At 40.5% G+C, this 144,179-nt stretch overlaps 3 protein-coding genes across 4 annotated transcripts in view; 2 read left to right on the forward strand and 1 right to left on the reverse strand.

Moving 5' to 3' along the window:
• The first annotated feature begins 6,329 nt into the window (after positions 1 to 6,329).
• Positions 6,330 to 35,054, forward strand: LOC144526124 (ADAMTS-like protein 2). The gene is made up of 19 exons (XM_078263339.1): positions 6,330 to 6,347; positions 7,501 to 7,604; positions 13,886 to 13,961; positions 15,129 to 15,231; positions 16,401 to 16,546; positions 16,734 to 16,857; positions 19,584 to 19,664; positions 20,046 to 20,221; positions 20,885 to 21,296; positions 22,158 to 22,226; positions 24,828 to 25,167; positions 25,916 to 26,016; positions 26,398 to 26,524; positions 26,964 to 27,177; positions 28,585 to 28,740; positions 28,874 to 29,044; positions 29,799 to 29,975; positions 30,780 to 30,933; positions 31,122 to 35,054. Exons 1-19 carry the CDS (start codon positions 6,330 to 6,332, stop codon positions 31,265 to 31,267), a joined length of 2,895 nt encoding a protein of 964 aa, XP_078119465.1. The 3' UTR covers positions 31,268 to 35,054.
• A 3,745-nt stretch (positions 35,055 to 38,799) lies between these two features.
• agla (amylo-alpha-1, 6-glucosidase, 4-alpha-glucanotransferase a) lies at positions 38,800 to 85,329 on the reverse strand. Of its 2 annotated transcripts, none has more exons than XM_078265017.1 (35): positions 85,228 to 85,329; positions 78,481 to 78,606; positions 76,667 to 76,877; positions 74,458 to 74,627; positions 73,145 to 73,348; positions 66,839 to 67,020; positions 64,616 to 64,727; positions 63,699 to 63,825; positions 62,784 to 62,886; positions 60,917 to 61,014; positions 59,171 to 59,310; positions 57,680 to 57,867; positions 56,369 to 56,492; positions 55,348 to 55,511; positions 54,907 to 55,008; positions 53,821 to 53,976; positions 51,174 to 51,324; positions 49,812 to 49,936; positions 49,599 to 49,711; positions 49,270 to 49,404; positions 48,251 to 48,381; positions 47,604 to 47,740; positions 46,645 to 46,778; positions 46,347 to 46,522; positions 46,009 to 46,111; positions 44,576 to 44,699; positions 44,312 to 44,413; positions 44,059 to 44,170; positions 43,667 to 43,802; positions 43,254 to 43,366; positions 42,890 to 43,101; positions 42,212 to 42,309; positions 41,606 to 41,693; positions 40,302 to 40,435; positions 38,800 to 40,015 (listed from the first exon to the last, which is right to left on the reverse strand). In XM_078265017.1, the coding sequence occupies exons 2-35, from the start codon at positions 78,566 to 78,568 to the stop codon at positions 39,898 to 39,900; spliced, it is 4,611 nt and encodes a 1,536-aa protein (XP_078121143.1). In that variant the 5' UTR covers positions 78,569 to 78,606; positions 85,228 to 85,329; the 3' UTR covers positions 38,800 to 39,897. The 2 variants fall into 2 exon arrangements, with proteins under 2 accessions (XP_078121143.1, XP_078121144.1); XM_078265018.1 differs by lacking the exon at positions 85,228 to 85,329 and adding an exon at positions 82,046 to 82,097.
• Positions 85,330 to 94,685: 9,356 nt separating this feature from the next.
• Positions 94,686 to 144,179, forward strand: part of vipr2 (vasoactive intestinal peptide receptor 2) — a 66,949-nt gene continuing 17,455 nt past the window's right edge. Inside the window, exons 1-4 of the mRNA XM_078263756.1 lie at positions 94,686 to 94,932; positions 127,200 to 127,305; positions 138,000 to 138,113; positions 141,516 to 141,607. Of these exons, the coding sequence (XP_078119882.1) occupies positions 94,882 to 94,932; positions 127,200 to 127,305; positions 138,000 to 138,113; positions 141,516 to 141,607 (363 nt within the window). The 5' untranslated portion in view covers positions 94,686 to 94,881. The remainder of the gene's footprint in view (positions 94,933 to 127,199; positions 127,306 to 137,999; positions 138,114 to 141,515; positions 141,608 to 144,179) is intronic.

The raw sequence follows: 144,179 nt of genomic DNA on the forward strand, positions 1-144,179 counted from the left end.
AATATATATACGCCTGGTTTTAAAGGCTGCATTACAGTAAAGTGATGTCATATTCTGAACTTACCAGACTGTTATATCCACAATACTGCTGATGATTTATCACAAATCTAATTGTGTAAATATTTTGTGAAAGCGCCAATAGTCAACACTACAATATCGTTGCGGTATCGATATCGAGGTATTTGGTCAAAAATATCGCAATATTTGATTTTCTCCATATCGCCCATTTGGGTAATATAGTAACTAAGTTACATTGAACATTAACTTACTGAGATATTGCTTATTTCAATATATTTGGATGAACAGCCACGCCATTGAGAACAACATTATGAGCAGTTTTGTCAGCAATCATAACCAAGGATTATTTTCAGTGATAGTTTTGCTTCACATGCAGTACTTTGCTGTTCTGTTGATTTTATCCTCGCTAATCCTCCCTAAAGGCAATATTTTCAACTAAACCAATCTTTGTTGTGTGAATAATCAATTCGTCCTGCAGCATCCCCGACGTCACGCTGCGCTGGCCAATCATGTAACCTGCGATCAGACTTGTCCGTCAGTTTAGAGGCGGTGTAAGAGTCCCGTACAGGAAACAGGAAACATCACTGCCTCTATCGCTGCCACAAAAAAACTATGAGGGTAAAACATGGATCACAAGCACTGAACTGCCTGGGAGTTTGTGTGACAGCTGAATGTTTCCTGCAACAGCTAAGCACAGTCCCGCCTCTTTTCTTTCTCTCTTTTTCCGTGAAGTGAAGCTGACTTCAAGCGCGTTCGGAAATGTCGAGATCGATAAACGAGCTGACGGAAAACAGTCGTTGTGAAATATAAAGTCTACTTGTGCTAGGGCTGCACAATTAATCGCAATTTTATCGAAATCGCAATATGGACTAGTGCAATATCCAAATCGCAGGGGGGCGCAATATTTTGTTAAAGGCAGAATATGTGCCGAACCATTCTAAAAGAAGTATTGTGGTGCTGCAGAGACGTCCCGGCCTACAAATCCTATCCTACGGACTAAAGAAAACATCTTTGTTTGGTACAGATCCTCGCAAAAATCACACTATGATCATTTTAATTTTTTAAGATTTAATATTAGTCAGTGAAAATGAGAAAAATGTGTGATGATGTGAATCATATCGCAATCGTAATATCAGTTAAAATAATCGCAATTAGATATTTTCCTCATATCGTTCAGCCCTACTTTCTTTTTTTTTGGGGGGGGGGGGGGTAAAGAACAGAACATGACGTCACACAAATGGGCCATTTCAGTGACACTCCCACCGCCGCGCGACCCTGCGGTGAATCGCTAGATCGCTTTTTCTGGTCTGAACGTGCCCTAAGGCAGTCCTTCCAGAAAAATGCGGGATATTTATGAAATTTTATGCGATGAAATTGCGGGAACTTGCAAAAACTGCGGTTTCGTCATGGCTTCATCGCGGGGTTTGCAGCTTTTAAATGACGTTCACGTCACGTAATTACGTCACTTCATAACGTTCCCATGTGTTGTGTACACCCCTATGTTAAATTCCCATAGAGGCAGGCAGATATTTATGTTTAAAGGCCATGCGGGGATTATGAAATCATGCAAGCCCCGCATATTGTGCGCGCAAATCGGCAATTTATGCTGCGAAAGTGCGGCATATTTGAAAAAATGCGGCCCCCGCATAAATATGCAGACTTTGGCTGATTATGCATTGAATTACGCGATTGCATAATCGCGTTTTTCTGGAGGGACTGCTAAGGAAGCAAAATGCGACCCCAGTCTCATAGATTACAGGATAGGCAACATCTCTGCTCTGCCATTGGGAAATGACATCACTGACTGACCATTTGGCTAACACTCTTCACTGTGGGCTAAATGACCAGCAAGCTGACAAACAAACTAACTGATTGATCTTCTGCCTGACCAAAAGGCTTAAACAGCCTGTTCAACTGATTAAAGAAGACAACGTGGTGACAGGCAACAGCCAGTCAGCCTATCAGGGTGTCTTGGGGTCTCATGGCTGAAACTCTAAACAGATGCATTACCAAAGGCTGTGCAAAAAAAAATAAAAAATTGTTTGCAGATACTTTTTTCTTAGCAGCAGCACTCACAGTTCTTCTTCTAAACCATAAACACTGCTTGGGTTCTATGCACATGAATGGAGTGAACAAAAATGCCCCAGAGATGGCAGATGAAATGCCACCATATTTGTCTGGTTAACACTGCGTTTATCATTCAGTCTATTTAGTCTTGCCAATTGAATAAAAAACACATACTGTGAGTTTAAAAGAGGTCTGGGCTTTCTGGATGTGAAGTTGACTACACATACAATGGATGGCAACAGTAAAAAAGGAAAGTTGTGCAGTGCACACAACTGGCATGACATCTTAAAATCATTTTTGTTGGCAAAGGCTTTTGAAAGATATTATCTTCCAACAGCGCTAAAGCAGTCTTTGCACATTATTACACACAAATGTAATGCACCATAGCAACAGTGAGGTAATGCTTTTTATTTAAAGGTTTGAATTTCTTGCGCTAACATCTCTTAGTTTGAAATCGCGGTCATTCGTTTCCTATCAAGACGTGGAGAGATGACTTAATTTAGGCTACATTTATGCTACTTAGGTTTTGGTTTAAAAACTCTGGGGTTGCTTTGTAGTCTGGACGGGCCCAAACGGAGACCTTTGGAAGCGACGACGCACGTCAGTCAGTCTAATCGGTTAGGTAGGCTTCCATACCTTTCAGTGACCGTTCCACCTCGTCGTCAGTCCAAGGATATAAATCCCTGGTATTACTTTTCATCATTGTTGTTCTTTCTCCAAAGTATATTCTGTAGACAATCTGCTTCCAGTTTACACCGCCACGTGCATGCCCAGTGTATGTGCACATCAGGGGTTGGGATGAAAATCCTTTGATCTTCACGAAATGTGGTGCAAGCATTGTTCTCATCTCTAGGAACAAATTTCTTTCTTTTTTTTTTTTTATTATTATGTTTGCCTGATGGGAAGTCAGCATTTTCATTTTACGAACACATGTTTAAGGACTTTAGACTTTTGTCCATTATCTGTTTTAGTCTTTGTAATCAAACTGAATCTTCAAATATTGCTTTATAATAAGATGTGAACATGTATCTAGTAGGTGAAAATGGTTAACAGGAAGGCTAAATGTATGTCTGTGTACATTTACAGGTATATGTGTATGTGTGTATGTATGTGTGTATATATATATATATATATATTTATATATATATATATATATATATATATATATATATATATATATATATATATATATATATATATATATATACACAGTATCTTACAAAAGTGAGTACACCCCTTACATTTTAGTAAATATTTCATTATATCTTTTAATGGGACAACACTGAAGATGTTACACTTTGCTACAATGTAAAGTATTAAGTGTACAGCTTGTATAACAGTGTAAATGTGCTGTCCCCTCAAAATAACTCAACACACAGCCATTAATGTCTAAACCGCTGGCAACAAAAGTGAGTACACCCCTATGTTAAATTCCCATAGAGGCAGGCAGCTTTTGATTTTTAAAGGCCAGTTATTTCATGGATCCAGGATACTATGATCCTCATAAAGTTCCCTTGGCCTTTGGAATTAAAATAGCCCCCCCACATCATCACATACCCTTCACCATACCTAGAGATTGGCATGGGGTACTTTCCATAAAATCATCTCTCAATGAAAATCAAACCAGCTATTAGGCTAACCGACATAAAACCATACACAGTATATATGTATAGTATATATGGTGCTTTTTGACGCAAGTATTTTACTTCATTGTTGTTGGCTGTGTTCTTGGTTTTATCTGCTGTTTTTCTGGAAAGCACTTTGTAACCTTGTTAAGAAAAGTGCTATAGAAATAAAGTTTATTTATATTATTATAAATCAAATGGAAGCCGCTGAGGCAAATAAGCATTAAATTACCCGGCTGATGGGATGGGTGGTAGTGAGGAGGGGGGCTGCTTAAAGGAAACTGGGCTGAAAATAACATTGCTTTTTCTTACATAATTCACAGAGAGATCTTTACACACAGTAAGACATTTTGTGACCAACAACCAATATCTTCTTAAAATAATTTATAGCCAAATGTGTTTACTCACTGTCACTATTTTTGTACATGATATGTAGTTACATACAGATCAAGTTGTATGCTTATGCATTAGTTGTTCGTTTATCACATAGGAAAAAGTGAGACTTTCTGCTTCGTAGCATGCTTAAAGTCTATAAACGTCGCTATTGTCAAACCCCAAACACAGACTGTCTTTCCTTTTCGGCAAAGTTGTACTTGGCTGAGATAAAATAATTCTATTTGACCTGATGTGCAGGTTCACTATTACAGCTGAGCTCACATGTGCTAACTAATCACAGCAGCGTCGTGGTCGGCAGTTAAAACATTTAGGTGGTTAGGAAAGGTTACTTTAGCTACTGGATTACAGGGTCAGTTGAACGTATATACCTTTGTAGTGACATCATAGGTTTTTAGATACATTTTTCTAGGCTAGAGGGAAGTTTTTAAAATATAAAAAGTCCATGAATTAAAAACTCAGAATAGAAAGGCCCAATCCCAAAGTCCGGACTCACAGACTCACTGACTTTGGTGCGCGCTCTCGCGAAATTCGTAAGGGCTTAGGGTTGTCCCAATGTCGAATTTCAAAGGGCGTGAGGGTTTGAGTACACACTTACCGAGCCCTTTCCGTGAGTCTGCATCGATGCAGACTTCACCAAAGGGAATTACCCACAGTTCAAAGCGCTGTGACGTTTACCGCGGAGACCATAGGGAAATCTGGAAATTACAAAGGTAAACAACAGCATGACACACGACCACGGAACACAGACCAACCTGTTGTCCATCTTGTAAAACATAACCAACCTTGTTTGCAGTTCGAGTTTAGGGTCGGGTATCGTTTGGATTTTTACAATTCCGATGCCGAACCGGTACTTTTAAAACGATTCCTAAACCGATTCTTGAAAAATATGGCATTTGAAAAGTAGCCTATATTTACGGTAGCTAGCTAACGGTAGACTACAGAGAAAGTGTGATATTTTTACGTCCATTTTGGAGCGACAGAGGGAAAATATTTTAAGTGGAACCTAAATGAGGAACCAGAATTTTGCGTTCTAATCAGGTCCGATTCCTACCGGTACCATAGTGGAACCGGGTTTCGGTACCCAACCCTATTCAAGGTGCCCTGGCAACAGTTTTACAGGCGTCTCTTTTACAATGGTGACCTAAGGCGAAAATCCTTTGTGGGCCGTAGGGGGGATTTTTCAGTGCAATAACACGAGTGGCCACTCAAAATAACGGGCAGAAAGGCTGAGTTCTGTTCCTGGGTGGCTGGATCACGCAGTAAATATGTTCCATTTTCATGTGTCTGTGTCTGTGTATGTGGCGTGTGTCTGCCAGGACAGAAGTGAAGGGAGGGTGGAGCAGCGTAACATCCATCTACAGTCACACAGCTTTGGAAGTCAGAATGTCAAACAGACAAGCAACAAGGTACTTCAATCACACTCACGCACGTTTCTATCTGCATGTGAAATGTAAATTTAACTTGTGTCTGACTGTATTATGTGAGCCATTTCAACCACACACAACAGCTCTGCTATTCTCTTAAACAGATACGCTAGAACGACGCAGACACAGCAGCACACATGTAAAAATCCTCACAATGGCGTAGGCCACCCGGTAGGCTCTGCGTAGAGCCTACGTACTACTATAGATCCACCTTAACTCTGCATTGTAGTAGCGCAGTGTTCTAGTGGGTAAATACGTTATTATGAGCTCTTTTTAAGATATGATGGTGCCCGACCTTTAAGTGCTTTTTTAAAAAATAAAATCCTTGATTTTACAGGGAGCCAGTGCCAGTGCAGAGAAGGTAAGCCTAATACATGAGAAATATGATATCTTCCTAGTTTTTGTCAGTACACTTGCCGCAGCATTCTGGATCAACTGGAGAGGTTTTTAAACCCAGCGGTTTAAAAAAAATGATTTTTCCGATTCAAATCGATCTTCATTTGAATGATCCAATATCGATTCATACAAACCTGATATCAATCTCTCCAGAGGCTCTGTTTTAAAGCTAGAGTTAAAATATTGGTATCCTATGAGCCTATGATCTAAGAAATCCATGTCATGCTAAATAACGCTCCAAAGTTAAGCTTGATTTATGGTTCCGCGGAGGCTCCACGCAGAGCTTTTGCTGTAGCCTACGTAAGTGGCCTGATGTTTACACTTGTGCGTTGGTGTGTGCGTCAAGCCGGCGTGTGTGTGTGTGGGGAGTGGGTGGTAGAGCGAGGGAGAAAGTGAGAGAGTGATGGCGATTATCTTCAAAGTGAGTACCGACTCTAGAGTCCTAGTGAGAGAAACAAAGTGTCTCCCCTGTGCTTTCTGACCACGGTGGGAAATCTGTAGCAGGAAAAGTTAACCCTCTCCTTGATTTCATGTTGTTTATGGAGAAGGAGAACCAGGAAATGACTCGGGGCACGTCAGGCTACGGGCGGCGTGCACATTTTTTTTTTTGCAGGGTGGTAGGGGAAGACTCATCCCTGATTGGCTTGCCCTGACATTCTTACCCTAACCATAACCAATCCCACTCCTCTTGCCTAAACCTAACCAACCCAACCAGAGCAGGCAATGAGTACTAGCCATTTAGAGATGAGTTCCTTAATGAATATTCATGAGTCTTCCTCTATCACCCTGCAAAAAAAAAATGTTGCATGCGGCGTAGGGTCCGGCGTGCGATATTGTTTTTCCCACTATGGCCACGCCAAGACCCGCCCTTTAATAGCTACTATTGGCCAGGCGTCCATGCTTACGCAAGGTAACGTAACCCGATTTGTACAGGTCCTATCACCTGACCAATCGGCTATCCTAACCTCAACCACTCGAGGTCAATGCCTAACCCCAACCAATCGGGCTGCTATTAAAGGGCGGGTCTTGGCGTGTCCATAGTGGGAAGCATTTGTTTTGCGTCCGGCGTAGGTTCGAGTCTCCACGTACCTACGTACGTAGCAACGGCGTAGATTCTACGATGAAGTATAAATCAAGCTTTAGGCTCAGTTTTGGCAAGGGGAAAACGGCCATGGCCATTTTCACAGATGTATGGCTTTAGGTTTACCGTCTCTGCATCACACCCTCTGCAATAAAGAAAGGACTTGTTCTGTCTCTTTGTAACTGGTTAGGGGTCATTTTTCAACAACATTAATACATTTTTAAATGCACCAGGTTAAATGTTTTTTTGGGTACAATTTCCAGCATTAGTTCTCTGAAAATCTCTTTCATGTCCAAGCTGAATTGGTATAGTATCTGTAATGTCCCTGATCGAAACGATAATTAACCAAAACTGAAAATCAGATTGAATCGGTACCTTGTGAATTGAAATCAAATTGATTCAGGAAATCAGTGGCGATACCCAGCCCTTCTTATTGGAGCAACACCTCTCTCTAGTGAAAATTTTTTGACTGTTCTATTATGTTTTCTCCCAGGAGGAGCTGTTTCAGTGGTGGGGAGAGTGGTCCAGTTGGTCCTCTTGTTCCAGGAGCTGTGGAGGAGGAGTGAGGAGTCAGGAGAGACACTGTCTCATACAGAGGTAGTGTGTTCAAAAAACTATATGGTTGCATACACACATATGTATAATGGGACAAGTATTTCTATGTTACTCTTCTTTCTTAAAGTGCTCATATTATGCTTTTTGGCTTTTTCCCTTTCCTTTATCATGTTATATATCTTTTTTGTGCACGTAATCGGTTTACAAAGTGAAAAAGCCCAAAGTCCCCCCCCCAAAGGGACTTACCATCTCCAACAGAAAACACTGTTCACAAACTGCTCCAAACAGCTCTATTGTAGTCCAGCCTTTACTTCAGAGACAAACGTGCGTCACTTTGTAATACACGTTATAATGCTCGCCTAGCTGCTAGGATGGCACGCCCTCATACTCTGCTTCTGACTGGCTAGTAGTCCTTACCTAGGTACTGTCAGGGCACGCCCTCATACTCTGCTTCCGACTGGCTAGTAGTCCTTACCTAGGTACTGTCAGGGCACGCCTCATACTCTGCTTCTGACTGGCTAGTAGTCCTTACCTAGGTACTGTCAGGGCACACCCTCATACTCTGCTTCTGACTGGCTAGTAGTCCTTACCTAATTACTGAGCATGTGCGACTCCCAACAAAGATGGAACAGAAGTGAGATGTCTCACTCTGTAGCTAAAACAGAGAGCTCAACACACAGGGTGAAAAGAGGAGCTGCAGCAATGTGCAGTACGACAAAAATATGGTGTTTTTTGAAAATCAAACCATGTAAACTTATTCTGGTACAACCTCTAAATACAATTATGACCCTGAAAATGAGCATAATATGAGCACTTTAATATTTTGGTTTGTACTAGGGGTGGGAATGACAGGGTATCTTACGATACAATAATATCACTAAACAGCAATTCAAATATATAGCTAGACAATCCTATAATGATATATCACAATATCAGTCTAACTATGAATAGAAAATGCCCGTGAAAAGGTTAAGTGCAGGTTTTCTGTCTTTATTCACTGCGAGTCCAAACTGTTAGAACAGTTTTTCAGTCTGTAAATTAAAACAACTTAAACGTGGCTGGGGCATCTGACTGCTGTCTACCATCTCGTTGAAAACCTCTTCCTCTTCGGCTCGTTAACTTATGTTCAAGTTTAGCTTTAGCCACCTTTTATCTAGTATTTTTTTTTTTTTTGCAAGAAAAAACATGAACGTTATGTTTATTTTGTGTTTATTACCAGTGTATTAAATGTTGTAAGTTACATATGACCAAAATAAACTAAACTAAACCTCGAGGAGCCATGAAGCAGCAACACTGTGAGCAGGGGAATCTATTTATTTTATTAATTAAAATATCTTTATCATCTTGGGCTTTTTAGAAAACACGGATCGTCATTTCTCACCATTTTCTGACAGTTTATAGACCAAACAACTAATCGATTAATCGAGAAAATAATCGACAGATTAATCGACCAATGAAAATAATCGTTAGTTGCAGCCCTAGCACAGTTAGAACTGCTGTGCGCACTTATGCACACAGCAAAAACACACTGGAAGAATGAGTAGAGACATGGCCGTATAGTAGGAGGGAAGTTAGGTAGAGCGTTGATAGAATGTGTGTTTGTAGCCATCTTGTTACCTTTGACCTCCCGTCAGACTTGCGGAATGTCTGTCAACCAAGATTAACGCCACTGTGCCCCCACTGTTGGCCCTCATCCCCCACCTCCCCCTTTCTTTCTTCCGTCTTTCTTCTTCTCCTTCCCATTTTCTTCTCTCATGTCTGTCCCTTTCCATTTTTTTGTATACCCTTTTTCTCTCAACTCCAATTCTTTTATTTTCACATTCTTCTCCTCTTCTTACTCCATGCCCTGTGCACCTCCTCCCCATTTCCCCTGCTTTTTTCCTCCCTCCTCTTCCTCTTCCTCTCCTGCTTTACCCTCATCACCTTCTACCAATTAGATGTGACACTCTCACATAGTGACCTCCCGCTCACCTCTTCCTGCGGTCTCTCCTGCTTTACCGTCTAAACAGTGTAGGAGGATGGGCTGAAGAAAGAGAGACACAGATAGACAGACAGAGGAGGTGTATGCGGGGGTGCAGTTAACACGGTAATGAAAGACAGATGCATGAACTCCATGCTGGACTCCTGTAGGTCCTTCCCAACACACACAGAATTAGGATCATGTTAACCATAAACTACAGCACTCTAAGACAGATTTTCCTTGGTACATCTGTTGCAAACACATGTTAGTTGTTGCGAAATCTTGCAAACTTGTGAAGTTCTGAGACCCTTGAGATGTGCTTCCATCAGCTTGTTAAAAAGTGAATAAAGCGGTCCTTACTGCTTCTACAGTCAAAAAACACATTCAAGGGCACCTGGGTAGCTCACCCGGTGGGGCGTGCGCACGTGTAGCGGTTCACTCCTCCACGCAGCGGCCGCGGGTTCGACTCTGACCTGCGGCCCTTTGCTGCATGTCATTCCCTCTCTCTCTCCCCTTTCATGTCTTCAGCTGTCCTATAAATAATAAGGGCCTATAAATGCCCCAAAGAGTATCTAAAAAAAGAAACACATTCAAGTTGTAAGTGTTTTTCAGAGTCAGCTAATGTTGATCACATGTCTTGTTTCCTCTGCAGACATACTGTAAATGTAGGAACTTAGTAGTCACACAACCACAATATGACGTTCGTACCTCACAATGTCCACTTTTGAATAGGGCTGGGTATCGCCAATGATTTATCAATCCGATTCCGATTCACAGGGTCCCAATTTGATTATATTTCCGATTTGATTCAATATCAGTTAGGTTAGGGAAATTTCAGTTACAATACCAATTTTGCTTGGATATAAAAGAAATTCTCAGAGAACTTATGCTGTAAATTGAAGAAGCAACGCTCAAATACTTTTTTATAATGTACCAGGTTAATGTTTACCTGGTTACCAGGTTAATTTTTACTTTATGAATCGATATCAGATCACTCAAACAAAGAAGGTTCTGAGTGTGAAGTGGGGTGACATGAAGAGGGGCGGCAGTAGCTCAGTCCGTGGGGACTTGGTTTGGGTAACCCAGTAGAAGTCCCCGTGTGGACCAGGTATGGAGTGCGCACTGGCAGTTGGCGAAAGCACCAGTCTGCCTCCTGGGCACTGCCGATGTTCCCCTGTGCAAGTCATCAAACCTCCCAAAGTAGTTTTTTTTTAAGTGGTAGAGCAGTTCTAGCCTGGCTCTGCCATCCTACGTACTTCCGCTCAATTTTCATTTCCCTTCAGTACTCCGTCTGGGTTTGCGGTATATTCTTGGGTTTTCTCCGGTCAAATATTTGTAGGTCCAATCAGCGAACAGAGGGAGTGGCTGAGAACGATGACGTTGAGGACGTGCACTAGAAAGATGCGAGCGAAGCCATTCGGTCCGTTGTGGCAGCAATGCTGCCGAATATCCAGAAGTTAAAGCCCGAGCAAGAACAATCTTTGCTGAGTTTTGTTGGTGGCCATGATGTTGTGGCCCTCCTCTCCACGGGGTTCGGGAAAAGTTTGATTTTCCAGCTCGCTCCATTAGTGGTGAAGGAGATGGCTAAGGCTAACGCTAGCGATACTAATGCTAAATATAAGCCGATAGTTGTTGTCAGTCTCCCCTCTTGTTGCACAAGCGCATGACATACGTCACAACCAAACGTTAACGATTGGTTATGGCAGATCCAAAGTGGCTCTGGGCAAATCCAATAGTTTTAAACTTCAACAGAGTACCCGCCTTCAAGGAAGTTAACACTTGTTAATGGAGAGTGGCCAGACTCTCTGTACAAATGAAATGTACGAGAGTCTGGTAGGACCAGGCTAGAGCAGTTCCTGGTTAATGTCAGTTTGAGTCTGTTACCAGCTTTTTGAGCAAGGGGGATTAGGGAGAGAGCGAAATAAGGTATATTATGATTGTGCCAGTGTTGTAGTCAAGACCACCTAAGATTTAGGTCCTAAACCGAGACCAAGTCATCACCAAGTGCAAGACTTTGAGGGGTTGAGACCAAGTCAAGACCAAGACTTTGAGGGATTGAGACCGAGTCAAGACCAAGACCAGACCACTTTCTTTGGCGTGTGTGTTAAAGCGTAACTCTCGCCAAAATGCAACCTAGGGTCTTTTTGTGAATGTACCCGAGTCAAACTTTCGTTTAAAAGCATATTTAGGACGGAATCGCCACTTTTAAGATTTACTGTATTCTCGTTTTTCGGTCAAATGGCCTTTTGAATGGGAGTGCTAGGGACACTTTGATGCTAGCCTCAAAATAGCTATTTTTAAAACACTAAGAAGGCTCGACACAACATGAGACTTTGCTCAAAGTATCACCAGGGGCTCTACACCTTAACGAAATGACAACATTGTTTGTGTACCCAGAGTTTACTAAAAAGAAGGTTTTGAACAACTCACCGTAGCTCTTGTTGTTTCCAGCTGCAGCCATTTTATCAGTCAAAAACAATCAATTTCCGAATGCAACATAACAGGGAGGAGAGTAAAGACGGAAAACTCGTAAAGCTTAGTTCCATATAAATGCACGGATTATTTCTTGTTTTGTCGTTATTGAAAAACAATATTGACCTCGTAGTTGAAAAAAGGAGCCTCACATGGAGTCCATTCATTCACATTCAGATATCAACTCGTTTTGACTGCCGAGGTGGTAGCGGCCGGAAACAACAACTGCTAACGTGAGTTGTTCAAAACCTTCTTTTTAGTAAACTCTGGGAACACAAACAATGTTGTCATTTCGTTAAGGTGTAGAGCCCCTGGTGATACTTTGAGCAAAGTCTCATGTTGTGTCGAGCCTTCTTAGTGTTTTAAAAATAGATATTTTGATGCTAGCATAAAAGTGCCCCTAGCACTGCCATTCAAAAGGCCATTTGACCAAAAAACGAGAATAGGGTAAATCTTAAAAGTGGCGATTCCGTCCTAAATATGCTTTTAAACGAAAGTTTGACTCGGGTACATTCACAAAAAGACCCTAGGTTGCGTTTTGGCGAGAGTTACGCTTTAAGGGGGAGAACAGTAACAAATTTCAAATTAGAAATTATTATTAAGTTATTGGTTGCATTTGAAGCAGGAAGTTTTACATCCAATCACAGTAATGCTGTTAACACATACAATTAGACAATGCACAGGCAACTTAGTGATATCCCTGCAGTTGTGGTCTTGACCGGTCTTGAAATAAAATCCTGAGTCCTCTGAGTAAAAATGGGGTCGATTCCGAGACGAGACCTTCAAAAAGTGGTCTTGAGACCAAGAGCGATCTTGAGTACTACAACACTGGATTGTGCAGTGATTGATTTAGACAATGTTCGCAGCCTACCTCTTCCTCTAGATATGAGTGGTATTATCTTTTTTATTAAATCTAAGCTAACTCAAGGAACTGCTGAGAAGTGGTTGGAAAGCAGCCTTTATAGAATGAAGTGCTTCTCACTTGGAAAAATGGAGTGCTGCAACAAAAGGAAGGTAGAATTTACGGCTAAAAAAACAAAATATTTAACAAGTGATGGTTATGAATGTGGTGGTAGTTAGTAGTTTGAGACAGTAATGGGGATAACATTAGAATTAGTCAGAATGAAGCACTTTGAATGTGTCTGAGAAGTGTATATAAGTACTGTTTGCTCATGGTGACAGCTGCTATAACAATTCATTACGGATACATACTCCCTTTTTATTATGAGCACTAAATGTCAGTGAATCACAAAGTAGTGTTTATTCCACAAAGAAATAGTAATGGGGGAGATGTCAAGTAAAGCAGTGTGTGGGCATAATTGTCTGTATACCAGAAGAATGGTTTTGGATAAAGATGGTTGTGGATGGTTCTCCCTGTTCTTTTCTTCACCCTGGTTTCATACATTTCTTTCTTCTTTTTGACTAAATAGTGCAGTTATTTTAGAAGTGTAGCCTTGAAATTAAGCAACATTTTATCACCCAACCTGTAAGAGTCTTTTTTTTTTTTAAAACAAAAACAGTGGCATAATAGAGTTCCAACAACTACACACGCACATACATAAACGTGTGTAGACAGATCATCGTAACATTAATTGCTTTTCACATACGTATAGTGTAAATCAAGTATACACAAAGTATACAATACCAGTGATCTTTGTTAGTTAATGTTCATGGTATATTTGCCAAGGGTAAGTTCATAATAGATAAAGTACTAACGCATCATGAGTTACCGGTTTCATACATTTCTAGGCCATCACCCTCTCTCTGTGATACTGGAATGAAAGTGTTGGATGCAAAGCTGAAGACATTGGCAATATATTATTTTATGCATCTTGTGTGTTGTCCATGTAATACAGTGTATTAACCATGTTGTATTCTGTGTCTGTCTCAGGCTGTCCACCACCCAGAATGTAAACAGCTCATATTGTGTTGGCTCTCCTAAACAGTACCAGCTCTGTCCAGACCAGGTATGAGGCTACAATTATATTGATACTATACGGATTCATTCTCTGTTAAGTCCTTAAGAACACAGAGGGTAATGCAGTGGTTCCCAAACTGGTGGGGGGGGGGTGTTGGCACAGATACTAAATATAAATAGATGATGCATGGTTCTGCTGCACTGCTAGCAAAGCATGGACAAGTTTGTGAAAGGACTGCTGGGTAAACGTGAAGCAGACGATGAAGCTACACCAAACACCTGCTATGCCGCGCCCTGCTATGCCCTGTTACACCCTGCTACGCTCTGCAGTGCCCTGCTACGTCCTGCTATGCTTTTGTTCCATTATCTTTATTATAACTATTATTGCCATTGTTCATCACACCCCAACCGGCACCATCAGACACCGCCTACCAAGAGCCTGGGTCTGTCTGTCTGAGGTTTCTCCCTAAAAGGGAGTTCTTCCCACCACCCGAGGTTTCTTCCTAAAAGGAGGTTTTCCTCGCCACTGTCGCACTAAATGCTTGCTCTTGGGGGAATTACTGGAATTGTTGGGTCTTTGGAAATTATAGAGTGTGGTCTAGACCTACTCTCTCTGTAAAGTGTCCTGAGATAACTCTTGTTATGATTTGATACTATGAATAAAATGGAATTGAATTGAAACAGCTCCACAACTACCAAAACAACGGCAAGAAAATATGTATCGGTGCCCACAATTTCCCAGTCAAATCCCATTGTGTCTCATTGACTATCCCTTCGCGGAGAGAAACAGCTGATTGGTGCGCACTCCTCTCTCTTTCTCTATCTGTCTCTCTCTCCCCTTCGCGGAGAAACAGCTGATCTCAATTCAGAGGGGTTTTATTGGCATGGAAAACAGACGTTTACATCGCCAAAGCACGTGTGAAATAAAACAAATATGTGCATTAAAAAAAAAGTAACTATCTACTAGCCTAAACATTGCAACATTGTAATCAAATATGTATCAATGTAAATAGGTTAAGTTTAACTATTATAAACATATAGGCCTATATATTCAGATTTTATCCACAAAAGTGGGGCCTGCTGAAAAAGTTTGGGAACCACAGGGCTAATGGAAGAACCTAGTAAAAAACCAACAAACTCAACCCTGTGAGCTGCAGGTATCCTTTTCCAGATGTGTTTGTGTATATTGTGTTGTGTGTGTTTTGTGTTTTTGAAGCCCTGTCCCAGCCCAAGTGTGAGCTTCAAACAGCACCAGTGTTCCCAATTCAATTCTAAAGCATTTGGAAGAAGATACTATCAGTGGATACCTCTTTACCCAGGTATAATATCAAATCTATTAGTCTTTGTACCCGTTTTTTTTTGTCTGTCTGTCTGTTTTCTGTCTGTCTGTCTGTCAGGTATCAATCTTTAACACAGTCTATGGAAACCACAATGCCTTGGTGTGGCCTCTCTCCATGCTCTTTCAGCTGTCTATACTGGCCATTAACATTCACAACCTGGCTGTTGTCCTTTCTTGAATAAATTAAATTGTTGTGTGAAAGATCGAGTTTACTCATCTACCACTTTAGATTATTTGAGTTTATCTGTTTATCTATCATACTTTCTGAAAATATGCCAGACTTAGCCAGAAAGGATCATTTTCATCTGTAGTCAGGCAATAGTTAAAAGCACAGACGTTATAATAAAGCATTGAAAATACAATCAATGATAAAAAGCCGGGGGGAAAAAAGCAGAAACAAACAGCCTGCACTACAGAGAGACAAGAGAGACATCTCTTAGGACACACATAATCAATTACAGACACCATTACAACACAATGTAAAGTAGGAGCAGCTCTTACTCTATGCATAATAATGACAAAAAAGACAACGAACAACACAAGTTTCTCTTAATGTTGTAGAGAAGGACTGATAGTTGGCACAGTTTCTTAGGTAAGTCGTTCCAATCCTGGGAGGCTCTGACAGAAAAAGCAGATTGGCCAAAACTACTTTGTCTCCTCGGAGTAAGACGATCTCCTCTGGTTCCAAAAAGTGAAGAAACGGTAGCACATCTCCTCATCTCAAGTTCCCTAAGTTAAGGAAGACAAAATACTGTCGAAGAAGGCTTTGTGTCGAAACGTGTCAGCGTTGATTTATTGTGATGTGAGCCTAATTAAACAAGTGAAATGATTTGAAATGAAAGGATTTTGTCCTCCTTAACTTGAGACGTGCCACCTTTTCTTTACTTTTTGGAACATGCCTATTAGATTTTGGGGTCAGCACTCCACTGAGAATCTCCATTGTTGAAGCGCAAACTCCTTTTTCATCTCAATCTCCTTTAGTTGTTGCTCTTGTAGTAGTTAAAGCCGTACTAGGCAACTTTGCACTTGGGCAATCCCAAATGATAACCACATGTAACTAATTGAATTTTGTAGACGTCATTGCAAAGAATCCTATATTATGATGTCATTAAAGTAAATGTCATTTTAAATATGTAATTTCCTGTGTAGCTGATTACATCAGCATCTCCAATAAGCCCTGTGACCTGCAGTGTACAACCATCAGCGGTGAGCGACAGTTGCTAGTTCCTGCCCACGATGGTACATTCTGCCGCGATGCCAAATACCATGGAGTCTGTATAGAGGGAATATGTCAGGTAACCCAACAAGAAAAATATGTGATTTTATTTTTCTGGAAGAATTACTTATACAAAATGATTTTTTTTTTTTTTTTTTTACTTTTAACAAATGTTTCTGTGTCTTCAGATGAGAGAAATCCACTGCGTGGATGAGTGAAGCCTCTAAATAACTAACTCTTCATTTTCAATTTCTCTTCTCCTCCAGCCTGTAGGTTGTGATGGAGAACTGTACAGCAGTAAGACAGTAGACAGATGCGGAGTATGTGGAGGCAACGGGACATCTTGCCAGCGCATCTCTGGATCATACAGGAAGGCACTCGCACAGTTAGGTAACACACACACAAACACACATGTAGACAGATGTGCATACGAGTATAAATTTCATTATTCTCGAGTTAAGTTACCCAGTGTTGAATTTGGTTACAATGGCACAACAACACTACATATGCTGGATCAACATTTCTATTCCACTTATCAGTCAGCCGTTGCCTTTTGAAGGTAGCCTGGTTGACACCAGACCCTTCTCAGTTGTAACTGAGAGTGGGTCTGGGGAAGGTTCATTCATTTCCAAAGAGGCGTCACCAACGGATACCTCTGGGTGCAATTGGATAGTCCTTCAACCAATCAGACCAACGATCCGGGTGACGTAGCAGCTACAGCGGCATCAACGGGTTGCTGCGCTTCGGTGGCCGTCATGTTGAATGTAAACAAAAAGCTGCTTGCTGTCGCTGTGCTATCGTCATCGTGTAAAGCCCGCCTCAACGGTTGTGATTGGTGCCTCGATTTGGAAAAATTGGAAATGAGCTTGAATGTGCTCTTGGCCAGACTGACTGGCAGAGCAAATCTCAAATTTGCCGGAAGTTCGTCAGGGTTTTCCCAGGTTATTTTGAAGGTTTTCTGGGCCTTCAGCAACACTTCTCATCAAAATCAAACTGTAATTAATTATTGTAGAATGTCTTGACATAGAAGCCTGGAACATAGACTGTAAAAATAATGGACAAAGCTTCCGGGCCTGAAAAGTGAAGCCAATGCGGAAGTGCCTTAAACCTGCATTCTATCTAATTTCCAGCAGGGGGCGACGCCACTGGCTCCAAAAGAAGTCTGTCTCTATAGAAGTCAATTGGAAAATGACCCCACTTCTCACTTGATTTATTACCTCAGTAAACATTTCATATTGAGTTTATGGTCTCAATCGCTAGTTTCAAGTCTTCGTCAATACAGCATGATGTTCATTTAGTTAATTATGGTCACATTTATTTTAAAATAGACAATAAAGCAGGGGATGCTTTAGGGGTGTGGTTACACACCGACCTGTCAATCATGACAGAGGCTTAGCAATGCTAACCATCACACTACATTAAAACAGTACATTAAAATAGACCTGAACTTGTTTTTGGGTGTTGTCCGTGTTTTAGTCTTAAACTTTGGCCCTCTCGCCGTGTGTTATCACTTCAGCAAAGTTCACTGGAACATTTTGGTCACCTAAAAATGTCTTGTTCAGTGTTCTGCCAAACAAGCTAGTGTTAGCTGGTAATTTAAGGGATAGTTTGCCGGTTTTCTGTTCTGTCTTACGTGCAGATGAATGGCGGCAGTACCTGGAGGTCTGTGTTCTCCGCTGGATGACTCGCTTCAAAATCAGCAACTTGTCCTCATTTAGCGTTTAGCTTAGCGCAGAGCCTTTGCAACCATAAACAACACTGGTTAAGCAGCGTCATCCTCCCCAGCTCCACGCACTTGGCAAAAATCATCACATCCGGTTGCAAAAAACCAAGATGGCTTTTTTTTCAGGCACACACACACACACACACACACACACACACACACACACACACACACACACACACACACACACACACACATACAGAGTACACTAATGTTAACAGTACTAACAGTAAGCTACTTAGCTAGCAAGCATTATAGATTGCAGTTAGCTAATGTTAAATGCTAATTTACATAGCAAAACTTTACTTTTAACTTAAAAGAACAAAACGTCTAGTACAGCACATACAAAAAATATGATCAATGCTTACACTTAATAAATCTTGTAGTAATCCAGTAGTGTCGCTGTTAGGGTGTCTGTCCTCAAATCTGAAACTTACACGGCTAGCTGCACTAAACAAAGTCTGGTTGTCACCAAGGGGGTAAGTCTTTCTCCACAACCTCGTAGCTCCTATGGCGCCATTTTGATGCTAACAAGCACTCCCCCGCGTTAGCATTCCATTGACTGCCATTCATTTTGACGTCACTTTAACAGCGAATAACTTTACATCTGAAGCGTTTAAAGACTTTATTTGTCCATTGTTTATTTCTAAAGAAACACGACAATGTATAAAAGGCTCCATTACCTTGTACCTCATGTTATGGCTCCGTAGCAGACGTTTTTGTAAAAATAGGCTAACGATTGTGTCATAACCACGCGACTTACTGTCACATAGTAGAGGAATTACCGTATAGTACAGGAGAAGCTCGCAGGCAGTTTGTCTCACATTAGCTGTTTAAGTTTAATTACTAATGTTAACTAGCATTTTAGTTAGCAATAATTAGCCTGTGCCTATATTATCTCCTTACATATACCTACGCTCTCCGTCTCTGCAAGATTCGGAATGATTGAGATTTCTCTTGGCATAGCTACCAGAAGACTTCCAACTTTCAGACAGGTTGCTCACGTCACATATACATCTTTGAGCTCAGTTGGAGGCTGCTCAGTAACGCTCAGCTATCACCGGAAAAGTGCTTCTAGTATCCTTCACTGGTCTCCGTCCAGAGCAACGGGATCTGTTCTATCATTTCTTTAACTGTCTATGGTTGTCACTCAAAAACGTGCCTGAAAAGAGCAGGCTCTGCCAAGATGGCTCTTCAGAAACCTACGGATGACGTCATGGAGACCAAGTCCATGTTTTATGCAGTCTATGTGTCTCAACAGACACACACATTTATGACTTTTTTGCCATGTCTTTTGTTTCGTTTAGTACACAGTTTTGTTACACTGTTTCCTGATGATTAGTTCACACCTGACAATCGTGCCTGTGTGTGAAGTAGGTGTTTTTGTCATCAGGCTATGTGTTCATCGCCAACATCCCAGCTGGAGCTTCAGACATTCAGATCATAGAGAGACATAAGACGGAGAACATCCTGGGTGAGAACCTACAACTTCTTTCAGGTCAATAAACTGAGTATGAAATCAAATGATTTAAAGCAACATTTAGAGCAAAAAAAGTGCCACTGTAACAGTGGTTGTAGGAAGTTTTTTTTTAATCATTTCTAATATGATCATATGAAATAAGTTAGGCTAAATATGATCTGGACTTCTATTTGTACCGACTGCATAGAGGTTGTTTGGATCTTCTGTCTAACTCTAATTGGTCTTTCCAAAACAAGAACCAATAGCTATATTGTTAGTACCACTATCTTGAAAATGAATGAATCTTTATGTGTTTTTTTTTTTGGGGTTCTTGGAGTCCGAGTTTTGACTGTCACTGTCTTAGTCCCTTACCCTGATGTTTCCCCTCTTATCTAGCCCTTTCAGATGAAGCTGGTCATTTCTTCTTCAACGGAAACACTCTGTTTGACAATCCTCAAAACTTCCATGTGGCAGGAACAGTGTTTAAATACCGACGTCCAAGCAATATATTCTCTGATGGGCTGGAGTATATCATTGCCCAGGGACCAACACTTCAGGGCCTGAATGTTATGGTAGTACACACACACACACACACACACACACACACACACACACAAATATACAGTATGTGTCTCATCTTACTTTGTCTGGATCAACGGAAATACATTTCCAGGATAATTGCCTGACATCTGGTGCATGGCTTGCTCGCTAGATGTCCCTCACCTTCCGCTCTCTGCGTGTTGCCGTTCTCAAAATCCCTTCGCTTCGAGAAACAAACTTCGAGTATGCAAGCAACATGCTGAAAATGGCAAGTGTTGACGAAAATCTGGATCGTGCAACAAGGCAGGCCTGCTCGGTTCTTTCTGGGAATGATTGTAAAGATTTACAAAGAATATGTTTACGGCGTCTACTATCTTACTGAGTCGTTTGTGGACGAAGTACACACGGCGATACACTGGTATGAGCAAATGACGTTTAGCCATGTATCCAGCTCATTTAAATAAATGTGTGAACAGTTAATATCATGTACATAATTGGCGCCGCCCAAGACAATTGTGATTGTTTAAAGAAATGCAAACAACCCAGAGCATCTCTTTCTCCCACCCCAGAATGTATCTGATGTGTAGCCAGACCTTACTCCACAGCAATGCGAGACTACATTTTACAATTATAACGAATTACTTAAATTCCAGTACGACGTCATTAACGTGTGATTTTTCTCATTGGACATGAAGTACTACAACCTGATTGGGAAGCTCCCCCACATAACCTACGAATACACCATCCCCTGCACATCTCATGACATCAATGCGGCCGAAGGCATCACCACAGGCCCCTCCCACTCGCATCTTAACCTCACCTATAACGAGGAAAATGAGGACGTCAGAGGAGATCAACTCACAGCAGCGAATCACAGCAGAGGGAGTGTGACATCTGTCCATCACTTCACCACCCAGCTGGGAGCTGGTGGCCAATCACATGTCCAGCTGCAGGAAGAAGAAGAGGAGAAGGAAGTAGTGGAGATCAGGACACCCAGCCCTCCACCGCCAGCTGCCATGTTGGTCTACAGACCGGCTGATGTCACCGGTCATGTGTTCAGCCACAATGATGTCGAGGAGCAAGGACTTCCAGTACCGTCTGGCTACCGTGAGTCAGAGATTGATCTGTCTTCTAATAACTGTGCTTTTGGTTGGTCTATTAGTCAGCTGACAAATAATCTGTTATGGAGTAAAAATGGGCATAGCTTTCAAAATCAATGATGACATTGTTTCTTTTATATATAATTGATTGATATAATTATTTTTGTTTATTATAAGGATCCACATTAGCTGACGCCTAGACGACCAGCTAGTCTTCCTGGGGTCCAAAACAATATTAAATCAGACAATATGAAAAGGGAAACTATTAAAACATTTCATGACACCTACAAGAAAAGAAAAGAAAGTATAAAACAAAAATATCAAGGGAAATAAACCAGGAAAACCCCAAACAAAGTATCTAAAAAAACTAAATTACATTACACTATATTACACAACATGACACACGGGTTTAGAGTTAACATCTAGCTAGCTCACAAAGACAGCGAAGGCAAACTGATATTTATTACAACAAGGTATAAAACCTCAGAATACAACATGTACATGTAAAAGAGGTATTTTTTCGTTTGTTGGCAGCAGGACCTAAGGATGACACCGTCAGTTTGTCCAACACTTCATGACGACTGGTTTTGAAAAATTAGTTTTTGCGGCATCTAATTTTACATTAATGTACTCTATAGCTGATTCTGGATTTTTGTATCGATTTTATTTGAGGGTTTGATTAATAGTAGGGCTGTCAATCAATTAAGCACTTCCAATTTGTAGCTGTTACATTATCAAAATTGTCAGTAACCTCTTAGTGTTGTGGGCTTTGTCTGTCCGTCTGTCTCTGTCTCTCTGACTGTCTGTCCGTCTGTCTCTCTGTCTGTCTGTCTGTCTGTCATTAATGTGCTGTTTTTCTGTTTATTAGGAAGTTCCTCCAACTCAATTGACGAGCCATCCACTGCTGATGACAACATTCTCGTGCTTCCTTTTCCTGGTAGGAAAGACAAATGAGGCTTTTTTTTCCCCCCCCGTAGTTGAGTGTTTAAATACCTTTTTTGAAAATAAAACATTAAAACATTAGTGTGTTTTTTAATACTTCAATAATCAGAATCAGAAAGGAGTTTATTGCCACAGTAGTTACGTGGAATTTGCCTTGGTGATAGGTGCATACGTACACAACCAAACATATTACAGTTTTTGCCTATTGCTTACACACTTTTTGCAGAATTTGGCTCATTACATCAAAACTCTACACACAAGCCAATCAGACATAGCACTTGGAGAGTAACAACTCACATCTATGCCAAAATGAAACACTGCAATCAAAACTTAACACTCCTTTCTAAAAATGAATTCTTGCAACAAAATCATACACACAAGCACCATTTGAATTCCTCTTTCATATCACCAGCAACACACTGATGGGCTTTATAGAAAACACTGCAGTCTTTGGGTTTCTATTTTTATTGTCTTCTGTAAAACTCAAAAGTAGAATTTCTGCAGTTATCAAACAAGAGCTTTTACAAAAAACAAACATTCTTACAGAAATAAAGAAAAATAGAATCACAAATCATCAAATTTAGCAACAAAACAAAAGTAAAAAAAAATATTACTGGATACTGTAAATTGCTATTGGGAAAAAAAAAACATATACTTGTTGTGTGTCTGTGTGTGTGTGTGTGTGTGTGTGTGCGTGTGTGTGTGTGTGTGTGTGCGTGTGTGTGGTGGGGATCTGGCCACAAGACCTCGTCAACATCACAGGCGATGTCTCTTCCACGTCCGACTCCTCTCTCTCTCTCTCTTTGTCCTCCTCTTACTCTGACTCTCATTGCCTCCATGCTTGCAACGTTCTCAAAATGGTTTACCTGAGGCCTATTTGTACAGGAGATTTAGTTTTTGAACAAAGTGTCGAATGTAAGAAAACGTGTGTAGTGTTTCGCAATAAGTGTGAAAGAATTGCAAACAAAGTGCAAATTTGACAATGTGTTAAAGCTGTGGTTACACTGTGTTTAAGGAATGCTACAAGAAGTTTAGGTATTAAGGCTTTGGTCTAAGCATTCGTTTTTAGTGTGTAAGCAATGGGCAAAAACTGTAAACATTAATAACAAATAAACAATAAATACAGAAACAAATATGTACAAAATAGCTGTTTAGTATAATAGTATTTTTATATATACACACACAGGGAAATGTCATGATAAGTTTTACCAATAATATTTGCAGAGATAATAATCATCATAATTATAATACTTTTTACACATTTTCATTGTAAAACAGAGAAATGCTGTGGGACTTTTGCTTCTGTTTTTGGGCTAGTGCAGTATTGTGAGTCAGCACCACTAGTAATTGGTGTAGGATAGGCCTCAGCATGACAAATCGTCCACACAAAGGGGTTGGATAACACAGAAACACTACGTCCTATTCAAACATACAGCAGACCTTACTAACTCCAGTGTGCTGTTCTGTACCTGTCCCTTGACTTAAGAAGAGATCATAAAAATGACATTTAAACAGAGAAAAAAAATAAGATATTAGTTTAGTTTAACAACTGGTTAAACAGTCTGTTTAAATAATAGCCTTTGTAGCTCCCCGCCAGTTTGAATCTCAAACACAAGGCGTTCTTTTGTAGTTGCTGGCACTTATTTTGCACATTCATGCCGTGAAACACGCTAACGTGAGAACTAGAAAAAATAAAGGATAAAAAATATGAATTTAGTCTAGTGCTGTGGGGGAATGTAACTAAGTACATTTACTCAAGTACTGTACTTAAGTACAAATGTTGAGGTACTTGTACTTTACTTAAAGGAACACGCCGACTTATTGGGACTTTAGCTTATTCACCGTAACCCCCAGAGTAAGACAAGTCGATACATACCCTTCTCGTGTCCGTGCGTGTTGTAACGCTGTCTGACGGTTCCACCGGTAGCTTAGCCTAGCACAGAACCTGCAGGTAACTGGTTCCAACTAGCCAACTACCGTAAACAAACCGGGAACTATATTCTCAGAAAGGCTTGCTGCAAAGCAAATCACTCCGCCCAAGTAGCAGAAGTAGCAGAGCTTCGCCTTTCTGAGAATATAGTTCCCAGTTTGTTTACGGTTAGAAGATGGCTGTGTCTCATGTGACCTTGTTATTTGTACACGCTGTGACTCTACAAATCACAACATGTAAATAGGAACATGTTGGCTTTATGTTGTCACTTATTCGGAGCAGTAGGCTAGATGGAACCAGTTACCTGCAGGTTCTGTGCTAAGCTAAGCTACCGGTGGAACCGTCACACAGCGTTACAACACGCACGGAGATGAGAAGGGTATGTATCGACTTGTCTTACTCTGGGGGTTACGGTGAATAAGCTAAAGTCCCAATAAGTCGGCGTGTTCCTTTAAGTCTTTTCTTTTCATGCCACTTTCTGCTTCTACTCCACTACATTTCCACTACGTTCATCTGACAGCTTTAGTTACTTTACAAATTAGGATTTTTGCACACAAAACACATGTAGGCAATACTCTCACTGGTATGTAATGTATCCGTTAATGTCAAACAAAATACCGTAATGTCTTAAAACCTCTTCATTCTTTTGTTTGTATCCATTCACAGGTAGCCAGAGTGTTCATTCTGCAGCCCAGACAGAAGAGGCCCCCTACCTGCTCCTGGAGGACTTGCATTACAACCAGACACACTCAAACACACACTCCCTCACACAGTCAAACACACACTCTGTTGAACACGCACTCGCTGATCCACACTCGCCAGCAGAAACACATGTGCACACGTTGTCCGCCGCGGACACAGAAATACGCACAGACATTCTCACAGTTACTGACACACACTTTGTCACACACACAGAAACAGAAACTGGCAAACACTCGCACACACACCCTGCCATCTTGGTAGAGCTGCAACAGGTGCCTGCGGTCCAGGCAGCCAACACAGAGAGGTATGAGCCAACAGCTGTGGAATAGATTCAGTGTTTTCTTCCAGGGCACTGTTATGCTATGAGATGTAATTCACAACACATGTATGCCATAAAATTGCTTATTGTATTACACTCTCATAATCGCATCGGCATTAATTTACTCTTTACTCATAGCTTATAAGGAGCAATACTTTATATAAATTGTAAAAATAGTTTTTTATTAATTTTTAAAGATCAGTCCTGTGATCTCGATTAGTTGTCAACTATTAAATTAATCGGCAACTATTTTGATAATCGATTAATCGGTTTGAGTCAGTCAAGATTTCTCTGATTCCAGCTTGTTAAATGTGAATATTTTCTAGTTCCTTCTCTCCTCTGTGATAGTAAACTGAAAATCTTTGAGTTGTGGACAGAACAAGACATTTAAGGACGTCATCTTGGGCTTTGGGAAACACTGATCCACATTTTTCACCATGTTTTGACATTTTATAGACCAAACAACTAATCGATTAATCGAGAAAATAATCGACGGATTAATCGACTATGAAAATAATCGTTGGTTGCATCCCTACTTGTATCCACACATTTCACTCTAACGACTGTGTAGAAGCTTGCCTGTACGCCTGCTCACTTTTAATAAAACTGAATTAAGTTTCCTTTTCTTCTGACAGCATAATAATTGTTTTTTTTTTTTTATAAAAATGAATTGGAAAATATCAGGTTTCAAAATTGTGCTTGTCTACCTGTTTCTGTTTCTGTCCCTCTCCAGTAATGACTTTGACGTGGGTCTGGACCCAGATGTTAGCCTGGCAGACATGTATCGCTGGAAGGTTTCTGCTTATGCTCCCTGCAGCTCCACCTGTACAACAGGTAAACATCAACATACAGTTAAAGGTGCTGTAGGTAGGATTGTGAAGATCCACGACTTAGCCAAAAAATTTGAACATCGATAACTTCTTAGTCCCTCCCCCCTTTCCACTAAAGCCCAAAACTGTCTCCTAAGCCCCTCCCCCCACAAGGGAGAATAAATGTGTGTGCATGAGCAGTGATTGACACACAGTTAGACAGACGTAATTTATACAGTCTATGGCCCTAACAGAGAAAATAATGCACCGGTCTACTTTGCCTGCACCTTGTCCATTATTGTCCTAACTCAGCTGCACATTCAGTGCACGCGTACAGTATATGTATGTTGTTGATCTATATCTGCACTCTGTGTACTCTCTGTTGTGTGTCTGTGTGTGTTGCCAGGTATCACCACTAGCTATGCCCTTTGTGTCCGATATGATGGTACTGAAGTGGATGACAGTTACTGCGATTCTCTGACCAGACCTGAGCCCACTCATGAGTTCTGCACTGGGAAGGAATGTCCTCCAAGGTACTTATTTTACTTACTTACTGACTGACTGACTGACTGGACTAAAACCCTGACGTGAAACTCTTCAGACTTGGCAAATAAGTGATAATTTGCTTGTGTGAGAGATCAGAAAAGCGAATACATTTCAGGTGAGATGGCATATGGACATGTGGAGTTAAGGTTATCTACTAAATTAAACATATAGATATCCACATGTCCATATTTTTGAATCTATTAAGATCTTAAACTAACCAAAACAAAGTAAGGGGGAAAAAATGAATCAAGGTACAAATCAAAGTTTGGGGATTTTTGTTGCAAATTAAATACATTAGGATTATGTATCTCAAATAAAAGGTGTTGAATTGTATCTGTTCAATGGTTTTATTCACCAAATATCTCTCAAACTGTATCAAAGACCTGACCAATCTGACCAATTGCCATCTTGCCACTTTCTCCTCAGATGGGAGACCAGTGGTTGGAGTGAGTGCTCTCGAACCTGTGGTGAGGGCGTTCAGTATCGTACCGTGCGCTGCTGGAAGATGCTGTCGCCCGGCCTCGACTCATCTGTCTACGATTCACTGTGTCTGTCACATGAGCTCCACAAACCAGCCAATAGGAAGGTCTGCCTTGGCCAGAGCTGCGGACCCCAGTGGGAGGTGTCTGAGTGGTCAGAGGTAAGATGTTTCTGGTGGAGGTTTGTGCAATGTGTCAACATTGATGGCTCGTCTTTATGTTTTGATACCATCCAAAGGTTTGATGTCTTGAAATCTCATATTGCTGTGGTCAAAGCAGCAAAAACATAAAGCAATGTCCAATGTTCATTAAAAGCTTCAAAGATTTAAAAGTATTGAAACAGTGTGCAGTCATCATTAGCATAGTCTCACATTGCCAGATCTATCTCCACAGCGATGTGGAGTAAGATCTTGCTAAACCACAGATACATTCTAGGATAGGAGAAAAAAAAAACGCTCTGGGTTGTTTGCATTTCTTTAAATCAGTCCCAACCGTCTTGGGTGGCGATAAGTTCCGTACATGGCAACGGTGGCTCTGTAAAATAGCCTCGGGAAAAGAACTTGTTTTGGTGGAACATTTGCACCCCGCAAAAGAAAATGCCACATGCAATATGAAATGAAGTTAACTGTTTAAATTGGCTGGCTGTATGGTTAAACCTCATTTGCTCTTACCAGTGTATTTACCCTTTGGCATACTGGGGATGTTTCATCTGTTACACACCACACCTTCTAACTCAGATAGACAACACTTTCAAACAGAGCAGCATGAAATGACAGTCACTACAAAGAAAACACAGTAGCAATAGTATTCTGCATGTTGATTAGTCATGGCAACTATATTAATAATCCAGTAATTGGTTTGTCATTTTTTTAATCTAAAAAAAGTTTTAAAAAATCTCTAAAGCTTTTGTGCGAAACTTTTTGATAATAATGAACGTCCGTTACATTCAAGCCATTGCCAAATGAGTTGCTACAAAGCTAATTAAGACTATCAGCTCCACACAACTCTCTCTGGATTTCTCAGTATGACTATGTTCAGAAGATTGTGGCGTCCGGCGACTTTCCCGCGCAGAAACTCAAGTGAAGATAATGACCTCTTCTGAAGAGTCCATCATGTTTTTTTAATCCTCCGTGTCCTCCTTGGCTACTAGCAACTGCGTGGGGGAGGGGTGGGGGCGCGTGCGCGATCACAGCAGACTTGTATCATGTGGACGCGTCGACAGTGTTGCTGTCATTACTTAGAATTCCTCATGGGGGTGACAGAAACTACGCGCTATAACTTTAAATGTGAATATTTTGTAGTTTCTTCACTCCTCTGTGACAGTAAAATAAATATCTTTGAGTTGTGGACTAAACAAGACATTTAAGGACATCATCCTGGGCTTTGGGAAATACTGATCGACAATTTTCACCATTTTCTGACATTTTATAGACCAAACAACTAATAGATTAATCAAGAAAATAATCGACAGATTGATCGACTATGAAAATAATTGTTAGCTGCAGCCCTAGTATTGATCTTTGTACATGTGTGTGTGCATAATGTATGTGTATCCCTGTGTGTTTTAGTGCTCGGCGCGATGTGGCTCTCGGGGTGTCCGTACTCGTGAGGTTCGTTGCTCCATGGAAATGAGACTATGTAACAAGTCTTCTCAGCCAATAGAAAGTCGAGAATGTGAAGGGCCGCCCTGTGACAGAAGATGGACAGTTTCTGACTGGGGACCTGTGAGTTTAACAACACACACACACACACACACACACACACACACACACACACTGAACACACACCAGACCAGGCATTTTAACACTACAGTTTCAGTTTTGCATGTCAATAAAAAAATGTCTGTATATGTGCCAGTGCTCCGGTGTGTGTGGAGAGGGAAGGATGGTGCGCGCTGTGATGTGTCGATCGTCGGGTGGGGTAGTGATGTCAGAGGAGCAGTGTGACCAATCACTGCGCCCGCTGGCCATCTATCCCTGTGGTGACAGAGATTGCGCCCCCCACTGGGTCGAACAGGAATGGCAACAGGTAAATGTATAAAGTTGGGGTTTTTTTCCGATACCGTTAAAACAATACTTTCGCAAAGAAACTCCCAGACTGTCTTTTGTTTTGCCTGATGAAGGTCTTGTACCGAAACGTTGCCAGCTATTAAATTTATCTTTGCAAATTAAACAGTGTGCAGGAGTTTCTTTCAACTTTTGACCTACTCGTCCCCCTCCAACACACCTGTCTCACATTATAGATGTGCAAAGTATTTTATCCTCTGAAAACGATACTTTTAAAATGGTGCCGGTGCCTTAACCGATACTTGCACCATGGGCTAACGGGGTGCAATTGAACGCACCATTTGTCCCATCTGTGTTGTTTCTCCGACAACTCAGACTCTGGCAGTGGCCATGGTGCAGCTAACCTTAGTCTCCTCTGTGTCTTTAGCTGCAGTCCATCCTGGTGTTGGAATCCTTTCCAGTGAAATACAGCCACACTTTAGAGTTTAGCTGTCCATTTTAACCGTGTTTAAGCCAGCTACTAGTTAACGGTAGGCTAACGTTACCTGCTGCCAAGTGCAATGTTAAGTAGCGTCACATGCAGTGATGCTTCTGTTGCCTGTAACATCTGTTTCAGGGCACCAGAGAGCAGCGCAGGCATTTATGTGGCACTGAAATCTGCCTTGTCGTTTAGGAACTGGGTTTTGGTACCCAAGCCTAATTGTGTGTATCTTTAAGATCAGATGTGTATATATACGTTTTCTTGTCTGTGTGTTTGTTGTGTATGTGTGTGCTAGTGTAATGCTACATGTGGGCGTGGTGCGCGGCAGCGTCAGTTGGTGTGTGCTGGGCTGGAAGCTGGTGTGTTCAAAGAGTTTCCAGACACCAGCTGTGACCAAAGCAACAAACCAGAGACCAGCTCGTCCTGCTTCCAGAGACCCTGCTCCAAATGGTTCACCACATCCTGGTCTCAGGTAACTGTCTGTCTGTCTGTCTGTCTGTCTGTCGATACTAAATGATCACAATACTTATGTCACGATATGTAGGGCTGCTCAATTCTGAAATCCTAATCACAATTATTTTGGTCAATGTTGAAATTGCACGTTGCATTTATTGAACTTAAAAAACAGTGAAATAGTTAAACAAATCAACAGTGAAAACCCCTTGAACTCTGAAGTTTACTGTAATACTTTTCCCGTTGAACAATTTTTCCAACAATTCCCCTTCAGAACACAGGATAAAAAGGAGTTAACTTGCTTGCTACTTACTTTAAAATGTAATTTTTGAGTAAAATTGAGTGTGTAATTTTCCTCGATTACATTGTTTTTGTGATCGTTAGAAGCCAAACTTCGATTTATTGCATAGCCCTAACGATATATTATCGCCATTTCAAACATATTGCGATATTCTGCAATACTGCAATTTGTTTCCAACTTCAAATTTTGTCCCCAAAGAAACTTTGTCACTTTTTTTTCTAAAAAGATACATTTCTCTGTTTTTTCTCTGGTTGCTCATCTCACAGCAAAATATGATTGTCAAAGAAATTCTCATGTGCAATTTATATTATAAAAGATGGATACATGGCATCTGTGTATCAATACAGTATTGCCACGGAAAACATATTGCGATGATGTATCGATTTTTTTCTTCCACCCTTGTCTAATTCAGTAAATTAGTGTGTGATGTCTGTACATTTTAGTATCTTGCATTGTAGGTCCGGCTGTGTTTCGAAATATGTTAAGACAAATAAAATGTCCTGTTCCCTCATGCTCCCCCAGTGCAGTAAGACCTGTGGGAGTGGCATCCAGGTTCGGGAAGTGAAGTGTTACCAGGGGGAGGAGCTGGTCACCAGGGGCCACAGCTGCGACTCTGCCCTCAGGCCAGAAGCGAGACAGAGCTGTGAAATCCAGAGCTGTCCGACAGAAGCACCAGGTACAAAAACAAACAAGTGCAGCACATTTCCTGTAGCTGATGCAACATTTCAGGATAAATGAATTCCCACATGCATTGCTGTAGCAAAGTGTTTTTCTGCAGTGCCCTTTTTATAAATGAAGTCTAGCATTTAGACTTTTTTCCAACATGTTTCAGTCTTTTGTGGTTTTTGTGTGTCTGTCCAGCAGCAGTCCCGGCAGCGTCAGTAGTAGTAGAAGACTCCTGCCAAGACAAACCAACAGCCAATTGTGCCCTGGTCCTAAAGGTGAAACTGTGTTCCCATTGGTACTACAGAAAGGCCTGCTGCCAGTCCTGTAAGGCACCAAGACCCTGAAGTCTTAACTGTAACCCCTCACCTCAAACCCCTTTACACAAACCACTGGTACCAAAGGTCACATTACATTCAAAATGGTGCTACATAAAAGCCTGCTGCTAACAATGTAAGGCTTTACGACTCATTTTAACTTTGTAAAGCCGAGTTCAGACCAAAGATTTGCGACCAGACGAGTTGAAACTTGCAATGCGCTGGTCTGCAACGTTCGGAGAGCTGCCAGTTTACACCAATGCAACTAAACGAGATGAGTGTATCATCTGCATAAAAACAACCATTGTACTTACGTTCTAAGTTCCGACTTTCAGGCTTTTTCTGTAGCTGGATATCATTTGTAGCATCTTAAAATATGAATGAGGATAGTGATAGTTGTATTTCTAGTAGCGATGAAATGGGGAAAACATTATATTTCTCTGATTCACTGCTTTTTTCTAACGCCACTCCCTCTCTTCAGTCACTCTCTAGCTCGCTCGACCACACACCGTGCTCGCGGGCGACCGTTGAGCCTCCGTCTAAAAGTCTGCCGTTTCGACCAGTTGTCAGTTTGTAACTGACTTGACCTGCTGACTTCTCTATTGGCTGTTGAAACTGGTGACGTCCCTTAAATTCTAAAACCAGCCTCTGGCGACTTGAACAGCTGAGTCGCAGCAACACCATCGGCTGGTTTGAGTCGAGCTGAGACGGGCCGGTTCGGAACACTGCGACCTTTTCCTGCGACGCTCTAAAACGGTTTTCTCTCATGGCAAATCTTTAAGTCTGAACTGGGCTCGGCTCTTCCTCAATTCACTGATGTCAAAGGTCAACCTGTGGTCACTGGCTTTACCTCCTACCTGTTACATGTTATACCTTTAAATCTTTTTTCCTGCCACCTAGAATTGATTCTCAAAGTAAATTAGTTGGTTGTTGTATGTAGTAGTATCATCATCACTACTAAAGATTTACGATCAACATTACTCCGAGTGCTTCCTCAGAGTCATCAGTAAAACAGTTTTGCAGAAAAATAACAGTTCCTACTCTGTAACTTAAAAGTTCATCGCAAATACTGAAAGCATAAAACAACGTGCGAGGCTTTAGCTTGCTCCGTGGGACCATTTACCCAGCGTGCTACTAAATCTATTCACTGACCAGCTCTTCCCCAGACAATGTGAAGATAGACTAGCTTTAGGACACACTGGGCTTTCTGTTTATCTATTTCTCTAACTCCAAAATAGAAACATAGGAAACATCCTTCATCCAGCTTTTGTTTCCGTCACACTCACTTTAAGGGTAAAAACCCTCAAGGACTCTTTATTCATCCATCCCTGTGTCCATCACTGCAAGTAACTCCCATAATATTTCAAAAGTGATGCTACCTAAAGGCCCTGACACACCAACCTGATAATCGGCCATCGGACAGTCTGGCGAGGTCGGTGACTCGAGTCTGTTCGGTGTGTTCCGTGCCGTCGTCAGTCGGAGGAGCCGTCGTCCTTCATTTGGGCCGATTTGACTTGTTGAATCGGAAGGCGGGCAGTCGGACTCAATGACCAATCTGATTGGCGGAGTGCTAACCCGGGAAATGACGAGCGGGATGAGCGTGACTAGAGTCTCTCAAAATCTGTCTTTGTCGATCTGAAATGAAGACAGATTCAGCAACTGCACGGCCTATTTCTCACTTAAAATGTTTTCAGAAACACATTTTGGAACTATTTTCGTAAAATATGAGATCGTCGTTTTTTTGGGTCTGACTGCCTTTTCTACCGAAGGTCGGCCGTCGGGTTGGTGTGTCAGAGCCTTTAAGTCTTTAATCTATTCATTCCCTCACTTCTTAAAGGGTAATTTAATATTTTTGGTGTCCAGGTGACTAATGTGAAAAAGAGTCTTTGAAATCGGTCCAGTATTGAGCGAGAACACTGTAACCGGCAGCCACAAACCAAGCTGTAATGTAATCATACAGGGCAAATGTGCATCGTCAATTTCCATCTACTAAAAGTTCTGTTTTTGCTCACATGGTTATTTTAAGTTTCTGACAACATTAAGGAAAGGATCCCTACAGAGATAGACCTTTTTGTTAAAGAGTGAGATCCTTTTTGTTTAAGCAGAAACGGCTTCAAAATCAACATGGCCAAACCCACCAGACTCCATGTAAATAAACAGTACTTTTAGCGTGTATAGAGCCAGCATATTTTCACATGTAAATGGGTGAATTAAGGGTTTATTTCAACCAAACCACAGTAGTGATCGTTTGAACAGTGGAAAGACGAACCAAGACGGCTTTTGATCGTTTTATTTAGTTTCTGACGACTTTAAATGATGAATGTGTTTTAAGATGATAAAATGACTGTTTATTTAAATGGAGTGTGGTGGGTTTGGTGATAGCGATGTTTCATGTCAAACAAAAAGGATCTTACTCTTTAACTAAAAGGTCGACCTCTGTAGGGATCCTTTCCATAATGTTGCCAGACAGCCTGTCAGTGGCAAAAACAGCACTTTTAGTGGACAGGAATTGAAGGTGCGCAATTGCCCAATAACTTACATTGTAGCTTGTTGCGTTGACTGCCGACTGCAGTGATCTCGCTTAATACTGGACTAATTTCAAAGATTGATGTTCCCATCAGTCACTTAGACACAAAAACATGGGGGAAATGGTTTTCAGGTTAAACAAACAAAATAAAGTTACCCTTTAAGGTGCTATGTTCTGCTGAAGAGAGTGCATACAAAGCACATGAAAGCCCTACGGCAGCTTTGTTGCAACTGTGGCAACAGACGAGGACAGACTGGACCAGGGATAAACATGTGTCTGAGCCCCCTCAGCCTTGGTCCCATCCTGCTATAAACAGTTACTCCCAACTTTACTGTTGCTCCTTTTTCAACACAGTACCAAAACAAGCTTGTTGCTTCTTCATAGTGACAAGCTGATCCATGTCACAGTTCCATTTTGCCTACAAAACAGCAAATCACAGCACCTTTTCACTTAGATTCCTTTTGGAGCTAGAGATGTTCCGATACTGCCTAAAACGCTGGTATCGGTATCGGGAAGTACTGGAGTTAATGCACCGATCGGATACCACGTAATAAAACCCTAAAGAAAATCTACCTTAAAGTAGTTTGTGTATGTTCTTTTTCCGTTTATAACTGACTGTCAAACTGGAGAATAAAAGAACGTTCTGGGGCGTTCATGTTTCACAAAGAGTTTAACCTGAGCCAGACCGACAACAAAGATAGAAATAATATCACATCCATACAGGGATAGTAGTATACAGCTGTTGAAACATAATAACATATATGACACACTGGTATCGGCTCAGTACTCGGTATCGAGCGATACGCATGTTCAGGTATCAGAATCGGTATCAGGAAGCAAAAAATGGTATCGGACCATCTCTATTTGGAGCCACACAAATCTTCATGCAACTTTTTGTTTTCACGAAGGCAGTAGTACTTCCTACTTGTAGTACTTGATACAAAAAAAAAGATATCATTCTTGATGCAAAAAAAGTTGATGCAAGTGCTGTGGAAAGTAGCATATGCAGGTGCAGTAACTTGTGAGAACCTGGTGGTTATATTTCTGTAGACATCTCAGATGTGAGTTCAAGAAGGAATGAAATGAAAGTACCGCTCCAGAAACTGGAGATGCTGGCCTGAGAACAGAAGAATAGTACAAACACTGCACAACGCAGAAACAGCTGAGGAGCATGAGCGTGGTACTGAAACCAACATGGCTGCCAGCGAAAACTCATCTATCTGATACACTGTGTACAGACTGTCCAGAGTATTGTTTGTTACAGTAGTCATAGAACTGCTGCTGTTGTTGTTGTTGTTGTTGTTTTTGCTTACTGTATCACACATAAAGAATAAAAGATCAGCTGTTTTTAACAAGCATCTGTGTCGGACTTGTGATTGCTGCTACCCTTGGTGACAAACACTGGACTGACCCTTGTACTGTACAGTATGTAGTGCAGTGGCTTAAACCTGCATTCTATCTAATCTCCAGCAGGGGGCGGCTCCACAAAAAAAAAAAGAAGTCTGTCTTTCAGTCCTTCCAGAATAATGCGGCGTTTGTTTGTGATTATGCAACACGTTTTCTCAAAAAACGCGATGGAATTGCGGGAACTTTTTTTCACAAACTGCGGTTTCATCGTGTCTTCATCGCGAGGTTTGCAGCTTTTCGATGATGTTCACGTCGCGTAATTACGTCACTTCATAACGTTCCCATGGCAACAGGGGAAAATGGCTGCTCTTGTGTGAAGTAAACGCAACATTTTTCAACTTTTTGCTAAGATATACGTGACTTTTTTGCAACGAAAATGCGGGGATTATGAAATCATGCAAGTCCCGCACATTTTGCGCGGAAATCGACAATTTATACAGCGAAAGTGTGCTGTATTTGAAAAAAATGCGGCCCCCACATAAAATATGCAGATTTTGGCTGATTATGCGATTGCATAATCACGTTTTTCTCAAGGGACTGGTCTTTATAGATGTCAATGGGAAAATGACCCCACTTCTCACTTGATTTATTACCTCAGTAAACATTTTCATATTGAGTTCATGGTCTCAATCGCTAGTTTCAAGTCTTCTTCAATTCAGCATGATGTTCATTTAGTTAATTATGGTCACATTTATTTTAAAATAAAAGACAATAAAGCAGGGGATGCTTTATGGGCGTGGCTACACACCGACCTGTCAATCAGGACAGAGGCTTACCAATGCTAACCATGACACTGTGGACATGAACTTGTTTTTGGGTGTTCATGTTTTTATCTTAAACTTTTACCCTCTCACTGTGTTTTCACTTCATCAAACCTAATTGGAACCCTTAGTCGCCTAGAAATGTCTCGTTTAGTGTTCTGCCAACCAAGCTAGCGCTTGCGTTAGCTGGTAGCATAAGGGAAAGTTTGCAGATTTTCAACCAGCTCTGTGTACTGCCGTACATGTTGACGAATGGCACCAGTACACGGAGGTCAGAGTTTACCCGCCAGTAGTCTATATCCACGATGTTCCACTTCCGGGATTGCTCTTGTTCTGCTGGAAATTCCGTTCGGATGTCACTCTTTAGAAGATTTAAATGGACCAGAAAACACAAAAAACAAGTTCAGGTCTATTTTAATGTACACAGTGCCATCCTTAGCATTGCTAAGCCTCCGTCCTGATTGACGGGTCCTAAAGCATGCCCTGCTTTGAACATCATGCTGTATTGAAGAAGACTTGGAACTAGCTATTGAGACAATAAACCCATTATGAAAATGTTAACTGAGGTAATAAATCAAATGAGTAATAGGCTCATTTTCTCATAGACTTCTATAGAAACTGACTTCTTTTTGGAGCCAGTGGAGACGCCCCCTGCTGGAGATTAGAGAGAATGCATGTTTAAGGCACTTCAGCATTGGCTCAGAAGCTTCGTCCATTCTTTTTAAAGTCCATGTTACAACAGGTGGCACTCTTCCGAGCACTGGCAGCAACCACACTGAGTAAAATGTTAGGAGTCCATTTAGACTAGAGACTAGATATGTTGTGGTCAAGAAGGATTTTAATACACAAGGGTTAAAGACAGAACTAACACCAGTCACACTGTGTTAAGACACACACAGTGACCCTCATTAGCTTATAACTACTTCCACAGATATAGTTGTTTCATATTGTTCATCTCCCGTCTTGTTTCTGCACAGCATTCCTTCTTTTCGAAAGAAATGCTGATGTGTGAGGTAACATCTACAGTGGGCGGTCAGAGATCTACAGCATGGTTACTCAGCTTTAGACACACAGCAACAATGTTCATGCACAAAACTGGTGTTTAAACATTAATACATAGTTGAATGATATTACATCATAAGGCTTGTAGGGAAAATGTGGTGAAATAGAGTCGCGAAGTTCCTCCTTCTTCCGGTGGACCTCATGGGACTTTATTTTGGAAAACAAATATGCTCAGTAATGAACGGGGAGAGAAATATTCTTTTTGATCCGGTTTAAATTGAGCCATGAATTACACATATGATGTTCGTCCCTTTAAAAAATAATTTTGGAACTGAAGAAAGTCTCAGTTTGCCGTAGGTTTGTCGTAGTGCCACTTAATTTTGTGTGAAACCGCTCAGTACTACATACAGTACTGCATTTCATCTCGCACAAATTACGTCACCTTGCTTGGTGCTCTGCTTGCTCTCTAGCTAGCTAGCTTAGCTATGTTCCACAACACATGTAAAGTTATCTCACCTGATGTGTTTTAACGGCTGAGAAGCGAAAGAACGTGCAAGATCCCTAAACTCGTGTGAGTAACGTTACATCCCGGTACGAAACACTCAGGCATCGCAGTTTCAGAGAGACGTAACTAATGCGACTTTGGGGTGAGTAGTCTTTTTAATTTATATTTTCACAGTTTTATACTTCAACAGTTTAACGACAAACTAGACTTTCTTGACTTGCTAAATTATCTGTTAAAATTGACAAAACATCATATGTGTAATTCATGGCTCAATTCAACGGAATCAAAAAAAAAAAGATTTGACTCCTCGTTCACTAACTGCACGTTCAACCTCAAAACGGTGTGCACCGTGTTGCTACGGTTTCCTGGTTGGACGACATGTTTCCTCGGAACGTTTTCGAGATACATTTTCTCTCGCTTGGTGGGTGTGTCTCTCGTTTTGGCGATAACCAATCAGCAGAGTTTGGTCTTTAAGCTCGTGGTAATAAAAAGGCAAAGCGCTTGCGCAAAGGGTGTTTAACGCACCCCCGTTTTAGTTTTAAATGAAACGTGTTGCTACGTTTTGTCGGGGCTGACGGTGGCTCCACCTGAAGGGGAGGGACTTCGCCTCTCTTTGGGGAACAGCTGGAAGACCTGGACCATGTGCAGAATACTGATTCTTTGTTATGCGTTTAGGTCATTTATTTCGACAGGTTACATGAGTACAGGTGAATATGCACAGTGACAGGTTGTTCAGTTCAATTCCGTTTTCATGCTACATTAAATAAAAGCTCCTTCTCAGGCAGCAAATGAAGTGTGTCAGCCCTTGTTGTTAAACTACTGGCTGCAGGGTCAAAGTGTGAGTTAGCTGAAACTGAGGATGAGGTTTCTTTTTTGTTTTATTGTCCTGTTTATGAGGACTTAAAAGGAGAAATCCGGCCGATTTTTACCTGAATCTTGATCGCTACATGTCTCCGAGTACCGACTATAGGAAAAAGAACGACCAAAATCGGTGCTAGCAAACTGGACAAACTGGACTTAACAATGTCTGAGTTGAAAAGGCATCTTCTTGTCACGTAAGGGCCCTGTTCATGTTGCACAGAAATTTTAATTGCATTTTGTGTCTGTTAAGAGGCACAAAGGCACTCTTTACAACATGCCCCCAAAACTGGCATTTTAGCTAACTGGGAGCTCTGGACGTAGCTGCAGCTTCTCCAGTTTGCTAGCACCAATTTTGGTTGTTTTTTTTCCCTATCGACAGTACTCGGAGACATCTAGCGATCATGATTCAGGTAAAAATTGGCTGGATTTCTCCTTTAAGGGATGTACTTTTTACTAAAATGAACTTGTACTGATGATTATGAAAAAATCAGAGCTTGGGAAAGAAGATTTTGTTTAATAATAAGCTGTACAATAACCTATGCTTTTGTGAAATTCAATGAAATGGTTGAACGCTGCAACTGACATTTTGGTGTCTTGTGAACCCCCTGAGGGGTCGGGCACTTTGTGTGCAAGACACGGAAATAAAGACAAATCATCAATCATCATTTACAGAGTAAGGGTACAAACACACAGGGAGTGGTGAGCTGGGCGGAGCTGTGAGCTCCTGTTTATGTTCAACGAGAGGCAGCAAATCTTGGATGAGGATAGTTCGAGGCAGAAGACGGGCAGGACACTTCCTGCCCATCTTCTGCCTCTAAAAAGGCTCTGACACACCAACCCGACGGCCGACCGTCGGCAGAAAAGGCAGTCGGACTGATCAGTCGGCTCCCGTCTCTCAAAAAAGTGCCTCGGAACACACAGAAGCGACGCCGACTTGAGCGTACGTTCTGCACGTGCGCGAGACGTAATACGCAGGCGGCGCTAATCTGTATTGTCGCCCAAAAAATGAAAACCAGAAATGACGGAACATCTCTCTAGACCTAGTAAACACGGAGCACGCCGTCGTCAGTCATTGTTTTCATCAGAGAGTGTTGATAGTAGTCAAGAAGGATCGTTGTTGTCATTACTCGCTGAACGGAAGAAAATACGATGGCTAGTAATAAGAAGATACTGGCGTTGTCAGCTCTCGGGCTTCTTCTTGTGGAAGAAGCACTGATTCTCTAGTCAAGGGCTAGCACTCCACCAATCAGATTGGTCATTGAGTCCGACTGCCCACTGGCTGATTCAACTGTGTCAAATCGGCCAAAATGAAGGCCGGCGGCTCCGCCGACTGACGACGGCACGGAACACACCAAACAGACTTGAGTCACCGACGTCGCCAGACTGTCCGACAGCCGATAATCGGGTTGGTGTGTCAGCGCCTGAACTATCCTCATAGTTAAAGTTCATATCAATGCACTGAAAACTGTGGCAGTAAGTCCAGGTGGGAAATCAAAACAAAATGAACCTTTGAAGCAAGGCGAGCTTTGCGTTTGAAAGTAAAGTAAGACTGCATCACATCGGGGGGGAACGGGGGGGGGAGGAGGAGGATGGGCATTTAGAGATCATAGAGGACCTCCAGCACAGTGGCCAGAGACCAGGCCTGGGTCTCACAGCTGAACGAACAGTACTGGCCATTCTCATTGGTCAGCTCTGGCAGACCCTTCCACGGAGACCTGACAATACACCAACAATGGCAAATTAAACATTAACACTTAGTGTACCTTACAGTCATTCCGTATATGTTCATACATTCTCTGCAAATCTCTAAAATATACCCCAACATTGATTTAAATATCGGCTTGTTTTTTAAAAAAAGAAGCAAACCCTGAAATGAATGTACACGGGGTGAAATAAATAAGACTTGTTATTCAAATGGCCAATAGTAACCGTGGAATTGTGAAATTTGGAATTGGATTTTATCGTGTTTAACAAAGTAAAGGAGATGGATGACAGTCTTACCTCTCCAGGTGGGTATAATGTCGTGACAGAACATTTTTCACCAGGGTGACTGTTTTAGCGTACGTATCTTCTCCCAGCTTCTTGGCAAAGTAGAGTTTAGCACGCAGGAAGTAGCCTACCGGCCACAGCCACTCCTACACACACACACACACACACACACACACACACACACACACACACACACACACACACACACACAGACAGAAACACACAAACAACACACGTTTGTTATGTGCATTGAGAAAGACATCAAATTAGGGTTGTCAATCGATTAAAATATTTAATAGCAATTAATCGCATGATTGTTTATAGTTAGCTCACGATTATTTGCGAATTAATCGCACATTTTTCATCTGTTCTAAATGTACGTTTAAAGGGCTATTTTAGGTGTCTGCCTGTTAGGTGAGGGCATCACGGATCACGTTCTCCAGGAACCCCTTCATCACACCACGGCTCTCCTCGTAGATCAGACCGGCGGATGGCGGGTTTGTTGATCCCCCTGGATGTTTCAACTAGCCAGACACAACGTTACTGCTGCATCACTCGCTTCCTGATTCCCCAAACTACCGCGAGGCCCCGGGGCCCAAAGCAATTTGCCCTAACTCGTTATTATCGGGTTCATTTTTTGACCACCCTAATTTGAAGCACGACATGTTTGAATAGCTGGCGCTATACTTTCCGTTTAACAAGGACAAATCCGGCGCAAAATGAACCTAGTCCGTACCGTTCAGTACACAGGGAGGCGCCATCTTGTGAAAACAGTCATGACCAGTCGAACGATGAACGCCGTATAACCAGTGACCAGTAACATAGCTCGAGCACGGCGTTCGTCGTTCGACTGGTTGTGACTGTTTTCCCAAGATGGCGCCTGCCTGTATACGTGAAGGCTACTGTCTTTATAAACTATCTTTTTTAATAAACTGTCTGTACACTTACAAAGTTCTCAATGCTTCTGTTTACATGTAGGGACCCTCATTATGCTACCGTGGAAGTGTGGTGCTATTTTGAGCCTCGTTAGTGGTGTAGAAATAGAGATTTCTTTTTACTCTACCCATGCCCCGACGGCTAGCTTTATTAAGCTAATTAGCGGTTTGCGCTAAAAGTGGTCACATTGGATTAGCATGAAAACATATCCCAGAGAACGGTCGACTCGGTAGACATGTGTTATTAACCCCTAGGTTCATTTTGTGCCGGATTTCTACTTTAAGTTGACAGTGTACGGCTGTTTGTCTAACATTTAAAAAAAAAAAAGAATGTGTTGTTTAGCCAGAAGCCGTGTGCCACTGCAGTACAGGGAGACTCACTGGGCCTTGGTGATAGTTGAAGCCTTTTGCCAGGTTGTAGTTGTCGTTGTCCAGAGCGTTGTCATAGACACCACAGTACACCATGTCACTAGAACAACACAAATACAATGTCAGTAAGAGACTGAATATATTAGCTATTCTACTGTATGTGTATGAGAAAAACTTCTGAAATGAAAGTGAAAGTGAAATGTTCATGCCATGGGACCTTTAAGGAGTAAGACAAGCGGGGATTAATAGAGTACGTCTACCCCATAAAAAGATCCTTTTGTGCATTGAGAGTGCACGAAGATATATATATATATATATATATATATATATATATATATATATATATATATATATATATATATATATATATATATATATATATATATATAGCGTACTCTAGCTCGCCCAGTAAGAGTGTGCGCCCCATGTAGGCTAAGTCCTTTGCAGCGGCGCGGGTTTGAGTCCGGCCTGGGAACCTTTGTGTTTTGTGTTGTCCCCCATCTCTCTCCCACCTGTCCTGTCTATCCACTGTCTCTCACTCTGAAATAAAGGGGGAAAAGCCCAAAAACAAAATCTTTAAAAAGAAGATATATATGTATATATATATATATATATTACTCAGGGTCAAGGGTCTTCATTCCCAGTGGTCCCAGTAGTTTCTTCTCAGCCACGTCAAGAGCCATCCACGCTCTCTCCACTGTGAACAGCTCTGGAGCCTTTAAACACAGAGATCATGTCAACCAGCCAATCACTACTCACTGATCGAGTCACTCAACGGGGGCGGAGCCAGACATTGTAAACATTCGGGGCTTAGGCCAGCTTTTTTAAATTAGTTATAAATATTGAATGAAATTGAAGTGAGATGAACAAATATATATATATATATATATATATATATATATATATATATATATATATATATATATATATATATATATAATTTTTAGATAAAACAGATGTTAAAGTTTTCCTTTGGGGACAGAATTTGAAGTTGAGGAAAAAGGTAATTGCAATTTATTACTGAATATCACAATATGTTTAAAATCTTGATAATATCGTATTGTTGGGCCTCTGGCGATTCCCATCCCTACCTCTTAGCCAAAAGTTGCTCGATGGTGTTTTAAGCCCCCCAACGTCGACTTCAAGGCAGCGCTGCGACCGCCGACTTCAAGGTACCTAACCCTAACCTTAACCATGACCATTGCCTAATCCTAGACGTTGAGGGCTTAAAACACCAAACACCATAAAAGTTACAGACTATTCAGACAAGTGGGTGCAGGTCTCAGTGTGTCTTACCACCACCATGGCAATAGTGAAGTTGGGTCTCAGCTGGTAGTCACACCAGGGGCTGGAGGCTCCATAGCTGTCCTTATAGATGCCTTTTTTGTGCACCAGATCAGGGTGCTTCTCGTTGGGGTCTTTTGGGTCGCCAGACACCCAGAAACCTGCTTCAAAGGACTGCTGGAGCTGCTGGTTCCATTGGGAGTACGAGATAAACACTTCTTTACCTGGAACACAATGGAAACTGTTTATTGCAGATGATGAATGAATTCAGTACAGGAGACATTTCTTTATCTGAAAACACAGATCAGTGTATTTCTCAGTGTGTGTGTGTGTGTGTGTGTGTGTGTGTGTGTGTGTGTGTGTGTGTGTGTAATACCATCTCTGTGTACTTCAACTCCATCATAAGGGAACAGTCCTTTGGCATGGAGCTCCACAACCCAGCGAACAGCTGACTTACTGAGACCAACTATCTCTACCGCTGCTCCGTCTCTGGACAATAAAAGTGATACAGAAAACAAATTCAATTATTTAGTTTGTAAAACATTAGAAAATAATAATAAAATAAACATAATAAACAATTACGACTGTAACAGCAAATCTTCTGAAGGACTGATCACAATCTGATACAAAGTGCAATGAGAAGTGCTAACTTACCTTTTCTAAACTGGCTTTCGTAAAAAAAACAAAAAAAACTGTGAGGGGTTTGTTTTGTGATGACTTTCTGACCGCTGTTACCTTTCAATGTGTGTGTGTGTGTGTGTGTGTGTGTGTGATCAGTTTGTGTGTTACCTTGGAGTAGCGGGCATGCCTTTGTTCCTTGCTCTCTCACTCTCTCCCATTTTGTCCATCCATGTGCCACAGTTAAAGCGGTTTCCTCCAGTCACAAAACCTGTGGCCGGATCCACGTTAGTAGCCACGTTAAACCCTGGAAAGGAGGGGAAGAGCTCAGAAACACTGTGGTTGGTATGGAGGGATAGTTTGGACAGCTGCAGGTGTAAATAGATGTAAAGTTTCCCTTGTGGCATCAGGCTTTATGTAGTACCAGAAAAGGATTTGCAAAGTTTGTTGCTGCTGTAAAGAATTACAATTACTGTTCATTATTGTCTTACATTAGGACCTTATCTGTACATAGTATAGTTTAACACTAACACACACACACACACACACACTCTCTGTCCTACCTTCATCTCTCATGTTCATGTCTATCTTGGATCCAGCATTTCTCTCTCTGAAGGAAATTCCCTCTAGGTGGCGCTGCAGAGCCTCATGGATCACATCATACAGAGGCTGCTCCTACACACACACACACACACACACACACACACGTTTAATCAATTGACAGCACTAATTTATTATTTTTCTCAATGCACATAACGTACGTGTCTGTGTGTGTGTGTGTGTGTGTGTGTGTGTGTGTGTCTCAGTTGTACATACCACCTCTCCAGGTGTCAGGGGTTCACAGTCATCAGTGGGGAACATGCGTGTGACAGGGCAGCGAAGGATTTCATGCCCTTGAGGAACGTGGGTAGCGTAGTCCTGAACAAAAGCACATAGTCATTTGAAGTAATAAACTACATCATTAAAAGACGATATTAGATCATACATCTATGTTAAAAAGCAATACTTTCCCCACCAGTGTATTAGTTTAATAAACCTTTTGATACAACCAGCTCAGTACAGCTCTATTATTTTCCTTACCTGGATGCACTGCAGCCACCACCACACAGCATCACGACAGTTGTATCGAGCACAGCGACCCTCGCCCAGCAGGTTGGGGATCAAACCGTGACGCAAAGTCCCCGCGAAGGCCAAGATGATGTTACTATGGAGACCAGGAGACAGAATGGCTCATTTTAGAGTTAAGTTACTGAACGGCAGGCCACTAAAGCAGCTTTTAAAGAAGACACAAACATGTATTAATGTAACCCATTAGGGCATTAACGAATAGTAGTCATCAACTACTCCCCAAAACTATTTTCGCGGGATATATGCAATCTCGCCAATAAGGGTTAGGGTTAAGGCCAAGTGTAAACAGAGAACAGGCTATAAACAGTGCAAACAGAAATTCTAAACTAAGCCTACTCACCCCAATGAAACACTACAATAAAAGTGTAAAAATAGAAAACATCCATAGGGGTAGGTGAGCATCCGGAAAGCGTACCTCCTATGGGGAGATTGTATGCTAACAAGAATTAGCATTCCATTGACTGCCATTCATTTTGGCGTCACTTTGACAGTGAATAACTTTACATCTGAAGCCTTTAAAGACTTTATTTGTCCATTGTTTATTTTTAAAGAAACACAACAATGTATGAAAGGCTCCATTACCTTCATTACCTAGTATCTCACGTTATGACTCCGTAGAAGACGTTTTTGTAAAAATAGGCTAACGATTGTGTCATAACCACGCGACTTACTGTCGCACAGTAGAGGAATGACCATATATTCTGGAGAAGCTCGCAGGCAGTTTTGACTTACATTAGCTGTTTAAGTGTAATTACTAATGTTAACTATCATTTTAGTGATCAATAATTAGCCTGTGTCCATGTTATCTCCTTACATATACCTACGCTCTACGTCTCTGCAAGATTCAGAATGATTGAGGTTTCTCTTGGCACAGCTACCAGAAGACTTCCAACTTTCAGACAGGTTGCTCACGTCACATCTACGTCGTCAAGCTCAGTTGGAGGCTGCGCAGTAACGCTCAACCATCACCGGAAAAGTGACTTCACTGGTCTCCGTCGAAGTCTATGGCGTCGCTGTGTCCATTCTTTTACTGACTATGAAAACATCCAACTTCTGTGTCTCTGATAATCTGACAGTTACTCGCTGTCGCTACAGTCCTCATTTATTATCCTCATTTTTGCAATAGTATCGGAAATTCCTCCAATACTGCCTAAAATGCTGGTATCGGTATTTGCGAATACACGTCTATGAACTTATCCAATATCATGTAATTTAGCCAACTGTCAAACTAGATAATAAAAGAAAGCTCTATGGCATTCATTCTCTGTATGTATTTGTTTAACCAGAGCTGGGCCAAACAGCAATGATAGCAGTCATATCACATGCATACAGGGAAAAGTTGGTATTGGGGCATCTCAAGTTCATACAAACACGTGCATACGTACCGAGCTTCAGTGTGTCTCCCAGTGAGCAGCATCAGTCCTCTGAGAGCGATGAAAGTGTCTCTGCCCCAACAACGGAAAATCCCAGAAGAGAAATGAGGAAGACCTAAAGAATATCAATTAGTACATCGGTTAAATCTGCCAGTGACCGTCAACCTACTGTATATATGTATATTATAAATATTTCATCTTCATCTCACACTCCCAGTGATTAAAAACCATGAAATAATGTATTCCTTAAAGTCAATACAACTACGTAAAATATATATATATATATTTTTTTTATCTTTATCTGTAATTTTATCCACAGAGACACCATTAAATGTCTGTTGCTAGGCTACCTGCAGCCAATGAGACACAGCACTGCTCCTTCTCGCCTGTGATTGGACTGATGCGGTAGGGAACGTCCTTGATTTTCGTTGAAAGAGGAGGGAGGGCGGGAAAGCGGCCGACACCACACATTTGAACTGAACCCAGCGCCAGGTAACGAACAAAGCTGGAGCCATTCTGGATGAAGCTGTTTGGACGCGGAAATGGAAAAGAAACGTCACTTAACTGCAACAAATCGGTCCTTAAAATTCATAATTTCAGATTTGAAATTTCACATCTCAACAATGCACTTTACACAATCTACCCTACCTCGACATGAGCTTGTGAGTGGCGTCCAGGGCTGTAGTGTAGGTTGACACCAGGATGGCATCAAAGTAACAGGGGATGAGGTAGCGTGGGATGTGTTTCAAGTAGTCAAACATAGCTCCCAACCATTGACCCACCTGCAGACACGCAATTGTGACAATGGATCATCTGTTCCATAATCAGGACTGTCAAAGGACTGTGGAACCTTATCATAACAAACAAGCCAACACCCACTGCCCCGCTAAATTAACTCATTCATTCGGTAACGTTTAGCCTGGATGCCAGCCGAACTTAGCCACAACATTTGAGGTCGGGAAGTTCGGTCTGGACTGTTGTGGAGCAACTATGCTCGAACCAGAGCTGTTTGGACCAATCAAATGATCAGGGCCGGGCTTTATACGATGATGGACAGATGATCAACAGTAACGTAATCAACCACGTCACCAAAGAGCGCTTGGGTTGAAATCGTTTAGAACAAAGATGGCTGCTATCGCGTCTGTTATAGAAGATCTCGACAGCGCATTCATTTTAAAAGAGGAACAGAGAACCGCGATCACGTGTGTATACACATCGCCACACCCGTCCGCACCACACGGAAACTTCCGCCTCTGCCTTTGCTCTGTCGAAGCCTGCCTTTGACTTGCAGCTTCTGTGACGTCTGTCTCCGTTGCTCTGATTGGTTGGAGGTCTATCCAATTGAGTGCAGAGGCATTTTCTTTCCTGGTTTGGTTGAAACACGCCCCATAATCACAGCCCAATGGAGCAGTATCTGACTCATACTCTGACTAGAATCTGAGTATGACCACGTCAGGCTAGTTAACATTGGTCACCCACACACACAGACACAGACACAGACACACACACACACACACACACACACACCTGCAAGGCTTGATACCAGTAAAGACAAATAAAAATCTCTTTTTGGATGAAGTGGCCCTTTAAGGCAGTAAAAGCATCACCTGTGCCAGTGGTCCCTCTCTTGTTATCAGTCTGTTGGCGACAAAGTCTATCAGCCAGTCCCCCTGTCTGAGGTTAGCACACACCGGATGGCCCAGGTCATTGTTGGGACGGATATCAGCCAGCACTGACATCAGACCTGCAGAGACACAACAACTACATTTACACTCCTGTCATATAAATACCAAGGTAAAATATCAGATAGATAGATAGATAGATAGATAGATAGATAGATAGATAGATAGATAGATAGATAGATAGATAGATAGATAGATAGACAGACAGACAGACAAACAGACAGACAAACAGACAGACACCAGCATTAAATATGGACAATATAAGAGAATAATGTAGTCATAGTAATATAATAACTATAGCAGTGCAAGGATACAGTTTAAAAAAAGACAGCATTAAACATGGGTATTAAAAAAGAATAAAGTAGACAGTAGGATAGACAGAAATCAACAGTCAATATTAGAGGTTTGAAGTAATAGGGTTACAGCCATTGTTCAAGTATTAAGTTAGAGTTCAGCTGCATGTTGGAGGCAGCTAGCTCATTTGAATGAAGAAGGAGAATATCTGAGTTTGTGTCAGTACACTGTATATACCTGATGAACTAGAAACTAATGTGTAACTGCTCTGCAACTACCTTGTAGTCCAGCGTATTTGAGGCTCTCCCATCCTGGGATGCTGTAACAGCCTCCGCCATCTTCTTGTTCTTCGGAGTCGCAGCGAAACAGCAGGACATTCAGGTCTGCTAACGTCAGCCTGGACATCAGCCTGTGAAACACACACACAGCTTTAAATATAAACAGTTCATACGTGCTAATGCTAAATAAATGGACTTGCATTCATAACAACCTGTAAAGCGCTTTACACTGGAGCTGTAACAATTGAAATTATTGCAATTGACAATATAATTCTCTCTTTCAGTCAAATACAAAAAAAAAAGTATTAATGTATTACTTTTTTAAACAAATTAAAGTTTTGAATGTATTCCAGGACTCATCTTTTGGTTATATTTCTGTTATGTGCACCAGATAATGTAGTAACACAGATACACAGCCTATAATGTAAACAACGCCTCTTGGTTATCATAAAACATTTTTTATACACAGTGTTTCCCGTTTCCTTTTTAAGCAATGGGGGCAGGTCTGTCCGAACAACAACAACCCCCCCCCCCCCCGAAGAATGAAAATATTACACTGACTCACTTATCGTTTTAATGTTTCCAGATGTTTGATATCAGGACGATGAGCTGACAGAAACTGACAACTTGAACGTTGTCCAATTAGAACGGACCCACCGCGGTGATGTTTTTGGTGGAGCTGTTCGTTTAGTAGTCGACTCGGAAGAAAGCCAACGTTTTGACAATAGACTCCATCAGCACAACAGTATGTGGAGTTAAACTGGACGGGCCCAATAACCTCTGAATAGTTCTACTTGTTGTTAAATTGCAATGTGAGCGGCAGCCAACGGGGGGGGTGCATTATGTCGGCAGGATAATTTAAAAGGCGACCGCGACTACATTGTGCGTCTGCCCAATTTCTGATACCGTGACGGCAGAAATTTTGCCGTGGCGGGCCGCCACTACAAAATCAACATAGAGGAAACACTGAGCTATAGATGTGTATAGGGTCAAGTGGGTGTGTGTACATGTGTACTCACTGTGCCAGGGGTTTCTGCAGTGCTTGTGGTGGGTTTTCATCTGCTACACTGCCTCGCCTGTACTTTGGGCTGAACTGCGACAGATAAAACCTCAGCAACCCCGCCATTTTCTGGGCCTTGGGGTCCAAACTAACCCTGTGAGGAAAAGAGAGAGAGAGAGAGAGAGAGAGAGAGAGAGAGAGTGTCATGGAAACCTTTGTGACTAACAACTGATCAAAATGTACAATGCTAACAAATTAGCTTTTGATATATCGTAGAAAGAATGAGAAATGTGTCTGGCGATGTTTTCTTCAACGCCGAGGCTTTGTGTGGGTCTGTGTGAGGCTTACCTGAAGGCGATGACGCTGCCAGGTGTCAACTTCTGAAAGGTGATTTCCTGCACAAACTCGGACGCACCTTTAGATATCACTCCAGCTTGCTTCACCACTGCACTCTCCTGTAACTATATAGGTATATAAATAATTCTGTTATTGACATGCTTTAATAAAAAAAAAAATACACTGAATTACCGTGATCCTGAAAATAATCGTAGCAATATTCACCGATATGTGCTCCTTTATTTCCACAGTGTATTCTGGCATGCCATTGATGTAGTTGTCATCCTTCTTATAACTCCCAGCAAGCCTTTCCACTGTCCTTGCCTCCAGTACCACTTCCTCTATCTTCCCTTGAGACAGAGACAGAGAGAGAGAGAGAGAGAGAGAGAGAGAGAGAGAGAGAGAGATCCTCAGCATTGGGAAGATTTGCTGGAAACCTGGATAACAAACTCTTTAAAAGGTCCAATGTGTAGGAATTTCTCCCATCTAGCGTTGAGATCATATATCGCAATCAACTCTCTCGCGCCACGCAGTTCAAAGTACGTATTACAGCTACGGTAGCCTTCACGCTTCAAAAAGCCGGTCTCTTGCTCTTTTTAATATCCTTTTTCTTTTTCTGGGCGAAGGAGAAGAAGACTCCTGTTCCTGAAATTTGGATTTTGAATACGTGTGGTCCTCCATGTTTCCTTCTTCAAACCTGCCGGGCCCGGGAAGCTACGATACCCATTAGCAGCATTAGCGGCACCTGTGAGTTCATCATGTGACAGCGAAAACGCAAAAGGCGGAGCAGTATGTCCTGTATGTCTCTTACCGGCTAAAGTATTTCAAGATGGAGCATGAATATGGAGCGTCTACCCCAGTTCATGCGAATGCAAATGTAACATTTCAAGCCAAAAGGAATACTTGGAATTGATGGTGGTGGTCAATATTCATGAAAAAGGACAAGTCTATGAACGGGCAACACAGATTTTGATAATGAACAACTAAACATGTTACACACTGGTTTCACCGCTGTGTGCGAGATAACTCTCTCATTACCTCACAAATTACAATATGCTACTTGCATTCCCTGGTTACTTAATATTTAATTTTATACACATTTCATTTTGTTATATATATACACTATGTATGTAGGTTGTACATTTTATTCTACACTTGTATATACATGCACATTATTTTCATTACTCTAAGTATATTTTTTCAGGAGTTGTTCTGGCATTTTTATATTTGTCATCTTTTTTTTTAATCTTATTTATTATTTCTAGTATACTTCTTGTTTTTTCTGTATGTGTGTGAGTGAGTATGTGTGTATGTCCTTACCTCCTGTAACTTGCTGCTGTAACAGTATAACAGATATATATATATATATATCTCTATGTTCATGTTGTAAAGTGTAAAATGTTTTGTACGTTGTTTCAAAAAACAAAAAAAATGAAAAAGTGTTCATCATAATAAGAAAAATCATGCGTGAGTTAAGGAAGTGACATAGTGTAAGAAAGTGCAAGACACACACACACACACACATAAGATAATCATTATATAATAAGCTGATTTCTAATATAAAAGGTGATAATGTTATGGTCATACCTGGTATGAACATGGGTGGGACGTCGGTGTCGTACTGGTGGGTTTTGGGGTTCCAGAAGGCTGTCCTGCACACCGCCACCACAGACTGGTGTGTGCTGGGACAGTGTCGAGTAACTGCAACAATATCTGCATTAACCTGGTCTACAAACACCTGGAGAGGAAGATGACTGGAGAATTTAGACAAGCTGTCCACTGATAAGTGATCTCTAAGAAAGGTACTGTGCAGAAACAAAGCAACAATTAGATCAGTGGAGCACAATATGATGAAAATATGCGACAAAGTTGTTGAATATCGCAATAACGATATCACTTGAGATGAAATAAACAGATATTAAAGTGTACTCAGTTCTGCTGCTTTCAGTATTCTGCTCAAATACAGCAAATTGCTTGATGAATTTAAAAAACCTAAAGAAAATAATGTCCAAGTTATTTTATTGAACAAATTGAATTGAACATAAAAGGCACCACTAAAAAGAAAGGACAGTTACATTTTAAAGTGTAGTTTTCTACCGATACTCTCAACTAACTAAAAAAATGTGTCTTTAGATATATCAGGACATATAAAAAAAAAGAAACGATATATTGTGCAGCCCTTAGATGGAGATATCAAAACCTTTTTTTTTTTTTTTTACCTTAAAGGTCCTATGAAATGCTGCTTTTTGGATGCTTTTATATAGGCCTTAGTGGTCCCCTAATACTGTATCTGAAGTCTCTTTTATATAGACCTTAGTGGTCCCCTAATACTGTATCTGAAGTCTCTTTTATATAGGCCTTAGTGGTCCCCTAATACTGTATCTGAAGTCTCTTTTATATAGGCCTTAGTGGTCCCCTAATACTGTATCTGAAGTCTCTTTTATATAGGCCTTAGTGGTCCCCTAATACTGTATCTGAAGTCTCTTTTATATAGACCTTAGTGGTCCCCCTAATACTGTATCTGAAGTCTCTTTTATATAGGCCTTAGTGGTCCCCTAATACTGTATCTGAAGTCTCTTTTATATAGACCTTAGTGGTCCCCCTAATACTGTATCTGAAGTCTCTTTTATATAGACCTTAGTGGTCCCCCTAATACTGTATCTGAAGTCTCTTTTATATAGACCTTAGTGGTCCCCTAATACTGTATCTGAAGTCTCTTTTATATAGGCCTTAGTGGTCCCCTAATACTGTATCTGAAGTCTCTTTTATATAGACCTTAGTGGTCCCCTAATACTGTATCTGAAGTCTCTTTTATATAGACCTTAGTGGTCCCCTAATACTGTATCTGAAGTCTCTTTTATATAGGCCTTAGTGGTCCCCTAATACTGTATCTGAAGTCTCTTTTATATAGGCCTTAGTGGTCCCCTAATACTGTATCTGAAGTATCTTTTATATAGACCTTAGTGGTCCCCTAATACTGTATCTGAAGTCTCTTTTCTATAGACCTTAGTGGTCCCCTAATACTGTATCTGAAGTCTCTTTCCCGAAATTCAGCCTTGGTGCAGAATTACGGCCACTAGAGCCAGTCCCACAATGTACGGTGGCCGACAGGGGCAAACGCCCTGCAACTTAAGAAAACATGCAAATAGACAAAACACAAGCAAATTAAGAAAACAACTTCATTAATTTGACAACACATGTGCAGCATTCAGCAAACGCACTGCAAATGCACACAACACTACCAAATACATAAAGGAACTGCAAATACACACAACTCATGTAATACTCTCATGTAATATGGCTTAAACAAACGTCAACATTAAACGCTGATGCAGTTTTAAATGTTTTATTACCACGAGTTTAGAGACGTCTCTGCTGATTGAGTATCACCAGTGACCTGAGCCGAGACACACCCACCAAACGAGAGAAAACATATCTCACAAATAGACTTAATATTTACAGTCTCTCTCTCTCTCTCTCTCTCTCTCAATCAAGCTGTTCCATCTGGAGAACTTCCGTTGTATAATCTGGATGCTGCGTTTTTTTGTTTGCATCGTTTCATATTTGTAGTGCCTTTATGTATTTGGTATTGTTGTGTGCATTTGCAGCGCATTTGCTGAACGCAGCACATGTGTTGTCAAATTAATGAAGTTGTTTTCTTAATTTGCTTGTGTTTTGTCTATTTGCGTGTGTTTTCTTAAGTTGCAGGGCGTTTGCCCCTGTCGGCCACCGTAACAACAAGCTTTCCTTAGGACGTGCCATTTCTGTGTCTGTAGCTTTAAATGCTATTGAGGAGGAGAGAGGGGGGGCAAGGTGGAGGGGAGGGGGGGGGGGTTGTGGCCCTGACCAACTGCCATGCTTCGCTTGTTTGCAAGCCATGATGTCTCTCTCTTTCTCATGGGCGGGCCAAATTCTCTGGGCAGGCAAAGCAGAGAAAGGGGAGGTAACCTTGCTCCTTATGACATCATAAAGGGAAGATTCCAGATTGGCCCATCTGAAGGCAGAGCAGGATACCCAGGGCTCGGTTTACACCTATCACCATTTCTAGCCACTGGGGGACCATAGGCAGGCTGGGGGAACTCATATTAATGTTAAAAAACCTCATAAAGTGACATTTTCATGCCATGGGACCTTTAAAACCTTAAACTGCAGATTGCAGAGTGAGCTGAAATTGCTTTTAGCGTGAGCTGATGTCTCCATATATTAACACACATACAAAGTTACGTTATGGTACCTGTATGAATCCCTGGGAAGCCAGTTCCTGGTGCAGCTTGTTGAGTGCCAGTTTCCCAGCTATGATGCCAGTCTGGAATCCAACCTCACCAGTGGAGCTGGGGGCCGCTGAGGGGTTCCACTTGGGGTAAAAACGCTCCTCCTTCACCACAGAGATCTACACACACACACACACACACACACACACACACACACACACACACACAGTCAAGATTGTCTGTTAATCTAATGGCGCGGTCACACATTGGTAAATATTATTTAGTTTTTTTTACATTTTGCACCTACTGTTATGTAATATAGTCTTCTGTATATTTGCACTCTTTTTATCTAAACTCTTCCAACTTTGTTTTGCAATTGCTGCAACTGCAGCAATTTCCCTCGGGATCAATACAGTTTTATCTTATCTTATTTGCCTCCCATTCTATTTACTGATGCACTGAATCCAGGATTTGGCTTTGGATTTCAATACACAACATCACCGCTGTTACAACATTTGCGTGTGAAACATCCGGAAGAACATGAGTTGGACATGAAGGAATCTACAGACAGCAAAGCCAATTTGTTCAACTTTGGTGAACTTTTACCGGCAAAGTCGCAACCAACAGCAAAGAAGTGTTCTTAACTCCAACAGACTACAAACCAGCAAACTGATTTCCGTGTGCGTCACATTCTGCATGAATATCGATGGCTGGAGAGTTTGACAGTTCGCGGACAACAACATCTGACTGGATAGAAGCCCATCGCTCGTCAAGGTGGGTTTTTTTTACACCATCACAAACAAGAATAAATAGAAATTGGATTTATCTGGAAAAATCCCATCCTTAAAAGATGGACATGTGACACTCTAGCTCTACATCTAGCTTTTCAAACTACGTACAGTAGGTCACAAACTAGAGAAAATAAACTAGCATTAACCATATGTTAATATTTGCAAAAGCCAATATTGGGGTATGTGATTCTAAAACACCCAAAACAAGCCAGAAATATGGTTAAACACTGAGCCAAAATGATATTCATCAGATGGAAGTAATAGCTTGTGTGTGTGTGTGTGTGTATGTGTGTGTGTGTGTGTGTGTGTGTAAATAACCTGATGTGGCACTAATTCATCATATCCTCTGGTGGAACCAGTAGCACAGCAGGCCATAGAGACCATAGCAGAGCTGGGGAGGGAGTCCAGTGCTGAACGCAGCTGTAGAACAAAGAGAGGCAAACAGACGCAGCAATTACTGCATACACCTGACATCTGGGCAGAACCGGTTACATTTGAACACAGTGACAACACAAATCCTTTTTCCATAAAGGTTTTGGCCATTATGTCATGTTTTACTTTATATTTCTTTGATCAGGTAAAAATAGAGAAAGCAGCAACAGAAGAAGGACTACTTTTAAACTAGAATTGTACACATTTCATCAGCGCACACGGGGCAAAAATGTTTATATAAAAAGAGATAATGCATACTAAAGCAACTGGTTATCAGCATCTTTAGCTATTTAACCCCATCCTAACCTGACGCTGACAGAGACACACCTGTATGGGACACTCGTTGTCATGGGTTACATCAAGAAACATGGCATGGGCGATGGAGGGCATCAGTGGGCGGAGGCTGGGCTGAACACAAGCTCCGACTGGCTCGCCTCCGTAACGATAGACCAGCCGGCCCTCTTCATGGCTGTCTCCAGCTGACATGGCCTCTGTGAACAGGAGGGGGGGGAAGTAAATGAGACATGGGCGGACAGTCCATACTGCTGCAGCACTGTACATGATTTCACACCATCAAGCCCACTGTCGTGCAGTTCTGGGCCACATTCCAATCTGGCAATGCAGGCGTTTTGCTTTGAAGAGGTGATGGATGTCACAAGGTTAAATGTACTGTAAGCCCAGTTCAGAACAAATATTTGCATTGAGACAAAACTAGGGCTACACCCACTACACCTCCATCGCTAGCCCGTTGGCTATAGCATGTTATGCTCTTTCTTAAGTCAGAAAAAATGTAACTTACATTGAGAGGATCAATGAAAAACTTTTACCTGAGATGGCAACCCATCATTACCTACTTTGAGGACTTTAAAGAACTGGAGTCCGAACCCATATGATCTACCTTACATTTCCACTTTGTTTTTTCTTTTTCTTTTTGAGAATGAGCGGTACTCATAAAACACCTACATTTATAATTTACTAAGGTTATTATTATCAGTATTATTATGGCATTATGGATACCTTGATGTGTCCCCCTCCCCCCTTTTTTATTTTTCTTCTTTTTTTTGTGTGTTTTTTGTTTTACATTTTATTTTATTTTAGATTTTACTATACTATTGGTAAAGTAAAATTTCCACAGAGTAGTGAAGAAACTAGAACATATTCCCATTCATAAAACTTTTCTTCCATAACAAATGACTAAAACGGATTAATCTATCAAAATAGTTGGTGATTCATTTAATAGTGGACAACTAATAGATTAATCGATTCATCTTTGCACCTTTATTAATGAATATACTGTGTATGCAGTATGTGTAGCGTGTGCACATTTTGAACATATAAATGACTGTACCTCGTATGAGTGACGTGATCCCTAGCTTGGTTACGAAGATATTATCCAGCTCCTCGCTGCCGGTGAACAGTTCAGCCACCACATACAGGTTAGGACACACTGTTCGGGCCACATCCAGCATGAACTGGTCAACCATAGCAAGGCAACACACCAAAACCAGTGCAGACAGTGCAAGAGAGGAGGTTAGAGGGAAGAGACAAGAAAGGACAGAGGAGTAGCAGAAGGAAAAAGGAGGAGGAGGAAGAGGAGGAGGATGAGGGATATGTGTGTGAAGGGAAGGCAGCCAAGTGACCACAACATGCAGTCATATAGTCCATGAACACAGAGATTTAGAGTCAAGAGATAAAAAAAAGAAAAGAGGAGATGTTTGGGTATGAAGAGGAAGAATGTAGAACAATGCAGTGAAAAGAGAAGAAAGAGACAAAAACATAAAGTTAGTTCATGCGTAAGAGTTGTACCTCGTATAAGGCTGCTAATTCCCAGCCGGTTCACAAACACATTGTCAACGAGCTCGCTGCCTGTAAACAGTTCAGCTATCACATACAGATTGGGTCTGACCGCTCTGGCTGCATCTAACATGGCCTAGACAAGACAATACAGCAGCAGTACAGACAGGGAGAAAAGAAAGGTTACACTTCTATAAAGCATGTATCTGCCTTTATACACACACCAAGGCTTGGCTTCAGTGACATTGAGTGACCAGTTTGCAATCAAATTAGTTCCTTTCCCACTTTTACCATTTCTTCAATAGGGGTGGGATGAAATATCGATAGAAATATATTGTTGTCCTTATACGTGCAGGGCTGGGTACCGAATTCAATACTTTTTAGTCATCGACCGAATTGCCTCTAAAGCATCGAGTATTGAAAAATGCCTCGTCATTCAATACCTAATTTCAATACCTAAGGAGTAAATCTCATCAGCGTCAGTGAGCCAATGAGCACGCAGCATGCTTCTACCGAGATCTAATGATGCTGGTGATTGCTGTGTAACGTTACACGTCGTAGAGGAACGCAGAAAAAACTCCACGTTACACAGAGACGAGACTCACGTAGTAGAAGATTTGTGCCGTGATTTTGTTTTTTATTTTTGTAAACGAGGAAGAAGTGCTTGCCTTGCCTTGTCTGTCACAGTAACTTGAATCTGAATTGTGAGAACTGAATGTGAAGATATATAGAATGTTGAATTTTCAGTGAGGATCAAAAGTTATTGGACTTCAGTTCCAAACAAAAATAGTTCAATTTCATAAACTAAACACATCATTTGATTGTATACATGCTCATGAGATAATGTAATAATATATGACAATACCTCAGCTACATGTAATGGTGTCGAGTGGCAGTTGTCCAGTCTCACTCCATGGAAATATTTGGCTGTGATTTCAGTGTATTTCTGCATGTGGGCCCACAGGTACGGGCAGTCCTCGGGCCCGTTGCCATAGCGGAGTTTGACACTGTCACCCCAGCATACCAGCTCTCGACGCAGGTACACGTTGGAGCCTATAAAGGAGCACGGGCACAGACCAATAGTGATACAAGGAATCACAGCCACATGTCATCAGTGCAGACTGTTCAAAATCAAACCAGAAAATGGCTCATTACATTCAGATTCTTGAGTCCCTATTAATGGACACAGAAGTTCAAGCGTGTTTTATCCCGTATAAAAAGTGATGTCTGATAGGCCTGATAATGACGGACAAAGGGAGGAATAGTTACAGTATGTTTATATGTATGCGTTTATGCGATAACAACACAAATTCCTTTCAACGCCACAAATTGTTTTGACGTGCGATTTACGCTAGGGCTGGGCGATATGGAGAAAATCAAATATCACGATATTGATATATATATATATATATATATATATATATATATATATATATATATATATATAGTAGGGTTGAAATTTGGTGCTTTCACAACATATTTCAATTACATTTTTGATATATAATCATCAGTAACGTGGATTTAATGACTACGTGGGTAAAGGCAAATAATAGAACAGCTAGAACAGTCTGGTAAGGTCACAAAATGACATCATTTTACTGTAATGCAGCCTTTAAAACCAGGAAAGACAACACTTATCGTCATATCACGATATTACACTATCCAAAATCTAAGACGATATCTAGTCTCATATCACGATATCGATATAATATCGATATATTATTGCCCAGCCCTAATTAACGCACAAAGAAAGAAACCTCCTTGAGCAGAAATGGATACAGAAAAGGGGCTTTTGAATGGCAAGTTGAGTTTCAAAGCCCTTCCGGATGGTTCTCTCCACAAGACTAGACAAGGTTTTTGTACTGTCGATGTGAATTGCGTTACTGCCGGAGTACGTCCAGTCTCAAAGACCACTTGGGCAAAAACTTGAAAAATATCCCTTTTAAAGTACATCTAGAACAGATTAAAGAAATGTGCGAATAATTTCAGATTAATCGCAAGTCAACTTTGGACAATCATGCAATTAATCGCGATTAAATATTTTTAATCGATTCCAATCCAATCCCAATCCAAATGTATTTATAAAGCACATTTGAAAACAACAACAGTTGACCAAAGCGCTGTACAATCAGAAAATCAAAAACCTGAACACAATGAACGCAAAAAGAACAAAAAGACAACAGTTTAACAGCAAAATAATTAGAATCTAGAAAGGCAACTATTCTAGTGTGTTTAAAAACCTGAGAATAAAAATATGTTTTGAGACAGACTGACAGCCCTAGTGTATGTATTCCTCTGTTCTTATAGTTTCTGGACCCCACCTGTTTTCTAAGAAGTTTAATATATATTTATTTACCTGGCTCGGCAAAGTTACGCAGCGGATCATCACTCATCACCCAACCGTTGTGAGCCAGGAAGTGACATGTCTTCTCTGGCTGGTCCAGCAGCTGCAGCTCCTGCTCCAGAGTCATGTCCGGATATGGGAAGGTGAAATACCTGAGACAGAGAGATTAAAAACACTGAGCTCCAGCTAGGGCTGGGCGATAATTCAATATGATAACATATCGAGATATCGTGATATACAATTACCTTGTCAAAATGTAAAATAGCAAGCTCACACTAACTCAATTCTCTCAGAAAATCTGTTGTGAAACATTTTGAGGGAATATCATTTGAAGAATTGCAGATTTGTTTTAACACCACACTATTTTTGTGCATGCATATAAACATAGTATATACTGTAGCTGGAAAATAAGTATTTTTTTTCCTCTATAATTTCACTTGAAACTGTTTACCACATTATTAATGATTATTTAACTAAAATCTCATTGTAAAAAGTATTTTGTGAAAGCACCAATAGTCAACCCTACAATATCGATAGCAATGTATTTGGTCAAGAATATCGTCATATCTGATTTTCTCCATTTCGCCCAGCCCTAGATCCAGCGACGCTCAGCATCCCATCACACCAGGCATAATCATGAAACTCATATCCCTGTTATCTGTATTGGATGTAGCTATCGCATTTGTATCCGGCATTACTATGCGTCTTTATTACAATTCACAAAGATGAGGAATTTGTCTTGAGTGACTGGCATGCTGCATACATTAGAGAGACAGCTGATTTGTGCAAATTCTTTCAATAGGACTGAAGATTGGGCTAGTTAAGTGTCTTTTTGGTGTATGAGGATTAACACCAAAGTAAAATTGCATGTTGATGTTGAGTCAGGTCAGAATTCATCCCCGAGTATCTCAGCGAAGGATTTGAGCAGACAGATTAGCAGGTAACATTTTACTTGAAGGTATCTACATAAGAGTGTCATGACAGTGTCATGACTAGGGTTGGGCATCGAGAACCGATTCCTACTAGGAATCGTTTCAAAAATTACGATTCCATCGGAATCGTTTCTTTATTGGATTTATTTGGAATCGTTTAGAGGATTTGGTTTCAAATCCGATCATCTCTTCCCAATTTAAGACGCGCAAGTTTTGGTTTCCGTAGCGGCCAGGCGCTTGTTGTTTACGTTGAAAAAGCTGTAAAACTGCAAACCACCATTGAATCAAAATAAAACGTTCCTCTTATTTGTGAAAATGGGCACGTGAACTGTTTCAACTCCACCCCTCAAAGAACTGGAATCGAAAGGAAGAATCGGAATTGGAATCAGAAAACGATGCCCAACCCTAGTCATGACACTCTTATTTTCTTAGAGTCTGAACTGAATTTAGACTCATGCTTCTACACACATACTTCTTTTGTGATTATAAGCCAATGACACAGGATACATGGTAATACCAAAAATAAGTTTAATTGGACTCATTGACAGAAGGCAGAATTAAAAATAAAATAAATCTGTTCTATATCTTAATACCTCCCACACACACAAGTTTCAGTAGTGTAAAGTGGTTCTCTGTACAATCCCACATTGTTCAGTGTAACGCAACCCTACAGACTAATGAATGACATTGGTTCTTCCCAGCTAGCATCTCAAACTTCTCTCAAGCGTCCATCTTTCCATCCCCCTCACCTCTCTTCTTCCTCCATGTATTATATCTATCCCATTCTTTCCCTCTCTCCCTACACCAATGTTTTTAAATTCGTTACCTGGTAACCAGAGGGTTTTTCCTGCAAACAGGACCGAGTTTGGGGCCGTTGTCTGCCAGATGCTCGTACACTACGTTTCCCACAATACAGTTGGCAGCCTTGAGGAAAGAAGAGGAGGAACGTAATAAACACTGACTGATGCACATGGGTACATTATGTATTTTGGGAACCCTCAACGTGTCTCCAATTCCACACGTTGTGCAAATACTATGCAGAATACACATGTTCTAAGGCTTACAGTATAAGACAGTAATGGTACACATTTTTTTGGGAGTTACAAGTAATAAATATAACTGACATGAGATATTTCCAGTATCTGTAACAGCATCTCGCCCCTGACACCACTGAGAACCTGAGGCGACAGGTTTGGCTCCAGCTGGCTCCCATGTGCACTCACATGGTTGCTCAGACATCTCTGACCTTACTCTAGTGCTTGGTCACATCATTCTGTACGTCTGCATTCTAATTATTATTATTTATATAGGTGCAGGGGTTGAAGTGGGATCTGGCAGGTGGGGGAAACCTAAGATTGGCCGCGGGCAAACAAGGCCATATGACTGGTTGCTTAGTATTTAAAGGCTACTTTTAAATGGAGTCCGACGCAGTCACTCCACATAAAACACACCGGTGCTCCATTCACACCCAGCAAACTTCACGGAGAACAATGAGGGCAAAACAGCATCACCGATCTGTTTTAACAGAATACTCTCTGTCTGTCTTGCTCACTAAAGGTTTTTAGCCAATATTTTAAAATCTGTCTGGAGCAGCAAATACACATCTGAGCCTTATAATGAAGGTGACAGCCTCTTGAGTCTAAATGAGCCTATCAACAGTCCTAGTATGTCTAAATAAGCACTTATTAAAATGGTTACGTTTGTTGCCATTTTTATTGTCTTTTGACCGATTGATTCAATTCTCAAAAGTGGATTTGCTCTGCTCTGCTTTTTGCAGCAGGTCCGAAATCGCATTTTCTCTTTTTTTTAGCAAATGCAGTGTGCTTGTTCTGGAAATGTCTTTCAATGTGACTTTTTTTGGGATTTGGGTTTGTAATCCATAGCTAGCCTACAGAAACTCAAGACCGCTATTGAGGTTCAGCAGAATTTAGATGATAAGGGTAGACATACGTAGGCTATGACACACATTTTAGTTGATTGAAATGTTACGTGAATGGAGAATGTAAGAATGACTCCATATAGTTTCTTGTCAAAGCCACACGGAGCCACTGGCTAAAGAGCTGCATGCGGCCCTGGAGCAGCAGGTTGCGGACCCCTGGTCTAGCTCAACTAAAAACTCCAGATCTGCAGCACGTTACGTGATCTTCACCTGTTCAACTAACGTTACCAGATAGTACGCGACTCTCCTGATGTTCTTACATACATGTGAACTCACCACAGACAATTGCCTTGATCATGGACTCGTGCCGGTGCACCGCTGAGACTGAACAGGGAAACGCTGGAATGGATATTTGGCGTCATTTAAAAAAAAAGAGAAAATATTCGGTAACACTTTACTTGAAGATAGCTACATAAGAGTGACATGACACTGTCATGACACAGTCATGAACCCTAACCCTAACTCTAACCCTAACCATAACTTGTCATGACAAAACCAAATGACACTTACTAAAAGCGTTATGTCATAAACGTTTATATGTTTATAATGTTTATGACACATTCATGACAGTGTCATGTCACTCTTATGTAGATACCTTCAAGTAAAGTGTAACCAATTATTCTTATTACCATTAGATATATTTACTTATTAATCAAAAAGGTGCCGGAACAGCGTTTCGGATCGTTCTGGCCCACTTTAACCCCTGTATAGGCGCCATCGGCAGTAACCGTGCCTACAGTACACACTCCCCTACCTGCTCCTGATGCTGGTGCACAATGTGGTGCTGTTCTTCATTCAGCTGGTTCACTTTCTGTCTCAGCCAACCACAGCACTCCTCAATGTGCTCTGGGGAGGAGCTAATGGAGAGAGAAGTATCATAAAACATAAAAATACCACTACTCTACATTCTGCAAAGTGCTACATACATAAACATACTGTACATCATTGTACACAGAAAGAGCCTGTTCACACTTGTTTCAATGGTAGGAAATTGCACTGGTACACAGAATTTGTGTACTGCATGCATTCTTGATTTTCTAGTTTATGATTTATGGCTAACAATGGAATACCAACCACAGACATAATCCTGCAGTCAACTTTAAAGTTGTCATGTTCAATGTGATCCGAAACAGAGTCATATGCTGAACATTGTAACACTGTGAACACTATTGTGCCGATTGCTGATTGCTGATGTTCACAATTATGTTTCTTTTGTTTCAGTGCATGGCAATGGTTCTATACTTCAAGTGGTTTGCTGATATTTTAGAGCAGGACATGCCAGATTGCAAGTAGAAGAGAATAATATTAATTGAGTTAAAAGCATTGAACCTAACTAAATGGATTTATTAAGCAGGAATATACAATATCTCCAAATTCATGGGAACGGAAGCTCATTGAGAAACGGTTAACAAAAGCAAGGGCCTTTGGCAGTGTTATTTTCAATTTTCATGAACTGAAGTAACAAACAAAACAGAAAACATCTAGAAAACATCTGAAATAATGCTAATGTTATATAATCTTCATCGGTTACCAAAGTTAAGAAAACGTGACTGGTTGTCAGACATGAATTAATGAAAGAACCACTAAAACTGTCACTTCTTACAAAAAAAAACAAAAAAAATGATAGTTTGAAAAGTAACAGTCATAGCTTGAAGTTTTGAAAACGGACCTGTGAGGTACAAAGGTCTCCAGAGCAGAGTCCATGTCCACTGTGCTGCCATAACGACGGTAATGTGGGTCCTGAATGATCCTCAGACCCTTCTTCCCCTCGGTCTTACTATGGTCTGGCTTGGTGCCTGAAAACACATACACGCAACGGATAATTTAAGTTTGTTAAATAGCATCTAAATCAAATGTCTCTATATTAGCACACTAGCTGCTTTCTAACTGATCAGTAGAGCAGCCACAATGAGCTGTCACTGAACAGCAAGTGTTGCTGTCCATTTTGTCTAAAACAAAAAAGGTCCTAACTGTGGTAAAGGCTCATCTACACAAGAGTCTTAGTCACGTTTTTAGTTGTCCGTCTCATGCACGTCAGGCAGGTACAATACTACGAGGGCTGCAACTTAATTAATCTGTCAATTATTTTCTCGATTAATCGATTAGTTGTTTGGTCTATAAAATGTCAGAAAATGGCGATCAGTGATGACGTCCTCAAATGTCTTGTTTTGTCCCCAACGCAAAAGATGTTCAGTTTACTGTCACAGAGGAGAGAAGAAACTAGAAAACATTCACATTTAAGAAGCTGGAATCAGAGGATTTTTTAAACTGTTTAATCGATTATCAAAATAGTTGGCGACTAATTGAATAGTTGACAACTAATTGATTAATCTTTGCAGCTCTATCAGATACAGTTCGATTGGAATTATTCATTTTAATGCTTCAGGTTTATTTTTCCCCTGTTTTACGCATGTCATTCCAACAATTGTGTATTGGGGTCTAAGCGCTGCCAAACAACAGCTCTGTGCCTGAACACATCCTGTTTATGCACTGAGGCTGCTGCTCTGCTGATGTGCTGACATGCTTTTGAAATGTTGCAACCATTACAAAGTGTATATTATTTTGCAGTTATACTTCAGTACAGACCATTTAGTAGTAGGGTCCTGAACTGCTCCACAGCAACGTCCACTTTGATCTGGTAGAACTCCCACAGTTTGATCTGAGGATACACGTCCTGCCACAACACACTACGGATGGCCTGAAACACACACACACACACACACACACACACACACACACACACACACACACACACACACACACACACACACACACACACACACACACACACACACACACACACACACACACACACACACACACACACACATCAACACAGAGAGAGAGAGAAGCAAACACACACATTTTTATAAAAACAAAAATACTTTTTTGGGCATTTCCGCCTTTAATCAATTGTCAATTAATAGGACAGCTTAGATATGAACGGGGCGAGAGAGGGGGAAGACATGCAGGAAGCTGCCGCAGGTCGGATTCGAATCCTGGGCCTCCATGTTACATTTTGTCAAAAGTTTGTACTGCAAAATTAAGTGTTGTGGTCTTTGTCACATCTTAATAGCAATGTATGACGTTAAGACTAAGGGCATGTTCAGACCAGGAAACAGAGATCCGGCGACCCCCGAAATGTAGCACAAGTACACTTTTTATTTCCTTCAGATCGTTCATAGATCTCAACATTTCAGACCGCACTTGAAGGCAGCTTCATTTCACGGAGAAAGAGAGAAAGAAAAGAAACGAGCGAGTGCTTTGTTGTTGCAGGAAACAGTCAGCTGTTCCACAAACACCCGGGCAGTTAAGTGCTTGTGTTGGGTGTTTGAAAACTTTCTTGTGGCAGCGATAGAGGCAGTGATGTTTCCCGTTTCCTGTACGGGACTGTCACACCGTCTCAAAACAGACTGAGAAGTCTGATCGCTGGTTACATGATTGGCCACCGCAGCGTGACGTCGGGTTGCATTTCTCGAAAAGTTGAGTAGGTCTCGGCTTTTCGCCGCAGGCCGCTGCAGGTGACACACACTACTACCATTTGACATTTCAAATGGCAGGTATGCCCATTCATTAATGGGCATACCTGCATTTTCGCCGCACCGTTTGGTGGCCGACGCAGGCAGTGTGAATGCGCGCTAACTAATGCTGTCAAATGATCCATAAAGCCCACTGGTTGTCACTAGAGTGCGGATCGGGCCGCATTTTTCTGTCCGAGCCCGGCGCGCGTCCGACAGGCATTACGATATTTACGTCTGAGCCCGACACAGTTTAAATCTCATTTTATTTTCTCATACTAATGACACTAATGTACGTTTGTTTGTGTGGAAAGCCCGCTTTTATTAAGCAACTATAGAAAGGCATTCGGAAATGTCACCAGATGAGCGCATCAGCGCACACGGGGCGCGTGTGTGTCTGTATGTCTGTGTGTCACAAAAACAAACTTTTGCATCAAGTGAAACAGGCCCATTGGCTACCAGCATAATAAGCTGCTTTAAATTTAAAATGTTCAATGCCTTATCGTGCCGAACCGTATCCATCCTCTAGTCGTCACATGTGTATCCTCTACAACAGGGATTCTCAAACTTTTTTCAATAATGTACCCTCTTTGAATTGTGTTTTTAAACCAAGTACCCCCTGACCAGCGCAAAACATTTTTACATCTATATAAAGAGGAACAATACAGTGTCGGCAGTAATAGATTTACTAAACAACAACCTTGTATTTAAATGAAAAAACATTTAAATGCTACATTTCAAATGTTCAGAATCCATCACCTAATTCATTCATTATTATAGTATAACTATTTTAGGAATTATGCATGACATATTTTTAAATGAGCATTTTGCAAAAAGATCACGTACCCCCTGCAGTACTCCAAAGTACCCCCAGGGGTACGCGTACCCCCATTTGAGAAACACTGCTCTACAACACAGCCATGATGTGTGTCATGTCTACTCTTTCTATAGTCTGTACACAGGGTTCAAAATTAGCACCATCTAGCTAGCTAAATGCTGGTCAAATATGCATGTGGCTGGTAGATTTTCTTCATCCACCAGTCAAAAAAAGCAATGGTAATGCTATTGAGTGGTAAGTGGTGGTGATGGCGCAGTGGATATGAAACATGCAGAGGCGTGCTACCTCTGACATATATGGCAATTGTAAGTCGCTTTGGATAAAAGCATCAACTAAATGCCATGGTAACATTTGAACATTCACTACCCATTTGGCTGGTGAATGAAATGTTTTATTTTGAACCCCGTCTGTACAGCTGTGCAGTGTGTGTCCAGCTGAACTGTGTTTACTCACATTCAGATGGCTCTCGTTGGTAATATCAGCAGGAAGTCCTTTAGCTTCATAGCGTCCCTCTGCTACTCTGGTGGTTAAGTGCCACAGAGCTCTATCTAAGACCCAGGCTGGCCGCAGGTGGGGAGAGTTCACCAGGTTGTACCCACACTCTGGATGTTCTTCGATCCACCCACTGTTAGCAGCTGCAAAAAAAAAAAAAAAAAGAGGAACACTGAATCAGGATCTAACCCTAACCCACCATTTAGTGATTTAATTGTCTTAGGTGCGATAGATGCTGGAACACATACTTGAAAATAGTTGGCAACAATGGTGATCATGAGCCAGAAAGGAACATTGTTGCCTAGATTGAATAGCATTTATAACCGAAACATCAATGAAAAAGACATTGATAGTCTTTGTTGAAAACCAAATTTGAATTAGTTAGAAATTTTCGTGTTGCATCTGCAATAGTCCCACATTGCTAGACCTTCCTCCACAGCGCTGTGGAGGAGGGTCTGGCGAGTCCACACGGCATTCCGTGATCGGAGAAAAACGTGCTCTGGTTTATTGGCATTTCTTTAAACCAATCACAATCGTCTTGGGCGGGGTTAGGCGCCGGAAGGAGCAACATAGCAAAATCCTCGGGAAGGAACTTGTTTTGGTGGAACATGTGTACGTTCAAAGGTTGTTTTAGTCGTGCAACAGAAAACTCAGATTGGACAGATATTCTAGCTAGCTGTCTGGATTTACCCTGCAGAGATCTGAGGAGCAGTTAACCATAGTCCTCACAAATCCACCGGAGGTTAGAATAACAACACAAAGAAAGAAGAAGGTGTGGGACACCCGGCCGAAAATTAGGGACAATCGGCAGAATTTCCAGCGGCATCTGAACAATCCCGGAAAGAAAACGTCATCGATATAGACTACATCTGCAATAAACATTTATCATTGAGATTACCCTTTTTCTTGTGACATTTGCCACTCAGGCAAATTTACAGTAAGAAATGCTGGGAAATAGACTTTCATTGTTACGGTAAAGGCAGGGTTGGTAAGATTTCAAAATAGCATCTCCTCGGGGCTCCGACCCACACACAGACGTGCACGACCACCGCTGCGTTGTGTGGAGACAGAACCTCAATTTTACTTCATGGCTCATTTACCGGTAAGCAAACACCTAATATCATCGTACTGAATGTTTAAAACAAACATGACCACTGTTAGCAAAGAGGCGACGACGCGCATTGAGCTCAGGCTCGTACACGGGAGGGGTGGAGTACGCGCAGCGGGGCAAGGAGGCATTTCATTGGTTCTTTCCAAGCGGACTGCGAGGCAGTGATTGGTGGGCGTTTTTAACGGGATCACAGCAGCTACAGATGTCGGATCTTTTTCGCTTCTTTTTCAGAGCCCATAAGTTATTTATTGCTGTCGGGGTGTAAAGAACATTTTAAACAATCTATAAAAAATTAAAAAAAGTGTACAGTCTATTGGAAATTGTTGGAGCCAAAATAAGTTGATGAATATTAATTCATTAATTTGAATTAAAAACTAGATGATTTGTATTTATTTTTTTTATTTCATTTTGAGATTATGAAATGTAGACTTTGGACTTTAAATTTGGAAACTTTTGAAACACCTGTTAAACTAATCTCTGGGTAATGGTAACTTCCCCTCCTCTCCTAATTAGGTCAATCTCAGGTATAATGAGGTGCTGGGTGACCGCTTGGTGAGTTAAGAAGATAGACTGTATTGTCCCGAAGGAAATTTGTCTTGGACAAACGCTATTTACAGAATTCAACACAACAAACACACACACACACAAAGTACACACACACATAAAGTGCACACACACACATAAAGTGCACACACACACATAAAGTGCACACACACACACACACACACACACACACACACACATAAAGTAAACACACAAAGTATACACACACACACACAAAGTACACACACATAAAGTGCACACACACACACACACACACACACATAAAGTGCACACACACACACACACACACACACACAGTAAACACACAAAGTATACACACACACACACATACAGTATACACACACAAAGTACACACACACACACACATAAAGTAAACACACACACATAAAGTAAACACACACACATAAAGTACACACACACATAAAGTACACACACATAAAGTACATACACACACACACACAAAGTACACACACACATAAAGTATACACACACACACACAAAGTAAACACACAAAGTACACACACACACACATAAAGTACACACACACACACACACACACACACACACACACACACACACACACACACACACAAAGTAGACAGACTGCTGCATCACTCTGCATGAACATGCTCATGTTGCATGCAGAGACTGCCACTAGCCAACCAAATTGCACACTGCCCGTTGTGAAACACATCATAAACCTCCATTCCACCTAAAAAGAGGAATTAAAAAAAAACCATCTTTTGGAAGTTGATCTTAATGCCTTAATTAAAAAAATGAGGAAAAATCCAACCTTTAAGGACACCAATTTTTGTAATGTATCGTAAATAAATAAATGTTCTTCCTTAAAATACAGGGGGCATAAGTAAGTACACCCCTATGTTAAATTCCCATAGAGTCAGGCAGCTTTTTATTTTTAAAGGCCAGTTATTTCATGGATCCAGGATACTATGCATCCTGATAAAGTTCCCTTGACCTTTGGAATTAAATAGCCTCACATCATCACATAGCCTTCACCATACCTAGAGATTGGCATGGGGTACTTTCCATAAATCATCTCTCTATCATCTCTTTATCAGGATGCAGAGTATCCAGGATACTATGCATCCTGATAAAGTTCCCTTGTACATCATCATATACCCTTCACCATACCTAGAGATTGGCATGGTTTTATTTAAGTATGCCAATCTCTGAATTGGTGTCCTTGGATTTTTCCTCTTTTTTTTTTTAATTAAAGCATTCAGATCAATTTCCAAAAGATGATTTTTTTTTATTCCTCTTTTTAGTCAACTTTAGCATGAACTTATGAGTGTCACTGTATGTTGAAAGCCAACCACGGAGGATTTATTTTTTGACATGATAAATCTTGTGTATTTGAATGAAACGTGAGGATCTAGGCGCGTGCTTTTTCTTACAAACGAGTCCCAATCCTCCTCCAAACGGCGACAAAGGATTATGAAAATGAGAGAAGGAGTCGCCATAACAGAAATAGTTGCCAACCCTGCCTTTGATCATAATGTCTAATCATACAATACTACACGTTCAGAAGCAGATCATGAACCAGCCGTTTGTAAAGACGTTTGTAGAGATGTCCAGATAGACTGACAGTACATTAACCACTCGGTCAGTCTCTAACCTTTTAGTCAGGCTCATTTTACTGCTTGACCTTTTCTGGGAAAGGAGGTGATAAGAGTAGATGAGTAAACACGGAGGACACGGTAACATAACTGTAGGAGAGCGCTCACTCTCCTGGGTTAGAGCTGCAGTGTCCTTTCAGTTACTTTCATGTTAGTGTGTTCCCTTTTGATCCATAAGCTTGTCTCATTTAATGCACTAGCATACTGAACCCTAGGAAATTGTAGCTTCTGCAGTTAAACATAAATGAAGTCTAGTCACTCTGCTTTCTGGCTTAAAGCCAGTGGCCTCTTTAGTAATGTGAGGTTTGTTCCTGATTTAGCATGCTGCTCACGCACACACACACACCACATACTTCACAATGTGTGTGAGAAAGAGAACAATCCTTAAGACCTTTAAAACCTCAAGAGAGAAAGAAATGCTCTCTCTCAGGCTGCTTCACTGATGGATTTTAAAGCTTATTTTGCTGTTGAAGACTTAGGGGCGCTTTCACACCTGTAGTTCGGTAGACCCCGGTACGATTTCGGGGGGTGAACATTGTTGTTCATTTTTGTTCGGTTTGCGCTCACACTGCATTTTGTAACAACTTTGTAAACAAATGTCACACGGTTGAAACAGTCGCTTGTTTATTGGCCAGAATATCCGAGTGAAACTTGCCAATACTTCCTGATCTTTGAAATAATAGAGCAACACAAAATGTATATGTCTTCGGTTTTCTGGTTTTGCTTTAATGTTTGTAATATTTTAGAAGTAGGCGAACAATGTGAGCAGCTGACAGACAGCGAGTAGAGGAGGATGATGTGTGGATGATGATGTCACACAGACGACCAGCGAGGTGTGCTCAGAACAGCTTATGGATCTGAAAGTTATCATCCCTTAAATCGTATATAAGTCCGTAAATTGTGTGCAAGGTTGAAATTGCAGGTTAGTAAATGCTCCGTTTTTTGGTTGACTTCCTGTATTTGGGTCGGATCGGGTTCTCACCTGAAGTGAACCCAACTCTAGTTCACTTGGAAGCGAACCGAGATTTTATCAAAATCGCAAAATGGACTAGTGCAAAATCCAAATCGCAGGGGGGGGCAATATTTGCTGAAGGCAAAATATGTGTCAAACCATTCTGATTTAAGTATTGTGGTGCTGCAGAGACGTCCCGGCCTACAAATCCCATCCTACAGACTACAGAAAACATCTTTGTTTGGTACAGATCCTCGCAAAAATCACACTATGGTCATTTTAATTTCTTTTAATGTTCAATGAAAATGAGAATAATGATGCAAAAACTATCATTCCCTCCAATATCGTGAATCATATCGCAATATCAGTCAAAATAATCGCAATTAGATATTTTCCTCATATTGTGCAGCCCTAAACGAGACCCCCGTTTTGATCCGCACCAGAGTTTCGGACGAGCTTTCACACCAGCCCAAACGAACCGGACTATCCCACGAAATGCTCCTTGGTTTAAGTTAAACTGACCAAACTGCTCGGGTATGAAAGCAACCTAAATAATATTGGTATCCTTCTCTTTCTTGATGTATCCTTACTGCAGTTACATAGTTTCAGGACTCAACTTCAGGGAAAAAAAAAAAAAAAAAAGGTTTGCCCTCTGCAAGATAAACTAATGTAAACACACTCTCTGTCAATATAAAATAAGGTTAATGAACTCTGTTAACCTGCACTATTATCATCATCACCTCAAGTGACCTAAAAGCCTGTTCAGCCCTGTACAAGTAAACGTATCATAATCGACAAGCACTGGAATATATTCAATTTAAAAGGCGCTCTTATCAAATAGAAGTGGATACTTGAATATAGTACCAGTGAGATCATGGACAGGTGTTGCAACTACTGTTAAGAGGACCACTTACATTGCATACACTTAGCAGTATAATTATATCATGTCTGTATCCATATTAAAAGCAATGGTTTATACAGTTGTGCTCATAAGTGAATACACCCATGCTAAAGTTGACTAAAAAGAGGAATAAAAAAAATCATCTTTTGGAAGTTGATCTTAATGCCTTTATTAAAATAATTGGAAAAATCCAACCTTTAAGGACACCAATTTTCTTTGTGAATGAATAATGTATCGTAAATACATAAATATTATTCCTTAAAATACAGGGGGCATAAGCGACTACACCCCTATGTTAAATTCCCATAGAGGCAGGCAGATGTTTATTTTGAAAGGCCAGTTATTTCATGGATCCAGGATACTATGATCCTGATAAAGTTCCCTTGGCCTTTGGAATTAAAATACCCCCCCCACATCATCACATCCCCTTCACCAAACCTAGAGATTGGCATGGGGTACTTTCCATAAAATCATCTCTCAATGCAAATCAAACCAGCTATTAGGCTAACTGAAATAAAACCATGCCAATTTTAGCAAGGGTTCATAAATGTATGAGCACAACTGTAGATTGGCCTTGATGGAAATCCAAGAACATTTTCATAATTAAGCAGAAACACTTTAATCTCCACTAAATGTTCTTCTAAGTGTGTTGTATTTCAGTATGGTCTCCACTATGGCTGGGCTGTAAACCAATTGGAAATGCAAATATATAATAAATAACGATTATTTTCATAGTCGATTAATCTGTCGATTATTTTTCTTGATTAATCAATTAGTTGTTTGATCTATAAAATGTCAAAAAAAATTGTGAAAAATGTCGATCAGCATGTCCCAAAAAGCCCAAGACGACGTCCTCAAATGTCTTGTTTTGTCCACATTTCAAAGATATTCAGTTTGCTGTCACAGAGGAGAGAAGGAACTAAAAACATTTCTAATTTCAGAAGCTGGAATTAGTGAATTTTTAACTTTTGTTTTATAAAAAAACGCATTAAACCAATTAATCCGTTATGAAAATAGTTGCTGATTAATTCACTAGCTGACAATGAAATCGATTCATCTCTGCAGCTCTAATTGGAAATACAGGGTGCATAAAGTCACTCACCGGTATGATTATACACCACATCTGTAATACACAGCATGTTCCATTCCTTCTTTAACATCTCCACCAGCGCCCCCACATCTTCCCAGCTGTAGCTCTGACCGGCGGGGCTAAACTCGGGGTTAAAGTTGAGCTGGTCTGCCAAGGAGTAACAGGACCTGGACTCTCCTAGGGTCTGCAGAGGTGTAAAGTGGATCATGTTGTACCCTGTAAGAAAAAAACAACAACACACACACAATTATTAAGCAGATGCAGCATACTGTTTAATTAAAAATATTACTCATTGTAATGATAATGTGAATCCCTTGTACCCAGAACAGGATACAGTGGAATAATGCCTTTACACACTGTCTCTAAAACAGTAGCTGTACAGTACATACACACACACACATTAATATGAGTTGAGCCATTTGAGTTAAGGTGAGGAGTAAGGGCCTTTTCACACCTGAAAGTCTCAACCAGGGTACACACACACACACACACACACACACACACACACACACACACACACTGCATCAGACACTGTCTCTAGAACAGTACCTGTATACATACACACACGCACGCACGCAACACCTTTACGTATATCACACCTACATCCCGTCGCCATCACCTACGTGGGCTGCGTCTCCTGATACTTGTAATTGATTTCATTGTAGACAGGCTTCCCCGTCCTCTCGTATCCTCTTGCTAGTGTCAGAGTTTTTTCCAACGGACTCCTGCTCTCCCAGTGCTACTGCGGCTCATTTGTTTTGTCGCGTTGTTGAGAAGCAAGACACCGGAACTTTACTTGGGTTTTTCTAATTAGAGACAAAGTGTTTGCTGACACCTGTCTGCTCTGATTGCATCCACCGTCACTCTCCTGTTGTGGTCAACCACACGCTCGCTGCAGACACTACGCTAAGCACTGAGATATTCCTTAAAGGAGCCACGACGATAGCATGGCAGAACTTCTTTGTACTCTTAAAGTCCGAACACTCCAAAAATAGCTTTCACACTTGAATCACACTTTGACCCGGACCAATTCCACCTCTTTTCGTCGGACCAAATTTCTGGCTGTTCGGTCCGGACCGTTTCACACTTGTAATTTTGGTTCAGATCGAACTGAGAAGTCAGAAAATCCGGACCACACAAGTTAGGTGTGAAAGGTCCTTAGATATTGTAAACAAAGACTGGCTGTCAATATGATCCAGTGACCTTTCAGGTTCAGGCTGAGGGTTACCGACATTCTTACGAATCCTTTCTTTTCCTGAAGTCATTAACCACTCCAGGGCACCCATTTCCACAAAAAAATAAAATAAAATAAAATACACACACACCTGACTCCTTTGCTACTCTCAGTCTATCTGGCCAGTCATCTAAGTGTCCCAGACATTTGGACAGGTAGGTCTGGATGGTGATGCAGTCTAATGGGAGGATGACATTATCTGCTCCAACGTGAAGAACTGGGTCGACTACGATGTATCCTCCGCCTGACCGCTCTGTGTCTCTGTGGGAAAAGAAATGTAAATAAAAAATGATACAGTAAAATACTGGACAAAATGGATGTAAGGAAGCGATTGTCACAAGTACTAGTATCTAGGGTTGGGCACCTTTCACATTTTTATCGGTACCAGTACCGATACCTCAAAAACGGTACCTTTTTTCGGTACTTTCTCTCTGTATTAACAAAAAAAATATTTCAGTTGTAAAAATAATTCCAAACCTATTGATACTATTAACATTTTGTTATATATTTAGAACATTTTACACTCAAAACAAAATAAACAAAAATAAAACCCCTTCCTCTCTCCTCCCAAAACCATCCCTACAACCTGTTAAATCACATAAATATTAATTTCTTACACTGCAGTCTAACTTTTATTCTCTATTTGTACATTATTCTATTTTAGCCTGTTTTATATTCATCATGATCGTTCTTAATTGCTCTTTCATGTTTCATGTAAAGCACTTTGAATTGCCTTGTTGCTGAAAGATGCTGTAGAAATAAAGTCAGTCAGTCACCATGGCATAGAAACCACTGTTGTGCCTGCTTGTCTCACAGGAAGTGTAACGTCAACGGCACCGCGACCGCTTTCGGCTCGCCATTAATATCATATCGCAGTGAACGCTGTCTGCGTGAAGTTTTGAAAAACTGTAACCACACTTGCAACCGCTTTACCGGCATTGCCGTGACTCACTGTGACTTCAACAAAACTGCAGAGCCGACGTAGTTTGCTCGAGTTTGCTCCGTCCGCAGACCTCTGTGTCTGTGTGTGTGTGTGTGTGTGTGTGTGTGTCGGAGCTCCGCTCTCTGTCAATATGCAGAGAGGACAGATAAGCTTACCCTTACTCGCTGTCAGGTGCCGAAATTTGGCACCGTTTGATTTAGCGTGAATCGGTCCACGGTAGTACCGACGTAATTCGGTCGGTACTCAAACAAGTACCGAATTTGGTACCCAACCCTAGCCTCGTGAGACCGTCCTGATCTCGTGAGCTCCAGTTTTCCACTCGCAGATCAGTCTGGCATCTTGAGACAGAGAAAATTTGGAGTCGTTCGCCAAACAACCGACCAATCAGCGTTGGTTTTGAGGCGGGTTTAGGTGTGACGCAACGAGAAGCGACTGTTCAATCTAAACAACATGGCGGCTTCCACGGATGAGATGAGCGTAGCTATCGCGCAAGTTTTATCTGAATTAGAAAGTATTCCTTAATTGGAAGTATTCCTTGTTTTTGCTCTTCTCCCGACTGGTTTCGGCAAGAGTTTGATATTATCGTTGATTTGGCCCGTCTATCACCAACATAAGTGGTGATAGACAGATGGTTTATCCAATCAGCTGACCAGTATTTTAGCCCCTTCCCAAAAGTTCTCCAACGGAAAGTTCCCAGATGGATATGCCGAGCAAATGTGAAGCAATCCATCTGGCGGAGTCAGGTTAACCCAACTCTACTAGTATCATACAGTGACTGAGCAGAAAATAAAGATACCAACATAAACAAAAACCTAAAATATGCAAACCATAAGACATCACAGAGGACTATTAAGTACTATAGACCGAATCACCGGGACGTTGCGCTAACACAAAAATGACTTCCGGGTAGACGGATGTCAGTTGATTTGAATAGCGGAAAAGTGTGAAGTCGTCAAACTTAAGTTGTTTATTTCTGTTGTCATTTTTAGCCATAACTGCAACATTTAAAAGACATAGTTAAACACGGAGGCCCGGCCTATCTGACGTTTCTGCTGTGCCTATTTTCTGTACTGTGTTGCTTTCCTAGTGTCTTTGCTAAACTAAATCTAACAACCAGATTTTTTGTTTTGGTGGTAATTTGCCTTCTGATGAGAACTAACTGGAGCTAGCTCCCACTTCCTCTCTTAGCGGTGATCCTGTAAATAAAATCTGCAGAATTTTGTAGACTGTTTTTTGCTTGGTGTGAAGATGTGTTAACATTCAAAGTTTTCTTTTCATTTCTTTTCATTTGTTTAAAATCTGCGGAAACTTCTGCATCCGCAGATTCCGTGTGGCCATTGTTATCAGGGGGTCTTACCCATATCCAAAGTAGTACTGATAGGACCCGGCCATCTTGAGGTCCAGAGAGCAGAACTTGTCAGAGTCATCCTCCCTTCCTGTTGGGTAGCTCCACCCCAAAACACGGAAGTTGTTTCGCTCAAACTCCTTTCCTTCAAGTGGATAGTTGGTGTGCACCATAACCCTCTTCCCCTGAAGGCTCGGACCGAGGCGGAACTGGAGCTCAAACCCTGAAGGGAAAGACACTTTTTTGATTCATTGCTTTATATCAACACGTGGCATCCATGAAAGACAAACTGGTATGTTTAAATGCTTTTGGCTGTGCCATTAATGTTGATAATTTTTGTGAATGAAAGTATCAATTTCATTGGGGAAAAAAAAAACTCTTATCATTGGGGGAAAAAAAAAAAAACTCTTATTTGCTTCCTCACCCATTCATACTGGCACACACACAAGGTCTCTAGAACAGTACCTGTATATACACACACACACACACACACACACACACACACACACACACACACCTCTGAAATAAACAAAAGGAACACTTTTCATATACAGTTACTCATATTGATATTAGCCAAAGAAACTGGTCCTCCAGAGTCTGGTCCCTGAAAGGTTTGTCTATATATAGTCCAGTCCACACAATCCCTATCAGGTTCAGAGTCCTGTAAATGTCAGCTGGTCGTTGACATTTGGTCTCCCTGTCCAAGTGTCAGAAAGCCAAGTTTGAGGCCTCTAGTTTGATGGGGGTGTCCTTTGTTGTATGACCTGGTGTCCCTCTCTGCACTCTCTCCGGTTCTGGTGGTTGACTAACGCATATTTTTGCGGATTGGCTCTCAAAACGGGTTGATGGGTGGCGCATGGCTCACCCCAGTGAGTCCATGTGATATACAGTATATCTTATATATAATCGCCATTCAGCCGAAAAAAAGAAAAAAAAGGAGATATGATTTTTGGTCCAAATCGCCCAGCCCTAATAGTCTCTTGAAATCACCTTAAAAATCAGTCTGTTGGTTTTATCCACCACCAATACGTGTATGTATACAGTGCTCAGCATAAGTGAATACACCCATGCTAAAGTTGAATAAAAAAAATCATCTTTTGGAAGTTGATCTTAATGCCTTAATTAAAAAAAAATGAGGAAAAATCCAATCTTTAAGGACACCAATTTTCTTTGTGAATGAATAATGTATCGTAAATAAATAAATGTTCTTCCTTAAAATACAGGGGGCATAAGTAAGTACACTCCTATGTTAAATTCCCATAGAGGCAGGCAGATATTTATTTTTAAAGGCCAGTTATTTCATGGATCCAGGATACTATGATCCTGATAAAGTTCCCTTGCATTATATGGAAAGTACCCCATGCCAATCTCTAGGTTTGGTGAAAGGGATGTGATGATGTGGGGCTATTTTAATTCCAAAGGTCAAGGGAACTTTATCAGGATCATAGTATCCTGGATCCATGAAATAACTGGCCTTTAAAAATAAACATCTGCCTGCCTCTATGGGAATTTAACATAGGGGTGTACTTACTTATGCCCCCTGTATTTTAACATTTATTTATTTACGATACATTATTCATTCACAAAGAAAATTGGTGTCCTTAAAGATTGGATTTTTCCTATTTTGTTAATTAAGGCATTACGATCAATTTCCAAAAGATGATTTTTTTATTCCTCTTTTTAGTCAACTTTAGCATGGGTGTATTCACGTATGCCGAGCACTGTAAATGTAGAAGGCAATAAACATAGATCTGTATCCCTGATACAATCAGGCATTAGGTAAAGTGCAACACCGAAAGCACAGCAAAAATAATAATAATCGTTACCTTGTTCAAGTCTGAACAGAGTCCTCTCCAAACTCTCCTTGTCGTTAAGCATTAGGACTCGGATCTGCTTCAGGTGTTGAGGCAACATCTTGATAAGATCTTCAAAGTGAACTGATCCCTGGCCTCCTGTAATCAGGGGAATGCAGGTTGCGAAATAGTTAAAACCATTTACATACAAAACACTTTGTCAAATTAGTAAATTGGTTTCTAATCTGTATGAAATAGTTCCTAAAACTGTACCATGTTCCTTAACCATAAGGAAATGCTTCTTGTCAAATCAGTGGTATTCCACAATGCTATGTGGAGCAATGTGTTGGCCGTATATTGGCACTAGTCTATATCCTCGGCTTTCCACTTCCGGGATCGCTCTGGTGCCGCAGGAAATTCTGCCGCATGCGTTTTCCGTTTCCTTCCGCTTTCTTTGTGTTTGAATTTTAAAATTGGTGGATTTGTGAGGACTATGGTTAACTGCTCCTCAGATCTCTGCAGGGTAAATCCAGACAGCTAGCTAGACTATCTGTCCAATCTGAGTTTTCTCTCGCACATCTATTTTGCAGCGGCTCTGTGCGGAGCTTAGCACCGCCCATGATGATTCCGATTGGTTTAAAGAAATGCCATTAAACCAGAGCACGTTTTCCTCCCATCCCCGAATGCTATGTGGAGTAGAGCCCGACCGATATATCGGCAGGCCGATATTAGGCATTTTCCAAACTATCGGTATCGGCATTTATAATGGCTGATAAATGAATATTTAAAAAATAAAATAAAAACGGACAAAACACACCTCAACCATGTTCTGAGTGTTGGCGTTGTATAGTCTGTCCACCAGAGGGCGCTCTACAACGTCCCTGTTGGCAACACTCGTGTTTAACCCTTTAAGTTTCAGATCTTAAATTTGTATTTTTATACATTTTATTTATCAGAACTTTAATATATTTTGATGTTCCTCTGTTCTGGTGTGACAATAAAACAAACAAGTTTATCTTTAAACTTCATTATCATATTATGTTAGTGAGGACTCATAAATTACTACAAATAACTAATGTTAGAGAAATCTGTTTATGTTTTGTTACGCGTTTCTGGATTTTTTTTTTTTAAATATATATCGTCCCATATATGGGATTTTTAAATATTTGTATACACCAAATACTTGTATCAATATCGGCCTTAAAAATCCTTTATCCGTCGGGCTCTAATGTGGAGTAGCCAGACCCTCCTTTAGGGCGCTTTGGAGGAGGGTCTGGCAAAGCGAGACTAATTGGCACATACATGTATTACAATGTATTTGTGCCACACTGGCATTGCACTCAGGAGCTGTGTTCGAAACCGTTCCCTATCACAGAAATAGTGCACTATACAGTATAGTGTGTTTTTTGTGTCGCATTTTGTAGCAGCGTTCGAATCCTCCGCGGTTCATTGCATTCATTATATACGATGTACCCTACATTTTACTCCCGTATACCACAATGCAACGCGGCCATGTTTTCCAGGAGGAGAAGAAGAAGCGGAAGCACCAGCGTTTTCTAAACAGTGGAAATGTAACAGGCAACCTTTTACTATTCTCATTTTGTTTCAGAGACGTCTTACAAGTAATATAGTTTGGGCTTGTTTACGTGACGCTGGGCGCGCCCGCCTCCATCACACAAATAACCGGCTCATCTCCTGATGCAAGTCACGCAACGATGCGTTTTCAGTGAGGGTCTGAAATCCCGTTTGGTCGTTCCCAATATAGTTCACTATTTAATAAACACTATATAGGGAATGGTGAGTGAGTGAACGGTTTTCAACACAGCTAAGGTTTCTTGCACACTACAATGTCTTAGTGACAGGTGGGGAGGATTAAAACCTTATTTAACCCTTGTGTTGTCTTCCGGGTCAACTATGCAGCTTTTTCTGGGTCGAAATTTGAAAATATAATTTTTTAGGCCGTCTTTTTCGACACTTTTCCCGAAGTTTGAGAAGCTTTTCCCGACGTTTTTGACACTTTTTCAGACGTTTTCTTTTTACGTTTCTTGTTTTTTTCCCCCCACATTTTTCAACGTTCTTTTTAAATTGCGATCAATGCTACAACATTGAATCAAACAGCCAAATTCTATGAAAGTAGTGAACTGATCATTTATTGTACTTTTTTAAAATTTTGTTCAAAAGTGGAGATCTCAAACCCCCCAATGTTGAAACCAAAGTTACCCCCTTGATTGTAATTTTTCCCCCATAACTGAGCATCCGTTATCTCAATCCATCTTATTGTGGTTAAATAAAAAAACTTTTCTTTTCTTTTTGTGACGTTTTTGTCATTTTTTTCCAATTTCTCAATTTTTTCAAAGTTCTTTTATCAATTTTTACTCTCCAAATGCTAGAAAATTGAATTAAAACACCAAAATTCAATGAAAGTAGTGAACTGATCATTTATTTTACTCGTGAAGAACGTTGTATGGAACCATCCACGTTATTTTGTTTTGACAATTTGGTTGAAAGAAACCCACGTTTCTGATCTAGAAACTTTTTGAAAATGGGTCAAATTTGACCCGAGGACAACAATCGACAATACAATCCGCAACTACAGAGAGACAAATGGGTTAGACCACACAATAACTGTAAATGGCTCAAAGAAAAGCACTAAATCACTGAAGTAACAAGCACAGTTACAAAACCGGCAACAGACGTGTGTCATACTACAGTCGGTTGAATGCCAACTATCGACTTTTTGCAGCTATCAGGAGGTCTGGCAATCAGACATCTTATCAATATGTACGTTTTTAAAACACCATGAACTTCAACAGGGCCAAATAAATCTGCGACCATACGACAGATGCACTTGTCCAAAAACTTGCTGATTTAACAAGTTAAGGGGGACGGTTTGTCAAATCATGACAACATATTTTAAACACAAAATGCACAGACCAAATTGAATACCAGCATTCAGAATTTGAAATGGATCAACAAGTACATGACTGACATCAATAGCACATAGACGTTTGTCAAATACTGCTAACTGGCATGAAGATAGGAAGGGTCAAATGTTAAACAAGGATTTTTAGGCAATAAGCTGGTTGGGAAATGCATTGTGCAAACTGTTGTAACACAGCACAGGGAAGTTAGTCCTAACACTAAAAGTAGTTCGTTCAAAACAGACCATAGCTGCTGCTAAAAAACAACTGGACACAAACTTTTCTCAGTCAGTCAGCTGGTACTGTAGCCTCAGAGGCTGGAGCATATTTACTTTTTTAATGTCATCGTTAGTTGCAGCCCTAATATATAAAATATAACATTCTGATAGGAGCCATTATGAGCATCTACTTTTGATACTACTAGTGCAGTGCCCGTTGAAAATGGGCCTGTTTGGAACGGGACGATTGGTTTGAGGTATTGCTGTTTATAGAATTCATCAAAACCAAATTGTACCCCAAAATGACTTACAGAAGGACCCCAAACCACTTAATATGCAACTCCACTGTATAGCCTGCTACTGACTTACCTGACAGAGAACGTTGCAGATTCAGAATGTAATCACAAAATATCCCAATGAAAAAGTGGAGTAATCAGACATTAGCAATGCGCTACCCACCTGGCCCAGTAATGAGAGCTAATCAGCACATATCTGCGTTCATTAACCACCAGAACCGGACTGTTTGTGTGTGTGTGTGGAGAGAGAGAGAGAGAGAGAGAGAGAGAGAGAGAGAGAGAGAGAGAGAGAGAGAGAGAGAGCGAGAGAGAGAGAGAGTTGTGTCGTATGATCTTTAACCAGCAGAGGTATTAATTTCTATAAAGGTTTAGTGGCTTGCCAGTTCTAGCCTGGTCCTACCAGACTCTCGTACATTTCATTTGTACAGAGAGTCTGGCCACTCTCCATTGACAAGTGTTAACTTCCTTGAAGGCGGGTACTCTGTTTAAAACTATTGAATCTGCCCAGAGCCACTCTGGATCTGCTTTAACCAATCGCTAACGTTTGGTCGTGACGTCGGCTTAGCATCGCTAGCGTTAGCCTTAGCCAACTTCTTCACCGCTAACGGAGCGAGCTGGAAAATCAAACTGTTCCAGAACCCCGTGGAGAGGAGGGCCACAACATCACGGCCACCAACACAACTCAGCAAAGATTGTTCTAGCTCGGGCTTTAACTTCTGGATATTCGGCAGCGTTGCCACAACGGACCGAATGGCTTCGCTCGCATCTTTCTCCGCTGCCATTACGGAACTATAACTCAAACTAGCACACATCACGACCTCAACATCATCGTTCTCAGCCACTCCCTCTGTTCGCTGATTGGACCGGTAAAGATTTGGCCGGAGAAAACCCGCGAATATACCGCAAACCCAGACGTGTACGAGTACTGAAGGAAAATGAAAATTGAGCAGAAGTACGTAGAAGGGCGGAGCCAGGCTATGACGGTTAACGGTGAAGTAGGGGATTTGATTCGCGGGGGTATTTTGGCAAGGTAATGTTAATAGTTATTTGGCAAGTTATCAGTAGACCTAATCAACCCGACCCAGGGTGAGTCTGATGAAAAGTGCTGTGTCTGCCCGGTTCAGCTCTGAGATGTTCTCGCATTGCACAGCGCTGTGAAGGAATAATCTCCGGAATTACATTATGTTCTGCCTCTGTTTAGAAGTGGTGAATGTAGTCTATTGCTCACAGCAACTTACTATAATATTATATAGTGTTGGCAAACGGCTTTTTATTGAGTTTCCTCTTAGCGAAATAATAGACACTGAAAAGCGTAGGGCCTTTTTTTCGCCAACCTTATTCCACACAACAGTCGCGATGTTCCTTTCAGCTCGTGCTCCAGGAAAGTGTTGCAAAGCGTTCTGCACGTGGCGTCTGCGTGCGACGTGCAGGTTACCATCCCACAAACCACGCCCCCAAACACGGACACACACACACACACATACATACATATACATACATACATACAGTGGGGAGAACAAGTATTTGATACACTGCCGATTTTGCAGGTTTTCCCACTTACAAAGCATGTAGAAGTCTGTAAATTTTTGTTATGCAATTATGTCATGCAATAAAATGCAAATTAATTATTTAAAAATGTGATTTTCTGGATTTTTGTTTTAGATTCCGTCTCTCACAGTTGAAGAGTACCTATGATAAAAATTACAGACATGCTTCTACATACTTTGTAAGTAGGAAAACCTGCAAAATCGGCAGTGTATCAAATACTTGTTCTCCCCACTGTACATACATGCATGCATACATACATACATACATACATACAGATACATCTCGCTTTATTAGATCGATTAGGGAAATGTTACCGATATTTCTATATGTTGACTTCAGTAAAACTTCTAATGCAGGACTTTTACTTGTTATGGAGCATTTTATCGTGTGCTATTTTGTTTCAGTAAATGATCTAAAGACATACACCCCTGACTATTTTAGCCTCAAGGATTCTAGGATTACATCCACAAATTACAACTGACAGTCTGGTTGTGTTCTTACAGTGTGCCATCAGAAAAAAGAATTCAGAAACTTAAATTTTCGAGTAACTCAACGTGCATTTAAAAAAATGGCACATTACTTAACACAAATACCTGAATCATAAACATAGACTGGCATGTCTTCATTTAACAGGCCCTCAAAATGACTAGAATCAGACTCCACAGACAGTTTTATAGGCTAGGATTTAGTTCAAGCTAAATCAAATATGTAAAATAAGTCAAAACTGGACTTCCTCATTCGTGGAGTATAGGCCATGGATATTAGTCATTGAACAATAACACAGTTAGTGGCCATATGCTAGCCGATATTTGCACACAGGTGCAGATAATGCTGCTCGCTGTCAGAGTTTTGGGTTCAGTTGTGTAATAATTTGAGCAGGTTAATGCATCCAGTTACTGAAGCCTCCCTCTGAGTCTGCGCAGTGCTTCGGTCCGATGATCAGAACAAGGTCATGAATCCAGCCGTTAATGTCACACTATCTATTTTTAAAACACTGTTCGTCTTGCTTGGCACCTCGGGTTCACACAGACACAGAGTAACAAGAGACACAGAGGTACAGTATCAAGATGACGATAGATAATTATTCGCTACGGTGATGCAGGAACCTGCAAAGCTAATGTCGCGTTTATGGCTGGACTCCAAATTCCATTCAAAAAAGTGGCAATTTAGTTTCGCCTCGCTTTTTAGCACACCCTTATGCCTCATAAAACACAATTAAAAAGCCCTGATTGAATTGAAATTAACAACTTAATAATTCGGTATACGTAAAATGTATCAAAGAAACTTTATTTCAATAAAGCAACCTAATTAAGTTGTGTACTTCATACAGTCGGCATCAACCAGATTGTACTGTAGTGGGCGGTGCCGTCAAGTGGAATTGTAAGATCAAAGTAACGCAGGCTGGGTTAAATTGATTGAGAATTTGAGAATGGGTATAAATATATATGTTTCAAAGTTACCTTCGTCATTACGCAAGGTAACCTTAACGTTTTACCTTTAGAAATATACGGAATTCTGAATGGTTATCTCAAAATAACTGAGAATGTATTTTGTTGCCTTATTAGGATGTAAAGTTGAACTACGAAGAGCAACGTGAAAAGCGTTAACGCTCAGTTAATATTAGAGTTAATGTTAACGTTAACAGTTAGCTAAACTTATGTCAGCTAACGTTAGCTAACGTAGCTAGTGAGCTATCTTTCTGCCAGCTACTAGCTGGGGTTCTAACTCGTAGAAGCTTTATAATGACAATATTACACGACAATGCAAAAACATGTTTGATTGTCTCTTCCCACTCACCTGTCAGATGTGTCTTCGGTCAGTCACAGCAACAGGAGGACGGACAGCTTTGTTTTTCCTGGATGGATAGTGGCTGAACTGAGGGGGCGTGGACCGCAGACCGGGAGCCTTTACCGTAATAACCCGAGTAAAACGGTCCTACGGTATTACATGTTTTTACCATAGAAATAGAATAGGCCTAAAGTACATTTTATTCTGTGATTTTTACATTTAATAATACATGTGTTCTTTTCAAATCTGTATTCATTTAAGCGAGAGATTTAAGCTCATTTAGTGTAAATATTAATGCCATAACTTACAGTTGTAAATGACACAATCGTTTGTTTTCTTTCACAACCTTTTAAAAGGCAATTTGTCTAGTATTTTACTTAGACAAACTGTTCTGGATTGCAACAGTATTTGAGTAATGCCAGAAAAAGTCCATGCAATCTCGTATATTTACAGCAATATTGACTGTAATGGGATATTGCTGTCAAAATGCTCATTTTATATGGCATAATTTATGTTGCGCAATTTCTGAGTATGACCACACACATGTACACATCACGTACACACATAAACAGGCAAGGGGAGTTACGTAAGGTGTCACTGCAGTGCAGTTGTTTGGCAGACGGAGAGCAGCACGTCTGCACTGCAAGAGCACTGGCTAATAACATAAAGCCAACATTATGTAATCCATTGACATAGATCAAGTACATTCAAATGTAATCTGAATCGTGAAGGAATTCCTTTGAGTTTCTATAACCACATTATTTGCAAGCCTGTTTTTTTTTTTTAGACATTAGTCACAGATCTGTCGTTTCATTGTCTATATTTCATACACTAACGGACAAATGCATGGTATTCTTTCTGTGTAGTCAAGGATTCCTCTACAAGGTTATATTATTGTCAGTGTGGGAAAGCTTCAGAAAAAGCATTGTGAGCATTATGGGAACTATAACTATTATTTAAGAAGAAGAGTAAAAGGTCTCACAAATGTGAAATTAGGTTTTAAACTGCACTTTTTTTTTTTTTTGCTTTTGCTATTATTCAGTTCATTGTTAAATTCCATTTGCTGTGCATTTGATTTCTCAAGGCTACTGGGTGGTCCAAACGCTTCCTTCACACTCCCAAGAGTGAAATTGTGGCGGAGACACACTAAATCATTGTATTTATTTTCATTGTATTGTCCTGAAAGTAGTCACATTTAAATATATCAAGTCAGGAATCGGCCTGTGAGATACCAACCATGTGCAGTAGAACCTAAACTTACAATTTGTCCCTATTCTTTTCCATTCTATCATCCCCCAAGCTGAAATACAACTTGAATATGGCAGATAATATACCAAAATTGCATCATGTTGTATCTGGTCTGGTGAAAATATACGACAGGTGATCGGTCGACTCCATTCTTCCAGCACTTGGCCAATCCTTTGCAAATAAATGCCATCAGGGACAAACCTTTGACCATCCTATTTGTTGCCTGTTATGTTGGATCTTAATCTGTTGAATTTATTGTAATTTAGAGTGCATAAGTAAGCCGGCTGGGTGTTTTAAAGAAACATAATATAGTATGGGAATTTTTTTGGGGCATTTTAGGCCTTTATTATATAGGACAGCTGAAGATGTGAAAGAGGAGAGAGAGGATGAATGACATGCAGCAAAGGGCTGCAGGTCGGAGTCAAAGCTGCGGCCGCTGCGACAAGGACTGAGCCTTTGAACATGGCGCGCACGTTCTACCAGGTGAGCTATCCAGGCACCCCTGTATGTGAAATTTAAAGAAAACGACATGAAGTTGAATATAAATTAATTTAGAGTAGATTTAGAGACTTGGATGGCACAGAGTTTGCACAGATGGCGTTCCCCCACTAGATGTCATGGTAGTGTTTTTAAACTGAGGATCACATCGTATCATCATATGAACCACCCAGACCTCTCAGGTCGTCTGGGACACGTCTGCTTTCTGTCCCCAGAGTCAGAACTAAACAGGAGGAAGCAGCGTTCTGTTTCTATGCTCCACATATCTGGAACAAACTCCCAGAAAACTGCAGGTCCGCCGCAACTCTCAGTTCTTTTAAATCAAGGCTGGAGACCTTTCTTTTTGATGCTGCCTTTCTTTAAATAATTGTCCACTTCTTATACTGCACTAGGGCTGGGTGATATGGGGAAAATCAAATATCCCAATATTTTTGCCCAAATACCTCGATAACGATATTGCGACGATATGTAGGGTTGACAAGTGCTTTCACAAAATATTTACACAATGAGATTTGTGATAAATAATCATCAGTGATGTGGATATAATGACTGAGTGGGTAAAGGCAAATAATAGAACAGCTAGAACAGTCTGGAAAAGACAACACTTACGTCATATTACAATATCCAACATCTAAGACGATATCTAGTCTCATATCACGATATTGATTTATATTATTATTTTACTGTAACTTTTATTCTCGTATTTTCTCTGTTTTTACATTTTTGAATTGTTACTGAAGTTACATTGTTGAAAAACGGCAAGGATTGCGGGTGGATTACGTGTATAGAGCTACGGCTTATTCATTGTCCCACACCAGCGTCCTATAATATTGTATTTTATTTATTTTCAATTGCCCTGTTGCTGACCTCACACTTGAAATTTACAGGGGCTGGGCTATGTGTCCCTTTTCTTTGGAAACCATGTTTTTATTAACGGCATGCTTAATCAGTCAGAAATAAGACACAAGGGAAAAGAAAAGGAAAAAAAGATGCCAACAACAAAGATAAATATGTTACAACAAGCTTCTGGACAATATAACCAAGCTCAATGTATATGGTATTACATGCCATTGTTTCTTTACTCACCCACTGTTGAAGGTTAAGTAGATTATCTTGGTGTCATCTCACTGTCTGACTCCCACAAGTACTGCCACAAGATGTACAAGATGATTGGGATGCTTAATAGCAAGCCCATTTCAGTTTTGGGTTAAGAGCATCACAAGAAAGCAATTTACCGAGACGTGAAGATGAGCCCATTTCTTACCAAACTTAAAATATGACAAAGAATTATCTTGTAGGACAAATGACGCCCATTTTGTTTTCTCTCCTCTCTGAAACTGTGCAGGGTAATGACAGAGAGAGGGATGGCGATGATGATGAGGAAGAACAATGTGTTTCATAATATGAGGGTGGGAGAAGAGCAATTTGCAAAAGCCACAGCTCCGGGGCAATAAACAGCCGGTGTCTCCAGACTATAAGAGAAAAGAGAGAGACACAGGAAGAACTGAGGTGAAAAAGGATGGGTTTTAATTCAAGCTCAAGGCCAAAAGACACTTAAAGGTCCCTCACAGACATATTTTACTGTACGATCATGAAAAATACTCTATAAGAAGTTTAAACTCATTGGGACGGGAGCAGTTTGCTTCTCAAGGCCTCGTATTGTGATCCCACACGTAAAACCCCACACACTAGGAGCGTCTTTTTACTGCTTCTTCTGTCTTTATGACGCGTCCAACAAGTCGTCCACATTAAGACAGAAGATACGCTGGCCCCTATGCCACTGATATGACGTCCCTGTCGGCAAGACAACATCATTTGCCAGTGCTTTTCAAAACCGTTACAAAGGTGGTAAAGGGAAGATTATGAGACAAGGGTTCCACTGGGCACAGACACGCAAAAGCCTCCCCATCTTTCCTACATAGGACAAGACACAGACTTTGTGATGGCTATGCCTCTTCATTTTTTTGGTGTCTCTCTGTAGTTGTTTTGTGTCCCTTTGAGGTAATTTTGTGTCTCTTTTTGGTAATGTTGTCTCTTTGTGGTTGTTTTGTGTCTCATTGTGGTAATTTTGTGTCTCTTTTGTAGTTGTTTTGAGTCTCTTTGTGGTTGTTTTGTCTCTTTGTGGTTGTTTTGAGTCTCTTTGTGGTCATTTTGTGTCTCTTTTGTAGTTGTTTTGAGTCTCTTTGTGATTGTCTCTTTTGTAGTTGTTTTGAGTCTCTTTGTGGTTGTTTTGTGTCTCTTTGTGGTCATTGTGTGTCTCTTTTGTAGTTGTTTTGTGTCTCTTTGTGGTCATTTTGTGTCTCTTTGTGGTTGTTTTGAGTCTCTTTGTGGTCATTTTGTGTCTCTTTTGTAGTTGTTTTGAGTCTCTTTGTGGTTGTTTTGTGTCTCTTTGTGGTCATTTTGTGTCTCTTTTGTAGTTGTTTTGAGTCTCTTTGTGGTTGTTTTGTCTCTTTGTGGTTGTTTTGTGTCTCTTTGTGGTCATTTTGTGTCTCTTTTGTAGTTGTTTTGAGTCTCTTTGTGGTCATTTTGTGTCTCTTTGTGGTCATTGTGTCTCTTTTGTAGTTGTTTTGAGTCTCTTTGTGGTCATTTTGTGTCTCTTTTGTAGTTGTTTTGAGTCTCTTTGTGGTTGTTTTGTGTCTCTTTGTGGTCAATTTGCCTCTCTTCGTGGTCTTCCGGAGCTTAGCGCTGTCCAAGACGATTGTGATTGGTTTAAGGAAATGCAAACGACCCAGAGCGTTTTTTCCCCTCCTATCCCAGAATGCATCTGTGGTGTAACCAGACCTTACTCCACAGCGCTGTGGAGATAGGTCTGGCAGTCTCCAGACTATTTTCTTCATAACATGTGCCAACAAAACAAAACAGAATGTTGCTGTTCTGCAACAAGATAATAATTTCATTCATGAATCAATTTAAAATGTTTAGCAGGAGCTGTATATCGTTAATTTAATACAACTGAAGAGGAGACTTTAATCAGGTTTAATAAGATAATGAAAAAGAATGACAAATATGGGCAGATTTTCCCTCAATTATACAAGAGAATCAGAAATCAGAAAATGGTTTATTGCCACAGTAGTGGAACTACATGGAATTTGCCATGGGGATTGGGTGCATACATACACAAACAAACATTAATAAGAATAAACAATAAATACCGAAACAGAGACAAATTAACAAAGTTGCTATTTGCAGTGTGTGCCATGGGCAGATATATAGTCCAGGATGGAGTATGTTAGATTAGTGCAGAAAATTAGTACTTTCCATTTTTCCTGTTCGTGTACTGAAAGCAGACAGTGAGTATTTCACAGGTGTCATATACAGTATATGTATTTACATACAGTATATGTATTTACATAACCCTTTTAACCTTTACTTGAAAAAAAAGGTGCTTGGCGAACATCTGCAATCTACAACATCTGCAAACATGAAACTACTGTGTGAACTTTGATTCGTTGCGTAATTGTGTAAATGACAGCTGTGCGTACATTTCAGCAGCAGCAGCGCTGCTGTTTTCAGCCTCCTCTTCACACCCACGTGTCACTGCGTTGAGATGTAACACCGCTGTCTGTTTACAGATAACAACCTTCTGTGCTGCTGTTAATAATGAGAAAATGATGCGCTTTCAAAACCAGATTACGCATTCAAATCCCGGTCAACCCACACACTAAGATAATATATACTGTGCTGTGCTTGATTATTCTGCTGGGGTTAGAAATAACTCTGTGTGTAAATCAGTGCGCAACAGTGCCTCAGATAGTTCCTGGCTATTTATTTATTTATTTAACCATCCTGTTGTCCTTGGGTCAAATTTGACCCATTTAAAAAAAAAAAAAGTTTCTAGATCAGAAACGTGGGTTTCTTTTAACCAAATTGTCAAAACAAAATAACGTGGATGGTTCCATACAACGTTCTTCACGAGTAAAATAAATGATCAGTTCACTACTTTCATTGAATTTTGGTGTTTTAATTCAATTTTATAGCATTTGGAGAGTAAAAATTGATAAAAGAACGTTGAAAAAATTGAGAAATTGGAAAAAAATGACAAAAACGTCACAAAAAGAAAAGAAAAGTTTTTTTATTTAACCACAATAAGATGGATTGAGATAACGGATGCTCAATTATGGGGGAAAAATTACAATCAAGGGGGTAACTTTGGTTTCAACATTGGGGGGTTTGAGATCTCCGCTTTTGAACAAAATTTATTTTTTGGGCTTTTATGGCCTTTAATTGACGGGACAGCTTGAAGAGAAGAAAGGGGAGAGAGAGGGGGGGACAACATGCAGCAAAGGGACGTGGGTCGGATTCGAACCTGTGCCGCTGCCAAGGACTCAGCCCACATGGGGTGCATAACCTGCTGGGTGAGCTAGAGGTTACCCAAGAGGGATATTTATTTGGGATAATCACAAACGATTGGCTCTTGGTCAAGAGTGTTTGGTGAGATCAACGTTCGTCTGCTCAGAGAATCTGTGTTTTCTCACAGTGAAGTACATGGGCTGATGAATTTACAGTAGGATGATGACTGCGCTGAGAATGATGTTGTATATATTTCATCTAAACAGTAAATATCTTCCTCTCCCAGCTGAGGTCCGGTATTTTACCAGTTACTGTTGAAACCTGTCGTGTTGGTCTGGGAGAAGAAAAGCAGATTTGTTAAGTGGGCTGTCTGAATGATATAAAACGCCCATTCCAACAGTTCCATTCTGTGTAATGTGTATGTGTGTACACATTACACAATGTTGTAATCCTTCAACCTTCATCAATCCTTCATGTTGTAATGTTCAACCTTTTAAGATTGAACATCAGTCTGGGGAGTCTGCTCTGTATTTCCTACTGCACAAGAGGCGTGATCAACGGGCATAGTTCAAATGACTCTGTACGCAATTGGATAGTCCTTCAACCAATCAGATCAACGATCCGGGTGACGTACTGCGCAACAACGGGGTTTGAGCTGAGCTCCATTCTTTTGGCCACCAGCGGGACCAGCTGGTAAATTAGGCTTTTACCAAAGCCATTTGGTAGTAAGGCAAACACATCCTTCTTTTGTAGGAATTGTTCCAGGGCAAGTTTCTGCTCCGTTTTCAGAGAAAACCTGCCTTTAAAATCTTTTAAAACAGCAGCGGTTGCTGCGCTTCGGTGGCCGCCATGTTGAACGTAAACAAAAAGCTGCTTGCCGTCGCTTCTCTGTTGTCATCGTGTTAAACCCGCCAGTAGTGCGCCAGGTGGATAAGCCAATTTGTGATTGGTCCCCGTAGATTTGTAACGGAAGCAGGATAGAAAGATGTACAGGTTTCTAGCCTGAGCTGCAGGGAGAAATCAAATCACCGGCAGATTGGGCTGGGTTTCTAGTTATTCCTTTTCATTTTATAGACTTGGTAACCAAAAAAAAGTATTGTTTAGGAGCCGGTATAGAAGTCACGGTACTGGTATCGGAACCGGTATCGGAGATTTTTTAACGATACCCAGCCCTACTGTTATGTGTCTATATCCAATAGTCTGTTTTAATCAAACCATTCATGTTATTTCGAGTCATTATCTACTGTTATCATGTCATTTCTCTCACCACAGCTTTGTCCCAGGCGTTCTTCCTGCAAAGAAGATAGGATTAAAAAATAACTTAATGCTTTCCTGAAATGAAAAAGAAATCCTATAACAAAAAAAAGAAAGAATTAAAAGACTAGATTATGCTTTCCCTCATCTGGATCAGGATGGGTGCACTCTGTGTAAGGGTGTTTCTAAAACTATCACATTGTTTAAATCCTGGTTTATACACAGGCCATAAAGCATGTGAAGTAGTTAGACAGAGAGCGACTGCTTTACGTTTTCTGTCTGCATATTTTAATGTGGTGTTGATACTTTCGCCCACTGCAGGGCAGCTGGTGGTCTCCGGCTTTGTGTAAATATGTGCCACTTAAATCCTCGCTCTGCTTTCATGTTTTTACCGTAACCAAGACAGAAACCATGCCCACATGTGAGAGTGTGTGCATTTCTAATGAAGAGAGCTGTGTTTTTTTATATGTCAGTTTTGCTATTCATCTCTAAATAAAGACCTTTCATCTCGGGGTCTGAAGTGACTTTTCTGCTGATAACCTCACATACATTGCATCTTGCACACTACTATGTGTACTTGTCTTAATAATATGTCTTAATTGTATATTTTTATTTTTGTATATTATGTTGAATTGTGCCTATATGTATATTGTTGTCTCTATTGTACATCATGTGTCTATATTACCATATTACTATATTTGTCTACTGAATGTTTACTACTACGTGTCTATTTGTTGAATGTATAGAGAGTTAACACTGAATAAAATGAACCCAATAAAACTGATTGTCAAACTGAAGTAGAAAATCTTGTTGTTTTCAGCTCTGTTCTGCTCTGCTTGTTTAGTCTGACTTCACTGCAGTTGCATTTTGCTATAGATAGATAGATAGGTAGATAGGTAGATAGATAGATAGATAGATAGATAGATAGATAGATAGATAGATAGGTAGGTAGGTAGGTAGATAGATAGATAGATAGATAGGTAGGTAGGTAGGTAGATAGATGAAAGAGTTTGAATTTGAAGTTTGAAAAAAACAAAGCAGAGCGAATATAAGGTAAAATAACAACAACTATTAAGTACATATGTACACGACTTGTATATATACGAGTCGGCATATTCAGAAATCTAGGCCTATTGTATAAAAAGCAACAACGACCAACAACATACAAGTCAAGTGTTTCTGCACATTTTAAACAAAAAAGAATAGTGCAAAGGAATAACTATTGAATGCATAATGTGTTAGATTAGGCTACTTCATATACAGCTATCTTTTCTTTTTGATGCTGCCTTCAAAGTAATTGTTCATTGCACTGTAACTTTCTTGTATGTCATAGCTGTCTTATTCCATTTTAAGCTCTTTAATATTCTCTTCAACGAATATTTTTTATTGTTTTTATCTGATTTAATCCATCCATCCATCCATCTTCATCCGCTTATCCGGGGTCGGGTCGCGGGGGTAGCAGCTCCAGCAGGGGACCCCAAACTTCCCTTTCCCGGGCTTCCCTTTCCCGGGCCACATTAACCAGCTCTGGGGGATCCTGAGGCGTTCCCAGGCCAGGTTGGAGATATAATCCCTCCACCTAGTCCTGGGTCTCCCCCGAGGCCTCCTCCCAGCTGGACGTGCCTGGAACACCTCCCTGGGGAGGCGCCCAGGGGGCATCCTTACCAGATGCCCGAACCACCTCAACTGGCTCCTTTCGACGCTAAGGAGCAGCGGCTCTACTCCGAGCTCCTCACGGATAACTGAGCTTCTCACCCTATCTCTAAGGGAGACGCCAGCTACCCTCCTGAGGAAACCCATTTCGGCCGCTTGTACCCTGGATCTTGTTCTTTCGGTCATGACCCAGCCTTCATGACCATAGGTGAGGGTAGGAACAAAAACTGACCGGTAGATTGAGAGCTTTGCCTTCTGGCTCAGCTCTCTTTTCGTCACAACGGTGCGATAAATCTGATTTAATGTTTTGTGAAAATCACTTTGAATTGCCTTGTTGCAGAAATGTGCTACATGAATAAAGCTGCCTTACCTATATTACAGTAATCCTCAATACATGTTTTATTTTGAAATCCAGTACCGGAAGTCTCCGTGCCTATCATTGTTATTTGACGGTTGAAAGCAACCGCGGGTCACTGATCTCTCTGCACAGTCATTGAGCTCATTGGGGGATACAGAACATCACCGGCTTCTTCTCGGGTTTTTTATTTTAAAACGTTTTTTCCCTCCACATTCATGGATTTAAAACAATATTCAGACTCCCTTAGTGGGATGAAAGAGTCTAAAGTGGAGTTTAAATGAAGTCCGGACTCGTGTTTTTATTAATTAGCTGCGTTTCTCCTGTTAGGACCTGTGACCGGGGCTTCTACCTGAGGAGTGAAGATGAAAAGTTTGCTCTTCGTCACCTTGTGTTTCTCGACGTGTCCGCTCATGGTGAGTCCCTTGTACTACACTTTTTAAACAGCGATGTTGTGAGTCTAAAGAACAACGTGATGGTGGATATAGCCTATTAATGGTGTTTTCCCAAGTATTAACGCTGATATAGAAAGCACAGAATCTAAATTAGCTAGGCTACACCACACACCTGATATGCCAACATTTTAATTAGCCCACTGATTAGTGAAGACACACATTTTTAAAGGGGGCACAACCGGGTTATACAAAGTCTTAATGGCGAAATATCACATTTTTATATTGCTTATATTCAAATTAACTATAGGCTATATATTTTACTAAAATTAATTATATGGACTTGTGTGTCCAACGCTGAAGTTAGCTTCGTAATTAATGTTGTGAAAGCGTGACATTTAAGGTAAAGTAGCCTATTAATGATGTCGGAAACACACTTTCAGCTTTGTGAAAGCTTTATTATATTTTACAATAAATGGAGTTTTCATTGATTTTTTTTATATATATTAATAATAATTAAAAAAAATATATATTTTTAATTTTATATATATATATATAATTTTTTCCCTTCACATGTAGACCACATTAGACCAGGTCCAGATACTATACCTAGACTTGTCAAATCTGGACTAAATGATAGCCTACCAGAGTGGCTAGATGATTCTTAAAAACACAGTTTTAGATTTGTGAAAATGCCATAAAAGGAGATTTGATTTTTTTATTTTTTTTTGGAGTTGTCCTACTTTATGGTTTTCTGTTTGTCTGCAGTGTAAATATTCTTACAGTGTAATGAGAATCTGGATAGTATTGAGATTTAGCCCCCTGGTTTTGATGATTAATTATAGTGCTGCTAATTATTTTCATAATCTTTTAATCTGCTCATTATCTTCTTGATTCACGGCTCAATTGGTCTATAAAAAGTCAGGAAATGGTGGCAAAAATGTCGATCACAGTTTCTCCAATAACGTAAGTGGAAAAGTAGTGTAAGACTGCTCAAAATTCTGGTTTCTTTTTGAATATTTCCTGTTTTTCCTTTAGTCTTATGTTGAATTATTTTCCAATACATCTTAAAGTTTGGGATTGTTTCGACAAAACCAGAAATTTGAATTTGTCAGCTTTGGTTTAGCGAAATTGTGTTCTGCTGTCTGACATTTTATGGATTAAACGATAACTCAATAATGAAAATAATCAATAGCTGCAACTTCTAAAGATGTTCAATTTACTGTCCTATAAATCCAACCAAATGCTCACATTTGAGAAGCTGCAACCAGGTAATATTTCAACATGTTTGCTTGAAAAATGGCTTAAATGATTAAGCGATTAGAAATGTAATCAGCTACTTTTTAGGTGGTCGATTAATTGTTTTTGAGAAATGTTTTTTTCCAACTGAAAAGCTAAACATTTCCCCGATTCCAGGTTTTACGTTCTGTCTAGATATGCGATATATTGTATATCAAACATAATCTTTTCACCTAAATTTACTTACTTTTACTTAACTCTTTATTGCACTTTAGCTATGTTACATTATACAATTCAATTTTATTTATAGTATCAAATCATAACAAGAGTTATCTCAAGACATTTTACAGAGAGAGTAGGTCTAGACTAGAGGCCGACCAATAAAGGATTTTTAAGGCCGATATCGATACAATTATTTGGTGATTTAAAAATCATATATATATATATATATATATATATAAATTTTTTTTTTTTTAAAAAGAATCGAGAAACGCGTAACAAAACAAACATATTTCCCCTAACGTTAGTTATTTATGAGTCCTCACTAACATAATATGATAATGCAGTTTAAAAATAAACTTGTTTTATTGTCACACCAGAACAGAGGCACATCAAAATATATTAAAGTTCTGATAACTAAAATGTATAAAAATACAAACTTAAGATATGAAACTTAAAGTCCTTTGAACAAAAACACAACAACAAAAATCAAAGTGTTGCCAACAGGGACGTTGTAGAGCGCCCTCTGGTGGACAAACTATACAACGCCAACACTCAGAACATGGTTGAGGGGTGTTTCGTCCATTTTTATTTTATTTTTGAAATGTTCATTAATCAGAATAATTTTGTCATTTATAAATGATTCTGATAAATTAATATTCATTTATCGGCCATTATAAATGCCGATATTGATAGTTTGGAAAATGCCTAATATCGGCCAATAATATCGGCCCGCCGATATATCGGTCGGGCTCTAGTCTAGACCACATTCTAAAATTTACAGAGACCCAACAATTCTCCCCAAGAACAAGCATTTGGTGCAACAGTGGCGAGGAAAATCTTCCTTTTTAGGCAGAAACCTCGGACACGTTATTATGGATCCCATGTAACTTCTAGGTAAGTCCCGCCCTACGAAGCAGCTTGATTGGTTGGGCATTGACCTCGAGTGGTTAAGGTTAGGATAGCCGACTGGTCAGGGGATAGGACCTGAACAAATCGGGTTACCTTGCGTAAGCATGGACACCTGGCCAATAGTAGTGTGTGAATGCTATTGAAGGGCAGGTCTTAACTAGAAGTTGCGTGGGTTCCTTAATAACGCACCTCGGACGGACCCCAGCTCTTGGAGCTGGGTCCTGCCTGTGCCGGTTGGGACACTTACGGTAGGTTTCCACACAGCGAAACACCAAGCAAATTTCGTCCAGCGAACTATTGCCTCGGGGGCGTGGTCGCGAAAACAACACGCCAGACCGCAACAGAACACCGGCTGCTAGGCAGCTAGCAGCAAGGGTTGAAGCTAGGTAGCATAGGTAGCTAGCTGGTCAATGTTCACCAACAAAACATGTAATAAAACAAATGCACAAGTAGCCTAGCTGCCTGGCTAGGCTTACAATGACATTCAATGTCTGAACATGCTAGTGATTAGCCTGTCGGCTAGCTGAAAAGTTAGGGTGTTTAAACTAACATACAGTGGTCTATTTAGTGGTGTATGTGCCCTGACTAAGTTCGTGTGCCATATAAATCACAATTCCTGTTGATACAAGTACCAATGTTCGTGTAGAAACATTTTAATCACATACACATTTTCATGATACAGCTCTGATGACCTCCTCCATCTTGGTCAATGCTTCCTGCTTCTTACAGTGCAGATGCTTTGCTGCTTGCTCCTGCCTCTGCTTGCATATTTCTGCTGATAATCTTGCTTTTCCTCTGAGAGAAACTATGAGCAGCTCTTGGATACTTATAAATCACTGGACTATACATTTTTTTGTAGACATAGTAGGCTATTGCCATATTTCAAAATTGTTCTGCGTGAGCGTGGCCTACCAATAGCTCAAGCCTGTCCTAAAGTGACTGTAGCTAAAGCTAATTAGCAGCAAGATGCCTCCCTTCTCCATGGAGGACTACTACAAACTCCTTCAGAAGATTGCAGTTCTGGAAACCAAAATTTACCGGTTAGAAGTAAACGTGGAAGTGAACGGATCATGTGGAAATGACACCACTTTACCATTGACCCAAAACAATGGACAAAAGCATGCCAACACACGGCTAACTAGCACCAGCAAGACTACAAACAAACAGCAGGGCTGTGGAATGGGTAATAAATCAACAAGTGGTAGTCCTCCCTGGAACTCTTTTGGTGCAAAGCCTAAGAGTAAATAATTTTCCTGGGAAATGGGAGGACGACTAACGGGCAGGGCACAGTGCCCTGAGATTTGTGATACGACCGGCTGGCCTGCATTACCATCCAGGCAGAGCGCCTCTTCAACCCCTGTACTCAGTAGGACACAGCCATGGACAGCTGCAAAAGGGAGAATTGGCAACAAAATGCCTCCCCAACAACTGAGTGTGCAGGTGGAGAACAGATTTGCTCCTCTGCTGCAGGACCCTGGACATGACCTGGATTGCGTCTCATCGTCACACAGCAGGGTAATGACTAAGAGCAATTCAAAAAGTAAAAAGCTACAGGGAAAGCTAACGACTGGGTACCAAACTCTGATTGTGGGTGACTCTGCTGTGAAAGACATAAAAAGCAGTAAAAACACCAAAATACTCTGTTTTCCCAAAGACATGGTGTCTGACTTGGCCCAAAGAATCCCGGATATCGTGGCAGCACACCCAACTGTGAAGAACATTATACTGCATATAGGGTCACATGATGTTGTAAAGCAAGAGTCTGAAGTGCAGAAACGTGACTTTATGAATCTGCTGTTGGCTCTCTCAACGCGAAGGACCTGTGGCCCTATACCGCCAGTCAGAAGAGGAGCTGAGAGATTCAGCAGACTGTTGGCACTGAACAGATGGCTTTCAACTGCATGTACCGTCCACTCTCTGCGGTTCATTGACAATTTTAACATTTTCTGGGACCGCAGACATCTTTTTGAAGCAGATGGACTTTTTCTTAACAAGCCAGGAGTAAAGCTGTTCACCTCTAGCCTACTTTACTTTCTGCACCACACTTCTACTCCCTCGGCCAAGGAGACGAGATAAATCAACACAAAGAAAACAAGAGGAAAACGCAACAAAGTGCGGCAGTGATCCACCACAGCCCCCACCTGAGCAAAGATTTGACCATGGAGGACCACAGAACGGAGACGAGAAATCTCAACCCCCCTTTTCACCCATCCAACACTCCTCAAACCCCCTTACCAACACCGACGCCTTTGAGGATCCATCGCTCTCCCCATCCGCCTTTTCCCCTTGTTTCCCCCTGCCACATGTTGGGGTTCACTGACCGGATGGAGCAGCTGGTAGATGCTGAAATCAAGTTTGCCCCACTACCTTCTCCCATCGTTTGCCCCCAGCATCAAACTGACCCTGTTTTGACTGAACCGCTGAAAGTAAAATGCCAGGCACCTCTGCCCCCTCAAGGATGGCAGCGAACTCCTTCGCACCAGACTGATAAGTATGCTTGTGTACAAAACGTAACAAGCTTTAACTGATATGTGCTGGGCCCAGGCTGCATGCCTAGTGGCACTCATGACTCTTTCCAGGACAAGCCTGGGCCCTGTGTATTCAGTTCTTCGTCAATCAATGTTGTGATAGGTAATAGAAAAAGAAGCACTTAACTGCCAACTTGGCAAATTTAGCATCCATTTCTCATCAGCCACAGCCTGTCCCAAAAAACGAGACAATTATTTTAACACACCAACATTAGCCTTACTAAACGTCAGGTCTTTGGTTTAACTGAAACCTGGTTAGACTATAATAACAGTGATGCTGTTCTTATTGAGTCAGCTCCCCCTAACTTCAATTTTATGAGAATAGAGCGAATAAGAAAGGAGGTGGAGTCGCCATTTTGTTTAATGACTCGTTCCAATGTATTCAAATATATTATGGAAACTTTGCTTCTTTTGAATATGTGGCTCTTCAGCTAAGGTCCCCGTCTCAACCTATATTTCTAATTATCTACAGGCCACCTAAATACTGTGCATCCTCCGTTGACGACTTTAGCGAACTTGCCAAAAACGATAACTCGCGTGCTTTGTTTGCTACTGTCGATAGGTTAACAAACCCTCCAGTAGCATCTGAACTTTTATCCACCAAGGCCTGCGATGATTTTGCCACCTTCTTCAAAGACAAAATTCAGGAAATTAGACAATCAGTGCTTCCATATCGAGTACAGGGTATGTGTTGTCACAGTGTCCAGGCACAACAAATTCCAATATGACCCAATTTCATATGATTAACCGTAAAAACCTGGAGGACATTATACAACATCTGAAAACCTCCTCCTGCTGCCTTGATATTCTACCAATGGGCCTTTTCAAAAATGTTTCGAATTGTTTGTTTGGCTACAGATCTTCTACAGATTGTAAACACGTCTCTTCTCTCAGGTATCTTCCCACAGGCCCTGAAAACTGCAGTCATTAAGCCACTCTTAAAAAAGAACAATCTAGACACGTCACTAATGAGCAACTATAGGCCGATATCAAACCTTCCATTTTTAAGTAAAATCATTGAAAGAACGGTTTCTCAACAACTCAACCTTGTCACCAAACAACAGTTTTGGTGCCTTCCAGTCGGGTTTTCGACCACACCACAGCACTGAGACAGCTCTTGTTAAAGTCTTTAATGACATCCACTTAAACACAGTGTAATTTCAGTCTTGGTATTACTTGATCTCAGTGCTGCATTTGATACGGTCGACCATGACATACTACTAGACCGATTGGAAAACTGGGTTGGCATTTCTGGTTCAGTACTAAAGTAGTTTGAGTCTTACTTAAAGAATAGGGACTACTTTGTGTCTATAGGGAATTATACATCTGAGCATACAAATATGATGTGCAGAGTTACCAAAGGCTCCGTTCTGGGGCCTCTCCTATTTAACATCTACATGCTTCCACTGGCTTAAATTATGGAAAACAATAAAATAAGTTACCATAGTTATGTGGATGACACACAAATTTATATAACCTTATCACCAGGGGACTATAGTCCAATACAAAAACTAACGACTGGATGTGCCAGAAATTTCTTAAATTAAATGATGAAAAAACTGAGGTGGTTGTTTTTGGAGCAAAGGAGGAACGATTAAAAGTCAGCACTCGGCTTCAAACGACAATGTTAAAAACAACAGACAAAGCCAGAAATCTTGGTGTAGACATGGACTCAGACCTGAATTTTAACAGCCACATTAAGACAATTACAAAGTCAGCCTATTACCACCTTAAAAATATATCAAGGGTTAAAGGACTTAGGGTTAGGTCTTAGTGACCACTCTCTTGGTCACTAAGACCAAGAGAGTGGATCACATCACTCCAGTTCTGAAGTCTCTACGCTGGCTTCCAGTGCCTCCAAAGAATTAATTTCAAAATACTTTTGCTGGTTTATAAATCACTAAACGGTTTAGGGCCAAAATACATTTCTGATCTGCTACTATACAATGAACCAAGCAGACCTCTCAGGTCGTCTGGGACAGTCTGCTTGTTGTCCCCAGAGTCAGAACTAAACAGGGGGAAGCAGCGTTTAGTTTTTATGCTCCACATATCTGGAACAAACTCCCAGAAAACTGCAGGTCTGCTGCAACTCTGTTCTTTTAAATCAAGGCTGAAGACCTATCTTTTTGATGTTGCCTTTCTTTAAATAACTTCATTTCTTACACTGAAGCTGCATCGTTGACACTGTATAACAATCTATATAAGCATATAAAGAGAAATTCCTATTTTATCTGCTTTTATATATTTAACTTTTAACTGCTCTTCAATGTTTAATTTCTTATACTGCACTGTCACGTTATTCTCGTATTTTATGTTTAATTTTTTTAATCTGTTTTCATGTAAAGCACTTTGAATTGCCCTGTTGCCGAAATGTGCTCTACAAATAAAGCTGCCTTGCCTTTGTAACTCCCGCCTCCAAACACAAACACGTGGACCTGATTGGTTCTCAAGTGGTCCTCATTTGAATAAAGTTAAACTTTCGTCAACTTTCGCTTGCCTCGGCGATTCGCTCTCATTTCGCCCAATCAGGGCGATTTTCGTCTCCGTTCAACCTCAATGAGAGCGAAATTTTGCTGTGTGGAAACCTACTGTAACACTGTCTTTATTTTAATTACTCTTATTGATGCCTTTTTTTTTTTTTATTTTGTCTGAGTTCTGTAACTGAACATTTTCCCTGATGGGATAAAGTATTCTGATTCAGAAAAGCATGTATAACCCTCAGAATCAGGGTTATACATGCTCTTATTTTGACCAGGCTTGACTACTATAATGCCCTTTTATGTTGGCGTAAACCAGGCCTCTGACACACTTGCAGTTGGTCCAGAACGCTGCAGCTCCTCTTACCAGGAACTCGTAGGTGAGATCACATCACCCCCCCGTACTGGCCTTCCTTCACTGGCTCCCTGTACGTTTTTTAGAATTGATTTTAAGATACTCTTGTTTACGTACAAAGCACTTACTGGGCTAGCGCCAACCTATCTCTCCGACCTATTGAAACCATATGTCCCGTCAAACCTATTTTTATTCTCAGGCTTTTAATACTTCATACAATCATTTAAACTGTTGTCCTTTTTGGTTTGTGTTCTTTCTATATTTTTTTTCTTTTTCTGATTTTACAGCACTGTTTTTAAATGTGCTCTATAAATAAATTTTGGATTGTATTGATAAACTCAGTGTTGGCAAACATCGCTTTGGCCTTTAAAAACCATTATTTCGTGACATCTTATAGACACCCGATTCATTTGTTAACAGAGGAAATAATTGGCAGATAAATGGATAAGGAAAATATTTGTAGAGAATAAAAATGAGGACAGTCAAGTTGTCTTCACCTATTTCTCCTTTTAATCAAGATAACTCATTAGATAAGACCTAATCTCTCAGGCTGGTTGTTCTTGCTGAGCGGTCCTCCAGCTATCATCGCACTGTCCTTTTCCAGTGTTGATTCACCTCTCAGGATAAACAGTGCTCTCTTCCCACAAAGCCTCGTCTGACTAAAAGCAGACAGGGCTGTCAAAATGTTCTCATCACCCAGAGCAAATGTGAGGGTTTAATCTGAACATTGCCAAGTACACACAACCCCTTTCACGTCAGCACAGATTCTTTACCAATCCTTCTTCTCTCTTTCCCAGTTATATTCTGGAAGGGATTATGTGTGTCTCTTGCTCAAAGGCACTGCAGAAGGATGGATGGATACTGATGTCAAACTGGATCATTGCTTCAGTTTGGCTACAACTTGAAAAAGACTGTCCTTCCAGTGACAAATGCTCACATAAGTCATTTGTTGAAGCAGCAATTACAGGCTATATTTAGGTTTATAGTGGCGGCGCCCTCTAGTGGCTGTATTCTTATGATGGGAGCGAAGCAGGAAGTAAGGTGAAACGACAAACACAGGACTTTCACCCAGGAGTCTGGGTTTCAAAGTCATTTTAAAAGTAAAAAAAAAAAAAAAAACGGGTTTAAGAACTAACAAACTTGGGCACCCGGATAGCTCAGTTGGTCGAGCGGGCGCCCATATATAGAGGTCTACTCCTTGACGCAGTGGGTCCGACTCCGACAACATGCGTAACCTAAAGTTAAGTAGCGTCTGATTTGAACCCAAACCACCATCTTTTTCTTAACTCATTATTTTTGTTGCCTAAACATAACCAACCTGCGACCGTTTCATGATAACGATGTGTTTAAAACCGCGACGTAACGTTCTCTGATTTAGATGTGAGGTTTTTTTTTTTTTTTTTTTTATTGTCCGTTTTACGTGATTGTTTTAAACTTTTTTTTTTTTTCCTTTTCTTTCATCTGTTGTAATTTAAATCTCACTGTAATTATTATTGTAATGTAGTTTGCTGAAATGCATGCTGTGCACTTGGCCCTCCATTGAAAATCCCTCAATGGGCCCTGAGTTTTAAATACAGGTTTGAAATGAAATGTCCTGCCCCCGCTAGGGGCGCTAATTTACGAAACGCTCCCGTGGGTCGTATTAGAGCGAAAGGAATAAACAACTGATATCGTCATTTGGTTTGGAGGACTTGTTTTTATTTCTTTATTCTCACAATAAATTCCCAATAGAGACAAGGGAGTTTGGTGTACGGTAAATGTTTGATACGTGAGCAAAGCTCCTCCATCCAAAGTCTCTTTTGTAGGAACACATTTTGAACATTCTGTAGACGTCTGTTTGCAAGCTGCAACAGCCAGTGTGTGTGTTTTGTTTTTTTTTCCCCCTGGGAGATTGTGGTCATGTCGGAGTGAGAATGTGCGGTGCTGTTGTGTAACGTTACGTCTCCGGCAGCGGAGTGAACGCCCTTGTGAAGGTGGTGCAGTGGGCCGTGGCACCTTTGCTAGTGCTCGCGTTTGATGCTCTACTTTATTCTGTGTGTGGTTTTTGTATTTGTATTCAGAAGGTTAACCTTTGTTTTGCAAAGAAAACTTAAGTTAAATAGATTTTTTTTTTTTTTTTCCTACCCCTGTAGCTTGCTATAACATTATATAAACCATGCAAGGTTTTATCCGACCCCTTATACTGAAACATTCCTTTTTTTTTTTTAAAGGGGAGAGCAGAAACTGTTATAAAATCTATAGAAATAAAATCTATTGACAATGTTTATATTGAAGCTACAATTGAATTTAAATAAGCAATATATTAACCACTCATGAAATATTATTAGTTGTAGCCCTTAAATAAATCATATGATTAAAGTGACTGGACTCAAGATCAGGAAAGCTTTGCTCTTTCCGAGTTTAAAAGACTGTTCCTTTTTAAAAACGTGTGTATAAAAATCTGAGCAAAACCAAGAAGCAGAAGTCTGATTTGCAATCAACTGTCATTGACCTACATATAATAACGCATGTCATAATTAAGGTTTGAAAAGGTTAAGTCATTATTTGCTTCTGTACTGGCCGTGTTCCTTAATTTGTCCCAGTTTATGTTCCAGTCTGTTCGTGTCTTCTGCAGCCAGAGGACAGCAGGGACTCAGGTGTGAACAGGCTCTTGACCACTATGGTATATTAAGCTCATTTATCTGAACATGGGCTGCGGGAGAGATCTAACTCAGCACAGTGGGTTTTAAACACAAACTGGGTTACTCAAAATGAGTTCATAGTAGAAGCAGACGAGGGTTCATGTTGGAAAGTTTACACTGTGCATTTTTAATCAAATAACTTGGCAGAACAAATGGTACTGGATGCCTGATTTCAGCTGTAGATAAGTGTTATTACACATCTGCTAAAAATGTGTTTCGTTCAGGAGAGAAGAAGAGAAATTATTTTGAAGTATTGAATCACTGCAGAGATCCACTAAGAGCAATGAAATATATAAAACAAATGCTTGTGTGAAATGTTTTGTGATGATGCAACATGGAAAAATCTTGAGAGACGCAAATAATAAAACACGATATAGCTCAGCAACGTCATCATACATAACACTGGTAAACGTATGACCCATTTACAACCTATAATGTGTGAAGTGTGGACACAAACTGACCCTCAACTAAAAGACAACAATATATGAACCAAACTACAGGTGTAAAGTCATCCTTAGTTGACTCAATATTAAACGATTAAACGCATTATCATCAACGGGTTTGCATGATGTCGTACGAAAAACGTATGCCCAGCAATTCATATATATATTTCAAAATTACAGCGACCGTCGACCAGTCACTTGACAGTTAAGTTTACCGTCACAACGAGTAAAAGATTAGAACAAAGTTTTTGAGGTTTGGGTTGAAACACCGGTTCTCTCTTTTACGTGACGGGAATACCCGTCTCCTGGGCGAAAGACTTGGTTTTTTTCCATAACTTCTTCTGGGACACAAACTCCCCTCCCCGCTTGAAAGTCCTGTGTTTTGGGACCCATCCACCCCGACCGCTTCCCTACACGGATCTGCTTGGTCTCATACAGTGGCAGTCAGTGTGCGGATACAGTAATAAATATGTGGAATAAGTACGAATTAGGGTTGCACAATATATCGTTTAGTTTATCGTCATCGTAATATCAACTGGTGCAATATACATATCACGAACGGTTGCAACATATCGTGATAGACCCTCAGATTTTTTTTGTGTTAGTTAAAAGAAAATTCAGAAAAATCTGTAGAAAACTACACTTTAAAATGTAACGTCACCCTTTTTTTTTTTTTTTTTTAAGTGGTGGTGCCTTTTAAGTTTAATTCAATGTTCAATTTGTTCAATAAAAGTGTTGGAAATGTTTTCATTTGAATTCAACAAGCAGTTGTATTTTTGAAGAATACTGAAAGCAGCAGAACTCTGAACAGTTTGTTTATGTATCGCAAGTAATATTGTTATCGCGATATTCAGCGTGAATATTTTTCTCATATCGTGCAGCCGTAGTACAAATTACAATGCATTACTTTTTGTAGCTATATGTACGATTGGTGAGAACAGCCTGAAATGTTAAACATTTTTCACAGACTAGATTCTGTGGATTGATTGCACAACACTATATAAAACTTACATATTTTTAAGTATGCTATTTCAGTAAATTTGAGAGCTTTAGAGGCTTCTCTCTCTCATTTTTATATTGTTGCTTTGGTCCGACTACCAGCAAAAAGACCTATCTTTAACTGGATGTGTACATAATGACTGTTCTCTGTGGGAAGCAAAGGTAATGTTTGGCAAAGCATCCCACTTCTTATCCTGGACCAAGACAACCCACAGAGACAGACGGAACAGGTTGTCATCAGCCTTCTGCTGATCTAACATGACGCCTTTGCCCTCCCTCATCACTGTTCAACCTCTGTTCAACACCGACTGGAGATGTGAACAATCTGACCGATCGGCCTCATTACAGCGCTGCCGGTGTGTGCCATTTAGTCTCGCCTTCTCAGATAGAAAATAGACTATATCCCACATGCTTGTTAAAGGTTTTCATCCAGGAAACATCCACAACAGCTGGAAGTCCAGGCCGATCCGCAAACTAAAAGCTGAGAAAAGCAGGCTGTAGCAGATGTTAACTGTCCAGATCATGTCCTCCACCAGTCTAAAGGGTTTCTTTTCTACTGAATTTTGTTTTAGCTATGTGAAATCAACATATGTCTCCATTGAAATACAATCCTATGTTGGATTTTTTTCTCAGTTACTTTGGTGCATTTGTCAAATCATAATTGCATTTGCACAACAGTGAGTGAATTTCTTAATAAAACTGCACCGCATAGTGAGTATCTTGCTGGAAATCTTTTGTTTGTGTCCAAAGCAAGTATTTATGAATCAAACTGACAAGTCCTTACGCCATTGTTTATACCAAGATAGTGAAACTGCTTTGTGGTGTTGTCCATATTTAACAGTTAACTCGAAGTATAGTCTGATGAACAATGCACATGAAAGGGAGCACTATTCCCTATGTGACAAAGTTACACATTATTGTCATCTCTGATCTGAGAAATGCGCCACTGAGAAGAACTGTAGCCTACTGTTGTGAGCTGCGAAAACCAAATACCAAGTTGATTATACAGCTCCATACAGGTATTTGTAGGCTATATTTGTATTTTTTTTAATAAAAAAATTATAATTAATACTCTTTATTGATCCCCAATGGGTAATTACAATTTACACTCGGTTGTTATTACACAATAATAATATTGTATGTTTATATGATGTAAAATATGTTTGGACTGATTGACACAAGTCATTTTCATTGAAGTTCACATATAGGTATATGGCCTTTACACAGAATAACTACCCATTTCCAAATGTGTAAGCTCCAGTTTTGGAGGAATTAATTGCACACATGCATTAAACAGTGTTTTCCAGAGAATGAATGAATGATGCATGTATGAATGTAGGCTCATATCTTAGCTTTATTATACCCAATTGCAATGACTGCAGACCTCTTAAGTATATAAACATGCAATGACAGTGTTGAAATGCAACATTTTATTTAGAAATTAAAATAATCCACACGTCTTCATCTATTTAGAGGAGGAGTGGAAGAAAAGGTGGAAGAACCTAAGGGACAGGTACATAAAGAAGAGGAGACAAAAAAGTGGTGCAGGGGCAGACTCGGAAGTACTTTTCCATACTGTCTTGTCTGGAGCCACACGTCAGGGAGAGACAAATAGCCAGACGCTCCGTTGTAGAAATGGGCTTTCGGAATGTTGTTCGCATCCGGGAAATCGTAGGCCCGACTCTCGTCAGCAGACTGTCAAACTGCTCCCTGTTGAGCCAAAAGTCCCCCTGGAACCGGTCACAGTGAATGCGGAGCTCCTTCACCAGCCGGAATTCCCCCAACTGCTCTCTGGACCTGAGGGTCTCGTGCACCCACACCCTTCTTCCTGCTGCCTTCCTCCATCTTCTCCTCACAGCCAGGGCAAGTGCCAAGGCTTTCTTTTGTTTCAAAGACAGAAACATCGTCTCCACCAAATCACTACTGTGTATCCACAATGTTGCATGTACTACACGTCTGATGTAAACACCGGACGCAGACGTGACGTGCATTCAAATATTGGCGCATGTATGACGTGAATTTGCGCTGAGCCCGGCGGCGAGCACAACAAATATAGTTGGGAATAGGAGCGCAGCGCATGCCGCGTACAATGTGAAACGGCCTTCTCAGGTCACAGAAGTCATCCTGTGGTTACTGAATCTTTTCTGATGCTGCTATGTTGTCTTCAGACCATCACTTGGCAGAAGTATGACACCTGTCCCACAATACCTTCATACTGTGAGGAGCGTCTTGTGGGTCCAGGTAAACCTCGTCAAACAGGTGTTCAGGACAGCATCTGATCAGTCGGATCTGTTAAACATGGCAGATTTAGTGATTAAACTAAATGATTAAAAAATATTTTTTTAACGGTGTACAACTGCACAAACATTTTGTCTTGAAGGAGAAGCATGTATTTAACCCGGTGCGTGGCAACTACTGTAGTAATAAACATGGTTATAATATGTCGAGCAAATGTTACATTTGTATTCTTTATAGTTTAACATCTGAAATCTGTAGTTATGGCAACAGCTACAGTGTAAAACATGATAAATCCATTTTTTAGTCAGATTTCTTGAGGTGAGAGAGACTCCTTTTGAAAATAGCCTAACTTTGGAACCTTATTTTATCTATCCCTGTTATGGACCAGCACGACATAGTTGATATCAATGGATTTCTTAGATCATCTTGTTTCATATGATACCAAATATATTCCCTAGCTTTACAACTGGGCCCACTAAAACACAGTAATATCGGGCAAAATAAGTGTTTCATTACCGCCATCTACTGGAGAGCACTGGGATCGTCACTTGAGACACAAGTTGTTTGTGACAACGATGGTGCGGAAAAACCGTCTCAAAACTATCCACACAAATAGGAGATTGAAAAATACTAAATTAATTTACAAATGATGAAATGCGGGTTTCAAATTAGACGCCCGGACACAAATACGCATTTGCGGATACAAATTGCTCTGCAGTCATTTCTGCATTCACAAATTAGAGGCACAGATACAACACAGATTTACGGATAATACAAATCACTGTTTTTAGCACCATACCTGAGTGAGCCACCAAATCCCTCAAGTTTTTTTCTGGATGCTTGTCATTGGGTTGAATGTATCCTTTTGTCCAAACAACAGGATCTGTTGTATGCATCTCCTGTTGTATTACAGTTTTTTTTCAATTGCTAAAACACAATTTTGCAAACTAATGTGGTTTTATCAGAATACTCTATAATTCACACAACCACACACCCAAACTGCAAAATATCTCATATATCCTGCAAAATGAAGCACTGCAACCAAAACTACATCTAGCATTATCAAAATCAAACTTTTGCACCACATGGCGCACACATGATTCATATTACCAGATTTTTGTCCCACTGTTGGGCATAATGAAAAGCACTCTCATCTTTAGTATGCTTTGCCATAATACTAAAATAGTTCAAATTGTAGAAAATTCGTCAGATTGTTCACATGCGCAGACCTTATCATGGTCATTGCATTTCTGTGCGTGATTTTTTTATTCTTATGTATGTGTGATATGTGTTTGTTGTGTTAAGGTTGTCTAAGCTACTGGATCCTAAAATTTCCTTCGGGATGAATAAAGTGTCTGTCTGAGATAATAATATATATATATATATATATATATATATATATATATATATATAAATAATATATAAAAAAAGAGAGGTGCTCACATGCGGTCTTTTTATAGTGCTTACTTCCTGATTTGAAGTGGTAACAATTAAGCATTGAGGTGTTGGGCCAGGTGGCGCATATGTTGGCCAATTAGCTCATGTAGTGTCATTTTGAATGGCAGTGTTTTGAAATGGCAAACGTGACTTGCTGTCAGATTGTTGTGTCTTATGCAGAGAACCGTGTTCAGTGCATTTAAAAAGTGCCATTTCGAATTGCAAAATGTGTGTAAAGCAGAAAATGTGTTTAGACTTTTGGAGACTTGAGAAGAGGTTTTGCTCTCTGTGTGTCAGTTTAAATAATTGTGCTATGCATGTCATTTTAGTGTGTAAGCAATTGGAAAACACTAACTCATAAAGAGAGCCGCAGAGAGCAGGCTTTTTTCACCTGCAGAGGGATCAACCGGAAGCCACGGCATCTTCAAAACCTACACCACACTCACACCCAGGGCTGGACTGGGATTGGTCAGACACATTCCCTGCAGACCGTCCTCTTGAAATAAGTGTGCATGCTGTGATATGAGCTGCCTAGTATTCTGCATTCATGTGATAGTTTTGGATCCTTCAAGAGGGGTCTCAAGACTTATCTGTTGATCTTACACTTAAATAATTAATTACTTCTTAGAGTTATGATTTGTATACTTATGGGATTTTTTTTTATTTTTTTTTATATTGTATTGTTATTACTATTTTTGCTTAATATTGGCTTAGCAACTTTAAAAACTGTTTACTGTTAATTTTAACTATTGTAAGATTCATATTTTGTCACTTTGGACACAAATGTCTGCTAAATACCATAACCATAACCCTTCTCAATGTAAGCTTTAACAGTTAGGTTACCTGACAGCCACTAACTTTAATGTTACTGCCAAACTGCTTGTTGTCATTATGACGTCACACACACACACACACACACACACACACACACACACACACACACACACGTCCCTTGCACTTTGGTGGTCGTTTGTCCATTTTAACATGAATGCTAAACTTCCAGCACAACTATTACAGCTCGTGTGTCAGGGCCGGAAGTAGGGAAGGGGGTTCCTGGATTTGATTGGGTCAGGCCAGTGCCAATAAAGAAAATTAACCAATGGGCCGCTGTCAGTTCTTTATGGCCCGGCCAAAAAAAAGGCCTATTTATATCGGCGATTCGGCCCAAAAGTGCGTTGGCCCACCAGGAAAATGCCCGGGTTGTCAGATGGCCAGTCCAGCCCTGCTCACACCATTATGCCTGCAGGCAATAATTCAACCAATTTGTTTTGCTTGTTAACCTAATACTACCCTTAAATCTTAATGACGCCTTTCAACAACAAGGCATTAGTGCAAAATGGATTGAACATACACACACCTTCTCTAACAAACGACAAAAAGCGAAAGAGACTACTGCTCAAACCTGGATTTCTCAAATAGACATAAGATTTAAGCAACACCTTTTTTTTCTTATAGTTCCCACGTTGTATGAGCGTATCTTCTCTCTCAAAGCTTCATTGGCTTTCAGATTATGCAAATCAATTGCCTGCTCAAACACAACTGATGTTGAAATGATTGTCATTCATCTTGTCTTGCTACAACATATCACACTTTCCAGAGTAGACTGGACAGTAATTGATATGAATTGAAAACGGCGGTATAAAGCGGCATCAACGAGGCTGTAAAACGCACCGGATACATTGACATTTTGTGCAAAGCGACGTACAAATGAGGTACAGTTCATAGACAGCCTGAAGCTGTGAGCGATAATTGTGGTGCTTGTTGATCTTTTATTTTAATTGGATGAGACATGCGAGACTCACGGTGGGGCCACATAGCAGGGGGACAAAGAACACAGCTGCCTTCTCTCTCATATGGAAAGGTATTGATTTATCACTTACAGGCAGTGAAAGTGTTTGTGCAACTTGGTTGTGTTAATGACTAGCAACTTAAATGAGGCTAACACAAGTCCTCCGAACAGAACGAGAAATAGCTGGTTTATTCCTACCCTCTAATACGACCAACAGGAGCTTCGTATCTAAACCAGAGAAGCAAACGGCAGCAGTTTGGTAATGTTTAGGCACAAAAACTACTTGGTTAAGTTTAGAAAAACGTCATGGTTCTGGGTTAAAATGAGACGCTTATTCACTCTGGGTTATGCATGTGAGGCAGAACATGACGTAGCTCCATTTCCGCTTCCATAAAATACAAACCGCTGTTTACTTTTATTTTCAAACGGGACACAAACCACAGTCTCCTAGATGTAAGTCCTGTGTTCGTTTGACCCATCCACCACCCTAACCTGCCTTCTTATGCAGAACTTGGTGCTCTTTTCTTGCTTTGCTCCGTCATAATTACTAAGGCCGCTAGAGAGTGCTAAAGAGTATAAACATAAATATAATTGGTATTTGCTGCTTAAACAAACAACCTATGGGAGCGTTTCTCAGTCAGTCTGGGTTAACATTAGAACAACTCTTAAAATGTATGAGAAACGACTTTATTTTAATGTTGGTCTAACAATAGAATTGTTCTGTATAGTACACCGGTTGCTGGAGTTTACATGTAGAGATGTTATAAAGCAATACTTTTACAATTTGCTGGGGGGGGTTTAAAAGGGAGCTACACTTTGTTTAGATGTGTGACATCATATAGTGTGTGTTTTGAAGTTCTTTATCTTTCTGTTTTGATCTCTTATTGGAGTCAGAAAATCTGCTGACATAGGAGGTGCAAATGCCACCCACCAGTGCTGAGTGCACTTAGTACACAGTCGCTTTCACATCAATAATTCAGCGTACGTCCATCCATCTAGTAGTTAAATCAAGCTGATATGTTATTGTCTTGGCTTCCCGCCATCTGGTAGACCCACACTTTTTTTTCGTGTCTACATTACATTACACACTGACAATAGTGGTTTTAGATTGATATAACTATTTATTTATGGAGTTATTTATGGGTGCGTTTTAACATCTGGCCTGGGCACATAGGTCAGTCTGAATAAATCAATAGAAGTGCTGCGCTCTTCTTGCTTTCACATTAGAAGATTTTTGAGAGAGAAATACAAATTTTCGTCACTGAGTACAAGAGTCACCATTTGATCAAGGGACATTTGAAGTTGCCCTTGCTACATATAGCTTTAATGTTTGTGAGTAGAGGTGATGTTTGTTCAAATGGAGGATATTTTGGAAAGCTGTTTTTTGTCTTTTGAATTTAGGCCACAGAAAGCTGCGAGGCGTAACTCATTATGATTAAGCACAGCGCTGTGATTCCTTGTGTAGTCTCTTACCAACAGTTGCTCTTGTGCTGTCAGCCTGAACATTAACACAATGAGACCAAGCCCTTGCCTTCATTGTATGCTGCTGGCACACCACAGAGCAGAAAAAAAATAGAGGCACTAAAAATATTAACATCTCTTTGGTGTCGGTGTCCTCTAGTTTGTTTTAATCTGGTCTAAATGTACAGTAGATTTATTCCACTGTAAATCACACTGGATAAAGGCATCAGTTAATAGATCTAGTGGGATTGACACTGCTTATTATCCCAAATACGTTTCTGGTGTTGTTTATTTTGTCGATCCCATGAAAAGACCAAAACCAACAATGTGTAAGTCTGTCACTAAGCCTCAAGCCCAATCATTCTCACTGCTAACGTAAAATCAGTGCACAAATGTATTGTTTCAGTTTTCTAAAAAATGGCTCAGTAATTTCCTAAACCAGCTATGTGACAAACATAGCAAATGTTACTCAAACAGAAGGAAATGTGCATTTGTTGGGGACTATATTTAGCGGCGGATTAATCCACATTTGGCGCTCTAGTATTTGTGGCAGCTCATTGATGTGTTTTTAACAACAATGGAGCTCTATTACATTTATGCTAAATCTTTACGTGTTTGAACAAAAATCTCAAAACCTCTTTAACCAATGCCTGATTCCAACAAGTCCTCCAAACCATACGATGATATACAGTAGGTTATTAATTCCTACCCTCTAATATGGCCCACAGGAGCGTTTTATAAAGTAGCGCCCGGTGGCAGCAAATACGACCCACAGCAGTGTTTTCCTTCCTCTTATCAAGGACAGAACGTAACAGTCCCCTGTTTTAAACAAGTTGTTTAATTTGTGAAACGGTCGCAGTTTGGTTACGTTTAGGCACAAAAACTAATATAGGAAAAGAACATGGTTTGGGTTAAAATAATCTGATACGTTACTTATCTTCGGGCTACGCACGTGATGCAGAACGTGATGTAGTTCCGTAAAAACATTTTTTAAACTCGCTGTTTAAAGGTGCTCTAACCGACAAGAAATCCTTCTTGTCGGTTATTGGCTGGAACTCTGTTTATGTTTGGTGGTGCAGGTCGGCGCAGTTTGTTTTTGTTGGCGTTTGTGGAGCCTGGGCTGTCTACAGAGACCGCGTTTTTTTTACAGTGTGTTCAGGGGACAGGCAGCTAGCAGATAGTGATGAGATGTTTGCTGTATGTGACAAAAAATGTAGCCTAAAAAACACGTGACATCGCTTAGAGCACCTTTTTAATTTTATTTATATATAGGGACACAAACGGTATCCTGTGTTCATTTGACCCATCTACCACCCCGACCTGTGGAATTTGTCGCTCCCATACTTTGTCTGAGCATTTTTCAGGGGAGGACAGTCTCTCAGGCTCGGATTAAGAAATATTCAAGAATATCAGGATTCGGCTATGAAAGACCACATTGGTTTCTATGCTGTGTTATTTCAGTGTTATCACGGTAAAGGGAAGTTGAGTGAGTGTGCTCTGCTCTGATGCACCGCGACGACTTTACTGAGTGACTGAAACCCTGAAACAGATGGTGAAGTGGGGGGGGGGTCAACAGTCATATCTGCGGATCCTTACGGAGTCTCTCTTTATTTCCATGACTTTTGGGCAGCTGTGGCATGAAGGTCAGAATAGCAGGCTTATTACCTAAAGGACCAGCTGAATGAGCTGCAGTCTGTCCTTCCCTCTTCTGCTTCCGTCCCTGCAGAGAGCCCTTGAGCAAGGCACTGAAGCTTGAACAGGCCCAGTCTAAATCGCTCAGTTAAAAAAAAAAAAAAAAAAAACTTTCGGATAGCAGATGCTGAAGTTCCAGATATGTTTTTGATGTAACAATGCATCGTGAATCGGTTAAAAATCACTAAAAATGTGTAAAGATTCCAACCGGTTGAGATAAAAAAATAAATAATAATAATTTATCGCAAACATTTTATAAATGGCCTAGGGCGTAATCTACTTTTGATTTCACTTGTTTGACTTTAGACGTCACTACGTCTTCTTCTCAGTTTATTTATTTGAAGAGTTTTTTTTCTATTTATTTAGTTATTTTTATGTGGGATTTGTTTTAAAAATCTAATTTGTATTAAGTTGTTATTTAAGATATATTACAGTAGCACGTTTGATAAGAGGACATATGTTGATTGCAGTTTATTTATCTATCTGTGTGATCTGATACGAGCTTTGTCTCCTAATAGGCTTTGCTGCACACACACAGGCAGCGGCTCTGACTGTGAACACTCTTTTATAGGAAGTCTTTGCTTAGGGGAGCTGTCACATGAATACAACTGCCTGCCTAATTGTTGATGTCTGATAACACATTTACACTGTAGGCGGTTTCCTACGGCAGCTAGAGTGAAGAATATGATTCATTTCCTCGAGAAACAACGGAATCTAAATTTATTTCATCATATTACGTATTATATGGCATAGTGATTAGTCATCCCTTATAACGCAAGTTCATAAACACAGAATCAATTTAAAGTGCTTTACATGAGGTTTAGAAACAATATTTATATGTAACGTCAAGATCATAATAGTTTAATTTCAGACTGCAGTTAAGACAGAAAAACAAAGGCATGTTGATCAGACTTTCTAGATCCTAACCAAGAGAGAGAAGTTTGTTTGACGCATACTAAAGGCACAGTTCACTCCCAACAATCTCACACCAATGTCTCTTTCCAGAATGATGACCTGGTTACTCCAGATAATCTAAATAATCTAATCTAAATCTAAATAATAATGTATTAATAATATGTCCAAAACAGCAGGCATTACGGCACTCAGGGACAGCTTTGATATACCAGACGTATATAATAAGATTTAACAGAACTATATATTATATCCAAACAAGCCTTAGTGATAAAGTTGAAGATTATATATATATATATATATATATATATATATATATATATATATATATATATATATATATATATATAAAAAATATTATTTATAAAAAAAAAAATTTTTAAACGTAGCGGTCTGCCATTTCCCTCTGGAAACAGCCAGTTGCCCCCAGAGTGGCGAGGACCTGTATTTGGACCGGGATGGCACGGTTCCGGCGGGTTGCCCTCTCTACTGGACCCAATTCAGTACATAGATCCAAGAGCTCAGCTTTAGGGAATTTAAATCGGCATATTAGCCAGTCATCGTCATGGTCCCTGAAGCCTCTTTTTCTCCTGATTCTTCCATTAGCGTAGTCCTCCTGCAGGGCCAGCAGTGCCATGCAGCATTACGCACAGGTTCACCGCAGTATTTCTATGTTTACTACAATTTGTGATTGTTAACACCTTGCCAAAATCACAGCATTAACTAGTGGTATCCCCCACCCCACCCCGAGATACAATTTGAAGACGAAAGAAAGTGTAATAGGCACACACACTTTTCTTCATGCAGGAATTGTCACGAACAGTATTAAAGTTGGACTGATAACGGGTAACGATTACGCGAGAGCTTAACGGCTGTATTTCCAGACTTTGACATTTGATGATATATGCACAGTATTAAAGACAGATATTTAGTTATTTAGGCTACGCTGTGTTCTGCCGTTATCTAATGCTAGGGTATTTCAATGTTATCCTGTATTCCATGCAGTCGGGCCATCTCCTCCTCCTGCGCTCCGTAGCGGACAATGTGACGGCGAGACAGCGCCGATTAAACATTAAGAACACATTTTTATTTAGGATTTGAGTTGGAGGTATTTATTGAACAATTATCACTCAGTACAAGCGCAAATAGCACTGCTGGATTTAATCTTCATGATAACATGGATGATATGGAGTGAAAAAATTTGCATGAGGCATCAATACTTGAAAATATTACGAGTAATCGTTATTCCCTTTTACTTTCTGCAGTCTGACTTTAGTTCACCACCTCACCAACTGTGTCGCCAATTCCTATTTTGTCTCCAAAATGTGCGTGCGCACGGGTCAGAGTTTGCGTGGAGGACCGCACATTCTCCCGTCAAGTTTGTTTTTTATAAATCACAACCTTTGCATGGGAGGTGGCGTACGCACATTTTCAGCCCCGTTTTGTGCGTACGCCACGTTTATAAATGAGACCCCTGGTTGTGAGCAGTCTCATGTTGGAGCTATTTTCTTTCTCCCAAACTACACCTACCAACCGTATCACCACGCATAAGGAAGCATACTGATGGACGAGAAAGAAAATAGTTCCTATATGAAACTGCTCACAACCAGGTCTGTGGATTATCTTGAGTAACCGGTCATGATTTCTGGAAAGAGACATTGTTGAGTTTTCAAATTATGGCATGGATACCCGACCCGAGCCCGACGGTACCCGGTTCGGACAGATATTTAGAAATTATGGTCGGGTTCGAGTCGGGCTCGGTCACATCAGCACGATAAGGCATTTGTTGTAAAATGGTGCTGCGGCTCCTTTAAGAGAGCTCAGTGCGTGTGTAAAGTGGGCAGAGGAGAGATAAAGAGGAAGCAGACGTGTAGATGCGACTGGCGCAGAGTTGGTGGAATAAGTTTTTAAGTTTTGTACACAGTGTGTGCGGTGTCCGAGATAAACCCCAGACTGAAAGCCAAGTTCATTCATCTGCTCACCAGAAACGGGATTTTAACCCCGACGTTATATAACGTCGGCCCTGGAGGTAACGAGTCTCCCCTGGTTTTCTGATCACAGTCGGAATCGAAGCAAGCAGGAAAGGTTAACACATTGAACATTTTAAATTAAACAGAAAATCACACTTAAACTATCTATAATAGCTTTTGTTCATAATGCCATTAACAACCATGATCAGCCGTTGATAGAAGTTGGAGGTGTGCAGCTTGTTACAGCTCTTAACGGCTCGCTGCGGCTGCTCCGTCTTGTTCCATCACTACATGCAATATTTCTAACGGTTTGAATTCATTATGATTATGTATGGCGGACTCCGCAATAAAAACTATCCTACATAGAGAGATAATTACACAATGGTAATATTTTATGGCCATTACTGAAAAAATACTGATCATAAATATTGTGTCCAAATCTGGGTTTGAGTTCATATTTAGGATTATAACTTTAAAGGGCTACCCTGTAAAGGAAACTCATTTTGGCCACTCGTGTCTATGCTCTAATTCTTTCTGTCAAAACTCACGATCACAGGTGATGGTTAGTTAGTTTTCCCTTAGCCTCAACTTCCTCTCCACCGTGAAGGTCCAGTAGAGTCCATGGGTGCATCCCAAGTCTCTCATTTGATATCTCCTCGCTCCTCACCCACTTTTGTGAAGGCCGTCTCAAAGCACTTATTCCTGCCCCGAGGAGCGAGGATGGAGGAGGATCTCTGAGGAGCCGTGAGCGAAGATACATGACAGCAGCCTTCCTGGAAGCCGTGCAGCTGAAAGCCATTTCTAACCCCGCAACCCCCATAGAGCCGACAAATTCACAATGACGCTTCAGAGGAAAGGACGTCTCATCCCGCTGAAAATCCATTTCCACGTTTCCTCTCTCCTCGCGGCTCTCCCATGCTTCCTCGGTTTGACGGACTAAGACTACGAGAAAGGGAAGCAAGTGAAGGAAACGTGGATGCAATTAAACAACCTTGGACAAACCCCATGGATTTGCACACACTGCACCAATCTACAATAAAACTGTTAGTATACAGGAATGTTACCATGAAATAAATGCATATTTACGCTTTCCCCTTCCTGTTGTCTGGCAGCAATAGAGACCAGATGGTGTTTAACACAATAGCACTGCATTAAAATTAAGATATATCTTGGCAACATAGTATATATCTAGAATAACCCTACAGACACAGAAACTCACTAAAATTATCACCTACAGCTCTGAAATGTATATCATGGTGGTTGATGGATTCAGTGTTAAGTGTTTTCTCTCCAGTGACGACGTGGCGCCGCAGGCTTAAATCTGACTCATGAGTCTTTGCTGTCACCAGTCTTCCACGCAAGCCCTCCTCATCCTCCTTGACATCGTCATCACTGACTGTGTAGTGTCTACTGAAGTGAAACGTTTCAACGATGAGGCTGAGATACAAACTAGAGGTCAAGCGTGAAATCTTGTCACGGGGGGAAAAAAACTTTAACTCTTTGCTGCCAAAATGCAGCGAGCAGCCCTGACAGCTCAAGGGACAATCCATACGTGTTCATATGTGTCATTTTCGACAGGAAAAGGGTTACGATGAGCAGGAAAGGGTTAAACAAACTTTTCAAGTTTAAAAAGGTCCAAAGGGGGGTGTGTGTGTGTGTGTGTGTGTGTAGCATGGTCATAGCTTTTACAAAAGTGGCAGAAAGAGTTAATGCATTTAGGGGGGAAACAAATGTGAAGAAAGTTATCTATCTAGATAGTTGTAGCATTTTCTGATTAAGACGTGGGATATTCTGGTATTATTCGGGTTTTAGAGGCATTCTTTGGACATGTATGCAGCGCATTCGGAATATGCGTCTCAATCTGGGTTTTTACCGCAGTTTACAGCTTCATAGCTGTTTACGGCTTACGGTCAGCTCTGTGCGTTGCTATGGTTGCTGTGGTTGCTGTACACAAACCAACCAGCCAACAGTTTGCAAGGCAGCAGACCTGATAAGGAGAAACACAGCTACCTTTAAACATTATCAAAGACTTGGATATCAATGGGTTTTTGGATATGCCCAGACCTTTTCAAGAAGCTGGTTGAAGGAATGAAAGAGGGACGCTGTGTTCACACGGTCCAACAAGTCCGCCACCGCTGGAAAACTTTGAAAACGGGAATATTCACTTTCATTAGCCATGTAAACAGCTTAGTCGGAATATCGTCTTTTTCAGAATAAGGGCAAAAAACGGAATATTATGTGCATGTAAACGTAGTCTATGAGGACATATTCCCTTGTCTTGTTGACAATATTGTAATTTATTTTCTACAATTACACACACTCCACAAAGAATAATAGCCCTTAATAAGAGTGTGCCCTTTCAGAAACTTAGATGCCACACGTCCAAGCATCCTTCTGACATTTTTGTTTAGTTTAGTAGAACATTTCCACTAATCCAGATATTTTTCCATGTTTAAATAATTCACCAGTTCTATTAAATGTTTTATTAAATATTGACATTTGTATTCATTAAACAACTGTTTTAATTGCAGTTGTTTTACATGATGGTCTAAAAGCTGATTTTCTCTACTGCGCCAGACATGAATTTTGGTGGGAACATTTTTATCAATTTCTTTCAATAATGTATTTCAGAATTTCCTGCTAAACGTTCAAGGACACTGCATCTGAAAAACTTGTTTAACTTTAAATTCTAACATTGTAAGTGCAATTCAGATCCTCATACTTTATATCCAGAATGTGCTCACTGATAGCTACAGCTGAACCTAAAACCTTTCCACTACCACAACTGCCCTCAGTTTGGGGTTTCCCATGCTAAAAATATAAGAGCTCACTTACTTTATCAGAGCTGTTTTGAACATTTTGGTGCCTTAAGTTTGAATTTAAATAAACTACGCACAAAAAGTAAGGAAATTTGTGTTTGGTCGATTATTTCTTTGTTGTTGTAATGTAATAGCCTGGTCCTACCAGACTCTCGTACATTTCATTTGTACAGAGAGTCTGGCTACTCTCCATTAACAAGTGTTAACTTCCTTGAAGGCGGGTACTCTGTTGAAGTTTAAAACTATTGGATCTGCCCAGAGCCACTCTGGATCTGCCATAACCAATCGCTAACATTTGGTCGTGACGTCGGCTTAGCTAACTCCATTACCATTAACGGCGCAAGCTGGAAAATCAAACTGTTCCCGAACCCCGTGGGGAGGAGGGCCACAACATCATGGTCACCAGCAAAACTCAGCAAAGACTGTTCTTGCTCGGGCTTTAACTTCTAGATATTCGACAGCGTTGCCACAACGGACCGAACGGCTTCGCTCGCAAAAACCCCAAAAACCCGAGAATGAAACCGCAAACCCAGACATAGTACTGAAGGAAAATAAAAATTGAACAGAAGTACATAGGAGGGTGGAGCCAGGCTAGTAATGTAATGCTTCTTGGCAACATTGGAAAGCCTGATTGTTTCCCTTTTAAATTGTGGAACATGCATGTGGATTGCGCCCATGAAAAATCTTCTCTGACAATGCCAAACAGCTTTTCTTTGTTGACTCTTGTTTGATGTTGTTTGGTGGATTGGTTGATTGAAGTCTGAAGTAACAAGACATATTGACAATTTCACAATTTATTCATTTAACAAACCAGAGCGTCACTAGCACGTGGAAAAAACATACACAGCCACAACAGTCTGGCACCTCCTCCTCATGCTGGTCACACACTGCTGTGTGATGGCATCCCATTCTTCAACCAGCATTTGTTGCAAGTCAGCCAACGTGGTTGTGTTGGTCACTCTGGCATGAACAGCTCGTCTAAGCTGATCCCACAAGTGTTCAATGGGGTTGAGGTCAGGACTGCTGGCAGGCCATTTCATCATCTCCACTCCCAAATTCTGGAGGTCGTCTGATAAACCCCGCCCTGTGGGGGCGAGCGTGGTCATCTTGGAGGATAGAGTTTGGACCCAGACTGTGGAGATATGGGATTGCCACTGGTTGCAGAATCAGGCACCTGATTGTCAGCACCTGGGGGTACCAGAAGCTCAAAACAAGAGTCACTAGCAACAGCAAAGAAAAGCTGTTTGGCATTGACAGAGACCATATGGCATATTTTTCATGGGCACAACCCACATACTCGGCTCTGCTGCTCATCCCACAAATGCATGTTCCTTACAAATGTGGTACCATTTAAAAGGGAAATAATCAGGCTTTCCAATGGTTTAAGATGTATTGGCAAGAATCATCGTTACAACAAAGAAATAATCTACCAAACAACACAAATTTCCTTACTTTTTGTGCGTAGTTAAAGTGCAATCTAGTTTTCCATCATTATACAAACGTACAGTACACAACATGGGCTTAAACCTAGTTAGGCAGCTTAGATGTGTTTTACAACTCGTCAGCTATTAAGATATAATGTGCTTGTTTTCATATAATCTGTAAAGTGGCCTATAGTGTTATCTATGCAGAGAGGATTCCACTGTTAATCTGCTGCAAAAAGGTCTAGAGAGGATGGTGTGTGTGTGGAGGGGGGGGATGAGATGTCGTAGGTGTAACTAATTGCATTAATTGGTGCTTTGCAATAATTGCTGGAACGGTCGTGATTAACTTTTATTTATTCCACCTGTGCTTTTCCTGCTGTGACACTTAGAAAGCCATGTCTTCACTCCATACAGCACACTAATTGTAAACGGTATGAACTTCATGATACTCTTTACAAGACAAATACGCTGTAGTTTCACAAGTAGGAGGATGGGATTTCCAACTTTTCAAACATCGCTGGAATGCAGCAGGTATCTGGTGGCATGTCTACTGCTGCTTCTTGGACTTTCTTGTACTTAGTTTTCCTTGGTCTGGACTTCTAGTCTGGAGATCTTACACTTAAAGTTCGCAGAGGCTCAGCAGGCCTATACCGCCCGATGCTTGTTCCTCGGTCAACTTCTGCTGTAATATGTAATCCAGTCAACGGTAAACTCAAGGCAACGCAATCTTCCCACAAAGCTCATTTGATGGCGGCCAGCAGCCACTGGTGCGCATCACTGCTGAGTGAAGCAGCAGCAAGAAAACACATGAGGAAAGAAGTTGAAAATACTTATTCATTAGCATTTCTGAGGCTCAGACATGAGCTGACATGAACTCTTTTTTTGATTTATTTTGTTCTCTACTGTATTTATAAAGAACCTTTTATTGTGTTTTTATCAAAGTTTAGAAAGACGTAAGTTGCACAAAACTCTCGTTCTTGACGACCTTACATTTCCAATCATTGCAATGCGATGTCTGCGTTATTACAACATTTTGGAGGGGCTCGGCTTTAAACTCTGTAGGACAACGTGTCTGTCTGTCTAACAATCCTCTCCTGGGAAAAGTAAGTCATGCATTTTACAGTTTCTGGGTTGTCTGGGAGACGATAGATTTTTGAACTGAGGGGACGGATGGATGGAAACGTGCGCATGCATACAATGCAAATTGCTGTAAGGTGAAAATATGTGATGGGTGATATTGAATTCAAATCCTGACTTTATCTCCTTTTTTTTAGATTTCTTGCAATGGAAATATAATAGAAGTGTCCACCCATCTTTTCTTACAGCCCAGCCGACACGCCAGCCCTATCGTACCTCACCTGTCTACCATTTAACATTTGAAACGTCTTTACGTTAATGGTGTAACAATTATTGACAACTGACCCCTTATGAACTGTGTTTATTCCTCATGAGCCTTCAAATCAGTTTGCTTCCTGTTAGGAAGTGATTTTGCATATTACAGCATAACACAGCTCCATTGTCTCTACATTATCAACATTACCCAATTAGCATTGAGTTAGTGATTGGCAGGTCACAGAGTGAGTTACTTTTTTAAAGATGTTTTTGGGACATTTTGGTTACATATAACTTTTGTTTAAGTTTCTATATTTCCACATGTGGTTAAAGACCTGCTCCACATTAAAATATATTGTTATATAAATGCTTTTCAAACAGCAGTTTTATGTAACCTGACCTGACTAAAAAACAGTGTGTATCTCCCTCCAGGCTGTTGCAGTAAATACAAGTGTTGGCTTTTAGTCATCTTGCCTGATAGATTTCACAAAATTCTGCTACTCTTTACCAAACACTTTCAGATTCAGGGCCAGATGTACGTACATTTGCAAATGTAGCGTTATCAGCGCCATGGCCAACCCGCAGAAAGCGCACGCTGTGATACTTCAGCTTAGGTTGTATTTACTAAACCTGCAGTTCATCGGGTAATCAGCGCCTTTCTCTACCCACTATACTGTAAATTGCGCTGTAGCAAAGTGTTAAGTACTTGTGCTATGATACAGCTGAGTGCAGACTGCGATATTCCCACTGCTGATGCTATGACTGTTTGAAATGATCCTGATGCCAATATTTGTAATGTAGCGAGGAGTTTAACAACTGCTGGAATGGAATGTGAACGCTGAGTCGGAGATTCAATGTCATCTTTGATTTCTTCCAGTAACTGTAATATTGCATGGCTCCTTAATCTGTAACGCTTAATGATTTGTGTTCACTCAACTGTCTTAATTCTGCACATAATTCTGTTGCTGTAGTCCTATTTACTATTTCATTATTTCATCCATGCGTGGCGCAGCGGATCCGTGCGCACTGTCACCTGCCGTGGAGACGCCGGCCTCACTAACCTCTCCTCCTCTGAGTCGGGTCTCCCTCGCGCTGGACTCAGTTTCACTGACCCTACTAACACTTAGAAAATAAATAAATGGCATTACATCAGTGAGTTCAAACTGGTTATTGTGCGTAATTTGGCACTGAGATGCATGTTGTTCTGTAACTTGTGTGGCGCTGCCACTATTCTCTTGATTTCCACTTCGACATTAGACATTTTTTTGAGTGAAAGAGACGTTACATTTAGCATATATCACCACAGGTAACAAGCTAACCATCGCAAAGTGTTGTGCTAATGCTGGGAACAGGCACATTGTATCTTTATAGTTGTATCCATATGATGTGACAGCTTTAGGTTAATATTTCACCAGGTCCGAGGGCTAGAGGGATGTGTTAAATAGACCCCATAAAGTTATGCTACAACTGATTTTGATACTGTATGGATGGTAGCTACAGGACATGCATTGAATTCATAAGATTTAACAATACAGTGTTAGGGACAGATCAGATGGCCAGAGACTTGAGACTCGACTTGGACTTCCAAAAAATGACTTGTGAACATCTCTGGCGCAAAAGTGCATTCAGCTCAGTTAATTTGGTTTGGCAGGTGACTGTCGGGGGAAGTGTGGGCACAACGTCCTGCCAAAGATGAATCCTGATCTGTTATTCGCATTTAGGATAAATACTTGATGTTGGTGTTGTTGGTAATGCACCAACATTCTGTTCAGCTGCCACTTCTGGCTGGTGGTTTTGTGCCATGTCTGTGTACATGTTTGAATGTGTGTGTGTGTTGTCTTGATGACAGGCAGCCTCGCCTCATGCCAGGGGATAAAGGGCCTCAGTCTGTGTGGGAGGATTTGGAAGAGTGATTGGCAGGAGGGGAATCTGTCCACTGGGAGCGATTTCAAATACTGCTGATCTAATTATTGCCGGGTGACTAAAGAAGTGGCTGATATAGTTTGATCAAGGCTACAAGTCCTCTTCATACGTAACCTACAAAAACCTACTTCTTGATCTGCCACCTCCTATGGTTAATACTGTCTCTCTAAATCCAGAGATGTATAAAAGCGTGCTGCAGGAAATGCGTTAATCCTGCTGGTGTTTACATGGTTGTGGTCTCTGTGGCATCTAAATATTCCTCATGTGCCACTGATGTAACCAGACTGCACTGTTTACATGAGTCTGTGTTACTGCTGATCTCACAGGCTTACTTTTCAGGCTTATGCAAACACACACACACACACACACACACACACACACACACACACACACACATGCTGATGATGTTAATATTGAAATGTGGAGGAGGTTTTGTGGAGTCTCAGTGTGTTCTCTGCAGGATTTATGTGGCTCACACACTATTAGTTCATCTGCTTCTCCTGGGTTAAAACACACACACACACACACACACACACACACACACACACACACACTGGTTTAAGCAGCTTATCTTGACCGTGTATTCATCTATCAATCATAACCTTGACTTTCCTCCTGTGTATCAGCTTGAAATACTCCCCCTCAGATTTCAGATCAAACCATTTCTTTTCTACTTCATCGGTTCTGCGCAGTTCTCCGGATACAGTGTTCACTGCATGAGTAATTGCATTCCATGCCTCAGTTTTAATCAGACGTAGACTTTTCTTAGGGACTTTCTTAAGAAGATATTTAAGAGAAAACTTAAGAACATATTGGTGAATGAGGCCCAATGGGTCTCTCTTGCCCTGGTATAAAACTTAATACTATCCCTCCATATATGTAAACTTCACTTGGTGGCTCAGGCTGCCTCGTACCTTAAAAACAAAAGCACTAACCAATACTCAAAGCAACTAAAGTAATTATACTGATGTCATCAAACTTACTCAGCTGTATAACTTAAACAAAACAACAAATGGCTTCAACATTTACCACATAAACGCGCAAGTACCCATCGACACACAAGCTAAAAATCCCGCAGCCGTGTTTTTTCAGGACTTTGGTGAGAATTCTGGGCATTGAATCCAGATCCTTAGCTCGTAAGTACAGTATGTTAATATTACTAATAATAAATAAGTTTTTGAAATAGAATCAATCTGTGTTTTTCACTTCTTTAAAGGCTGCGTGAGTTCATTTACTGATTGAAATGGACAGCAATTATTTCCTTCCACCAGTTTGGGCAAATCCACACTGCTATTATAATAATTTTGTCTTTCAGAGTTTAAGATCCTTCTGAAAGGAGACCGTCTTCCCTGAAATGTTGTCACAATATTTAAGGTTGATATCAGCATGAAACCTGGCTTTGTGCAGATTGAACTGGAAACTTGTTCCTCTTCCTCTACAGGTTGACGGACGGCATCCAACCTGTAACTTCCTGTTGGAGGTGGAGAGAGACCAGGCGGAGTGTCTGAGGCAGCTGAGGGAGGAGGACGCTGCCGGCAGCCATAAAGGTCACAATCTTTGACAAACATTCGCTAAACTACAGTTAAACCAAACTTCAATTCATCTAGAAACAAAGAGAGAACTTTCTGGATCTTAAAACGGAAAACCTGGAGCACAAGTCTCAAGTCTGCCGACTGAAAGCTGATGTCATGTATACATACAGTTTGTACAAAGTACATGTATTCATACCTCTGCCATGTGAAGACATGAGCAGCTTACATGTCCAAGTTTAATCCTGTCCTGGACTAAATCTGGATATGAGACGCACCTGATTTGACCACTGGAGTTTACTAATCAGATTATATCTCATTTCAGATCAGAAAACTCTTTTATGAGTCTTTTTTTGTTTTATGGTTCTATTTGGCAAAATGGGGTCATGGCTTTTATCTACAAAGCCTTTAAAGTCATTTGAAAGGGAATTTAACAGTTCATTTTAACTTAACTGTTGTCATAGTTGAGTGTTACTGTAGTCAAAATTGCACCTCAGTGGTGGTAAATGAGGGAGTGCTCTTTCATGTTCCCCACCCAGATTTCTTTATCCTGTTGGTCTGGGGATTGAACTGACGACCTCCAGGTCACAAGCTCTCTTCTCTAACCTTTAGGCCACCACTGCCTATCTATCTGCATTTATCTACCTCTAAAATGCACATGCAATAATGTCATGTACATACTCTAAAGCCACTTTTCACACAGCCTATTCAAGACGGGAATGTTGTGCTGTTATTCCACCTTGCCGGTATGTATGAAAGGTAGAAATACAGAATGGGGGAACAGAGTTGTTCCACCGTTAAGCTGGCAGCGGAGGTAGAAACGGAGTCGAATCAAGGTTTGTGTAAAACGGACAGCCAGTATGGTGGGACTACACACTTAACATCATCGACACGCTGACTCTCTTTTGCGTTTGTAATGCCAGCTTGCTATCTGATATCAGACACTGGGGCTGCATTATTCTGGCGTCTTTTGGTTTAGTGTTAAAAAGCAAAGCCTGCGTAATGGCGGATCTTCTTTACGGCAGTGTTACAGAATCTCTGTGTTAATGAGGCAAGTCTCTAATTGGGGCTCTTATCTCTGAAGTGAAAGGCCCATGGAAAACACATTCATTCTAATATTATTTTTATCTGTGACTGTGTGATGTGAGCTCTGGGCACTGACTCCCCCCTCCACCCCCACCCCGGCTGTGTTAATTAAATACACAAAGTAAAGCAAAATAATAACAGTGCTCTAATTAGGGGAGCAGTTTTTTCATTCATCTGGTTGAGGCTCTCAGGATTCCGTCTGACACTGCAGCCCCGGTGATAAACCACTTTACATGTCGCTGGCTCAGCCCCAGTGGGAATCAAACTGACAACCCCACAGTGTCCCAGCAGCACACTGGGATCGGGTTGAGAGTCAAGCTCAGGTTTCTACCAAAGCGGTTAAAGTGTTTTGCGGTAAGTCAGGATCAGTGGTGTAGTGTAATGTATTGTAGTGGGTATACTGTACTGTATATAAATACATTGGCCTATATATGGCCAGAATCTGCCTTTGGGGGAGGGGGGCATATCATAGTGGGGGGGTCTGGCTGTCCTCCCCCAGGGTTATTTTGAGCGTCGAAGACTTCATTTCCTGCATTCAGATAACTTTTTCATCACCAATTTGCGGTGGAAATACCTTTTTGTTTAGCCTATGTGAAGAAGAAAAACACAGATGACAATTCAAAAGATATCAAAAATATAATGGAAAGTATGTTGTTGCGTGTCATTGGCAGAGTAAAAATAAATCGCTATTTTATACCACTAACAAGGCTCAAAATAGCACCACACTTCAATGGTAGCATAATGATGGTCCCTACATGTAAACCAAAGCATTGAGAACTTTGTAAGTGTACAGACAGTTTATTAAAAAGCGAGATTATAAAGACAGTAGCATTCATGTTTACATGCAGGCGCCATCTTGGAACAGTCATGAGCAGTCGAACGATGCCGTGTGACCAGTAACCAGTAACATAGCTCATATTCGTGATTGTCCTTTAAATGAGCCGGGTAAAGAGCACTGTGAGGTGCCCGTTGTTTTAGCGGCCGTTGCATTTGAGTTTAGCCGGCAAAAGGTGATCGTCATGTGATGGCGACAGTTAAGACGAAGATTAGCGTTTGTGTTCCCTTAAATCCAGGGACACGAACTCATCTCCTGGGTGAACTCTTATGTTTTCCCTGGGACATGAATGCCGCTCCCCTGCTTGAAAGCGGCATCCATAAATACTACAAAACTATAAGAAAGAAAAAAGTATGTACAATACATTTGTTTCAAAATGAAAGCTGTACAGTTTTGTGCAGGAATGTGCAAAGTTCACAGTATGAAGTTTAGAGAATATGTGCAATGTCAAGAGATAATAGTCCAAAAGATGTACGTTAATGTACACATAGAGACAGATGTGGAGGCTTCGTGTTAATGTCATGGTCAGGAATGAATCTTGAAACTAAATTTTTAAGGTGTGTCCAGAAAAAATGTAAATATGAACATTTGCAATTCTGTGATACTAAAGCAAACTCCGTCTGCTGATTAGGATCATTTGACATACAAATGAGCAGGGCTGCACAGAATCTGCAGACGCAGTATTCTGCAGAATTCATTCAGATTTTCCACAATTTTCCACAGATTTTAAACCAATTAATAAAATAAAACTCACAATGTTTAAACATCTCCATCCCAAAATGGAAAAACAGCTCGCTAAATCACGACGCAGTAGCACATTCAGAACAAGAGTGTAAAAGCTATCTATCTATCTATCTATCTATCTATCTATCTATCTATCTATCTATGATGTCAAGCTAAGAGTCTTTCAAGATGCTTTTTAATATTTTATTGTTATGGGATTTATCGGCATCGAGGTCATGATCCCTCACTGGTTTCCCACCACTGAACACCATCCAGGTAATATGTATATATGATATAAAAAATTTGGGATGTAATGAAATAAAAATGGAGTTTGTATGCCAAAGATGCATGCAAACGTTTGATGCACTACAGAAAACGGCTCTGCTGTTGAAGAAGGATGTTGCAATAAGTCCGTTTGTTTAACTGACTGCATGAAATCCAAGTAGGGCGACGCTGGAAAAGGGCACAGTCAGTCCTCAAGTCAGCCTTCACATAGTAAATAAAGAATTGAAAGGAGAGGATTTCCCTTCAGATGTGTGCTGCTGTGCATTTGTTGGCTCGTTGCCTCTGATGTGTTTCTGTGAAAGCGAACAGAGAAAGGATGGATCACTTAACGGGTAAATGGACAGTTCTTCATGCACTGATGAGTTCGTATCTGCATTTTTTACCCCAAAGACATCTGTTCTCGTACTCTGTCCCCTCTCCCCCTCTTCTGTCCTCTCTTGCCCTCTCAGTGTCTCTGTTATTTCCTCCCTTCCTTTTTCAAACCCCCTTCTTTCCTCTTTCTCTTTGTGTTCCTGTCTTTTCGCTTGTCTTTTGTTCTCCCTTTCTTTGGTTTTCCCCTCATGTTCTTTCCCTCTTTTTAGAACGGCACTTCCACTCGCTCTCCTTCTCTGTGTAGTCAGTGTTAGGTCAGTCGATTTACAGTGCGGTCGAGACCAGAATAAGCTTCAGTTCCTACATTAGAAACAAAGGTCAGAGCAATTTTACATCAGATGGAAAAAATGATCTTGTGTCCTTAGGCTTTTACATTTTTGTCGTGCAGGTACAGTACCGAGGGGACAAAGGAAAGTTGGCGTGAAGGTCAGAGAAAGAAGTATCAGAGGGAAGAAAGGAAGAAGAGAATAAATTAAAGGACATACAGGCCAAATGGAAAGCAATGAAGGAAAAAAGAGAACAGACAAATAAAATGATAAAGGAAGAAAGGTAGCAAAGTAGAAAAGGGATAAATGTCCATAAATCCACTTAGAAGTCAGATAAAAGGCGTCATATCTTATAACCTTCGGTCTTGCCCATAGTGATCAGAACGTTGTTTGTACATGCATGTATGGTTACAGGAAAGTAGCTGACTTTCCATGGTGTAGGTTCGTCAAAAAGTAAAGAGATACGGGAAAGAAATTCCAGTTGTAGCCCAAAACTAGTTAACTGACTCCCTGGCAAGATTATACTTACCTACCTATACTTGGATCACCCAAAGCATTGTGGGAACTGCAGTTCCAAAACATGTCAATCCCAAATAGAAAAGGGACCAAACCCATGAATATTTTGTTTGTACTATTAATACATTTTTTGTATCTGTCTATTTATAGACCATGTGTCGTGTATTACAAACCTTTGGAATTGTCTAAAAATAACATTGTTGTCATAGCATGTCTGGCTAAGACATTATTATAATCAAACCTTTATTTAACCAGCTAAGTCCCATTGAGATTACAAAATCTCTTTTCTAAGGGAGTCCTGGCCAAGGTGCCCTCAATACGAAGATTTAAAAAAACATACACACAAACATTAAAAACATATAAAACAAACACATATACATACATATACAGTATATTGACAGCACACAATACAGCGCTTTAAAAAAGGCACACGTCATCATTACGTAGTTAAATATTAAGTAAAATTGATTTATAAAGCATTTTTTCACAGATCAAATCACTGAGTGTCAGGGCATAAAAACAAAACACGAATACATAATAAAACCCAATACACAAGCTAAGGAGGTAATTACATGCTCCAAGTGAATTAGCCTCCAAACCCTTCACTACATTTTTAAATGCTCTAATTGGGATCAGCATATCAAACTGTAAAACTGTCTGCGCATGGTTCAAGGCTGCAAAGCAGAGAACATAAAGGCCTGTTCTGCTCATTTCAGTGCGCACCTCAGGGATGGACAGTAAGAGGATGCCAATTGAGTACAAACCATAATTACCTTTTTTGTGTGTGAGGTATACCCAAAAGATATGAGGGGAGCAGACCAAGTATTGGGCATGTAGTGACGCTGCCAAAAGCCTGTTCATAAAGTCAGTGGAACCAAATCAAAACATGATAAATAGGGCTGAAAGGGTTAAAGCAAGGTTATCCCAGAGAGCAAGAGGCAACAGAGTGGAGGTTTTATGTTTCTGCCCTACCTCTGAATGTTGGCTGGAAAGCCGTTTTTGTCATTTGGAGGAAGAAGAAGATGAGATGTATCGTTTCTTGGTTTGTTTTGGCGTCCACCGTGGTAGCGCAATCTCATGAACGAGTTCGTATGATATCGTACAAAAACGTATGCACACCAATTTGTATGATATCCTACAAAATAAGGCGACCGCCAGCTTTGCAGCACATGACAGTTAAGTTTAGTGGTCTTCCCAGTTAAATTTAGCAGAGAAAAGTTGACTGTCACCATAAGGTGTCGGTCCTTTTAGGGGCTGTTGCAGTGTAGTTTAGTCGACAAAAGGTGACCGTCTAGTTAAGATTGGGGAAAAAAAGATTGTGGTTTGAATTAAGTAGTACTCCAAGGACACAAACACACATTTCCTGGGTGGAAGTCTTGGGTTTTCCCTAGTACACGAAATCCACTCCCTGCCTTGAAAGTCCTGTGTTTAATAACCTAGCCATCCACCCCGACCGCCGGCCTACACGGTCCAGAGCGCTCCTATACAGCAGCAGTTATTGTGCTGCATACAGCAATAAATACGTGGAATACATTAACACTACATTACTTTTAGTAGCTATATAAATGTTTCATGAAGAGAACTCATGAGCCCTCGGTGACTCGTGAGTTGTGGGTGAGTCATGAGTTGTCGTAAAGCCGAATTAAAATATCACCGAAGCACGTCAAACTTGAGCTACCACCTACGGAGCTAAGCATAGTAGTACAGTTAACGTGATGCTACCCGCTAGCATGCAACCCGGGTTAAACGGGTGGTAACTAACTGCAGACCTGTCAGCATCGTAGAGCTATACACAGCCTGTACGACACGGAGAAAGCAGCCACACTGGAACAGCTGCAAGGTGCTGCAAACGCTGTCTGATTAACCGGTGATCACTGGACGTCAGTGAGTAATCAACATTATTTAGGAGTTACTAAACACTATATTGACTTTAAGGATAGGGACTTTTAGTCTTTTAGTTAGGTACTTCACACATTTTTCTTTTGTTTACAGTAAATAAATAATTACAAATCTTAAAATCAAGTTCTTAAAGTAACTTTCTTTGCGTTCATTTGATTCCCAATCAAGATACACTGGTAAACATTGCTTTCGATTGTTAATATGTACTTAAAAACTGTTCTGAAATGCAAAATAATAGAATTTTAATCATGTGATAAAATATGCGATTAGCTATAGAAATTCAGCGATTAATCGCGATTAAAAATTTGTAATCGTTTGACAGCCCTAATTAAAATGCAATTAGGTCGATCAGACAGTCCGAAACATTGTAAGCTCGTCTCGCCGACAACTCATGTTTGTCAAGTACAGATACACATACACATTGAAAACATTAAATGCATACATACATGGAAAGGGGGCGCATGAAATTTACATTAAAGAGGTTGTAAGTCATTGTAAATGTTCAGAGTCCAGATGGCTTTCTTATTTGTCCTAATTAAAGTTTCAAAATATAATTTCATGTCATTTTTAAATGAATATTCGGTTTTCTTTCAGACCATTTACGTTCATGGATATACAATTTTCCAAATAAAATTAAAAGATTCTAAATGAAAACATGGCATTTTATCCAAATCAAAAGCTCGCCTCGGATGTAGCATACAATACTGACTCAAGTGACTCGCACAACTTGGATCAGTTTAGTGAGTGACTCAGAATAACCCAAATCCTTAAAAGGAGTCGAGTTTGCCAGGCCTAGTTTGTATTTTAGAATACAACATTTTAAACACTATAGGAGCCAAAAATTGAAGCTTCTTCTCACCTCCTCCGGTTGTGTTCTATTTTTCCTCAACACTAAGGGACTGTTGACCCTCCCCTCGCCAGTAATAATTTTTCTATGACCCTCCAAAATGATTTGAAAAAGAGGCATGACCCTCCCCTTATGTGCTAGTTTGCACTTAGCAAAGATGTACAGATGCCATTTGATTTTTTTTACAGCCATGACATACACGAGTTAACCTCTGCATTCTCATCTTATACATCCCACTCCTCTGTTATGGTGTGGGGGCCATTTCAGTAGATTTACTCACTAACGTTGTGGAAACACAATAAGCATGGGAACTAAATGCACACTTCATGCATTACTGCATTACTTCAAATACTAAGTTACTCCTCTAGTAAACCAGTATTCACATGACATAAAGCTAAAAATATAGGAAAATAACATTCGACACTGGTTGCTATGGACTCGTCACTAGGCTTCCTCAGTCGTATATTTAGCAGATAGGTAAAGCTGTAGAAGCTGAACATTATATTCCAAAACATATATGTTTATTTTTAAAGCAGATTTTAAATTACATTGTAACAATTTAATAATTCGCCCTTATGAAATCCAATCGCGGCACGGCTGTCTTGGAACGCAATAGACAGACGGTGGCGGAATGCCCCGACACTTACATTCAACTAATATGTAACGGTGAACAATCAGTGTTCGACCTACAGTCTGTTGAGATGCCTCTCCAAATGCAGAAACGAAGCGCTGTCACAACATAAAACGTTAAGACACGTTGAGAAAAAAGATCCTTATTTTGCCGTAATTCAATGACACGGAACAAAAAATCAGCGATCAGTAGATCCACAAAAAGGGTCACGGAGTATCCAACAAGCTGATACGAGCGTCACATTCACCAGCCAGCTCCAAACAGGTGAACGAGGCCTCTCCACTTTGCCGTTTAAACAAAGTGGAATAAACGTATAAAATCCAAATCTACACAAAACCCACAATCAATTAGTAAGCTGACATCACATTTATATACATGGCATTTAGGAAACCTTTATTGCAACGTTGGCACGGCAACATGTCCAGACATAGGGCAACAGTAACTTTAGTTTTTTGCGTCCTGCTGCTCCCATCATCAGCCAGGTAATATTTTTTTTACTAAAGCAGTATATGAAATCTGATGTATTACCTACCACCATTTAGTTGTTTTAGGTTATTTAAGATATTTATAAAATATCTGGTCATGCCAGATGTAATTATTCCACTCATTTTTTAAACTAAATGCAATTACCCGTTTCAGCAAACTCATGGGTCAGACCCATCTGGTAGCGAAGGAGGGCCGAGACTAAGAGCTACATCACCAAAACAGCTACAACACCAAAACAATACACCAAACAAGCTACTTTGAAATGTAGCTGTTTTCATGAATACAAAAGTTGGGTGACCCCCCCTCCCTAGACTAAAAACATTGGGTGACCCTCCCCTCAACGAAGAATAAAAGACATGACCGTCCCCTATTTTCCTCCGGTGGTCCATTCCATAAATACCGAACGGTCCCTAATAGGTTTTTTTTTATAGCAGTTTATTCCCCCTTCACAGTCCAATGCCTCTGTAGCTGGCTGGCTGACTGTGTTTCTTTAGCTGGAAAGTTGAAGATGAAAGCTACATTTTACCAAGCACACTGTCTCTATTCATCGATCGCTAAAAAGCCCAGTTAACTGTTCAGTTAACCATCCGCACTTTTGCACCCATTAAGGCACACGCTGAAGAGCTGGAAGAGCTATTTTGGGTTTGTTTGTTTTGTTTCTGAAGGGTGGGTGAGAATTTTGTGTTCATTTAGCGCCGCTCCTCCTTTGAATTCTGCACTGATAAGTGTCTTTATCCTCTACTTATGTATGTCTCTTGTGCAGTTTAGGAAAGAATATCCCAAATCTAAAAGGCTTAATGGGGATTATTATTGTTTTAAATTGGAGAAAGTTTTTTCCAGCTCCTGTTTAATGTGCAAGATGTAATTGCTGTATATAAGCTGTTTGCTGTTCCATATATGTTATGCTGCAGTTTTGTCCATGTGTCTCTTGAAAATGCATCTCCAAGGGATGTAACTGAATACAAATACATTAGTTGAACAGATGTATTGTACTGTATTTTGAATGTTTATATTTTGCGTATTTAATGTGTGTTTACGTTGTCTCACACGTTTATGCGTGTTTTTTGCTGTAATATTTGAGTTTCTGAACCCTAGAAGTCTCTCTAAGTCTTATAGAAATGTAACTTCATATACAACCAATTTGCAAATCACATCTTCTGGAAATCTGCAGAACAAAACAACATTTTACTGGAACTTTTCAGACGCTTTGCAAGTCTAGGTCAGGCTCCTATTTGTATCCAAATTAATGCACACAAAAACCCTATTTGCACGGGTCTAGTATGACCTGGGGACCTCTAGTAATTTGTAATAATTGCAGAGGTCGTCTGTGATCTTAAAGGGTAACTACCGGTTTTTTTCAACCGGACCCTATTTTGCTATGTTTTTGTGTCTAAGTGACTGATGGGAACAACAATCTTTGACATTGGTCCAGTATTAAGTGAGATCGCTGCAGTCGGCAGCGGTGAAACAAGCTACAATGTAAGTTAATGGGGCAGTTGTCCAGCTTGTATTTACCTTCACAAAAGTGCTCCTGTTGCCACTGACAGGCTCAGATTAATATTCTAAGTGTCTGACAACATTATGGAAAGGATTTCTAAGGAGGTCGACCTTTCTGTTAAAGAGTAAAGGTCCTTTTTTTTAAACCTAAAAACATCCACAAAATTGCTTTTGCTAAACCCACCAGACTCCATGTAAATAAACAGTCATTTTAGCATCGTAAAATACACTTCATTCAAAGTCGACAGAAACTTAATAAAACTATGAAAAACCGTTTTGGGTCGTCTTTCCACTTTTCCAACCATCACAAGTTTTGGTTGAAATAACACACAGTTTAACGATTTACATGTGAAAATATGTTGGCTCTAAGTATGGCTTTTTTAAATGGAGTCTGGTGGGTTTAGCGGTAGCGGCTTCAGAGCTATTTCTGGTTAAACAGAAAGGTCTCAGAGGTTTTAAAGGTCTATCTCTGAAGGGATCCTTTCCATAATGTTGTCAGACACTTAATTATATATATATTAATTTGAGTCTGTCAGTGGCAAAACGAGCACTTTTGTAAAGGTAAATACAAGCTGGACAATTGAACCTATTAACTTACATTGTAGCTTGTTTCACCGCTGCCGACTGTAGCGATCTCACTTAATACTGGACCAATGTCAAAGATTGTTGTTTCCGTCAGTCACTTAGACACAAAAACATACTCCACATACCCAGAACCAGACTCAGGACAATGAGAGATTGATTGAAATTGTGCTGCTGCCCCACGTCTGTGGAATGCCCTCCCTGACACCTTGAGGGCACCTCAATCCACTGACTGTTTTAAAAAAGGTCTTAAGACATTTCTTTTTAGCAAAGCTGTTGGTCCCTTTTTAGATGTGTTTTTTTTGTTTTTATTTTTATAAACCTTTTTTATTTTAAACTGCTCATCTTTTTTGTTTCTAACCTGTAGCACTTTGAGATCTTTTGATGAAAAGGGCATTATAAATAAAATGTATTATTAAAACAGGAAAATAGGGTTCAGGTTGAAAAAAACGCTAGTTACCCTTTAATAACTCCCATGTGAATTGGCATCTCAGTGATTCAGTGCTGTATTGGCTGTGTTGCCAATTATAAATGAAAGCGAGATATGTGCATGGCGTGATTGGACATGAGCCTCCGTCGTCGATTATTCTGACTAATGCTGTTGTTTTTCTGGACAGGACAGTCTCTTTCGTTTATGTTTCTGTGCGAAAATGTACTCATGATCCCTACTCTTGTTTTTTTTGACAGAGTCGGGATGCAAAGGAGTGTGGGACAACATTGCTTGCTGGAAGCAAACTGAGATTGGAGAGACCGTCACCATCCCCTGTCCTCGAGTCCTCAAGACTGTATTCGGCAGAAATGGTGGGTTACTTGTTCAATCATGCACTTATTTACATTTATTTATTTTGTATTTATTTATTTCATATTCATTTTTTAAACAGGCAGATGAATAAAAAGCAGAAGAAATGTTGAAACAAATAACTGATGGTCACATTTTATCAAGTAGACTTCAGGAGAGTAGATACAGTCCTCACATACGGTTACTTTCTGGGTCGCTTTCAACCGTCACTTTTTTTAAATGAACCGACTTTGTTACGGACCTAAGACATAGTTACAATTGTTGAGGTGGGTACTTTAAACTTTATTAATATAGCACGTTTTTATGCAAGCATGCAGCCCAAAGTGGTTCACAGTACAAAATTACACAGTCAAACACAGATGAGAAAGAAAAAGAAAGAGACTAAAAATTACAACAATACAATAAAATGTTTGGTTTTTTAAACTTAAAAAACAACAGAATATAATGAACACAAGGGTTAAAACATTATTTTAAACAATTATTTACACTTGTAAAATAATGCTATAACATTACCCAGATTTAAAAGATACATTTTTAATTTCCTTTTAAAAATACAGAGTGAGCTTGCCATTTTAATATCCAAGGGCATATAGTTCCACAATTTAGGGGCATAAAAACAGAATGCACTCCGGTACTTTAATGGGACACGTCCGTGACTCATTCTATAACAATCCCTGGTCTTTTTCTAACCATAACTAACCAATCATTTTTTTAGCCTAGACTTAACTAGTTCCATTTCACAATGTTAACTACCGTTACGTTAAACTGAACTTGTTGCGGTTAAAGGTATAGTAAGTGATGTTAATCAAATACACTTTTTGTCAAAATCTGTGAATATCTCCTTAGCTCTCTGTTTGCGTAAAAAAAAAAAATCCGATGTTAATACACAGCCCTGGCTGCAAGAGCCACAAAACACTATTCCAGCCAATCAGCAACAGGCAGGGACAGTTGATGGTAGGGGTGAGAGTGGGGGAGGCAGCATTCGAATGTGCCCGTCAGTAGTTATCTGTCCGTGAATCTGGGGGGCGCAGCTTATAAAGGGGGGGGCTTGTATTCATTTGGCAACCCCCACCCCCCTCCCCCCTCCCCCAACCATCTTGTCGGTGATTGGCTGGAGTGGTTTGTTGTATTTTGGTGCACAGCCTGTGCCTCTAGTGTTTGTTTGACGTTCACAACCTGTGTTGTCTCCCGTGACCGGGCTGTTTCACAGTGTATTCGGGGGGGGGGGGCAGGCAGCTAGCGGGTCAAGGAGAGATGCATACGATTTGAGACAAAAATGAAATCGCGCTGAAACCATGCAGGAACTCATAGTGCATCTTTAAGTGCATTTCACAACGTTAAACAGGACAGTCGTACGCGTATGTTGTTTTGGGATTCACTGGCATTGATCCCTCGTTTAGGTATGAAGACGTGTTGGAGATGACAAGTATAATCAAATCCACATTTCATTGAAATTTTAGTGTTGATTAACCCCTATTCAGGTTTTGCATATCTTCAGACAAAAGACTATTGTGGTCTGTGTTACAGTGAGTTATAGTTAAGTATTTAAACTGATGAGGCTTTCTGTCCACGCTTTGACCTTGCGTTGTTATAGCGTGAATGTGTGCAGTGGATTCCATGCTGAATCCATCAGATTTTTTCCAGCCATTGACCAGATGGCAGTTTGGATTTCCACTCTGAGGACACGCTCTGATTTACATTGATGACTAAATATTACGTAAGCACCCAGCGGCTTGTTCAGAGCCAAAGTTCACTCTGAAGCTTCCCTGTCTGGGACGGATCCAAAACCCCTAAAGTTACTACATTTTACAGAAATAGTAAGGCTTATATAGGATGAACATGTAGCATCAACAGGAATCGTTAAACAAGGCATCCTTAAATTATTGAATTACTTTTTTTTTTTAGAAAGTACTGAGAAAGAAGAGTTGTTTTTTTTTTGGTTTTTTTTTCCAAAGGTGCGAACCAACATTTGGCACAAATTTAGCTTATTGGGGTTTTTTTTCTAAATGAATACAAAGCATTTTAAAGTTGCCTCCAACGTTTTATTTTACTCTATTTAGCTTTACTCAGCAACATTTTCCCCACATTAACATCACATTTCAGGAAATGTGAAAGGGTTGGTGAAACAATCAATCCTGCTGTTCTGGCAGTTCTCTCTGTCTTCATAAATGACAAAATAGTTTTTGTTCGTGCCCTCCAGCATGACCGACTGCTGCAAGCAATGACTCGTATAATGATTTGGCTACATTGAGCGTGTAACGTATGCGGACCGTTCGCGGAGCGGATGTGGTGCAGAATGTATCTTTAAACTGGCTACACCTGCTGCACACACACGGCGTAGGACTGTGCGAGTCACAGGAGACACGGTCAGCTTTCCGTCTGGGATTGTTGTTGTTGTTGTTTCTTCAGTTTTTTGGAGCCGGCACAGCGCTGTGAAAAGTCAATCTACTGTCAGCTGTTATCAGAGGACGCATGTGACAGGAAACAAGAAATAAAAAACAGAAACTCTCAAAATGAAACTGCCAATACATATACACTCATTGACAGTCATTAAGTCGTTTCCTGTACATCGGTAGTTTAATTTAAAAGAAATATAGTCACTTTATGATCCATTTATGTGTAAAAGGGCCGCACACACCTCGCATAAAAAATATAAATAGCAGACTGGCCTATTTTAATGCTTGTAGAACGGATCTCCGCGAAGCATACGCACCACTTACGCGCTGCTCTCGTGTCTGGCGTTGCCAGTTTCATTGATTATAGTGGAAGCATAGTTTTGAACATCCGCTCTGCGTATGTTACGATTACAATGTAGCCTAGCATTTTCTGATGTGCACAAAAACTACTTGTTTAAGTTTACAAAAAGATTGCGGTTTGGGTTCAAATCAGACATTACTTCACTTCCTGAAGGTTGCACATGTGGCGCTAAATGTGCTGTTTGTTAGGTTAAAAAAAAACTTGCCATGTACCTTAGTTTTAAACGGGACTCAAACCCCGCTCTCCTGGGTGAAAGTCTTCATCATTACTACATCCAAAAGAGGGCGCCACCACAAAAAACGTAAATATAGGTCGTAATTGCTACTTGAACAACCGTTTTTCAGGGGGAGACAGTCTGCAAATATGCTTGCTTTTCTTTATTGCATTTACTACCAATGCAACAAACATCTGATGTTCCCAAGATCAAAAGTTTCTGAATAATTGTTTGTTTTGGTGACATATAAAAAAACTTTCTTTTTCTATGTCTCCTTTGTATATTCCACCCCACCATGTGTCCTTACCAGCCTTTAAACCTACACATTTGTGTTCTTATTGCAGTGAACACAAGTGGAGGAAGAAAAAAAAAGTCTCAGTTGACTGGGTGAAGTGTGGAGATAATTTGCTCTCTCTCTCTTCGTCGCTCACAGGTAACATCAGCAGGAACTGCACGTCAGCGGGATGGTCGGACGTTTTCCCAAACATCACCAGCGTGTGTGGGTCGGACACCAGCCAGGACAAGGTATAGAAAAAGGTCTTCCCTGCCATTGCTGTAAATGCCACCTGAGCGTTAATGAATTGTGACTATGCAGCAGGAAAAGGAGCTGCAACATAACATGGACCATTAATGGCCTGTAATCGATGAAGCCTGCAGGGGTCGACTGGTAATTAACACAGTGACGGGCTTTGTGTAAGGTCAATCTGCCCGACAGTAGTGTGATACATGTTTAAATGTGAGCACTCTGTGTGTGTGTAGCACTGAAAGACAGGATGTTAAGATTAATTCCTATCAGCTCACATGCTATATTTAAAGCATTTAGCTGGATATTTATTTATTCATCCATGCAGTTAGACGGATACAAATGAAACTGTAGGGAGAGACTGTTAATCTTCTCGGCCCCGAGAGGAAAATAGACTGATCTGATGTGACAAGAATCTCCTTCACAAAATTGGCTCTTTCTCAGGGGATTTTTATTTTCTTTGTGCATGAGAAGTGATGATTAAGATAAGTACATTTATTACAGTGATCTTAGAAGACGTGTATGTCATTTTCTCTTTCTCTCTGGATGTTCAACTTGTGCACTGCTGCAGCCTTTACGTTTATCTGGCGGCATTTAGTTCAGACCTGTGCCCTGTTGAAAGTTATATGGAACCAGACCTACATACAAGTGACCAGGGTGCTTATTCAGACATGAAACCGACAGCAAATTTTTTTTTCATCAACCTAATGAGGAAACATTTGAATTAATTTTATAAATAAAATGACTGTCCTCCCCCTAAAAATCCTCCCATAAGTTGCTTGTTCAAGCAGCAATTACGACTCATATTTACGTTTATAGTGGCGGCGCCCTCTAGGGGCCTCCTGTCATCATTACTGTAGCAAAGCAGGAAGTCGTAATAAAATGTAAGGTGACGAAGTATAAGAGCGCCAAACAAACAGGACTTTTTACCCAGGAGACCGAGGTTCATGTCCGGTTTGAAAGTTTGAAAAGTAAACGGCAAGTTTTCTTTTTTTACTTTACGAAACAAACGGAGCTATGTCACGTCTTGTGTCACGTGCGTCACCGATAAAGTTAAGTAATGTAACAGGTGATTTTAACTCAAACCACCACCATCTTTTTCTAAACTTAACTAAGTAGTTTTGGTGCCTAAACATAACCAAACTGCGCCTATTTCACAATGTTTACGACGTGTTTAAAACTGTTACCATTAAGTTCTCTTGTTTAGATATGAGGACGGAAAACGCTCCTGTGGGTCGTATCGGAGGGTAGAAATAAACGACCAATATCATTGTATGTTTTGGAGGACTTGTTGTAAATAATTGTATTCGCAAAGTCACAATTTTAATACTGAAAATATCTGCAATATATTTAATTGGGTTAACAAAAGCATGATTTTTTTAAAGCTTATTTTAGGCAACTCAAAGCAATCGTTTAAAGAATCAGTTTGCTTTCTTCCCGAGAGCAAGTTGAGGAGATTGACACCGCTCTAATCTGTACGGGTCATAAGAAGCTCGAGCCTGGAGATGGTTAGCTGAGTTTAGCATAAAGACTGGACGCAGGGAGAAACAGCCTGGTTTTTTTTAAAGCACCTGCCCTTTTCCAAACCGTTTCCAATAACCTCAAACCTACTGGCGCATCAGGTTATGTGAAGGTATAACAAGGCAGTTATGATACTTTGCAAGTTTGTTTTGTTTGGTTTATTTGTTGGGTGTGCTGTGGTTCCTCCTCCACCCAAACAGTTCGTGGAAACAGAAGAAAAGTTGAGGTGAGGAGAATGCTTGGCCTTGTTTGCCTTGCGGTGATAATTGCTGCTCCCCTCCTCTTTCACTGCTAAGGTTCAGTCTGGGACACGACTGGTCTTATTCTGAATCAGCCATTGTGCTCGTTAAACTAACTGTCTCACTGTCTCTCCTCTGTCTCCTTATTTCACTCCTGTCTGTCTCTTTCACTCTCCTATTTCTGTCTTTCTCATCTTCATCTGCTTTTTCTTCCTCCTGTCTCCCAGCCTGAGCAAGTCTACTTCTTAATACAATTCACCCCAAATGTCCAGAACAATATGCCCAAGTCGGTCCAAAGTGGTCCACCTTTAGCTGTTGTATTTTGCAGAACAAAGGAAGAAAATGTGCATTCTTTTCTCACAGACTCCTCATACATTAGTGGAAAACTTTCACATCTGTGTGAAAGGATTCAAAGGCCAAAACATGAATATAGTGCAGCTTTTGTAATTCATACAAGAGAAAGGGAAATGGAAAACCTGCTCAACAGATGTCATGCTTTTCTTTTGACAAGTGGATTAGTTCACCTGAAATCAAAGGAGCTTCATGCTGTAAAGAAAGATAAAGGAATGAAAATGTATTTTTCGCTGTTCACTGAAGGTTAAAAAGAGACAGAGTGCCAACTTTTATCTGAGAGCAGCAGACAGAACGTGACTCAAGAATTAAAGTACTTTATAGATTATACCACATCTCGATATTTTTTACCAAATACATTGATGGCGATATTTTGGCAATATTGTAGGGTTGACAATTGGTGCCCGTGCATTCACAAAATATTAACACAATGAGAGTTTTGATAACAAATCACTGATAATGT

Source organism: Sander vitreus, chromosome 12, assembly GCF_031162955.1.
Source record: "Sander vitreus isolate 19-12246 chromosome 12, sanVit1, whole genome shotgun sequence".
NCBI lineage: Eukaryota > Metazoa > Chordata > Actinopteri > Perciformes > Percidae > Sander > Sander vitreus.

Excerpts from the sequence above, each read along its gene's own strand:
- LOC144526124 (XM_078263339.1), top strand. Across the intron at positions 20,222-20,884 it reads TTCAGGGCCTGAATGTTATG|TACTACAACCTGATTGGGAA; the intron begins GTAGTACACACA and ends TTGGACATGAAG. Across the intron at positions 26,525-26,963 it reads GGGAAGGAATGTCCTCCAAG|ATGGGAGACCAGTGGTTGGA; the intron begins GTACTTATTTTA and ends CTTTCTCCTCAG.
- agla (XM_078265017.1), bottom strand. The coding sequence starts at position 78,568 with ATGTTGCCTCAACACCTGAAGCAGATCCGAGTCCTAATGCTTAACGAC. Across the intron at positions 67,021-73,144 it reads TGTGGTGTATAATCATACCG|CTGCTAACAGTGGGTGGATC; the intron begins GTGAGTGACTTT and ends TTTTTTTTGCAG. Across the intron at positions 46,112-46,346 it reads CTGTGTCTCATTGGCTGCAG|GTCTTCCTCATTTCTCTTCT; the intron begins GTAGCCTAGCAA and ends GATATTCTTTAG.